Consider the following 144,179-nt stretch of genomic DNA (forward strand, 5'->3'; position numbering starts at 1 on the left):
AATAGGGAGAAGCAGAGAAAGGAGATTTACTCGATGCTGCACACCAAGAAGAGGAATATATAAAGAAATTGAGATCCCCTCTTCCAGGTCTGTCTTTGGAGTCCTGACAGGTTTGTGTCCTGGTCAAGGCATGGTCCCACCGACCACCTAGCCATCAGATTCTACACTCTTCCCACTTCTGCAAGGTGCCTAACACCTTGTGTGACATGGCATCCCTTCCCAGGAGACACGGTCCCCTTTGGCTGGCACCAAGGTTTTCTCTTCTTTTTCCTCCACAGAAGAATCCTGGGGAAGAGTCCACTTTCTTGGGATCCATTGTGTCATTAGTCTGATAGGGAGGAACACAAAGTGTCTCTCTAGACTATTGCCACTCCTACCAGGACAGTTTGTGTTATGTGAGGGAGGAGGCCCAAGTTGAGGCATTTACTCTGAGCTTGGCGGGAAGGCCCAGGAATCCTGGGAGGTGAGGGACAACATGTACCCACTGGTCACTGTCTGGGAGCCATCATATTCTTGAAGTGGTGGTGTGAGTCCTTCCATCACCTGCTGCCCTAGAGGACACTGTATGTGGGTGGTTGGTGTGACCTCCACAGTCTTCCTCTTGTGATCTCATATCAAGCAAGATAATCCACTGGGGAAAAATCTTGCAGGGCATGTGCATATTAAGAAGTATTTTGTTAAGGGGACGGAATGACTGAGGTTACAACTGGGATTCTCTTTTCTAATTCGCCTTTGGTCCTGGAGCCAGAGCCACTGATCTAGGATGGTGGTTTATTCGATGTAGAAGGTTAGGTGGAATGGCAGCCACCTCAATGTACACAGCCCCAGCTCCTGCAAGTGAATATCTAGAATCTTCCTCATGGCAGAGGACACCCAAGAGGCAAACACATATGCAGCCAGTTACAAGGGGACTATCATTTGAAGGGATGAGGGCATGGGTGATTATGGATGGCGGTAGAGATGTTGCTGCTTCCTGTGGAAGGGTCTGAAAGCCAGAGTGCTCCTGATCCTCTGCCCAGGCCTTCTGAACAGCAGTGTCAGCTCCTACCCTCATGTGCTTCGTAGTCCTCATTCAGGAAGTTTTGCCTGGCAATTTTAGGGGAGGGGCTTCTGCCTTTGATTTTCAAAACCATTATTTGTGCCATTGCTTCTGGCTGATGAATATGACATAGTTTTCTTAGTCATTTGGTCATTCCAACTCCGAGACAGTTTTGACCTCATTCCACAGATAAGAAAGTCAAGGCCTAGAGAAATGGAGTTCAACATCACTCAGGAAGGGGTCATGGAAACGTCTAACCCCAATCCTGGGCGATGTCCTGTGTCCTGTGTCCCCTTCCAGGGTCCTGCTCTGACCCAGTGTTCTTTGGGACTTGTGGGAAGTTTAGAGAGAAATCCAAGCAACCATCTGGCTTCATCTTCTTACCCTCCCAGGGCCTCTGAGTGACCGAGAGCCACAGGCTGGGGCACTTGTGATGGGAAGGGCATTCAGCTCTGAGCCGGTCACACCATGTTCTTGGGTTTGGGATATGGAAGCAGAATGGACAAAATGCACAGGGCAGACCACAGCAAGGCTCCAGGGATGCATCCCTTCAGCAGCAGGAGTCAAAATTGTATACTGACTGTGGGCTGCTGTTGCTAACAGCTGAATAGTGCTAGGAACTAAAGGTGGCAGGGAATCCCCACAGGAGTCCCATGAGCCCTGCTTTCCAACTCAGAGAACGGGCTGGAGACAAGGCCATGTGGCAGGCTCTGTGGAGATAGTGTTCTGCGCCCTGTTAGGGGGCAGGTTCTTTAGAAAGAGGTGGATGTTGGGAGGAGATCTGAGCTTGACATGGGGACTATTAAGTGTGAGGAGCCCTGGCCTGAACAGTTCCAGAGCCTGAAATCTCATGAGCCTCTTGCTTTCGAGAGAGAGAGAGAGAGAGAGAGAGAGAGAGAGAGAGAGAGAGAGAGAGAGAATGTTTGAGAAAGACTTCTCTGAGACCATGCTGACACACCACTGGGGTGGTGACTGAGAGACCACTGGGCAGATAAACCCGATAGAATCCAACAAACATTGACATTTCTTTAACATTTTATCTTAAAATCAAAATACAAATTGGTAAGCCACTCCAGATATCACTATAGTAGTTTGAATATGAAAGTGTTGAAAACAACTATTTTTTTTCCACCCCTCTCCAGTACCACATGGAGACATTTGTGCCTCTGGAAATGTCATGTGGTTTCCCTGATGTCCCCTGGGGGTGCCCATGCTTCACTCCTAACATCAGACAGTGTTGGAGATAAATTGGTTTTTCCCAGGATGTAGGCCATGAGAAGGACCAATGATGGTTGGTTGTAATTGTTAACTTGACGCACTCAGGGATCCCCTGGGAAGAGTCTCTCCCAATAAGGTTTTGTTAGATCAGGTTGGCCTGTGGACACGGCTGTGGGGGATTGTCTCGATTGTGTTCATTGAAATGGTAAGACCCACCCACCCACTGTGCATAGCACAGTTCTCTAGGTTTGAGTCCTAGATTAGGTTAAGTATGGAGATGGTTGATGAACACAAGAACGCATACATGCATGCATTCATTCTCTCTCAGTTCTGGACTTTGGATGTGACAAGCTATTTCAAGTTCCTGCATCAAGTCCCCTCGGAGATGGATGGTAACCTGAGTTATGAGCCCAGGTGAACCCTTTCTCCCCTGAGTTGCTTCTGGTCTGGGTACTTTCTCATAGCAACAGACATGGAACTAACACAGGAACACGGCAGGAGATGCATGTAGAATGGGCAGATTCAGATCAGACTGTGCACCCAGCTCTGCACGTTACCCCACAGGCCATCTGGGAGGGGAGCTGATGCTGCCTCGTAGGTGAGAGGCTTGAGTACAACTCTGATGTGTGTTTGGCCATTTGTCTCCTCAGCGCCAGACCATCGAGCTGATCCCCATCACAGAAGTTCATTACTGGTACCAAGGGAAGACTTCTGTCTACTACATCTACGGCACCGACCACCAGGTGTACGTGGCTGACTACCCTGAGCGGTACTGCTGTGGGTGTACCATCCTCTGATAGGCACAGCTGTCCCCAGACTCCAATGGTCACATTTGGCAAGGGGACAGCAGTACTCTTTGAGTTTAGTTATGTTGGTGATGTTGGACAACCTTCACGCAAGCCCTGGAGGTATTTCTGAATAATCGGTTAATCATCTGTCAAGCATCAATTATTGATGGAGCTTGTTTGGTGGGACCTATGTTTAACCCACAAGAATTCTCCTAACCAAGTTACTCTAAAATAAATGAGAGATGTAAGATAAATGGTGGGGGCTTTGCCTCTTTTCTCCAATCCAAAACCCCTGTCTGTGTGGGGGAAATGGTATTGCTGATCCCTGTTTTAGTTTGGATTCTGCTATGAGCCTCTGGCCATCTTCAGCATTATAGGAATTGTGGTCACAGGTTGATTTCCACCACAGCCCATTTGTTCCTATCCTCTGGCTGGGAGTGCTGATGTAACCACCACTGGGAGTGTACTTTGCAGGTCTGAGGTCTCACCTGAAGGTCAGGAGGCCAGGGTGGTCCAAGGATGGGCATACTAGAAATCCGAAGGGTGACTTATGAAGATGTTAGTTGGCTGATGAGAATCTGCCCACCACGTTACCTCCATGTAATTTTTGTTTTCTCACAACATGGAAGGTCTATGGTGGCTGTCATTCATGGGCACTATGATGGGTAATGTTAATTGTGAACTTGCTATCTAGAATTACCCAGCTTTTGGACATGTGGATGACCGAGTTTCTAGCTTTGATAAATTGAGGTGACATCCCAGTATAGTTGGGCCTTGTCCCCTCACTTTGGACTGGCGTCTTGTAATGAATTAAGAATGAATTGAGTACCCAGCATTCATCTCCTGCTGCCTCCAGACCACAGATGTGATGTGACCAGCTGTCTCATGCTTCTACTGCCATGTCCTCCTTGCTGTGATGGACTGTACCCTTGAATTATGATTAAAAATAAAACAAACCCTTTCTTAATTGATTTTGTTGGGCTTTTTGTCACAGAGAACATGAAAAGCCAACAACAGACGTCTATTCTCAGACTTCAGGAAAAGCAAAGCAAAGCAAAGCACAGCTGTGAGGGAAGGATGGAGGTTCAGCTGCTGGATCCCTACTGTGTGCTTATGGGAGGAGTTTCTTGGAGTGTTTTTGAGTAGATGTGGTTTGGGGCATCAGAGGATGTGAACTGGCTTCTACTGGTGAAGCTAGGAAGGCAGAGGGAGCTCCCTGTAGACCCAAATTCTGGCTCAGCTTTGGAAAGGTGGTACTGGGTCATGAAGGCCCATAGTTCTCCTGACTGTGAGGAACCAGAGGGCTGTCATCCCATGATGCCTGTCCTTGACTTGGAACAGTCAGAAACAGTGGTAGCCTCTGGATGTGATCTTGTATAGGTTATCCAGGACTCTACCCTGAGGTCCAAGTTTTATCTTACCCATACCATTTATGCATGCTCTACCCTTCTAGGATAAGGCCCTAGGAGCCTGGGTTGGGAGAGGCATGAGGCAGAGATGTAGAGAATTTGTGTCCTCTCTGCTACTGTTTGAGCCATGGGTTTCCCAATATCAGTTTGGCTATTTATCTCCTAGGATTAGTGAGCCATTCACTGGGGGTTCCTGATGGACAGCCTGGCAACACTGATGAGGGCAGCAGGGTTTACAGTAGGCTAGGTAAAGTCTCCCAGGACTGGAGCTGTAGAGCCCAGTGGGGACTGCCACTACCGTGAAGACACTGGCTCTGCACTAACAGGCTGGCTTGTAACTTATACTCTCATGTACATTGTCCCACCTTTATGACCCTCACTGAAGATGCTTCTGCCCATCATAAAAGGGATGGTGGCTGCTATGACGGGAAGGAATGCTGGGGACATTTGTTGGGTGGAGGGTTTTAGAATGCAGTCCGTGAGTGAGGCTGTGTAAGATTCCTGAGACCTTGTAAATTTCAAGTAAACAAAACTAGAGTCTTGTAATCTCTGCTCCTCCTTAACGTGGGTTGTTCTTAGGCTGTGCTTTCTTGCCCCTCCTGGGTGTAAGAACAGGCGTGGGTTTTCCTTGGATCACCCATCATCTTCACCATTAGTATTGAGAATGATGTTTCCAAACGTGAGCTGTCCTCGTGACTGTATACAGCCTGGGCTCATGTGACCTTGGCTGTATGACTTTGCTTAACACTAAAGAATATACTCACAATATACATTGTCTGATGCTTTGAATAAAGTTGGCTATTCAATGAGACTTTAGTCCACTTCAGTTTTGGGCTTTACTCTCCCAGAGTGGCAACAAAGGGCAGGCAAACAGAGCTTCAGCTGCTAATCCCATGGCAAAGCCAACTGCTTTGCTTCATACAGATCCCACTGATGTTGAAGTTTAATATTAGTCAGTATGGAAATCTCACCAGCTAGTTCTTCACCGAGTGCTCAGCTTTACATAGAGCTTAGCTCTGTTCTCTTGAGTTCCCCCCATACCTTGTTTGAAATGCCAGACCTCTTACCTAATTTCAACTGTGTACATGTATGTGGGCAAAACTGATTTTATTTCTGCCTTCTCTCTGTTATGTCTGAGCACTTGCAGGTAGAAATACATGCATTTCTATAAAGGGATTTCTTTTCATTTCTCCTTTGTGTTCAACATTCAGTGTAAGTGGGCTGCCGTGGTCCTTTTTTTCCTTGTTCTAACCAGATACCCAACAAGCCACAGCTTCAGGAAAGAGAGATTTATTCTGGCTTTCAGTTTAAGAGGATACAGTTGATCACAGTGGGGAAGACACTGTGGCTGGAAAAGCCGGAGGGTGAGGTGACCTGTCATATCACCTATCAGGCAGGAAGCAGAGACAGTGGACTGGAAGGAGAGGCAGCTCAGGCTCGTATGGTCCATCCTGGTTACTCATTTCCTCCAGGGAGAACCCACCTCCCTAAAGGTTCCACAACCCCCCAAACCAGCAGTCCCGGCTGGGAAGCAGCCTTTCAAACACAGGAACCTGTGTGGGAGGTTTCACACGCCAACCATAATGGCTGCGGAGGGAGGGGTTAATCTGGGGATGAGAAGGACATGTTGGCTGTTTAAGGCTGACATCCAGTGGCTCTATTATGCTATTGGCGTAGAAACTCAAGAACATTTTATCTAGAAGGAAGTAGCTTCAGACGAACACTCAGTGTGTGTGTGTGTGTGTGTGTGTGAGAGAGAGAGAGACAGAGACAGAGAGACAGAGAGAGAGAGACAGAGAGAGAGAGAGACAGAGAGACAGAGAGACAGAGAGACAGAGAGACAGAGAGACACAGAGAGGGGAAACAGCAGTTGAGCAGGAGAGAGAGACACAGAGACAGTCTCTCTCTCTCTCTCTCTCTCTCTCTCTCTCTCTCTCTCTCTCTCTCTCTCTCTCTCTCTCTCTCTCTCGCTTAGTTTGCTTTCTAGGTCTGGGCCCCCTGTGCATGGAGTGGTCTGTAGTATCTACTTGAATTATAGACAGGTGCATACAGATTGAATCAAATAGATTCTGTAGATGGGGGCATCCTTTTTTTTTTTTTAAACTGACCTTGAACCTTCAGGTCTAGGAATCCAGATAAACACAGCTAGGTCAGGGTCAGAATCCTTCTGAGGTCTCACTGTCCCCAGGACAGTTCTATGAATCAGGAAAACCAACTGCGTCTGAATCTATCCGAATTCACCACAAGGCCTTCCTGCAAGGTTGTTTTTTTTTTTTTTTTTTTTTTTTTTTTTTTTTTTTTGTGCTTGTTTGTGCTGTTTTGAGAGAATTGAGCTCTTGGGGAGGCTCGGAGAGCCCGGATGAGGGGGTCTGTGGATGGCTGACAACTTCTTTTCAGTATGCCTGGAGCAGAGAGACCTGAGACATCCAGATGTGGATCTCTTTATCAGGGCCCCCACTGGGTGCGTTCCTTGTTTCCACATGTTCAGTCCTCTCCACACATCATCTGCAGAACTGAATCCTCTAGCTAACAGGAGGACTGGTTTGGGGATCAGGAAGCCCATGCTAACTTTTATGATCAAATGTAATTGCTGAGCTCTTGGCTATGTTAGTTTCTATCTCATGATCAGAAAGACAAGAATTTGAGGATGCAAGACACCATAGGGTGGCCTTCTGACTACGCACCCTGCTGCGACTTTATACCTCTCTACTGACCTGCTCTGTCCTTGGTGGTACCCCATAACTCTTGGCACTGGTGGGGAGTTGAGGCCACTGTGTTTGTGGTGCTGATGTATACTCAGGCTCTTCCATGTTGTCTTAGTCACGGAGGGAGGCGTGTGAGGCCAGGACTTGTGGATGGCTCTGTGCTGCTTGTATTTTATGTTAATTCTGCTCTCCAGGGAGAGGTTGTTTGGAATGAGAAATGAGTCACGTGCTCGGGTGGCTTCTTGTGAACCAATCCTCTAATGAATAAAGGAGCCAATCACTGGGTGAGAAGGTGGGACTTCCTGGTTGGACAGAGGAAGAGACGAGTCAGGAGAGAGGTCCTTTTGGAACGGGGGACAGCAGAGGGTTTAGATGTAGCTGCTCGAGTTTCCCTGGTATCATGGTGGATCTTCAAGGATTTGCCACCAGAGCAGTCAGATGTTAATAAGTCTCACAAGAGTAGGTTTTAGTTGTTGCGCCCAGAGATTGAGTTTTACCATTGTTTCTGAACTAAGTTTGTGTTGCGTTTTCCTTCATGCGGCGGCTTGTCTGGGTTCAAGAGAGAAAGGTACATCGGCAAAATGTGGATTTGCCAGATGTGCACCACAAAGGCAGTGGGGGATTTGAAGAATGGGTTGGCGTGGTAGCGAGGGAACTTAGTGAGGTGGGTTTTGGAGTTCTGAGTCAGAGTCTCCACGAGATAAAAACAGATTGGCCATTGCCTGCCAGGCCACCAAGGCAGAGGCACAAGCATGGGAAAGGCTGGTTCAATTTTTATTATTTCCTGCAACAAGGTCTGAAGGGAGAGATCAGATATTCAAGTTCATGAGCTGGAGCCTAAAATGGTGTCTAGGCACACTGAAGTTTCCAAAAGTCTATTCAGATGCTAGGACCTCTTGGTGCTAGCATCAGCCAGTTTTTCATTATGTAGTTCTGCTGCCCCCTGGTGGATCTTATTTCTAGATATTTGTGGTAACTGGTTGAAATTCTGTAGTTAGTTGGCCAGTGTCCTCAGGGATTCATTTATTTGCAATTAGAGCAGAAAATTAGCCAAAATAGTTGAGCTTTTAAACATATATTTTTAAAACGTGCTTTTGACAGTTTCACACCTGTGTGCAATGTAACTTTGACCACATATATCCACTAAGTCCCCCTCCCAATCCTTGCAGATATTCCCAACACACCCCTCCCACTTTCACATCCTCTCTTCTGTGTGTGTTGCTGACTTTGCTGGGTTGGTTTTGTGTAGGTAACAATAGCTTTTGTGAGTTCAAGTGTAATGGCCTTGTCCTGTCCAGGAGACAGCACTTCATTCCAGGCTGACCTTGAACTTGTACTGCCTCTGCATCGTCAGCATATCCTGCCAGCTTGCATCCCCACCACTGGCTTTGTTGGGTATTAAAATAACATCTGTCAGCTTGTTGTGGCTTTGTGTGACTGTAACAAGATACTGGAGGCAACTAACTTTTGAAAAAAAAATTAGATTTAGTTAATTTTAAGTATGAAGGTTCAAGGCTGGGTGGGAGGTTAGTGTTGCCCTGATTTGACACACAGAGAGGGGAGTAGATTTATGGCTTCAAAATGAACAGAAGGAGGGAGAGAACAAATCCCTTCAGGGACACCCTTCCAATGGCTGGAGAACTTCCCACTAAGGACAACCTCCTAAAGTTCCTACAACCTCCTTGTAACAATGCCCTGTGAGCCAAACCTTTGGTACTGGCTTTGTGGGACAACAACACATGATTAGGTCTCAGTTCTGGCTTCCCGTGGCTGGACCTCTTCAAGCCTCAGTTTTTCCTTTCTCTATCCTCAGTCCCTCCTTCCTCCCTTCCTTCCTGAACATTAACATACATGCCTAGAATAACTATTAATAATTTTCACTCTATTAGTATGTCTCATGCCCTTCCCTCTTCTAAGGAAGCCACTCTCCCCTCCTGCAGTTATGGTCATGTCTGTTTTGTGCGTGTGACCTACTGAATTTAGTTAGTGGAAGCCTGAGCTTGAGTGGAGCCTTGCCTATTGACTGGCAACATACCTGTGGCAATACCATTGGAAAAATGAGCTCTCTTCCTTCAGCAACTAGCAGCTATCAATCACTATTAATAGTCTCGCAGGGAAGGACAGAGTCTCATGAGCCTGCTTCCATCCATGATGACACACATGCCTGGTTTTATGCAGGTCTTGTGTAGATAACCACAGAAAGAATGAGTTCGTGAGTGCTATGTCCATGCCATGACCAGAAGACATCATGTAGTAGCACGCCTCCCTCCTTGTTTTCCAACTCTTACATTCTTCCCACTTCATTTCCTGAGATGTTCCCTGAGCCATAGAAGAGACCGTTGTGTTTAGGCAGAGCACTCCACCATCATTTATTCTTGGCATGTTTATCAGGGAGGAGGCTCCTGGATCAGAGCTAGCCTGATAGCTCTCTGTGTCCTATGACTAAAGTGTGTGGTGTCTCCAGCATGAGAATCTTAGCAAGTTCTGCTGGACTATAAAAATCAATTTCAATAGTGTTGTGGAGGACACTGGGACCTCCCTGGCCAACAGCACTTAGGGAGGTATTTTCACTTAAGAACCCATAGCTGCTGCTGCTTCCTCCTCCTCCTCCTCCTCCTCCTTCTTCTTGTTTTTTGAGACAGGGTTTCTCTGTGTAGCCCTGGCTGTCCTGGAACTCACTTTGTAGACCAGGCTGGCCTCGAACTCAGAAATCCACCTGCCTCTGCCTCCTGAGTGCTGGGATCAAAGACATGTGCCAACACACCCGGCTGAACCCATGACTTCTAGGAGTAGTATTGTCCACTCATACAGGGCACCCCTATTCAAATTATTATCTTTATTTTCAAAATACATTTTAGATTACCATATAAAATAATAGGTTTTCAATTTTTTCATGCATCCTTATGTGTGGGTTACCTCCCCTCCTCTCCCCTTCCATTTACTTTTCCACTGGTGTTTTCTAGCCCTCTTCCTTCATATCGTATATGTCCTTTTAGCAAACCTCAGTTTCTTTGTCTATGAAATATGAAATTGCTTTATTCTAGATGCCTATGATGCCTATCACCTTTTTATTTTATTTATTTATTTATTTTTTGCGTGGAGGAAGATGAGGAAAGCGAGATCTCACACACGACCTCAAGATTGGGACTTCAGAAAGCAGAAAGCTTTGGATAAGCTGTGAGGCCACAACTTTGTCCACCAGGGGGCAGCAGATGCTCACACATGACCCCTGCCCAGCACTTGTTTTCTTATCCCAGCAGGTAAACATACAAGCTTCCTGCATCCACACTTTCCCCAGGTGCCACGTGCGGCTGTGGCCATTTTATAAAGATGACACCTAATGCTTTTACTGTGCCATTTGACTTTATGATCTATGTTATACCCATTTCATAGAACAGGAGGAGGCTGAAGCCTAGAGAGTGTGAAAAACTTACTCCAGGCCCAACTTCAACCCAAGGTTTGGTGGGTGAAGCTGGGCAGTGTGCCTGCCATGGGGTCGTCAGGAACAGTGGCAATTGTTAGGAGACCTTGGATGGCAGCTACTGGCTAGAAGTGGACCAACTGACTGGTGTTCATAGAGGGAAGTTTTGGGTTTACCTTATCTTGTTGTCAAAGCTGACTTTGCCTCTTGGCAGGGAGACTGGGCCCAGTTCACCCCCTGAACCACTCCTCAGGGTAGAATTCTTCGACTGTTTCTGTCATTGCCTGGACAGAATAAGGGGATTAATTATGCCCTGGGTGGAACTTCTTGCTGCCCACCATTCATGGAACAGACTCACAGTATGATATGGTATATAGAATGCTCACACACAACATGCTTGGTCCCTAGCTGGTAGCTCCAGACAGCCAGGCTAAGGACAATCACTGATGAGTGAAGCTGGAGTTCCCTATTTCCCCAGCCCCGGGGTTCATCTTCCTCCTCAGCCCAGGGGTCCCCAATTGTCCCAGCCTTGTTGAGTGCCTATGGACCCCTGATTCTTTACTCCCAACTCCTCTCTGCCATACACCAGTGGCAACTGGAAATCCCAGGAGTCAGGGAACCCCAACTTTGGCCTCTTCCATCTTAGACTGCGTTGTCCCACCCCCTGAGTGTCTTCGCACTTCCTAAAGCCCAACTCCTGACAGCTGCAGTGTAGGGAGACACAGTTAAGCACTCTTGGCATTTCGCTTCCCCAGTGGCATGTCCCACACTCCAGCAGTGGGGCAGAACGCAGACCCACATAAATCTCCGTTGGCTCAAGGTCCTCACACCTGAACATGGTAAGACACCACTAGGCTGGGGGAATTTCTCTGAGGATATATGGTATTAGCCAAAGACTTTCTGTCTATACTGGCTTGAGTCCTGCATGAAGCTGGTCAGGAATATCAGGGTCTTGGCTTCTCTTCCTCACCAAGGTTTATATCATCTACCAGCGATCATCTTGACCCTAGAAGGAAGATGTTGAGGACCATAGACACTTGATGTTTCTATAGGACAGAGTGTTTCTTCCTTGGTTTAGAATGGAGTGGACACATGTGTGTTTGTGTACATGAGTGCCTGCATGTGTATGTATATGTGTGTGTTTGTGCATATGCACATGGAAGCCAAAAGTCAATATTATGTGTCTTCTTTGGTCTTAATTTTTAAGACAGAGTCTCTCACTATACTCACAACTCATAGGATGACTAGACTGACTGGTTAGCAAGTTTAGGGGTCTCCCTGTCCCTGCTTACCCAGGTATCGGGTTTATAGGTTTTCAGCCATGCTGCACTTCTTACATGGGTGAGGGAGATTGGACTCAGATACTCATGCTTGTGTGGAAAGTGTGTTCTTTACCAACTGAGCCACCTCTCTAGCCTCAGGATGCTCTTAGAAAGAGTGAATGAGGAGAGCCAGGCTGCAAAAGCCAGTCTAACCTCCCCTCAGGCATTGACATATAGATGTGGGCACATGGCTTAGAGTCTGTGGCTGTTTGTGGGCATGAGGGAATCTGAACTCTCACTGGGAAACAGATCAGATCTGATTATAGAAACATGAAAATCCTCCTGGCTCCAAGCATCTGCTTATTTTTCTCATTCCTCCAGCTTGGCTCAGAGCATTCTCTCAAAGAAAGATCTGCTCAGTGGCTGCTCCTCACAAAGATGGCAAAGCCCCACCTTCGCTTTGCCCTGGAGCGCCTCTCTGTAAGTGGAGCAGATGATCCATGAAGGAATGGGATTCGTATCGATTGATAGACACATGTTTGTCCAGATCAATTAGGGAAAATTATCATTGCAATGGTCCCCAAGCGGGGGTTTACAGATAATAAGGGTTTTGAGCAGTGCAATGTGAATGACAAACATGGAAAATGAGATGAGAAAGCTGCTTAGCAGATGCTCTCCTGGGAGGGCAATGCACAGTCAGGAGAGATGATGGGGGTGACCCTGGAACGAAGGGCAGGATGCTTATACTTAAGGAAGGAGCCGTTCAAAGTGAGAAGGGAGCAGACTTAAGCAAAGGGGCGTGCTGCTATGAAGGAGGCTGATCCGTCTGCTGGCGACCTCAGGGGAACTCGAGGTGCTGGGTGCTGGGAACCTGCACACTGTCAGCAGAAACTATTGAGGAATTCACACATGCGTGGAGGGCTGGCTCTATTCTATTTGTATTATTCCTCATCAGCTCTTCAGTTTTTTTCTATTGTGTGTGTGTGTGTGTGTTTGTGCGTGTGCATGCGTGCGCGCATGCGCACATGTTCCACGAGATCCTACTTGGACTCCTCTATCTTCTGACTTCCTTTAGGTTTGGCCAATGAGCAGTGTCTTCTGGGTTTAACCAATGAAAAGTTTCCTTTAGGCGTGACCAATGGGAAGTTTCCATTGTGTTTGACCAATAAGATGTTTTTCTTTGCTCCTGACTAAAAGGAAGTGTCATTTGAGTTTGATTGATAAGTCAGCTTGTGTCTAGTCAGCAGGATGGCTGTATATTGGAAGTTTGTATCTCTTCTTCGAAATTCGTAGCTGATACCTTAACCCCAAGTATGGTGTATTAAGGTATTAAGGGGGTAGCACCTTTGGGAAGTAACTAGGTTGGGTGGCTGAGGATGAACAGTCTGTATGGAATTTGTTAGTGCTTCTTTTCAAGGTCTTGATTCTACTTCAGCTCCTGCCCCTGCCTGAAAGCCATTCTCCCATTTATCTCCTGGGCAAGCCCAATACTTGTTAGGGATCAAGTACAATATGGGAGAGTTTTTATGGCTCCAAGTATAGTGCATGTTTGTTTTCTGTTTTCCAGATGTTTTTCTACTCTGGGGGCCCCTTTCACCACTCCTAGGAAAGTGACATGATGACCTTGGACCTGAGTTCCAAGGAATGCAGAAGAATTTTGGCAGCTTGATGGTATGTTGGTGCCAGGCACTTAGCAAAGCCACTGCATCTTGAATTCACTCGTCTGCCCCACAGCTTCCTCTGAGGGATGCCTGTGCAGCCAGCTGCCTTTGGAGAATATACAGAAAACACAGGGAAGGGTTTCTGATGTGTGGATGCAAAGAGTGGTGGGCACACAGTAGATGTGAAGCCCTGGAGGCCTGAGTCTGTGCAGGCCATTAAAACAAAATCACTAACCCTTGAGTGCCAGTGTTCTCTTGTTTGTTAGTTAGTTTGGGAAAAGGCTCTAGGACCTGTCCCACTGATTATAGATTGACTGCTCATGTATTCCAGCGTACAACCAACATATCACAGTTTATGTTCACTTCAGTTTACTGGATAGTACGTTCCAGTTCTTACCTGTTTTATTTTCAACTTCCTCTACTTACGCCAGAACGGAATCTACTTGGTAAATTATCAGTGGTAGCTGCTTAAACCTAGCCACTGCTTGCTGTGGCTCCACTTGTCTTGATGGACACCTCACAGACAGAGGTTCTGTCATCCAGCCTGTCTCTCAGATGATGAAACAGACTTGGAGAGGTCCAGTCACCTGCCCATGTGACATAAGGAGCAGAGCTGGGTTTATGATTGGCTCTCAAGCTCTTCAACACTGGCCTCCTCTGTCACTGGTTCAGACACAATGGCTCAGGGCCAGAGCACCTGCCTACCATGCATGCATGCAGGGCTCTGTGTTCTCTTGAACACTTTTTCTGTCTGTCATTACCCTGTTGTCTCATCATTTGTTACAGGTAGGGGTGGCTCATGTTGATATTAAATCAAACATGTGATTATGATCTGCAGGACTTTAATCTGGGATTATTCAGCATTTATGGAACATGGAACATGATATTTTTGTTTGTTTGTTTTTGCCTCTTTTTTTTTTTTTGAGCATAGGACATTTCAAGTTGCTGGGTGGGACTATTCTATGGGTGTGGAAACAGCCTGAGAGAGGAGGGTTGCTGTGCCTTGTATGTGGTGATTGTGGAACCAGAAGAGAAGTGACTTGGACCCCAGGTGATACATCCCTTACGTTATCTATGGTTTGAAATCAGCGGAAACCCTTGAAAAATGAGCTTTCTGGGAATTCTCTCTATTCATAAGCATAAGACGTAGAGGGGAGGAGGAGAGTATGTGTGATCTAGAGCCTCATGCACTTGGAGCATCTGAAGCAGCTGCCAGGGTGTCTACAGCGCTGCTTAGAGCCACTGTTGCCCTCCACCTATGACTATTGATTCCATCACTCTCCCATTTATTTATCATTTTTCTCCCCAGCAAATTAGTCAGGATTACTTGCTGTATCAGAGTGCCGTACACTTCAGCTCAAGGGTGCTCTACCATGTCCTTCTGCTGGGCTATATGCCCTTAGAATTTTTCCTTCGTTCATTTGTTCAGAATTGTCTTTGCTGATGCCTACAGAATAATTCCAACAGGTGCAAGGAGTTTATATGCATCTTCTGGGTGGTGGGTTCATTTAAAAGACGTTGGTAGACAATTGAAGTGCTGGGACATATATACGTCCTATGTAGAAAATGCTGGTGGCTTAGAGATTATGGCCTGGTTTCCATGGGAGTAAAGGGAAACAGGAGGGAGGCAGATTGGCTAGGAGTATTGAGGCCCAGAGGATAAACGGGAAAGGGTTTATCCCTGATCATTGTCTGAACTAGTGACAGAGGAGGACAGCGTTGAAGAGCTTGAGATCCAATCATAAACCCGGCTCTGCTCCTTATGTCACATGGGCAGGTGGTTGTACCTCTCCAAGGCTGTTTCATCATCCGTGAGACAGACTGGATGACAGAGGTGTCCATCAAGACAAGTGGAGAGATGCTAGGCAGGCATGGCTTCTGACTCATGGTGTTGGGAAAATATGATCAACTATTGGTGGTAACAGTAATGAAAATAATAGGTTGTTGGTGGAGATGGTGTTGATAGTGAGGGTGCTGATCGTTGTCACTATGATAGTGATGATGGTGATGGTTTTGTTGTGTTGATGATGTGGATACTGGTGATGGTGATAATAGTGACAATGATGACGAATAGCTGATGGCAAATGTGGCAATGTAGTGATAATATTGATGGTTGTGATGATGTGATAGTGATAAGGTGATAAAGATGATGCTGACATGAGGGTTGTGATTATGCCTGTGGTAGGATGGTGATGATGCTGATGAGATAGTTATGTGGTGGTGACAGTGAGGATGGTGACGGAGGTGGTGGTAGTAAGGATGGATGCTGCTAGTGACAATGGTGGTTAGGATGGTTTGAATAGGAATGGCCCTCATAGTTCATATATTTGAATGTCACTAGAAAGTGGCACTATTAGTAGGTATGGCCTTGTAGTAGGTGTGGCTTCTTGGAGGAAGTGTGTCACTAGGGGGTGGGTTTTGAGATTTTCAGAAGCTCAAGACAGGCCCAATGTCTCTTTCCCTCTTCCTGCTATCTGTGGATTTAGATACAGGATTCTCCTTGTTCAGCATTATGTCTACCTGCAGGCTACCATGCTTCCTATCATGGTGTCAATGGACTAAACCTGTGAACTGTAAGCCAGCCCCAGTTAAATGCTTTCAGTTCTAAGAATTGCAATGGTCATGGTGTCTCTTCACAGCAATAAAACCCAAACTAAGACACACACTCAGCTTTCCTCATCTGTAGACCTTAGATGATAGCCGACTCGATAAGGAACACATTAGCCACGCAACCAATCACTCAACAAGTAAAGCCAGTCCTCTCATAATGGGACATTTTTGTTCGTGTTATTGTTTTTGTTTTTCATATCCTACAGTGTTTTACCAAATGCTTAAGCATTTTGACACCTACTTTATCTCTGTATCTACAGAAAGATACTCACAAGAGGAGAAGCTGAGACATTAAAACATTAAATGATTCCATCAAAATGCAGCGAGAGTGAGTGCACTAATTACCCATCTTTTTTTTTAAGACTAGGCTTTGAGGGAAAGATGGGAGCTTAAAGTTCCAGCCAGGTGTGAGGGCACACTCCTTTAACCTCAGCATTTAGGAGGCAGAAGCAGGCAGATCTCTGAGGATTTCAAGGCTAGACTGGTCTACAATGCAAGTTCCAGGGCAGTCAGGGCTGTTATACAGAGAAACCTTGTCACAAAAAAATCAAAAAGGAAAAGAAAAGGAGAGAAAAGAAAAGAAAAAGAGAGAAAAGAATAGAAAAGAAAAAAAGAAAGGAAGGAAGGGAAGGGAAGGGAACTGAAGCGAAGGGGAAGGGAAAGAAAGGGAAGAGAAGGGAAGGGAGGGAGAAGGATAGATGGATGGGTGGATGGATGAATGTGAGGGTGGATAGGTTCATGGATAGGTGAGTGAGGAGAGGTAGGTAGGTAGATGGATGGAGGATGGATGGATGGATTGATAGATGATGGATGGATAGATAGATAGATTTTAATTAAATCTACAATAAAATATAACAAATCAAATTAAACTCTTAGCAGTCACATTGAATAAAGTAGAAAATAAGCATCCTACCTGTCTTTATTATTTTCCAATGATACTATGTCATGTTGTTGATGAGTGTTATTACCTTTTAACATGTAGAGAATGAAGGACAAGAGGAAGTCTATTGAGGTTGCCAGGCCAGTAGACGTGATGCCAGGTCTGAGGCCCACATGAGAATATAAATAGGATGGAATCTGCTGACTCACCTTGATGTGGAATGGCATGGGATGGCTGTGTCACAGGAATCCAAGTTGTGAACTTCCAATGAAACCACAACACTGGAGATCAGGAGCAAGCAAAGGGAAGGGGAACCTGTCCAAGCGAGAAGGGATCAGCAGCAGAGGTGCAGGCTGACCAGCAGCAAGCAAGCAAGAGTGTCCTGAGTTCTGCCAGAAGGTTAGTGGGACAATGGCCAGGTAGAGATGATGGAACTCGGGTCCTGACCTTGAAAAGGCCAAGGTGGAAACTGGGCAAAGGAAAGTAGTGTCAGAGGAGTTGGGGTAACTTTTTTCCCCCTACTTTGGATCTCCTCTGCCCAGAACCCTGACCAGTCGCCAAAAGAAGCAAGTGGCATGGCCACCTGTCCCTCCCAAAGGTCACTCCATAGTCTTTCTCTGTCCTCTTGCACAAACAACACGGAGGAATACCCATCTCAGCACCCCATAGTTTCCTGATATATCCCCTACAACAGTGCACAGAACAAGGCCCGCCTGCCTACTCCTACCCACTCAACAAAACACACCTCTAGACCCTCACTTGGCAGGGCCTAGCACTCCAAAAATGGAGGAGCTGGGGGCTGACTTGAAAAAATAAAGCCTCAGTCTCCCTCTATACAGACTTACTCTCAAAACAAGATGGCAAACAGGAGAACCAAACAAACATACCTGGGAAGAACACGCCACACAATGTCTTAGCCTACACCCCAGTCAGAAAGAGCTACAATTTATGGATTTTTCTAGGCTCAGTCTTCAGCTTGCCCTGGCTCCTCTGTGTTCTATTGAGCTATGATTGGTAGGGTCCTCATAGGCTTTGTTCCCCAATTCAACAGCATCTTGAAATTCAGGGTGACCCGGCTGACTCTGAGGTCACCTATCACTGAGATGCATTTTCTGAACAGTGAACAAAATTGACTCTGTTCGAGGAATTTCACTCTTTTGTAAATGTGAACATCAGTCTGAGAAGTTGTCTTCTAACTAGCAAAACATGTCTATTCTAGGCACATAGGGTCTTGGACACTGTGGGGGAACACTCAAAGTCCTAGAAAGATCGTGTTCCCGTGTGATCCTGAATGCACTTTGAACCCTGCTCTTAGTATGAGTACAGCCTAACACAGGTCTCACTAATGATTGGTGAGTCAATTGGCAGGAACAGGGTCTGGGTTATTTTGACACCCCAAGCAACAGAGCCATGATGAGCACGGAGACAGAGAAAAATGGTGGTCAAGAGGAGGAAGAGAAAGAAAGGATACAGAGGAAAGGAAGGCATGAAACAGGCCCTGCCATCCCTTCAACTCTGAGCTGTGTCTCTGGTAAGATTATGAATGACCACTCCTTCCCTATACTTGACACACAGGACTTCACCTTCCAGGTGACCTGTCACTCAGTGTATCCAGGACACCTTGGACAATTGCCTGGGCCAGAATTGATTCTTGGAGCTTAATCTTTCCTGCCAGGAGAACTACTGAGAAGATGACTAGGATATGGCAGGGGTTAGAGGTGCACACATACCTGGGAACAGCACCACAGGGCACCTCACTCAGGGTTCCTGTGTAGACGGGGTGGATGACAATTGCTATCTGAGACAGGAGGATAAAACGAGAACTGAGTGACTTTTCAAACCGTAATATACTGGATGACAACTGTTCCTACATATTGCTCCATGTCAAAGAGGCACACACACACACACACACACACACACACACACACACACACACACACACACACACACAGAAGGCCATCAATGACACAAGATGACATAGAATGAGGATAGAAGATGACTGCTGAGAGGGGCTGCCAAATATTGAACAAGAGAATTAATACTGTTCCCCCCAACATCTAGACAGCCTGAAGCAAGATAACCAATGGGGACTGATAGTGGCAAGTTTCTAGGCTTGGGCCCTGAAACACAGCTGTTTGTCCAAGAGTAGATGAGACAGATGGCACAATTTGACAACAACATATATGAGAAAAGATAGGGGGACAGGGAGGGTTTGGGACATGTGCAGGATATGGGATGCCTAGTAGTCAGAGCTATAATTAGAGATGAGGGGGTATCAGAATGGGGGGACCATCCTGTTCTCCTATGTTTGGAGTAGAGACCCTCTTCACTTTAAGGACCAGAAAATTCTGAGGACAGTGGGAGAAAGGGAACCAGAGGCATGCCATGTGAGTGACAGTGGACAGAGCTATGTTTAACCTGGAGAGGCAGCTCAGAGGGGCAGCAGGGATCCCTTCAGACATCGGAAATGCTGCTTCAGAAAAGAAGAGGGATTAAAAGTCATTCTGCCTGGGGCCGTGGGGTGAAGCCAGAGCTGTGTGCAGATGTGGGAAGCAGATGTGGGCTCTAGGGAAGGAAGACTGATGCTAGCAAGAAGTCAACATCTACTGATGATATGGGTTTCCCCTCAGAGAGACTGATCTCCCGTTGTCACTGGGAGGAATCAGGATGGACAGTTGACTACCTCTATAAGCCCTCTAAGTAGATCTAAGCTAGCAAAGACCTTTGACCTTCAGGAATCTGAGCCTTTTTCTAAGAGCCACCAGACAAGCCTGCCTCTGGAACAGTTGACTAAAGCACCCTTGTCTCCATTCTCTGGATGAAGTGGAAAGGCTCTGCACACATTCAGGACTTGCTGTCTACAGGCTCCTTTCCCTCCACTCAGTCCTCAGGGCTGCACATCAGCTGAAGTCCAGAGACAACAGCTTGAGACCATCCTTAGGATGAGCAAGTCCATGCAACCTGCCCAAGGAACACGGAAACCTCCAGGCAGGGTCATGTTTCCTCAAATTATCATTTTTATAGCAGATTATGAGATGCTTGTCTCTATGAGCCTGTGTTCCAGCATGGTGATTTATGCCAAATTATGACCAAAAGAGAACTGAGCACTGGAACCCAGAAAGGAGATACTCAATCAAGGACATGCGTTAGTGGCCTCCACCATACCTGGTCATTCCCCTCTCTCCTGAAGGCTGTAGGCTACTGTCTTTCCAATGAGCCAGGAACAGTCAGGGATGGCAGCCAAACCCAAACCCGAGAAGGAGGTAGAATATAATCACAGAGGCATGCAGGCCTGTGTCTGAGTCTTGGACAAGGTTGACTAGCAGGATCTCAAAGCACAAGTGCTTCCAGAAGGTGCCTGCTCCTCTCACTTAGCAAGTTATTGCTGCAGGAAAAGCAGTGGTCTCCATTATTTCTCCATGACAGGAAGAAATAAAGGAAATAACAAAGGAACTTCCTTTCCTGTAATGTCTGAGGACAGCAGAGCCCAGGGAGGTTGTGTAGCTTGCCTGGGGTCATGAAGTAGCTGTGCTGAATGGGAATTTCCTCTGAATTGAAGCCTTCTGTCCTGAATGGAAGCTTGACAAGACTCAGAAAGTTCTAAAGGGAGGATCCTTAAGACACAGGAAACAAACAACTCACAAATCTCAGGAAGTTCTCAAAATTCACCAGATCTTTCTTCCCCATGGTTATATAAGCAATATGAAAAAGAGACACTTCAACGTGCTGAGCTGCCTGCAAGTTCCACAGTCTGCTTCAGACTTCCAGCTTCTGAGTGGCACTTACACTGGGGTGGGGTTTTGGTAATGCAGCTGCTTTGGGGAGATATGATTTCCTGCAAAAAACCCATTGCCCATTCTCCCAATAAACAGACTGGTTCACCAAGCTGGACTATGTGAGGTGAACAGACATTTCTTTATGTCTCACCCCGAAAAAAGTGTTACAGTAGAACTGAAAATAAGAATTGGGTTTCCTTCTACACTCAACATTCTCAGAAAGGTCGTCCTGCAGGTCCAGCAGCTCCAAGAACTCACTGCTTTCCGTCCTCATCTCAAGGACATCTTTTATACAGATTACAATGTGCTGAGAACCAAAATTCCCATGGGAGAGAAATACATAGTGTATATGTCTGAAGGAGACAAGTAGGGAGCACACTGTTGCCTCCTTCCCAGATGTCCCCTGCTGGGGGAAATGAACACAAGAGGGAGATGAGAACAAAAAAGATGGAAACATAAGGGATAAATAAGATGAGCAGACTGTCCAGCTCCTCAAAGAAATAAATCAGCTTGAGATGGATTCAGAGATCCGAGTAACACCAGGCTTCAACTTCATCCATTTTGAAGTACTTGCAATTAAATGATACAACTCCACAGAACAAATACTCAAGGTGCCAGACATGGGTGTGAAAAGTGCTGAGATAACTTAGTAACTGGTTGAAAGTGGAGCATGGAGAGACATTGTTGTGATAATGTTCACTGGTATGTGATTGACACTGCCTCTGGCTCAAGACTGAAAGAAGGGCAGGTTGTGGGTATTCTGAGCTTCTCCACTAATGTCACAGCATAATACAATTTTTAAAAAGATCAGTGTTGGCCTTCATAATTGAGCATGCTCATGAGTCTTTCTGGAAGGCATCTGCGAAAACCACTACCGCGCAGGACAGGAAGAGAGGAAATGGCTCATTAACAGATGTGTTTCCCTTAAAAACAAAGAAAACTACGATATGCTTGTAATGCCAATACTAGAAAGTAGAGGCAGGTAGATTCCTATGGATCACTGGCCAAGCAGCTGAGCCAAACCAATGAGTTCTAGGTTCTAGGCTGGTGAGAGAGACCCTATCTCTAAAGAAAGGAGGTTGTCCCCTGGCTTCCATATGCAAGTACACATACACTCACACTCACACATATATCCACATACATGAGCCTGAGCACATGCGTGCACACACATACAGAGTGCTGATCCTTTTCATCTCTTCCTGGAGAGCAGCTGCTTCACTGGCCTCCTTCATAGGGATAGAGTCCCGTGGAAGAGGAACTAGAGATGGGAGAGGTTTCTCATCCTCTGATTTGCTACATGATGATCACTATGGTGGGCTACTATGCTCAGCCTACAGTGATTTCCCCAGCAAGCCTGCTTTGGGGACTTGAACAAGTCCTGAACAGAGCCTGACCCAGCCTACACCCAGCCACTCACATGCTTTCTCTAAATAGAAGCCTCGTCTGACAGTGTCTGCCCTTCAGTGGCTTGCAGAAGCCAGCCTGGGAGTCCAAGCTGATGAGCTACAAGCTAATTTTTACCTGGGCCCACCTGTCAGTGTCAGTCCCCATGGGTTTTGAGCGAAGCGGATGCATGGTGTGTGATACCATAGCCTCTCTTTGGGGCAGACTATCCAGTGAGTGCAGTAAGAATCATGGGCCACTGGGAAGTAGGTTTGAATAGCCTAAAATCTGAGCGTTAAACAAAGCTACCACACTGCAACAAATCCTGATGGCTGTTGATATAGCCCATCTTTAATATCTACCTAATACCAGTTAACAGCAAATATAGGAAGCCTGAGGCTCAGGGTATCTGCAGACAAAGACCTAGCTAATATCAAATAACTTAGTCTGATCATTTCTAGCTCTGTAGTTACTTCCTATCAGTGGGATTTCTCACATACACTGTAAGACAATGGAAAGGAATGTCACCTAAAGACAACTTGAGTAATATGCAAATCTTGGAGAAACCGATGAATTGACGACAGATCTACTGAAGCTGCTATGGTTCCTGCTTGAAGCTGCTTAGCACCACCTGGCACAAGAGGCAGGATACTAGAGGCAAAGAAAGAACGGTGGAAAGAGCCCATGGAGTTTCTGGAATCCATGGCCAGAAATTGGCCAGTTTCCTTAGTTCTGATAAAGCCTAATATAGCAGTGTCAATAAGGATGGCTCCCATAGACCCATGTGAATGCTTGACCCATAGGGAGTTGCACTATTAGGAGGTGTGGCCTTGTTGGAGAAAGTGTGTCACAATGGGCTTTGGGGTCTCCTATGCTCAAGCTATACCCAGTGTGGCACACAGTCTCCTGCTGCTGCCTTCATATCAACATGCAGAACTCTCAGCTCCTTCTCCAGTACTATGTCTACCTGGACACTGCCATGTGTCTCACCATGATGATAATAGACTAAATCTCGAAACTGTAAGCCAGCCTCAATTAACTGCTTTCCTTTATCAGATTTGCAGTGGTCATGGTGTCTCTTCATAGCAATAAAACCCTAAGACACCTAGGACAATATGAACATAATTAGCATTGGTTTAAAGGTCTTTCTTAGTCAAGATTTCTAGGGGTCATTTTCATGGTTTCCTTCAGATCTCATTGATCATCTCCATCCTTCCTAGTTAACAACTATTGAGATCAAGCCAGCCCTGCAGAAATGAAGATATTACAGAGACACGTGTGTCTCTTGATCTGACTATCAGACCATTGAAACAATGGGCTCAGAAGAAATGAAATTTCCATAGGATTCTCAAGCTGGAAGAAGGAAAAAGCAGCAGCCAGCGTAGAACTTGTCTCTCTGAAACAGATTTCACAGAATTCCAACAAGTTGCCAGACCACCCTACAAGATGAAATTGAAGCTCCAACAAGGATGGGTTAATGATGGTGGGACAACACATTTACTGGGACTGTTTATCAATGCACACTCTTGACCCTCTATTTAAACTTCAATCTCATTTTAGTATCTTTAAAACGTAATTCAGAGTTCGTTGAATCTCTATGTCCCTCTTTACAATTGAATAAATTTTGTTTTGTGCTTTCTACTTTTAAATGACTCTTTTAATTGCATAAGTGAACATGGGTGTCTAGATATGACTTGAAGCTCAGGTTGTAACCCCCAAATTCAGTAGAATCATCATGCTCAGTACCCCATTGTCACCCCATTGTTATCACCATCAGCTTCATCACCACGCCCATGATCAGCATCATCAGAACCATCACTACTGTCTTAGGGTTTCTATTGTTGTGAAGAGAATATGACTCTCAATTCAGAGGTTTAGTCCACTATCATCATGGTGGGAAGCATGGTAGCATCCAGGCAGTCATGGAGCTGGAGAAGGACCTGAGAGTTCTCCAGGCAGCAAGGAGATACTTCGTGCCACACTGAGCAAAGATTGAGTATAGGAAACCTTAAATCCTGGCTACACAGTGATGCATTTCCCCCAACAAGTCCATACCTATTCCAACAAGGCCACATCATATAATAGTGCCACTCCCTGTGGGCCAAGCATTCAAACACATGAATGTATGGTGGTTCTACCTATTCAAACCACCACAGTGTAAGGAAGTGAAACTATTATTGACTAAAGCAATGGGAAAGACATTTAAAACTTGTACCATAGATGTGGATTATATATAACTCTATTATAAAATATCCTCTTTGGCTGGAGAGATTGCTCAGTGGTTTAAAGCTCTTGCTGCTCTCCAGGGGATCTGAACTTGGTCTCTAAAACCCATATCAGATGGTTTACAACCACCAATAACTCCAGAGCTAAGAGATCTGACACCCTCTTCTACCCTCCATGGGCACCTCTATATACAAGTGTTCACTCTCTCTCTCTCTCTCTCTCTCTCTCTCTCTCTCTCTCTCTCTCTCACACTCACACACACACACACACACTCACATACGCACACAAACACACACATACCCCTACCCATCACATAAGTAAAAATAAATAATCCTTTTAATTAATCACTTTATTCATTTACATTTCAAATGATATCCTCCTTCCCAGTTATCCCTCCACAACCCCCTCATCCCATCCCCTCTCCCCTTTGTCTCTAAGAGGATGCTCCTCCACCCACTTACCCACTCCCACCTCACTGTTCTAGTATCCGCCTATGCTGGGGCATCAAGCCTCCACAGGACCTAGGGCCTCCCATCTCATTGATGTCTAATAAGGCCATCCTCTGCTATATATGTATCTAGAGCCATGGATCCCTCCATGTATACTCTTTGGTTGGTGGTTTAGTCCCTGGGAGCTCTGGATGGTCTGGTTAGTTAATATTGTTCTTCCTATGAGGGTGCAATCCCCTTTAGCTCCTTCAGTCCTTCCCTTAGCTTTTCCATTGGGGTCCCTGGGCTCAGTCCAATGATTGTCTCTGAGTATCTGCATCTTTTTGTTCAGGTACTGGTAGAACCTTTCAGGGAACAGCTATATCAGGCTCCCGTCAGCAAGTGTTTCATGGCATCAGCAATGGTGTGGGGGTTTGGTGTCTGCAGATAGCATGGATCCCTAGGTGTGGCAGTCTCTGGATAACCTTTCCTTCAATCCTTGTTCCAATTTTTGTCCCTGTCTTTTCTTTGGACAGGAATATTTCTGGGTTAAAAAATTTGAGATGGGCGGGGCAGTGGTGGCTTTATTCCAGCACTTGGGAGGGAGAGGCAGGTGAATTTCTAAGTTCGAGGCCAGCCTGGTCTACAGAGTGAATTCCAGGGCAGCCAGGGCTACATAGAGAAACCCTGTCTCGAAAAACAAAAACAAAAACAAAACAAAACAAAACAAAACAAAAATAACAAAACATTCGAGATGGGTGAGTGGTGCCATTCCTTAACTGGAGGCTGTGCCTATCTACTGGAGGAGGTCTCTACAGGTTCTATCTCTCCTATGTTTTGTATTTTGGCTAAAGTCGTCCTCTTCAGGTCCTGGGAGCCTCTTACTTCCTTGGCATCTGGGACTTTCTAGTGGCTACCCTTAGTTCCCCACCCCGGACTGCTACATAATTCTATTCTATTTCCTGACCCGTTGTACTTCTCTCCTGTTCCTTCCAATACCCAATCCTACCTCCTTGTTTCCCTCCCTTTCCTCTCTCCCCTCCAGGTTCTTAAAGCAACTCCTTCTGTTTGACCACTAGGAAGTAAAAGCTGGTTTTGAACAGGTAGAAGAAAGGATAAAGCCCTTTCTCAGATAAATTCTAATAGCACCCAGCCCCCTAGATAATGAACTGTGCGACCTACTGAAGGAAATTGGGGCCCCTGTGTTCTGGTCTGTTCAATGTGGACCCTAGGAAGTCTATCTAGGTCAGCATGAATGCTAAATGAAGATAGTATGAAAATCTTTTCCATCTTGAGGGCTCCCTGTGGCAAGAATTTGTAATCTTTTGATGTGAAATTCAGAGGCCCACAACATTTTCTGGTTAGGTATGTGACAAGGCCCCTTAATACAGAAATAACCCATCTACCAAGTTGACACCCCAAAGATGACATGTCTCTGGGACTAGAGAACATCTTGATGACCATGTGGAAGATTCCAAGTAAACTGTTTAAATGAAATACTGGTTTGTCAAAACGAAATTAAATACTGTCCAGTGAAGCTAAAAAGGCTGACTTTAATACCAGATTTAAAATGATTTGGTTATCAGTCATTCTATTTCTCACTTTGCTTTTAGTGACCTGTCTCTCATCTTAAACTATTGGCTGGTATCACTGTACAGTGGCACACAGTTCAAAAAGAAAACGAAACCAAGAGAAAATAGAAATACCTTATGTCTTAGGAAGTAAGAAAAATGAAAATTTCTGTTGGGACAATAGTCTTTAGATATAAAAGAGAATAAGTAGCAGGTAATTTCTTTGTGTGGATTTCACTGAGTATTATTTCTCATTGTGAAGGAATATGCACTATGTAGAAATTTCCATTTTGATCATTGTGAAGTGTATGATTTATGGAACCACACATCTCCAGTACTGTACTGCAGTCACTAGCATTCCCTAGGATTTTTTCACCATCTTGAACTGGAACCTTGTCCCTAATCAGAAATACCTTCCCATTGCGTCATTCCCCAATGATAGCATCTGTCCTACCTTCTGTCTCTATGTACTTGGTCACTGCAATGACTTACAATGTATTTGCATTTTAGTGTCTGAATTGTTCTCTTACCTTAAGTCTTCAAGGATCCACCATGTTAAAGTAGTACTGGACTGGATTGTGTCCTTCCCTCCCTAACAATCCACGTTGAATTCCTGAATAACCCAGTGCCTGTGAATGTACTTGCATTTGGAGATGAAGTCCCATCCACAGTGGCCTTTGAATTAGATTGAGTCTTGTGGTTTGAATGGGGACTATCCTCTATAGGCTTGCCTGTTTCACTACTTGGTCCAAAGCCGGATGGTGCCATTTTGGAAGGCTGCAGAACCTTTAGAGTAGAGCCTTCCTGAAGGAAAGACATCACTGCCAGGCCAGACCTTGGGATTTTTATAGCCTGGCCCTGCTTCCTGTCTATTTTTGCTGTCTACTTTTTGTTCATCAAGGTGTGAGGGATCTCAGCCGTCCCTTCCTGATATCATGGAACAATCATCACAATGCCTTCCTTTCTATGGTAAATGGTAAAACCTCCAAACCGTGATCTATAATCAATTATTACTCTCTTAAATGACTTCCTACCATGTATTTCGTCACAAAAGCAGGAAAAATAAAGGATACAAAAGATCATTGGGGTGTTCTCTAATCTGACTAGTGCTTTCTAAGAAAGGGGCACTTGGCACAGAAATATACAGAAGGGTATAGTGTGAAGATGGGGGAGAAGAAGAAATTTATAAACCCTGGATTGAGGTCTGGGGCAGGTCTTGCCGTCATAGTCATGAGAAAGAACCATCCCTGATCACACACTGATGTAGGACTTCTGTCCAGCTGAGTGTAAGAGAATCCATTTCTATTGCTTACACCCATCACATAGTCTGGGATATTTGCACAAAAGTAGACTTACTCTATCATGTGCTGATTCTATGCTTAACTGTTTGGGGAACTCCAGGGCTCATTTCCATGGTAGCTTCACACTATTCCTCCTGACAAAGCCCAAGAGGCACACTTTCCTTCTTTTTTTATTCTTATTTTTTTGGTCAAGTCAGGGTTTCTCTGTATAACCCTGGCTGTCCTGGAAAACACACACACACACACACACACACACACAAGAGGCACAATTTCAACATTTAATCACCACTTCCTCCTCCTGCCTCTGCCTCTTCCTGAGGGCTGGAATTCTAGGAGTTCACTATAACACCCAGCTTATGTGATGCTAGGAACTGAGCTCTTAATGCATGCTAGGCAAGCTCTCTACCAACTGAAGCTTATCTAGCTCTCCATTTTTGTATGTTTGATTTTAATAATTGTTCAATCAGAGACATGAAAGTCAAACAAAAGAGGCCCCATTTTTGGAATGACAGAGTAGTACCCTAAAAGGTCAATGGTTTTGGAGAGAACAAGTAACATGCTCTATCTCCCATGAATTTCTTTAAAAAATATACACCCAAGATTTGGTGATGGTAGGACTTAAAGGAAGGGACTGTGGCAACCAAGAGTCTCTTTTGTGTGTGTGTCTGTTTGAAGGTAGGATGCAGTCATGGCAAAAGGAACATTAGCTAAAATCTTCAATAGAAACCCTATCTTCAAGGACGTCTATAATCACTAAGGAGTAAGGGTAGAACCCTGAATGGCAGTGAGATAGAGAAGATGAGCCCCATCTCCAGCCTTGACAGAACACACATGGAGCACCGAAAAGGCAGCATCCATCTAAGGCCGAACAAAATCAACTGTATTTGTTCATATCAGTTGTGGACAGTTGGAAAATGAAATTAACAAATATCATCAATAAGGAACACATGTAACCAGAAATGTCTAAGATATTTATAATGTGGTAAGTAAAGCAAAATAAATTACAAATAAATGCATGATACACTATGTTTCTGGATTAGGAAATACAGTGCTGCTGAGATTTCAATTCTTGCTAAATTTGTCTGTTTTACCCAGTTCAATGTGTCCTAATTTTCCCTGTACTGCTGTAATAACACACCCTGATTTAAAAAAATGACTTGGGAGAGACATTTTTATTTGGCTTACAATTTCAGGTTACAGTCCATCACTGCAGGCAAGTCAAGCCAGGAGCTCTAATAGTAGACTACTCGATATAAGAGCGTGTAGGACTAATTAGTAAGTGCACGTATGCTTACTTCACAGTTAGCTTTCTCTACTCTTATACTGCCCATGGCCCAAATCTACTATGCTGCCCACTTTCAGGCTGAGTATTTTCACATTAGTTAAGACAATCTCCTATAGACATAGACAACTTGCTCTACACCAGTGGTTCCCAATCTTCCTAATGCTGTGACTCTTTAATATAGTTCTTCATGGTGTGGTGAGCCTCAACCATAAAATTACTTTTGTTGCTACTTCATAACTGTAATTTTGCTACTGTTTTGAATTGTAATGTAAATGTTTTCTGATGGTCTTAGGTGACCCCTGTGAAAGGGTCTTTTAACCCCTAAAGGTGTTAGAGCACATAGCTTGAGAGCTGCTGCTCTAGATAATCCATAGTGGGATTCTCTTTTCAGGGGATTCTAGATTGGATCAAGTTGATAATCACTATTAACCATCACACAGCCAAAATTATAGCTACCTTGCTTGTAGAAACTGATAATACAATGTTTCCATGGAAAAAAATGACATTTTTATATATAAAAAAAGAGAAGCTTGGAAGATCTATACTCTTCCTGTCTTAATAGCAAATAAAAAGAAATTGTGGTGGATTGGTTGAAAGTAGAATCAGCCTCCACTTCTGATCAACTGTCTTCAACAGGGAAGATGCTGAACTTATCTGGACAGTGCAGATCACAGAATCCTGATCTGAGAGATTGGCAAATAGGCTCCCTGTCTTGATGGGAAGATCAGTAAGGCCATATTGTGTGGGTCATGGTATAGAAGGATATGAGAAATTTTATGCATTTTAGAACCAACCACCCCAAGCAACCATAGTGCCTGCCAAGGGGTTGGGGTGTCACTGCTCAACAGACATCTTTTCTTTTTTGTAACTTTTTATTGGTTCTTTGTGAATTTCATATTATGTACCCCAATCCCACTCATCTCCCCCTTCCCCTCATACCTGCCCTCCAGCCTTGCAACCTCCCCCTCAAGAAATGAAAATTAAATCTTGTTGTGGAAGCTGCAGTGTGTCATGGTGTGTCCCACAGTTGTACCCTTTTGTTCACATTTTCCTGCTTGCAGATGTTCATTGCAATTAGTCAATGGTCTAGTAAGGCTGATTGGAGAAGCCTCTGGTTTCTGCTACTCTATCAGTCCTGGATCCTCACTGGGACTTCTCTGGATATCCTGCTATTGCTCTGTATCATGGAGATTCTGGAGATTTGGATCTGTATCACTGGTTCCTTCATGCACTCCAACAGTTCATTGATGGAGTAGATGTTGGTGTGGGCCAATTCAAAACTCTGGACCTGGGGCTTAGAGGTATCTGAGCTGGTCATCCCACCAGTTCTTCTGTGCTTATACCATCAGGGCAAGCTCTCCTGTCCTGCCCAGGCTGGCCCATCCATTATCACCATCAGCAAGAGGCAGAGACAACTCTCCTACTCTCATGCCCCCAGGGCTGGCTCACCAACAAATGCGGCAAGTTCTACCCTGCTGCCCAGGTGAGGTGCAGGACCTGCTCTCCCAGGTGTTGCAGCTGGTGAGGGACATAGCCATTTCTTCCACTCTCATGACCCTAGGATCAGTTCTCCTGCCTTCCATAGGTGTCAAGGAACAAGGGTGGGGTAGGGCATCTCTCCCTTATGCCTGTCACCACATGACAGATAAGTTGGGGGGGACTCACCACACTCATGTCCTCAGACCCAGCTTGCCTGTGCCCCTGCCACCAAGGTCAGCTCTTCTGTGTTAGTGCGGGCCAGCTCAGTTGTAGCAGGTAAGGGGCAGTGACAGCTCTCCTGCTGTCTTCACCCTAGCAGGGCCAGTTCTCTCACTTGCCACAGACAAAAGGGAGGGGAGAATATCTCCTCCTCGCCTAAGTCATCCCACAGCAGACAAGAGGCAAGGTCAGATGTCCTTGGGCCAGCTGGAGCAACCCTTATATCCAGGGTCAGCTCTACTATGTTGCGCAGGCAAGGTACAGGGCCTGCTCTCCCCAGTCCTGCAGTAGGTGAGGGGCAAGGACAGCTCTCCTGCTCTGATGACCTCAGGGCCAGCTATCCTGCCTGTCATAGGTGGTAAGGGACAAGAGAAGGAGGGGATCTCCAGACTTTTTTTTTTTTTTATTCACCAATCTCATACCAGAGGCTACCTTCTCCAATCAGCCTTACCAGATCACTGGATCAAGGTGGCCTGTGACCACCTCTTGTCACACTGTCTATATTCCTTAGCTCTTCTACATTCTATTCCTACGTTCTTTCAGTTGCTTATTTTGTGTTTCTCTCACTAGAATATAATTTCAGTTTAAGATGGATTTGCAAGGAGTGAAATGAATTGAGGCTGAAATAGTAGCCAGAGAGTAGACTGACAAGGGTTAGAATCCCTCAATAGGAAGGTTGGACATCATGTTAGAGAAAGACAAAAATAAATGCAGTTTAGAGCCAGGGTCTGACTTGCATAATAGCATCGGTATTTAAGAGAGCCCAGTGTAAGAACAGGGAATAGAATTACTTGAGCACCTCTGTAGTGAGAGGAGGTATATAGGGGGCATTGGAGAGGGGGAGAGAGTAGGCTTCTGTCTGGGGCTGCTGTTACAGCCCAAGGGAAACTGGATGACTTGGCTATAGAGGCAGTAGTATTGGAGAAGCAGGCCCCTGAAGGATGGTGTGGCTGGACCTTTAGAATTTTCAACACAGTGAGGATATTTAGATGCTCTGCTTAGACTTAACTTTTTTTTGCACTGTGAATGCTAACAAAAAATGTTGATGTTGAGTTGTGGGGACAGTTGTGGTCTGCTCCCCACTTGGCTTTGTAATGCTAGCCAAGAATAATACTGCTATGATTTCATAAGCATTAATTGTTACTTTACTCGAATGCCTGGAATCCCAGCATCACCCTGAATGCTTTATGTGTTTAGCAAAAGATACAGCACACCAGAGACAACACTGGGATGTATGGAGGGCAAGGATATAGGAGAAATGGTGAGCCTCAAGAGAGAGATAAAGCCCAGCTCTTCTGTCCTTACGAGAGAGAACCTTGGCTCCTGATACTTGACTAACAATGGTCAAGATGTGGCTTTGCCAATTTCTGTGTGTGAGAGCTTAGCCAAACTACTTGCCTTCTTGGAACCTGTTTCCTCCTCTGTATATTGGGAATAATAGTCCCTACTTTTCAGAGCGTCTAGGTGACGAAAACAATGAACTGTAATGGATCACGCAGGATGACTGAGGACCAGGCTCTGTGTGCTTGGCTTGAGGAATTTGACCCACATTCACAGCTGCTGGGTAGTTGCTGTTGCCTTTTTCCTTCTCCCAAGAAGAGGGAGCATGCCATTCGTGTCCGGGATGAGGCGTGTGTGTGTGTGTGTGTGTGAGTGTGTGTGTGTGTGTGTGGTGAAGGGTGTGTAAGAAATACATATGGCACTGAGGCACATGTGTGTGGGGTTCCAGGGTTGATCAGAGAATGCACGGATGAAGCGCAGACTGGGCCTTGATTGGGAGGCGTGGGCAAGGTAGGGTAAGCAAACGGAGCAGGTTCAGAGTTGCATACTTTTGTGGCTTTTGGACAATAGAAGACCCTTGTCTCTTGGTACCTGGACCATAGGTGACTTAGGGCAGGAAGACAATGTCCCTGAGTACAAAAGTCTAAAGAGCGAAACCATGGAACAGGGAGTTTGGACTCAGGACTGACTAATTCATGTCTCTAGGGCCTGCTGACTAACAGGTGGTCTGTGTCTGTGTCGGCTAGGTTTGTTCCTTTTTGTCAGCAAAGGCTTGGATTCCCTGTCTCAGACACAGGGAATAGGCACTGTGCCGGAACAAAGTGATGCAGGAAGGAAAGGTGTTGAGAAGAGAGAAAACACAAGCACACTTACCGAGAGTGACAAGACATGGTCCTTTCCTAGGGAAATGTCCAGGCTAGCTGACAGAGTAGCTTTGTAGGTAATATGCAGTCGTGGGCTTTGCTACAAAGATTCTTCTCCCATTCACTTCTTTATTAAACATTTATTTGTTCATTCATTTGCTCATTCATTCATTCATTCATTCATTCATTTCCTCACCCAGTACTTACTTGTTGATTGCCTCCTTTGTGCAGGGCTTCACTCATTGCTAGTGGGGAAGGCCTAGAAAAACTTCCCTGTAATATCAAGGACAGGCATTCAGAAGGAACCCACTGGGATTTCCAGGTTCCTGAATCATGGAACAAGAACTGGACCAGGAGGAAACCATGGCTATTGGTAGCGTGGGCTGGAGAACAGCAACAGTTAGAAGTTCAGAGGTCCCCAGTCACAAGACTCATAGCCCTCTGGGGGACATTTATACAGTGTGCACTTTCTTTCAAGTTTATTTAGTGCCCGCTATTCTTGTTCATGCTCTGTCTCTGACACATAGAGCTTTAGGCTGTCTTCTCTGTCACTGTTTTCTTTCCAGTGTTAATCCTGACACACTCTCTCTCCAGATCCTTCTTTCTGGCCTTGAAGCTCATGTTCTTAATAAGGAGACAAAAAAAAAAAAAAAAGAAAAAACAAATGCATAAAGAAGATAGGCAGCTGCAGTGATCTCAGCTACAGTGATGGCCAAGCAGGGAGGTATAGAATAGTGCAGGAAGTTGTCAGGGATGGCTCCTCAGAGTGGGTCATATCCAGGTTGATCCTCCATAGCAATGTGGAGCCAGTGATGTAAGGATCTGGAGGAGGATGGAGCATCTAGAACAGCTAGTGCAAAGGTCCTGGAGTTGGGACAGGAGTTCCCCGTGCTGTCTCAGACACAGGGAATAGGCGCTGTGCCGGAACAAAGTGATGAAGGAAGGAAGATATGAGTGAAATTGGAGAGCTATGCATGTGGCAGATCCTCCAGACCATGCTAAGGAGAGTGGGTTTTATTCTATGTGATGTCACTGAGTGTCAGGAGTGACCTGAGCTGATGCTTGATAGTCATGAGCAGATACAGGCTGGACCACAAGGGTGCATGGATGGAGACCAGTTGGTGCTTGGCTAGGGGGAGAATGCTAAGTATCTTCTGAAAGCACAGTGATAGGCAGGGAAGGTGCTGTTATCCTGGTCCTCATGGAGTCACCTTTACAGAGTTGACCCATGGAGCTGCAGGCCATACAAGCAGCTTGTCCTCCTCTGTGTCAGCTTCGTAATTCTTCTCTGTGACAGTTTTGTAAACCTCGTCCTCTAAGTGAGGCTTCTGGGCCCTCCAGGAGCTAGGTCAACTTTCCAGAAGAACACAGCAAATCTTTGTCAAGTGGCTCTTCAGAACCTCCTAAGGAACTGCAGGATCCTCCTCTCTGTCTTTACATGCCAGGGCCACCTTGCTTTGAATGAACACGTGGTGGAAGGTTCTGGGCCTTGTGTGCTGCTCTTCACTGTCATCGGGGTGAAATAAAAGCAAGACTTTATATACTCAATAAGTTATGCTTCATAGGCAAGATGGCTGCCAGCAGAGCTGTGAGTGTGTTCTTCAGCACAGGGGCTTCCTGGATAACTGGATTCTCTCTGTTACTTGGCAATCTAAGCCATGCCAAAACCAACTATCTCCGTGCCTAGTCAGTAGGTGCTGTGGGTTTGTCTATTAAAAAAAATGATGTTAAGCTGGGCAGTGGTGGCACACACCTTTAATCTCAGCACTTGGGAGGAGAGGAAGGCAGATTTCTGAGTTCGAGGCCAGCCTGGGCTACAGAGTGAGTTCCGGGACAACCAGGGCTACACAGAGAAACCTTGTCTGAAAAACAAAACAAAACAAAACAAAACAGTGTTAAAAGAGAAGCAGACATCTAGAAAGTCCCATGAACTGCCACCAAGTATCATGCCTCACGGATTTGATGTCTCACAGTTAACTAGTGTGGTCATTCAAAAAATAAAGTGTTTTCATTTTAGGTTCTGGGTGTTTCCTCTAGAACCTTTGATGTTTTCTTCTAGCCCCCATTTTACCTCCCCCCTCGCTCGTCCCCACTCCTATTAATGTGAATGTGTAAGTATAATTGTGGCTTCTTTCAACCTGTCCTGTCACTTTGAACTTGGTGACAGTTCAGTCTCTCTGGAGTTTAGTTGTGGAGTAACACAGGTCATAGGAGCTGTTTTGCTTCTCAAAGAAAACAGCAGCCTCTTTTGCTGCCCCACCTGCTTTCCTAAGCCCAGGCAGCACAGCAAAGCACTCTGGGATGCTTCTTTCAGATGGCTGGGACTTTGACATTCCACTTTGTTACACTGTGAACTGAGATCAAGCAGCATTCTGACCCAGCCATTCGGCTTGGGGGAGGATTTCTTGAAAAAGTTTTTTTATTTTTCCTTTTTTTTTTTTAAAGGATTTCAGTTTATTTTTATTTATGTATAAATAAATGAAATAAAATTTATTTATTGTTTGTTTATTTACTATCGTGTGTGATTGATGTGATATGTTTGTGTTTATGTGTGTGTGTATTTGTATGTGTGTGTATTTGTGTGTGTGTATTTGTGTGTGTGTGTATGTGTGTGTGTGTATTTGTGTGTGTGTATTTGTGTGTGTGTATTTGTGTGTGTGTATTTGTGTGTGTGTGTATGTGTGTGTGTGTATTTGTGTGTGTGTAGGTCACAGGACAGCTTTCAGGTGTCAGTTCTTTCTTTCCAATGAGGTTTTGGGACTGAACTTCGGCCATCATGCTTGGGCAGCAAATGTTTTTGCCAGCAAAACTGAGGCCATCCGACTTTGCAGGCTGATATTTGCACAGAGTAGTTTCCAGTTGGAATCTGAAGAAGTCAGGTGACAAGTCAGAGGCACAGTGGCCCCAGCTATTAGCACCAGGCCTGTCTTCTGTATTTATCAAGCTGCCTAGCTTCTGGGGATTAAGAATCCCACCTCTGGTTTTGTAGGTTCAGAAGGGCTTTGTATTAGGAATGGCAGCCTGTAGCCTTTGCCCCAGCCTTAAGCTTGTTGTGGGATCCTGACAGAAATGCTGTGGCTCTTAGGACCTCTATCAGTTGACATAAGGATGTAAGGATCTGCATTGCTCACCAGGTTAGATCTCCATTGCCTGCCATGCCATTGCTGTGGTGCCTGCCATGTTGGATCTGTGCTACCCACCATGTTGGATCATCTACAATGCTTCCCATGTTGGATTTGTGCCTTCCACTGGCCACATGGTATCTGCGCCTTTCCCCATATTGCAGCTGTATTACCCACCATGTTGGGTTTGTGTTGTCTTCCAGGATGGGCCTGTGCTACCCACTATGGTGTGACTGTGCTATGCTATACATCATATTTGATGTGTACTAGTGAGTGGGGAAGGCCAGGTCTATGCCTTTCTCCTGGCATACATTGCTTTGCTCAATATCCTATGCATTTCCAAGGCTTGGCATTGTGTTTAGGCCAAAGGAAGATTGAGTATGTGCTTGGCAAGTGGATAAATAAAACAAGTACCCAACTAGTGAATGAGTTGTCCACTGTTTGGGAGACAAACCGTACATTGAGTAGTGGGTACTGCCCAGTTAAGGGCTATAGTAATCATATGGTGGTTTGAGAGTCTAAGAAGCTGACAGAACATTTCAACAACAACAACTACAACAATCACAAAAGCCTTCCTGGAGGAGGCAGTGCTTTCCAGTGCTGAGAGTTAAAGATACATGGAATAGCAGGGACATGTTTCAGATGGAAGCAAACAAAAAGCTCTGTGTATGCATGCTGTGGCTCAAGATGCCCCAGTCACTTTCTTTGAAGAGAGGACCACACAGAAATTGCACTAACCAGACATACATCTTCTTCCCTGGCCTAAAGAGCATGTCCCTCATCTAGCTTTGGCACCCGAAGATCCCCAGGATGCTTGCCCATCCACCCTTTTCCCTTCCCCGTTATCAGCTGAAGATGAACTCCACACAGCTCTCCTGTCAGCTGCAGCCCAAACCATTCCCTTGTAGGGCAAAGGCTCGCATCGCTTTGGAGCAATATTTCATAATTTATATATTTGATGAGGATCCAGATCCTGTGCCAGCAGCCTGCACAGTCTAGCATCCTGGGATCATTAGCTATGCGTGTCACTTCTCTATTTTAAAACTTTCCATATTTGAACTTGTGGAGTCCATCTTTCCCGTCTACTAGAGTTTTTCCACAAAACGGTTTAGTAAGTATCTATCATGTCTCACAACAGAAAAAGAAGGGGTGGGGACACTATAAAATCCTTTTAGATATTTACTTCAGGGATTACCATTTTATTTAGGTCTTTACAAAACATTTGTCTTATCTTGCCAGTGATTAAAATATCAAGACAAATGAGATTTTTAGTAGCATTCTAATTGCTTCAAGATGAGCACTGGGATTTGGCTTGCAGCCTGAGTACACGCTGCAGCTTCCCCCAGCCTCCTGCGAGCCTCATTCCTCAATCCTGGGGCGCAGTCTCTGTCTCTTGGCTTCCTTGAGGTGCTCTTCTCCCAGGGTCTTTAGCTCTGACTTCAACATGCCTTGTTCCTGTTGTTTTATCTGTGTGGACTGCCTTGCGGGGCTTTGGCAAGTGGAATTGGCTCCACTTCACCTGGGAGGGTTTTCTTTCCCATCTCTGTATCTAATAGGGCCTCTGTCTTCAAAAGGAACCTAGTTTCATGTCACTTGGATGGAGATGATTTCTCCTTCTTTCCTTCCTTCCTTCCTTCCTTCCTTCCTTCCTTCCTTCCTTCCTTCCTTCCTTCCTTCCTTCCTTCCTTCCTTCCTCCCTCCCTCCCTCCCTCCCTCCCTCCCTCCCTCCCTCCCTTCCTTCCTTCCTTCTTTTCTGCCTGCCTCCCTCTCTTCTTTCCTCTCTCTCTTCTTCCTCCCTCTCTGTCTGTCTCTCTTTTGATTTTGTCTCTCTTTATCTCTCTGTGTATATATCTCTTTACCACTCTCTTTCTGTCTCTTTGTCTCTCTCTTCTCTCTCTTTCTTCCCCCTTTGTGTGTGTGTATCTGTCTGTCTGTCTGTCTGTCTTTTGTCTTTTTTGTTATCCACTCTTCTCTCTCTGTATTGACTAAGGTCTCATGAGGCTAGGCTAGCCTCAAGCTTCTTACGTAGCTGAAGAAGATTTTGAAGTTCTGATCCTTCTGCCCCTACTTTCTGAGTTCTGGGGTACAGGTGTGTGTTGTCACTTCTGGTTTGTGTGGTGCCAAGGACTGAACCCAGCTTTTTGTGCATACCACTCCAGCTCTCTACAACCCAACTTTACTCCAAGCTGCTGTAGATGTCTTTACTAATGTTCTCCTCCTGCCCCTAAGCAGAGGTTGGTCTCCCAGGTCTATGGTACGGCATTGTTAGAGTACCGTACGATTCTGGGCACAGGGATTGGTTGAGGAATAAATATATAACCCACAGTAGCCAACCAAAGTCATCCCTGGAAAGCCCTACAAAGAAACATTCCATCTTCACTGGACTCATGGGCTCCAAGGAGGACCACGGGTTTATATGGTGCTGGCAGCCATGTTTGCTACAGTCTGGGTTAGCCTGATGGAGAATGTGGAGGAAAACTGTGGTAAGCAGATGGGAGAGGTGGAGGAAAGAAACTGAATCTGAGCTTGAAATGAACTCTGGATCTAGTTGTTGCTAAAGCTGGACCTTCTCTTGAAGGCTGACTAGAAAATTGATTCTAGAGTGTTCGTCCTCTCTCACCTTTTGTCTGTTCTTTTTAAATATTCTATCCACAAGTCTAAATCTTCTATGAAGAACAAATATACCTCAAACACAACAACAACAACAACAACAACAACAAAACAACAACAAAACATGATGTCAGTGTCTGCAGTCCCTATTTTAGCAAAGCCAAGAGTTTGAGCACAGGATCACTTTGCATCAGGCTAGTAGAGTAGGACCCATTTATACACTGGCTGAAACAAAACAAAACAAAACATCAACCATCCCCAAACCAGGGTCCCTGGTCCCTAGTCCCCAGCATCCCAAGTCTTGGCTTGTGAGAAGCAGAGAAAGCTGTGGCTGGCCGTACCTATGCAACTAAATGACCTCACTGTTTTCAGAACCTTCTCAGGATGGAAGCCAAGTTTTGGAGCTCAAGTGTCCATCTCTCAATGGCACTGTTGCTTGTGTGCCCATGGGGTAGATTTGATGAGAAATTAGAAGGACATTTAGAACAGTGGGATTTAGGTGATTCTCCTGCAAGGAAATGGTATGTGGGGCTACAGAGACACTGAGTAGCTTTCTATACTGTAAGCAGGGTTAGTTTTACACTGTGCCATGAGGTTTCAGGTGATAAAGAGCCCACATCTAGAATGTTCTTCTCTTCAGATAATTTTACTATTGTAATTGTTATTTTAACTCTTGTGTCTAGATGCATGAGACTGCTGTAGGGTGTATCCGGCCCCTACTTCATGACAAATTTGTCTTATACAAGTAGAAGGAATGCTTTTCTCTATATAAGTAAAAGAAATACACACTAATGATCAGAAGTCCAATGCACTAAACTTACAGACCAGGGATTGAGGCAGGCTTTCAGAGGTTTAGTCTATTATCATCATGACAAGAAATATGGTGGCATGAAGGCAGATAAGATGGGTGAGAAGATGCTGAGAGTTCTACATCTTGATCTCCAGGCAGGAGGAATTATATACCACATTGGGCATAGGTTGAGCATATAAGACCTCAAAGCCCACCTCCACAGTGACATACTGCCTCCAACAAGACCATACCTACTCCAACAAAGTCATACCTCCTAATAGTGCCACTCCCTATGGCCAAACATTCAAACAAATGAATCTATGGGGACCATACCTCTTCAAACCACCACAAACATGTACCACCACTCCCTTTATATTCTTTTTTTCTCTTTATGTTTTAACAGTCTCCTACACACACACACACACACACACACACACACACACACACACACACACACACATTGTGTCTATGTTTACCCTCCATCACCTTCTCATACATCCGCTTATCTGACTCTTATTTGCAACAGGAAGCCACACTGTGTGAGTGAAGCACCACATCCAGGCCTGGTGCCTCCACTCCATGATGTTCCATTAGAGATGCATTGCTGAGAATGTTTTCTGTATCTCGTGTCTGTATTGACACTTCATATTGAGCATCATTTTAAAATCTGTCAATCAAACAGTCCAAATGACCTACAAGAATATATTGGCTTCAGAAATGAGTAGTCAGATAACTAAAGGGATGTGTGGCCTTGAACTGGATGCGTTTCGTTTTTAGAAGTCATTACTGTGCCCATTGGTGATTGTGGGGTAGAGCAGAAGTTTGCAAGTCTGCAACGCTTGTGCATCCATTTCCTGACTCTGATGCCTGAGCCATGGATAAGAAGATCCTTGTTAGAAATCACAAGTTCTGATTTCTAACCGACCCTCAGCAGGGCTGAGGGTGTGACTCAGTGGTAGCACTTGCTTAGCATGTGGAGACCCTGGGCTCCATCCCTAGCATGGTGAGGAAGGTTCACATGTGGTGAGTCCTGATATCAGAAAAGATCTTTGAGCATTCTTTGCTCTCTGCTTGGCACCTTTCAAATAAGTTTGAAGTTTTATCAGCAGAAAGAAAGCAAAAACACAGCTTCCCTGAAGCTACTCTCTGTTCATGAGGGAAACCAAGAAGCACCTGGATGGAGAAGCCAAAGACAGCAAGAAACCCTTTCTTTCCCTGGGAACAAGGCTTTGAGAGTCAGTTTATGTCACAGGAAGTGCCCCACCTCCACAAAGCAGGAAGTGGTACAGCCTGGGAATGGGTACATAGCCAACTGTGTCTGCTTCAGTCTGAAATCTGTATCTGTGATCTTGATCAGTGGGAACACGGTGCAGTTAGCAAAGCAAACCACAGCAGATGCTGGGCTCTTTGCGTTTTCCATTCTTTGCCAGGCCTTGTACAGAGGGCGAGGGGAACTGTGGTGGTGAGATTATCGTAAAGAAGAGCACGGCTCCTTCCCACTGCGAACATCTATCAAAATGTCACATTTTGTTCCCCATAAAAATGTCCAACGATTATTTGCTCATTAAGAATAAAATAAAATCTAAAAAGAAGTTTGCAAATGGAGCTTTTCACTAATAAATAATTGTGGTATGATAAGAGTGCTGGAACGCTGTCAGCCTGGGGCTTACTGAGTGCATAGACCAAGGAGCCTAGAGAATGTAGTGATGTTGGCAGCCACTCTCCCTGCTGATTCAGGGAAAATACCATGCAACAACTGACATGGGGCATTGGAAAACTGTGTCCTGATGCTGCTACGGTGCCCCTCAGCTCCAGGTCCTCCTGGAAGAGGCAGCAATTAAGCATAATTAAGAAATGTGATTGCAAGACAAAAAGTTCTATGGGAGAATCAGGGAGCCCCTGATTGTGCTTGAATGAGAGTGTGCACAGGGGAAGAGTGTGTGTGAATGTGTGTGTGTATGTGTGTGTGTGTGTGTGTGTGTGTTAGTAGCTTGTCAGGAAATAGTGTAGAGATGGTAAGGCTCGCCAGGGAGAACACAAAAAGAGCATTGTCTATCTGCCATATATGGCAGGCAGGATGCAACATGAGAGATGATGGGAGAAAATGATGGCTTGGTACTGAACTGAACAGTCCACAGGAGGGAGAATGGAGTCCCTAAGAGAGGACATAGAAACTCCAAATGCAAGGGCAGCACTCTTGATGCACAGGAGGAGCAGTGGTATGCTCCAGGAAGGTGTCCTTGGCTGCCATCCTGTAGCCAGAGGCAAGCTGATCCTGCTGGGGTTTCAGCAGGAGGCTTCGGTTATGTAGTCATCACCCTGAGCAACTGTCACCAACCCCAACTTGAGTCTGTTTGAATGCTCTCATGGTTCCTAAGGCAGGGTCTCAGCTTTTGTGGTGTTTGTGATGGAGGAGACGGGTGGCCTGTGCTTCAAGGCCACCTACCTCACTCCCTGTGCACTGGTCACTCGTGCAGTCTGACTTGTCTGTCCATGCTTCATATTAACCCCTGTATCTCCAACACCAAAACCTGGGCATTAAAAAATTGGACAAGGTATCTTCTACAGTACCTTTGTGCACAATATTTATGAATACATTTTTAACCTTTGATCCTTATGCATTTTTAACCTTTGATCCTTCTGTCTTCATCAGATCAGGGTCAACTCATGCCAGATCATCTACCAGTGATCTTGGGGCACTTTTTAAAAATCAATCAATCTTTCTTTCTTTCTTTCTTTCTTTCTTTCTTTCTTTCTTTCTTTCTTTCTTTCTTTCTTTCTTAATTTTAACATTCCTGACTCGATCTAGTCTCTTGTTTTTGTGAATCTTCCTTTTACAGGACCCACATTAACTACAATTTCACATTGACCTGTAGATGTGCTCCCCTGAAACTGGTTTCTATAGACTGTAAAATTCACAGAGGCAGTGGCCATAGTTTTGAGGGGAGTGGTATACCCTGCATGCAGTACAAGGACTAGAAACTGTAGTGCTTGCTTACTGAACATTTCTAGGATGGGGGGGGGCTGTCACTGGCTGGGTGGGTAAATGCTTGACTGGCTGGTTAGATGGCTGGCTGGGTAGATAGAAGGCTGGCTGGCTGGTTAGATGGCTGGGTGATAGGTAGATGGCTAGCTGGGTGGATAGATGTCTAGATAGATGGATGACTGGATAGGTAGATAGCTGGCTCGGTGGGTAATAGCTAGGTGGGAGGGCAGATGGCTGGCTGGAAGAGTATATGACTTGGTGGCCGGTTAGATGGCTGGCTGGGTGGGTGGATGGCTGGCTGGCTTGCTGGGTGGGCGGATGGCTTGCTGGGTGGGTAGATGGCTGGGTGAGCTGATGGCTGGCTGGCTCGTAGATGACTGGGTAGATGGCTGGCTTGCTAGGTAGAGGAATAAAACTATTCCTCTGGTACTTCAGGGATGTGTCTAAGAAATGAGCCATGCCTCATTTTTCTTGTAGGGTATGTGAATTTTCAACAGATAACAGACTTGACCTTCAGATAAACAAGAAGGAGCTTGGGGTAGTGGGTGGAGTTTGTACCTAAGAGAAAGAAAACTAGAAATCCAGGAAAGTACAGAGTTCTGAGGCTGGAGAGACAGGCGGTCCAAGTTTCAGAAAGTTGTAAATATCAGAATTGGCTCCTAACTTGACAGGCACTGGGCAACCATGAGAGTTTGAATGGGGCAAGGAGATGCTCAGAACTCATCTTTGAGACAGCTCAATGTCGAGCAAGCTGAGGGAAGTAGGAGGGATGAGCTGGAGGCGGATGCCCACCGCTGTAGGAGAAATCACAACGGTTCTGCCACACTTGGCAACCACATACGTGGGACTGGAGCAGATAAGAGTCTGAGCAGCAGGTAGGACTTTTTAAGGAAAACACTGATGGTTGGAACGTGCGCTGCTGGTCCAGTGTCTTTTTCATCCTTGCATCTCTGGTAGGAAAAGACATTTTACTTAGAAGCTGTGTGAAGGAAATGAATTTGAAGACTGAAAATACTCAGACCATAAAAGGGAGATTAAAAACCATGCCCCCAAACTTACTCTGTTTGGCTCACAAAATGTTCAGTTAGCAACATAGACAAATGGAGAGATTCCTCATAAAAATGCCATAGTTTAAAAGATTTATGTTTACTGCGCACCATGGTCCATTCACTGGTTGAGCAAAGGTACCTTGGGCAGCTCCTAGCACTCTGCCAGGTCTCCCGGGGAGGTTCACTAAGGACCTGTCTGGATGCTAATGACAGATGAGTTGGCCCTTTGGCTCCAAGAAGATCATCAGCTCCAGTAACCCGCTTGCCTGAAAGGAATGAGAATGTTCTACAAGAATTCTTTTCTCCCCCTCTCTATCTATCAGATTATTAAACAATTCCTCAGGGAATTGGAATTCCCTCCCAGGAATCTTATTCTGGGAGAAGGAAAAGGCTGAATGAAACTGGAGGGGGGAATCTGTCACCCAGTAAGATTTCATACAATGTGGACAAGACAGCTTGACCAGTAGCAGAGACAGTGGTGACATAACAATGGGCGAACCACACTTGGCCAGGGCTGCTTAGTTATATACACTTCTTGCATCCTATTTAAACCTAGGCCTCTTGTAAGTGCCGCAAAGATAGACTTCTCCCTCTCCCTCTCCCTCTCCCTCTCCCTCTCCCTCTCCCTCTCCCTCTCCCTCTCCCTCTCCCTCTCCCTCTCCCTCTCCCTCTCCCTCTCCCTCTCCCTCTCCCTCTCCCTCTCCCTCTCCCTCTCCCTCTCCCTCTCCCTCTCCCTCTCCCTCTCCCTCTCCCTCTCCCTCCCCCTCCCCCTCCCCCTCCCCCTCCCCCTCTCCCTCCCCCTCCCCCTCTCCCTCTCCCTTCCCTCCTCTCCCCCTCCCCCTCTCTCTCTCACCCCCTCTGTGTCTCTGTGTCTCTGAGTCACTGGATCTCTTTGTCCCTCTCCCATTCATGGCCAAGTTAAACAAATTTCCTTTTTATGTTTTTCACTATTCATTTGGATCTCTTAAATTGGCCTATTGCGATGGATGACTGAGCCTGGCTTGTTAGGGTTGCCATGGGTACAGGTCTCAACCCTTAATTCTAGTGACATTTTCTAATTTTAGGGTACCATGAAATATGAATATGTGTTTCTATTAGGCATCTGGGAGCATGGGCAACAGAGGAGATGGAGTGAGAGTCTATGAAGCACAACTCTTGAAGTAACTCATTAGCATTTGCTAATCTGGCAGTATCAGTTTAGGGGCTTGGGGTTAAACGCATGTTACAGAATCATTCTCATGGCATAAATAATGAGATAAAAGTGTTGTGTGTGTGTGAAAGTCATAAACCTTTTATTGATATGTTTATCATGCCCAAAACATTGTTTATTGAAGATTCAGATTCCACTTGAGAAAGAGGCAAACAAATGGGAGTTGAGATCTCATCCTGCCCCCTGGAGAGACCCCATGTCCACGAGAGAAAAAGAAAAGAAGCATATCCTACATCTACTTCTTGACTGGATCCCTCAGAAATGCATTCTGGGAAATTTCTCCTAGGGCTCCCTGGCAGGATACCAGTGTGTCTTTAGTTGGTTGCAGCTAGGAAGCAATAAATCCATTCTAAGGCTTCTTAGAATCCCTCTGGTTTTGAAACTACTGACCCTCTAAGATCTACCACTGCTCAACCTAGAATATGCACTGCTTGCTGGCTGTGGCATCCGCCCCATAGGATGGCTTCAGTCTCCTGGTGGGATCCGATAGACTCTGCTGGTTGAGGGTGGGCAGCCCTTCAGGAGCGTTTTGACTTGCTGCATGTGGGGCACAGGAGCTGACCCTTGGTGACGATGTACGCACGGCCGCTCAGCAGCTGCTCACAACCCTCGCAAATGAAGTGCTTCCGATGCCAGGCCAGGTCTTCCACACGCTGGTAGTCTTCTGAGAAGATGATCTGGAAAGAGAGACAGAAGGAATGCAGGACTGAAGCTCTGCCCCCAGGAAGAGGGTAAATTATGGGATGGTGGTTTATCTCATTCCATTTTTGTTGTGACCTTTAAAGACCTCCATGAAGAAATCGGAGGCAGGTGGTGCGGTCCTTGCTGAGGGTCATGCTTGTGTCTTAGCTTTCCTGACAGGAAAAAAAGAAAATACTCTTCTACAGGCAGGTTCTTATTTATCTATCTGTGAAACATTTTGGGTAAATCCAGAGGCCAGTTGTTTTCAGGGTCAGGGTTACATAAATCGTATGACCCTGGAAGACAACAATGGAGCAGCAGCCAGTGGCCACTCTCTGAGAGCAAGGAATCAAGGGGTCCCTTGGACCCAGAATGAAGTGATCCCCTAAAATGACTCCTGGACTTTCTGACTTTGTAGCACAACAGGACACATGCATGGGCTGTCACTTAGATATTTGGAAACTTGGAAAATTATATAATCTCTCTGTACCACCTCTCCACACTACCTGGCTGGTTTTCTCTCTCTGCCTCTCTGCCTCTGTCTCTCTCTCTCTGTCTCTGTCTCTCTCTCTTTCTTCTTTTATTTTTTTTTATTTTTATAATACTGATGTCTAAGGATTCAAACCCAAGTCTTCATACCTGCAGGGCAAGCATTTTACCAGCTGAGCTATCAGGGTGGACCTCCTACATGCAACCTCCAAAGTTCTTGGGTTATAAGCAACGTATGTCACCCTTTTTTTTTTTCTTAGCTCAGGTCCATTTTATAGATGAGAAAATAGAGGCTTAGAGTACCCAGTGAGGCCCAGCCCAATTTGCTCAAATAAAGAATACATCATCAGCAAAGCCACACCAGTTGGCCTTGGGATTTGCACTACATAACAGGGCCATCAGCCTACGAGTCTCACCTCGTCACAGCCTGAGCACCGGGGCCGCACGCTCTCGCAGTAGTGGCGGCCACACCAGGGTGCACCATCCTTCCAGAAGTAGATGAGGTCCACCAGTGGCTCTGAGCACTTGATACACTGAAAGCACGTGGGGTGCCACTGCTTGCTGTATCCAGCCCTGTCAGCGTAGACCACAGGGCTGTCAGCAGGGGCTGCTCCCTTGCAGAGCTCACAGACCTGGAAGGGATATGAGAGAGAGAGAGAGGGGCACATGTGATGTGGGTTTAAAAATCCCAGTCCCACCCTTTCTACTTTCTGTATAGTGCTGGGCAAGTTAAAAGACCTCTCTGCTCCTTGGTTTGCCTACCTGTAATGTGGGATAAACGTGTTGTCTGTCTTGTGAGGACTAAATATACTAGCATCTTGGGCCCCGAGATTCTCAGCTTCACTAGTCTCATCATTGTTTAGGTACTCATGGTTACCAGGAGCTCTACAACGTTTTTGTTGATGTGAAAAACAGGAATTGATAGTCACCTTAGGAGAAATGAAAACTATAGATGTTTAAATTACTGACCCCCTCATAATCATAGGCATAAGCTTATATGGTGTGTTAGCAGATGTGCTTTGTGCCCGAAAACAACTGTATTTTCTAAAACAGACAAACAGAAGTTAGTGAGAAGAACAATCCAAAATACTCTATTTCAAACTATACAGCTTGAAAATCTTTTAAATGACTCACTTAGGCCAGCTGGAGTCTCTTAACTATTGGTCTGTCTGTATTTTGCCTGGTGCCAATTTGGGTGAAATCTGTGGAGGAACTCTGGCCTCCAGCTGATAAGTTGAACTAGGAAGGGAGGAGTATTTTAATAGCCGGCCAAGAAAACAGGATGCGTCTTTGACTCTACATCAAAATCCAACCAGCGTCAGTTTCGCAGAAGTTAGTCAGGGACCTGAGATGGTTTAACGGGTAAGGGTGCTTGTGCCAGGGCTGATGACCTGTGTTTAACCCCTGCAGCCCACACAGTGGACAGAAAGAACTGACTCTAGCAAATTGTCCCCTGAACTCCACATGTGTGCTGTGGTCCTTGTGTGTCCCCTTAAGAAAATATAAACAAATCCTGTCCGCATACAGTACTAAGTCATAGGAATCCTTCCTTTTGCTCAATTTAAATAGATTTCTTGCCCTGTATTGTCTTCTGATCAGTTTTTTATTCTTGAATCATTTAAGATTTATAGGGGAAAAAGGGAACCCCCACACACCATGTTCCATTTTCTCTGTTCTTAATGGCTTGTATTTGCCCATGAGCAAGTAGTAGTCATTGAGGAATCTGAGAAGTCATGTGATCCTCCTGCCTCTATTTTGGTACACACCCAGGACCCCATCCTTAGTCCTCTGCTTTTGGGGTAGTCATGGTCACATACTTGGTAAAATGTATGCCAGTTAGAATCTTCCTGATGTCACCATTATGGGCTAAGACTGAGATGGGGACTCCAGAGGTCATCACTGTTTTCCTTACCTGCTACCAGCGGCATTTGCTGTCATTATGTCTCCTAAGGAAGATTGTTGACCTCAACATCCTTGACCTTGACCCCCATTTAGACTTGGTTGTCAGGCTTATCACAATGAAGATTTCTTTCTTTTTTCTCTTTCCAAGAAGCTTAGTCCTTGCCCTCTTCTAAAGAGCCTGCTATTCTTCCAGGGTTCAAGTAGCTACATACAACATATGGAATCTTTATGAGACCTTGACCTCACAGGTATTTTTAGAACCACTGGTTGACAAATCTCCTGGATTCATGAGTATTACACAGCTTTCTTCTTATGTAGCCATTCATCTATCCATCAACCTATCTATCTGTCTATTTTTCCACTCACCCACCTACCCACAAAACCACGTATCCATTTACCCACCTATCTGTCCACTCATTTATCAATCTATACACCTATCTATCCATTCACCAATCCACCTACTTCATCCATCCATCCATCCATCCATCCATCCATCCATCCATCCATCATCCATCCATGTATCCATCCTTTCATACCTCTTTCCCTTTATAAACGCATTTTGTTTGTTTGTTTGTTTGTTTATCTCCTCAGGAATGGAATTTTGACAGTTTTACAACATAAACTCTCCCGAGCCCTTCTGAATCCTCTTCTGCTCCTTTGGGCATGTTTGCACACGGTAGTGTACTTGAGATATTGCATCCATTATCACACACCTGGCAGTCATTTCTGTATTAGGAAAGCTGTTGTTTTCCCTTCAAGATATTTGGTGACTTGTTCAGTGATTCACAATTTTAGAAGACAAAGCTGGAGTGAGAACCTAGGCCAAGCCACCTCCAAAATCCAGGCTTTTAATCTGGTGTCAGCAAACAGCTGCCTGGGGTTCCTCCAGGTATTAGCAAATATTAGCAAATATTTTATCCTCAAAAAGAACTTCATTTTTCTCATTAACAGACTGAGATGTTTTTCAGGAGAACTGTGCCTAATGACTACATTTTCTTTCTTTCTTTTTTTTTTCAAACTCTTTTTTTTAATTAGGTATTTTCTTCATTTACATTTCCAATGTTATCCTAAAAGTCTCCCATACCCCCCCCCACTCCCCCACCCACCCACTCCCACTTCTTGGCCCTGGTGTTCCCCTGTACTGAGGCATATAAAGTTTGCAAGACCAATGGGCCTCTCTTTCCAATGATGGCCAACTAAGCCATCTTCTGAACATATGCAGCTAGAGACATGAGCTCTGGGGGATACTAGTTAGTTCATATTGTTGTTCCACCTATAGGGTTGCAGACGCTTTTAGCTCCTTGGGTACTTTCTCTAGCTCCTCCATTGGGGGCCCCGTGATCCATCCAATAGCTGACTGTGAGCATCCATTTCTGTTTTACCCAGGCATAGCCTCACAAGAGACAGCTATATCTGGGTCCTTTCAGCAAAATCTTGCTAGTGTATGCAATGGTGTCAGTGTTTGGAGGCTGATTATGGGATGGATCCCCGGGTATGGCAGTCTCTAGATGGTCCATCCTTTCATCTCAGCTCCAAACTTTGACTCTGTAACTCCTTCCATGGGTGTTTTGTTCCCAATTCTAAGAAGGGGCAAAGTGTCCACATTTTGGTCTTTGTTCTTCTTGAGTTTCATGTGTTTTGCAAATTGTATCTTGTATCTTGGGTATTCTAAGTTTCTGGGCTAATATCCACTTATCAGTGAGTACATTTCAATTGCATGAGTAGAAATGTCATGGAAATTTGTTTTCTCTTTTGTTACATAAAATGCTCACAGGGTGTCATAAATTTTAGCTGTTGGCTCAGAATACCGGAAATGTTTGCTGTCTGACCATTCAATGTTTGCTGACCTTAGTCTTTCCTTTGGATGCCAATTTTAATTTACAAAGTACTGCCAGCCCAGCTCCCAAATATTTACATTTTGCCATGTTTAGATAGGGAGGCATATGTAAAAGTCTACTATAGGGACTGAAGAGAGATGGCTTAGCCATTAAGAATGCTTACCGCTCTTCAGAGTACCCAAGTGTGGTTCCCAGTCTGACCATGTTGTGTCACAGCCCCATGCCCAGCGACTCTCAGCTCTGGGCTTGTGGCCACTGCTCTTCTCTAGCCCTGCCTACTTGGAGACCCTGGTCCTCAGGCTTCTCCTGTCTGAAGTCCCCTCGAGGGCACAGCAATATACTCTTACTCTCTTTGCCTAGAGCTTTTGCTTTTCAGTAGGCCAGGAATTTGCAAAACCTAAGGAGATATGTGTACTTTTAAGGAATTCCTTTGAGAACAGTGATGTGGACTGCTAAAACCTAGTCTGACCTGTGAGCTTTGTGCAAAGTCTGCCATGTCTCAAGTACTACAAAGGCAAATTTGAGTTCCTAGAGGGTTTACATTTTAACACTATCCAAGGAAGTCTAGTGTGGCCATTTTTGGACTTTTTGGTAAAGGAGGTGGTGCAGGCAGGCAGAATTTTCTTGGGATCAGGGTAAAAGGCATTTAGGAGGTTATTTATCTTGAGCACATCAGCTAATTTTGCTCTGGTTCCCAAGGGCCTAAACTTGACTTGCTCATAAGAGGGTTCCCAATCTCTGCCAGAGGACCTTATCTGCACGGCACTTTTCCCCCAGGGAGAGGGGATGGGGACAAATCCTCTTAGGGGTAGAATGAGTAAGAGGCTTTTCTCCATACCCATGCCTTTCTATGACCCACACACATAGTGTAAGATGCTTAGTGAAATTGTCGAAGGCAGTGGTTCACATTTCTAATCCCAGTCCCCAGGAGATGGAAGCAGGAGGATCTCTACAACAAGCTAGAGAGCTGCCAGGGAAGCAAGTAAGTGAATAGGAAAAACAAGTTGAAATGAGTGGTTTTGAAGCTCTTATGCTTGGGCCTAGGCAGTGTTTAAACATCTGTTTCGAGAAGGACAAGGGATGGATCAGACTCGGCTGTTGGTTGCTGCACCTTTGTGGGGCCACAGGTTCCTGGCCTTGGGATGTGTTCAGATCTCACTGACATTGTCTTGGATGTTGTTCCAATCAGCATGGCACTGAGTTACCTTTCTCTGAGAAATCATGTCTCAGTTTAGTGGAAGAGGATGTGTTGAGTGCCATCCTATGGCACAAAGAAGAAGGGTGCATCTCTGCTTATGACAGTGTTAGGTCATCAGAAGTGGAAAACATATGTTGTCATGTGTCTAACACTGCCAACGATCAGTCTCCTGACTCAGCGACACAGTTCAGTAGAGACTTCGTATTCACTCATACAATGGAGTGTCTGACCAGCAACGGTGCCCTGCTGCCCTGCCCTGCCCTGCTCAGTGCCATGAAAGAGTACAATACCCATGGATAGTCCATGAAAAACATCAAATGTCATTGGCTCAGTGTATCCCAAACCCCTATTCCTTTTTTTTTTTAAAGCAACAGTGTCAGTTTGAACCATCTTAAACAGAGCTGTCATGCTCTCCTAAGTTATAAATCACCCATGTAGCTTTACCCAGATTCTGTTTCTAAAGATATGCCTCTGAGGGTTTCTGAGAGGAACAAAGTTACAGTATCCAGAAACTTCCATACCAAGGTGATTATCACATGCAGGCTGTAGAGACAGAATCCCAAGGAGACCCTGCCTGACCAACTAGGCTGGGCATTTTCCTCAGTCCAGTTCAAACATCAGAAGTGCAGACTTCCACTCAAGTAAAGCTGAGTGGATAGGGACAAGATGCCCCTATGGAGTGCTCATCAAATGGCTGATTTGAGAACAAATGGGACCTGGTTGATATAAGCCACTTGGCTCGGATGGCTTGTTCCACAACCTAACAACAAAAACTACATTGAAAAGGGACACGTGGAGCCATGTGCCTGCAGCATGACACAAAGGCATTGAGGATCAGGCTGAAGCAGGTTTAGGATAGTGGGCAAGAGCCACGTGGCCATAGAAATGTGTCTAAGGATCGAGGTTCATAGAGATCCAAGGGCACAGAAGGCCTCTGAAGCTACAGTCATCTCTGCCTTAGGCTTGCCAGAAGCACATCCCGCTCATACTGTTTTATTTTCTCCTGGAAGGCTCTTATCCGAAGACCTACCCAGTCTAAATCCAGAGTGCCTAGTGAAAATCTCACCATTGCACTCCAGTAAATATTAACACAAGGCCTTGAATTTAGGCACTGGCTTTGCTCCAATGCAAACACTCAACAATTTATTTATAAACAGCATCTCCCATGTCCTCTTATGGTGCTTAGTCCCCATCTTTGTCTCTTAGTCTTGGGTCCCACAGAAGGTCCCCCTCCCCTCCCATTTTCTTGCCTGGCATCGTTTCTGCAGGCTTAGCTGTCTTGAGTTCTGTTTTCCTACACACTAGCCTTCCTAAGACCACAGAGGGTGCAGAAGGATCACACTGGGTGTACAGTGGTTAGGGACCCAGACCTGGACTATGGTCAGTACCATGGCTTCATCCCTAGGAAAGCATAGGGGAAACTGGGGCTTTCCCAAGCCTCAGTAACAGTGGTGGTCCTTGGCTTATAGGAAACTCACCATCCATGGTGGCCATTACTGGTAACAGCCTTTTTACCAAGTGTGTCTTCTTAGAGCAGGTTGCAACTATAGGACCTTTGCCCAGAGGTTAAACATCAGGGGTTTGTAATTGTATCCTTGTTACTCATTCAATACTGAGATGGGCATGAAGCACATAAGCTACTCTCCCAAGAGAAAACAGCAGCCTGCATTTGTTTTGAGATGTAGCTTGGATCACCATGAGCCCAAGGACCAGCTTTGTAAAAAAAAATAAGCTGATCAACAGCTGAGCAGAGAAACTTTTCAGTGTGGTCTCTGTTTCAGGGGCCATGCACAATGTCTAGACCCAGGGGCATGGGATATCTGCTGTATCACATGTTTCTAGCAGAGAAAGAGAGGGACTGCAGAGGTGGATCAACAGTTAAAGGCACTGGCTGCTCTTGTAGAGGAGTTCAGCTCCCAGCACCCACAAATCAGCTTACAACCATATGTGACTCTAGTTAGAGGGTATCTGAATCTTCTGACCTTGAAAGGCACCACACACACACACACACACACACACACACACACACACACACACACACACACACACCGTACACATATATACATTTAGGCAAGCACTCATACAGATAAAAGTTTAAAAATAATTTTTTTTTAATTAGAAAGAAAAATTACACACACACACACACACACATACACACACACACACACACACTGATTTTTAGGGTAATTTTGGGGATTAGATAAAAACGACATGAACATTTCCAGGCTTGTACCTGGCATAAGTAAATAATGGCAGCTTACAGCATTGTAACCTCTTAATCATCATCACATTATCATCACCACCATCATCATCACCATCACTAGGACGGACCATCACCGACACCACGATCAACATCATCATCACTAGGACCATCGTCACCATCCCCATCATCACCACTGGCACCTTTATCACCACCATTACTACGATCACCACCATCATCATCTACACCACCATCGTCACTGTTATTGTTGTTATTACTCTCTCCAGCTATCATCACCAACACTCGCACTGTCACCACCATAACAATCAACGTTACTTTTTAACCTATCAAAGCAAAAAGCAAGAGGAAAAAAATTAAAAGGATGAAACTCAAATAAGTAGAAAAAAACCCTGAAGATAGCTTTTTTTTCTGGCTCAGGGGTCAGCAAACTACATTTCTCCATGGATCAACTCCTGCCTACTTCCCTTCACTTTTGGAAATGAAGTTTTATTGGCTCACAGCCAATCACTTGTTTAGATAGAACCTATAGCAGCATGATCCAGTGTTGAGTGGAGGTGACAGGGCCTGCTACCTTTTATATATTCTCCCTCTGTCCTTTATTGAAAATAGCTTGTCACTGGCTGTTTTAGTCAATGGAATATTATGCAGCCCACTTAGAAGAAGGAAAAAAATGACTGTAAAAGTCACATGTCCACATGGGAAAGTATTTATAGTATAAAAAGCAGGATAAAGGGATTTTTCTCTTTGGAAAAATGATCTTTTTAAATGTCATTAAAATATCCCCACCGAGAAGGAAGAAGGCAGAGGCTGAGGAGCCTGGTTACCATGGTGATTTTGAGGGCTGCCCCCAATTTCCCACTCATGGGCACCTTGGTCAGGGAAGGTGAAGGGGCCAGGGTTGGCTGTGCCTGGGTGGTTCCTCACTGGTCTCTATACCTTTACTCCAGCTCAAATAAAGGTGGCTCACAGAGGGGCTGAGGCAGCTTTGAGTCCCCAAGAAGGGTTGGCAGGAAAGGCAGCCAGCCTGCACAGCCCACAAGCCAAACATCTGCTCCGACAAAAAACTTGGAAGTCCCTTGCCCACAAATATGTCCCTTCTGGGATGGGCCTCAGCTTGAGCTGCCAGTGGCTGTAAGTTTCCATCAGAGAGGCTCTCCTATGGAGGAGGGTGGAGTCCAAGGCCCATTGTACCTCCCTTTGCATTTTTGTGGGGAGATGGGGGAGAAAGAGTTGGCATCCCACTGAGTATCTTGGGATCTTGTGAATGCACTCTCAAGGCTTCGGGGAGCCTCCACACCCTCCTCTTCTTTGACTCTCAGTTGCCTGCTCTCAGATCACCTGTCCTGAGGAAGGGGCATGGAGAAGTGGGAACACTGGGGGCACAGGGGGAGAATGTTTAGCCTTAGAGAGCTGAGAGTACATTTTATGCTCTGTTCTGGCATTCTGTCCCCTTTCTTGAGTTTCAAGTGTGGGGTGGTGAAAAGGCGGAAATGCCTGGGCACAGTGACATGCCTGGGAACCCTGTATATTCAATTTCCAAGTGAACATCCACCGAGCTCTCCAAAAGCAAGGAAACCGCCTGCGGAACTGTCAGCAGTCAGAGCATGTGTAGAACAGGCATCCACAAATCCTATCCAGGAGAGAAAAATGGGGGCTGGGGGCTTGAAGAGAGAGTTAGGAGCTTTGGTGGGGTATAGCACAGCTTTCTGGCTGTTCACAACTCCTTGGCTAGAGCCTTGAGATGTTTCTGAGACCCATGAGGAGAGACTTGGGCTGGGGTAGGGTGCCCTTCTGATCTTTCTAGAACACAGAGAAAAGGGTTTCATTCTCCAGCAGGCTGGGCTGTGAAGGATGTCAAGTGCTGTGGTTCACTCCAGATATACATATCTCCATCCTTTCTAGGAACTGATCTCAGGACTGCTCACACCACACTGCTAGCAACAACAAGACTTGAATCAGTCCACCACTACTTAGCAAACTACTATGGTTGTGTCCGCCGGGCTCTTCATCTGGATAATTTGTTTGATGTCTTCAAGCTAACTCATGATCATCCCGAAGATTGAAAGATACTGAATTAGTCTTTGAAAAGCTAGTCTCTCCCTCCCTGCTTCCCTCCAGGAGTGACAGCAGATGAATTGGTGCTTGGGAGTGGGGTATTTCTACCTTGGGATTTTCTTATGGAAAGGCCTTATTGAAGGATCCATGGCTGAGGGTGTTTCTACCATGCTTTTTTTCCTCCCACGATCAGTGTGATGATTGTGATTTGTGATCTATTTTGAGGCTGGCGCAGACAGCCACACCTCTTAGTTCGTTGCCCAAGCACACAGATGTACTTCTGATGATTTAGGTCAATGTGCCTTATTGGCAGGTCTGCCTGACATACTGGACTTTGAAAGCTAAGCCTGGCGTCGGGATTTATGAACTGACCTCATCCTTATTAGAGGTAAACTGCAGCCATAGGGCAGGTAGGGTTCAGGCAGAGCTATGTCTGGTGTTCTGGCTCCTGTCTAGTATTGGGATTCCCATGAATTACAGCCTGTTGTTGAGCGTTCTCCAGAGGGCTTTGGCATGACACTCCTCTGTGAGAGTGGTGTGTTGGGGTGGGAAGAACTCAGGAGCCGAATGGTCATTGCTACTATATACTGAGGTTTTAAAGGAGGGACATGGCCTAGATTAATAAGCCTTTGGGGGCAGTGAAGGATGTATAACATCATGTAATATGGCATGGTGAGAAATCTTAGGTGGCAGAGGACAGTGTCAAGGGCAGGAGTCCATGGTAGGGAGATAAAAATACAGTGTTAGATTCTATGTGTTTCTATAATACAATACAAGGAACCCTGAGATTACTGAGTTTTTTTCAAGCAGGATTCCTTTAACATCATCCATTCATCCACCCATCCATCCATTCATCCATCTACCCATATATCTATGCATGGACTTCAGAGTGTGGCTCAGGCCAACATTTGGCAGTGTAACTCCTGCTAAGCTGCCCTCATTGGGATTCTCTTTTCTGGTTCAAGGAGACAGAGAACCTAGATGCTTTCTTCTGGAGCAAATAGCAAAAACCAAGTATCCACAGGATTCTTTAACTCAGCATCTTCTGGATACTGTTATGGAAATGGGATCTTGGGCAATCTACCTACTGTGTACACACCTGGGAATCCACATCTCATGGCTCTCATGAAATCATTATGCCATGCATTTGTGAGAATTTAAAGAGACCCTGAAGGTCTGAGTAAGGATTCGTACTTAAGCAATGTGGAAAGGGGATGCTGCTAGCTTCTTAGACAAGATGTCATCCAAATTGTTCCTATCTTCCAGAGCCCAGGTTGGCTTGAACATCAATTTACTTGTGGATCACATTTGTTGATCATCAACAGTCTACCTCAAGGATACCCACTGTAGATACAGAGATAAAGAAGCTCTCAGAATCTACAGAGAGTGGCAGATGTGACCCCATAATGACACAGCTAGATACTGAGTTAAAATTGTGGTTGGTGTAAGGCAAAGAACTACATCTTTCATAGGCATCAGACAAATTTATCCTAACAGCTTCTTATTCCCTGCTCATTTCTGACTGTGGAATATGACAGTCACTGGCTGATATTATTACTTAAATGCTTCCAAATTGTCACAAATATTCCCCATAGTTAAGTACAGGCAAGATCTCAGAATCTCAGAGCATCTTTGTTTCAGTTCTATGTTGAACAAATCTGTGGGGCCCAGTCAAGGACAAGGTATGTTCTCAAAACAGCATCTCTTCCTTGGGGATGACAATTCAGAGAAGTCACAATGACATCAAGAGATTCACTTCCAAGTTGGAATTCTTTAGAACTTACTCTTCAAGCATTGACAAGTGTTAAAGGGTGAATAGTGGATGGGATTGGGGTGATATGGGGGAGCAATTTATAAAACTAGTAACTATGATGGTAACTAGATTTAGTTTCTCTTTAAAGTCTGTCACACCTATATCCATTCCAGTCTCTTTAAAGTCTTAGGATGGACACATCTATCCACCCTAAGAAGTAAGATTTTAACTTTTACTGACAGGGCTTGGAGAGGTGGCTCAGTGCCTTATTCAGTTCCTAGAACCCACAGCTGTCAGCTCACAGCCATCTGTAATTAATTCTAGTTTCAGCAAACCCAATACCCTCTTCTGGAATCCACAGGCACCTGCATTACCACATGTACACACCCACCAAGGGACATACACAGCATATACACATAACTAAAACAAACAAACAAACAAACAAATAACCTAAAAAACTAAAGCTCACTGTTAAATAATAAGGTTTAAAAAAAACCCCAAGTGTTGGAATTTTCAGCTAGAAGAGCATGAGGCTGCGGCTCCTTGGATGGCAATCCCAAGTTCGGGCAAGGTTGGGGTAGAGTTGGGAGCTACTTAAGTAACCCAGAGTCAGGAAGAACAGGGTAACCAGGCTCTTGGGCTGTCTATCTGTGGATTGTCTGTCTAGAGATTGCCAGCCTCTTTCCTGTAAGACATACCTCATGGCCATGATGGCTAATCTTGCTTATCCATTTGGCTGGGTTGAGAATTTTCCAAGAGATTACTACAGTTCTTGTATGGGGGTGTTTGCGAGGTCATTTCTAAAGACCATCACTTCATAAAGACTTATGACAGTGTTGGTAGATGATAAAGGGTAGGAGATAAGGCCTGGGTAGATCTGGGAAGTAGGTTGCTGTGGACCTGTACCTAGAGGCTCTATCAAGCCTTGGCCACCTCTATTTCCTCACCCCCATTTTCTGTCTATCAGATGCTTCCCATCAACCCCATGATCCCTCTCCTGTGATGTCCTTTTCAAGCACATAGTGCCCTCTGAGATCATAAGGCAAAGTGGAACCTTCCTTCTTAAGTTGCTTATGTCAGAAAACCTGGCCACAGTGATGATGACCTAGCAAACAGAGGGATCCCTGTGCTGGGACTTTCATAATCAAATGTTAAGTATGGGCAAAAGAGGCCCCTTGGATGAAGGGTAAGGATAAGGCCCTCAGCATAGAAACAGAGTGGTCATCAGCCCCATGGTTCCAGTCTCGGCCTGAGGAACAGCTTAAGGCAAGTCCATCCGTGAGAATTTCACCTCTGAAGCATGGGCTTCTCTTTTGTGCTTTCTCAGGATGGCCCCAGATATGTGTATGTTCCACACAGTCACTAAGGAAAACTGTCAACCACACAACTGGAACCATGCCCTGTTTCTGACCCATAGCTTGCCTCTTCAGGTCCTCAGTCCAACATGAGGCTGTTCCCACCGATATGGGGCAGTGACCTCTCCTTCCTTGATTTCCTGAAACCCAAGAGATGCTGACATGATGGACCAATGAACAGTGTGAAACTCACCAAGTCTGGCCTCCCAGCTCATGTCATCCACTCTCCCAGCTCGTCACACCATCAGACACACAGGACTGCCATTAGGATGCCAATTGTACCTTGTTTGCCTGAACTTTTAGTTCATGGGTTTGCAAATGCTCAAAGGTACAAGGCTCCTGCTCCAAGTCTATTGCTTGGGTGGTCCTGAGTTACTCCTTGCACATCAGTTGTCCTTACCACATTTTCAGAGTCTGTCTCTTCCCCACAGGGAAGCTAGATGCCCTGTTCCTAAGCTGTGACCATTGGCTCATTGCTGGCATTCTCCTGGGGCTGTGCTCCTAAACCTTCCTAACGCTGCAACCCTTTAATACAGTTCCTCAGGTTGTGCTGACCCCCCCACCGCCCACTTATTTTCATGGCTACTTCATCACTGTAAGTTTAAAACTGTTATGGATTGGAATGTAAGTATTTTTGGAGTTAGAGGGTTGCCAAAGGGGTCACGACCCACAGGTTGAGAACTGCTGTGCTAGCCTATGATCCTTTCCATAGGGCAATGGCCTGGTGTTATTTTCCATGTGTGATATCTGACACAGAGTAACAAGTATCTGCCTCATACATTGAACATGACTAAACACATGCATAAGAGGTGGTATGGTAAGGTGGGACCCTGACAGCATAGCCCTAGCCTGGGCAGCTTTAGCCAGACCAGAGACAGGGACACTCACGTATTCCACTTCTTTGGATGGATCACCCAGGCTGCCATTGGTGGTTGGGGCAGTGGTCTCTGTGCCCTCTGGCTTTTCCTGTGTCTTGTTTTCTTCCTTGGGCAAGCCTCCCTGCCCTGGGAGGGCCACCTCACCCACCCCAAGGGCCTCGCTCTTGTAGTGCTTGACGAACTCCTCCATAGCTTTCAGCTCATTCTCCACAAGTCCACGGCATCGAGAGGGGTCCTGGTCATAGATAGGGAGCTGATGCATGAGCTGGCGTCGGCGGTAGAGGGCACCCTCAGTGCCTGTCACAGGCTGCCTCTCCTTGGGGATGAGTTCCATGTACTGCAGGCCCTAGAGGGGGATGGAGTGGAAGAGACTATGTCAGGTGACTGTTGCTCATGGTCATAGAAGCTGACACAATCTACTTAGAACAAAAAACTGTGGATCTTCCACTCTTAGCAGTGACTGAAGCATACATGCATGTTCCTTGTCCCCTTCCCTCTATTTCTTCCTGTGATGTGAGTGTGTGTGTGTGTGAGTGTGTGTGTGTGTGTGTGTGTTGAGTATTTACCTTCTTCTTCTAACTCAACCAGTAAAGTTTCTGGATTTAGCCCACTTAGACTGAGATCCTGATCCTAGGCATGCTAGCTGTGAAACTACAGCTGCCTTTACCCCTCTGTCTGTATATGTTTCTCTGATGCAAAAAATGTGCACCATGCAAGCCCTACAGGCTCTGGAATTCGGGAATAGGCTTCCAAGGCCTACTGAATTTTCCTTTCCTCTCACTTTCCTATCTGTGCCCTTTCTCCTATACTTAGCAGCCATGTTTGTTAACTGACCCAGTGTGTGTGTGAAGCTTTTGGAAAAGTCCCTAAAACATAGATTCCCAAGCACAAGTCCCCGGTTCATCAGAGCAGTTGTGACACCCAAGAATCTGCTTTCTGGGGATAAATCTCAGTCACTGAGGCAGAGAGTTGGTCTAAACCCTTATGCTACTGCTATTGTCTGACTATGGAATGTCTCCCAGGGCTCATGTGTCCAAAAACTGTGTTCTTTGCTGGTGGTGTTATTCTAGGGTGCTGTAAAAGCTTTGGGAGGTGCATGACTGAGGGGGCATGCCTCGGGATTTATAACCTACTCCCAGTTCCAGCATTCACTCCCCCTGTTTCCTGCTCTACTGAGATGTGAGCAATCACTGGTCATATGCTCCCGGTGCCAAGGCCACGAGCTGCTCCTGCCACCGTGGCTTCCCACGGCGATGCGCTGGCTCTACCCTTTCAAAATGGAAGCCAAAATAAGCCCTTTTTCTCAAGCTGTTTCTGCCATGTGTTTTGTTACAGCAGCACGGGGAAATGGACTAAGATAACGACTTTTCAAGGAGACACTAGCACGAAACAAATGTATGAGATAAATCAGCTGGGACTCTAAGTATCTAGCAGGGAAACTGAATCGAGGCAAGTTCCTGGTGCTTTGAGAGTTTGAAAACTCAGGAATGTTCCGGGAAGAAGTGCGTGACTATTGGTAACACCTTAGAGGGACTTGCATGAGTCTTTCCTTGCCTAAGGCATAGCTACAGATTCTCATTTTTGGTTTTCACCAAAATGAGGCTCATTTTAGATTCAAAGGCTTTGCGGCGCGGATATTGTTCCCTTCCAAATGGAACATTTTCACTTCATTTACCTCACGGGCAATACTCCTGATTAAAAGAAAAATAAATCTGGTTTTAAATTGCTTTTCTTAGAAGAGTATAATGAGATCATTATGAGAATATGGTATTTTATGGTTTATTAATTTTAAAATACATGTCAGCACCTCTAAGTGTAGAATCCATAGGGTCTCAGTCAATAGCACCCCTTGTCTATGTGACTGGCAATTGTCTGAATGTTAACGTGTCCACAGAGAAATAGTGCTTCCTTCATAGCCAAAGATCTTCTGCTTAGTGGGTCCCAGGGATGGGAGGCTAGGGGGTGAGAAAGGTCAAGGTCACAGTAAGAGAAACTGAGAGACAAGCTGGTTATTCTGGCTGACTTCTTTCCACCTCTGCCTTGTCCCTCATGACCAGCTTGCCTGGCTCCCACTGTCCATCCTCTGTGAACCCAGCTGGCCTCAATCTCGAAACTTGGAACTAGAATCACTTGGAATTAGGGGAAGTAACATGTAAACTCCTACTGAAAATCACAGTGAGCAGCTTAAGCTACTGTCTGATATTAGTGAGCAGAAGTGCCACAATGTGAGTGCTGGCTGTCCCTAAAGAGTCACTTGTTAATGGGTTGGTTTCCTGCTGGGTGCTCCTTGGTGGGCACTTGAAAGAGGTGGAGTGTAATGGGGCTTATAGGTCAATTTGGAACAAGCCTTTGAAGGGGTAGAGAGAAACCCTGGCCCTTTCTTGCTTCCTTGTTGTGAAGGGAGAAGCTTTCCTCATGTCCCTACACAGACCCACATCATCCAGAACCAGGAGCCCAAACACCCTTTCCTCCTTATAAGTTGATTATCTTGTGAATTTGGGAAGCTGACCAATACGGGAGAAGAATCTGGGCTGAGTATGTTGCAGGCCTGGTAGTCACTGGGTTTTTAGTAAGTAAATTCTAAAACAAGAATCACGTGCCTACCTTCAGATAGATTGACATCTGACTGTGGGTACCTATTTGTTGGCTGTGTCCGAGATTCCAGGAACCACCTCCACCTCCCATCTCAGTCTTTGCTGGCATAAAAATGCTCCTAGTACCCTTGGTCAACTCCAGGTATATTTGTTTGCACATGTTCAGTTGCTTTTCAAGTACTTTCCCAGAAACAAAAGGTGGCCAGAGTCCTGGGATGATGGGGGGCAGCCTCAGCAAATAACCCATCTCCCCAAGTGCCTGATCCTGTGAATTTCAATTCGGTCATCTATTAGGTGCAGGGCAGGTTTCATGACCAGTAGGAGAGGACCCAGGCAGCCTTGTCTCCATACTCACAACAGAGAGTGAGAAGTTGCTGGTTGGCTCCAGCTAACAGCTTAAAGAGAGTCAAGGGGGACAAAGGACCCTACCTAGCCAAGGAGGCCAAGACCCACTAGCCAGCACTGGAATAAACACCACATCGCTGGTGCCCCATCTGAGAAGGGATTCTTCCCGACCCTGTATTAGAGGGCAGCAAGTATAGTGGCTTTTTAATTTTAGTTATTGAGAAATAACAAGTGGATTATGGCATGACTGTTAACCAAGGCATTTCTCAAGAACTGCCAATCGAGTGTTCTGCTCTGCATCTCTCAGGGATATCTCAGGTGGAGAGATTCTAGAATCCATGAACATCAGCTATGCTGAGAGTCAAGGGACCAGCAAAGGACTATTTCCTAGGTTTTTCAGTAGAACCTACTTGAGTCAGGGCATGCAGCCCCCAGCCCAAGGCATTTCTTTCCTGACATTTCTCTTGCTATTAGCTAAGAACAATAAAGGAGGGTTTTTTTGTTTTGTTTTGTTATTGTTTTTTTGTTTTTTTTGTTTTTTTTGTCATGTCAATCACATGTCACCTGCAGGTGACAGTTCCCAGAGTACTGTATTTAGTAGAATGCTGAGGTGTGCTGGGCTCAGTTGGGAGGCAGATCACTGCTGATATCAGTGGTCACATTGGGGGTGAGGACAGATCATGAGGCATGAGACTCACATGTGGGCTCCCCCTTAAAATGGGCTGTGACACACTCATCCACAGAGTGGCTGTGACATGGAGGGAGTGGCAGACACTCAGAAGACATACATTCAGACTGCTCAGTAGATGCTGGCTTCCTCTTCCTGCTTTTTCTCTCTCCTTTCCAAACTAGTGACCAAAGCCCATTCAGCCTTTTTTCCCTTTGTGGAAGCCTGCTTTCAAATAGGCTAAGTCTCTTGTTTGCCTTCTCTTCCATTTACCAGCCCTAATGACCTGGCTAGAATTGGGGTTGAAGCAACCTAGGTTTTGACAGGGGTAGGCATGGAGGTCTGAGATCAAGGCTTGGCTCCACCTAAATCAAGTTAGCTGGGCATCTGGCTAATTGCAGGCTCTCTCTGAGACTGTTTCCCTATAACAGTGTGTGTCTAAGACATAGGGACATCACACAAGGCTGTGGTTGAAATACTCTTAGTTTGGTGATCAGTGTGCAGTAATACTAAATACAAAGGCATAAGGGCAAGCGGATGGGCACCAGCTTGGAAGGCTGGTAGAGTTCTCTAGCTCTCGTTCTGGTAGGGAAGGGTGATGGACAGCAAGATTCTGTCCCACTTCCAAAATTCAATCAGGCCAGACCTGATTGAAAGCAGAATGAAACAGAGAGGGGAGTAGTGAGTCAAAAGAGTGTTGACCTGTGCCAAAACTGAGACCAGCCAGCTGCAGAGCAGACAGGGGGGTCTTTGTAGCCAGGAGGTTTTACAAAGCAGCATTCATCATGGCCCTTCGATGGCTGCCCCTGATTAGATGGGGAGCAAATCCGGGGCTTTCACCAGCTGCTTCCTGATACCCTCAGCCAGTTCTTTATGACTTGATGGCTTGTGTCCCACTGACTTGTGAGTACCACTTGTTGGCTTGCACAACCTAGGTGCTGAGGGCAGAGGGGATGTCTGAATCCCATGGCATGCCCTGGCTCTGTCACTGCACAGATGCCACTCTGGCCAGCCATCAGCCCCTGCTTCACCTGGACAACTTGCAGAAGCCACTCTCTGCTTCTTGGTGTGTAAAGGAATCTGGGTGAAGTTCCTGGATACTTAAGAGTTGATCTTTCATCTAAGATCAACAGCCCTCTGTGTCTGAAGAGAAAGGACTCTTCCTCTGTTTCCCCATAGGCTTGTTGAGGAATCCTGATGATTTTATATGGAAATGAGCATCTTGCAGAGAAAAAAAGAACATTCAGAGAACCATGACAAATATCCCTAGCTCAGAAGCAAAGAGCCTAAAAACCCCAGTGAATGCCCCCATTCTAGAACCAGAAAGCCCTCAAGAGTATCTATGACTACCTCGATCCATTCTGTAGGTGAGAAAAACTGAGGTCTAGAATCTCTGTGCTTCATCATTACCTGAGCCAGGAGTAGAGCTGAAAGTACAGCCATTCCTACCTTGTCCCTGAATTTCTGAAATCCGTGTCGCAGCTCATACTTAAGAGGGAAGAAAAATAATCGCTCAAGTAGAAGAAGATAGTCTTACCAGTTTCTGGGTGACTCCTGGGGGAGCCCACTCGTAGGTAATAGTGTCAAAGGTGGGGTCTTTGCCGGTGGCAATGGGGTTGGTCATGATCATGCGGTTCCTCTTATAGATGCGGATGCCGTCCCCGCCTTTCACCCTGGCGGTGAGAGTGGCGTACTTGGAGTCCATCAGCAGGCGCCCAATTTTCCGATCATCGTCCAGGTCAGAGCTTAGGCAGTGCTCCTCCTGGCTGCATTTACAAGACTTGCATATTTTCCTGGGGGAACAGTGGAAGCAAGTGAGACCATCCTCCAGAGAAGATGTGCTTCAGCTCTAACAGTGGCATCTACTGTCTTGAAATCAAGCACCAAATTTCACTTTGTTAACCTGGACAGACTGGCAATGGAGGGACAAGGTCTTTAGGACAGGGAATGGCATCGAGGCAGCACCCCTGTCTTTTTCTGTCTAGCTTTGGGGAATTCAGGATGCAAATATCACCTGAGAAGGATGTGTCCCCTGTTGGTTGTAAACAAGAAGCTGCAGTGTCGTCCTGATGGTTATCATGTTAAATGTTAATTGATTTAAAATGTGTTTGGATTGTGGCCTGAACCTGGCCCCTGACTTACTTTTTACAAATAAAGTTTTATTGAAATGCAGCCATGCTTTGTTGTTGTTGTTGTTGTTGTTGTTGTTGTGGATCCTTGGTTGCGTTGGGGCTGGAACTGCACAGTTGAGGACTTGCAACAGAGGCCCTCTGACCTGCAAAACCTAAAATATTTATTGCTTGGCCCTTTACAAAAAATGCATGCTAAGTTTTCTGCTCTTAAGAGTCATTAAAATTGTCTCCTAAGATTCATGAGCTGCCTAAGTTCTGGTCAAAATTCTTCAGCATGCCCACTGAAGTGAGATCGGGTGGGAAGTTTTTCAGATTTGTGGACAGAAGCCAGGGGAAGGGAGTGAACTGAGTAAAACCTTTTTGGGGGTAGGGGGTAGGGGAGGGGGGAGAGGGGAGAGAGGAGAGGGGAGAGGGGAGATTGATGTCCAGGGAGGGTGGCTCTGACAGGGGCCCAGGAGGAAAAGATACATTCTGGGGAAATTTCAAGTTCACTTGAAAGCCCCGATGCCTCTCTCTCTGACAATTAATAAAAGAAAGTGTTTGGCTGTTTTGTGTCATGCTGTTAAGGTTTAGGAACTCTAGAGAGTTCCATGGTGTGAGAAGAAAAGTGTTCTCCCCTCCCTTCAAAGGCCTGTCACCAAGGTTTGCTGTGCAGTGTCTTAGACACCCCAGTGCATGCAATTTAAGAGATTTTAAAAGAAAGTGAGTAACGTTAAGACCGACTGCAGAGATGATGATGAAGCATCCTGAAAGAGCCCTGCTTGTTTTTACACCAGGCTGTCAGAAGTATGGTTACATTGTCTTACATCCATGGTCCCTTGAGCCCGATCATGTTCCTCAGTGGGTGGTTAGCAATGTTGACAGTTTTCATTATTATTGTTAGGATGATTGATGCCTCTGTCATCCAGTGGGTAGAAGCATGGGATGTGGACAAAAACATCCAGCCTCCCTAAGTGAAGGATCATCAGGCCCCACATTTCAATAGTGCTCTTTTGGTTTGTGTGTGTGTGGCAGGGTGGGGCTTGAAAAGTGCATCACATTTGATGAGGAGGTTCAACTGGAACCTTCAAGGAGCTCACAATTAGCATGGCAGAAGGAGAGGGAACTTTAACATGAAGCAACAGAAGGTTGAACTGCAATAGAATTATATGGGCTACGGCATGCTTCTGCTAGCCCTAACTCACTCCCAAATGCGAGTAGGTCAGACACAGATGAGAGAGCCTGGAGTTCTGTGGTCTGAAGTCTGGAGAACATTGAGGTAAGGTAGGCTAAAATAAGCCCTACTTTTGTTTCGTTTCAGGCTGCGTCTTGTGTGGCTTGATGGGCAGAATGTTATCTGGGGTGCTTACATCTTGGAGTTCAAGTTTGGTAGGCTGCCATGGGGAAGAGGATTTATCCCAGCACCACAGGAGAGAAAAACCTTAAGGGCATTGCAGTCTGTACTTGAGAAGTCGATTCTTTTTGGTCTCAAAGAAAGGAGTCTCCTGTAATGTATAAGTGGGCATCTCATTCATTCTGAGAGGCAGGCTACAAGGTTGGTGATGGACTGTGATAATCGTTTTTTACTTGAAAGATGACAACAGCAGACTCAGACAGAAAAGCCTAGTATGTTGGGACACTGGAGAGGCCTGGCTATAAGCCCTTTCTGATCCATTTGACCGTCTGATCTCCTTATACCCCACAGGTGACACTGGATGTGGAGGTTGTTCTGGGCTGTTTTGGTTAATGGGGGATCCCAGGATGCTGCCTAAACTGATGGGAGTGCAAACCATTTGAGATGGGGAGATATTAACAAACAGGAGGATGTAATCTTTGAGATCTCTTCAAGCATATTCATGCTCTTACCACTGGGCACACTGCTGCACCACAACAGATGAGGAAGCCACTCTACCATAACTCTTGTCAGGGTCTTGTGTACCCTAACTCACATCGTGAGGGACACATTCACACCCCAAAAGAACCTAAGTGCCATTAAAGTGGCAAATTCTCCTCTCTTTGTGGATAACTGGGAATTGTATCCTGTTCTGTATTAGTTAAGTCTACTAGCTGCAGGCTTTCCCTTCAAACCAGGTTGACTAAAGTTCAGTCATTTAAATATCTGTTGTGATTTGAATATAAACTACCCTTCTTCGGCTCAGCTCATGTGTTTGGACAACTGGCTCCAGCTAATGGTGATGTGTGGAAGATTATAAAACTTTAGGGAGTAGAGCTTTGCTGAAGGAAGAGTGTCACTGGGGGGATGGAAGCCATTGATATTTTATAGATAGTCCCCACTTCCTGATTGCTGTCTCTTCTGGACTGCCGATGCAATACAATGGGCCAGCCTCATGCCCCCACTGTCATGCCTTTCCCACCAAGATGGACTGCATACCTTCTAGAACTGTGAGCCGTGAGCCCCCCCCCCACATTTCTTTTTCTTCTAGAGTTGCTTCTGTTGCTTTACAATTGTAAAAACACAATATTTTCAATTACCTACCATGAAAACTGGGACATGAAGCTGTGTAGAAAGTATACTCCCCACCCCCGTTGAGATGCTGCGACATCACTGTATCAACATAGGTTGGCTTTAAGCTCCTAGTATGACCAAGTGCAAGATGGCATGTTCTAGGTTAGACCTCCAAATACAATATATGCTGCTCAAGAAATTCACTTGGTTTAAAAACCATGGGCACGGTGATAAGAAAACATAAGGCTTAAAACACCACCAAGAGACTTCTGTTCCAAGGAAGCATGAGGGATGGGGCCAGACTTGTCCTGTCTCCATAAACAACCAGACAAACCAAGCACATACACTACAGGACCCTCTTACGGTGCTGAGTAGCAGCAGCCCAAGACTGAGCCTTGCTGAGGGAACCTTTACTCTCTGTCTCAGGTACAGAGACTATCTAGCTGTCCACAGAGAGTTAGAGACCCCTCAATATTGTCTGGGACTCTGATGGAAGGAAGATTAGGACCAGTAGAGCTGACATGATGGCTAAGTTAACTTCCCTCAAGGCCACACAGTCTGCTCAAATGGTTAAACAAGGAATAGGTGAACCTTGCTGCCGGAAGCAAGTGAGGGAGGAAGTTTCTTAGTGGATAAAGGCCTGGGTTGTTTGACTTGCTGGGTCCCTTCCATGTGGAAGAACATGTGTGCTCCTCTGAGGCTGAGGTCTGTCAGGAAATGGAGTCAAGGAATGGGGCAGAGCTTCAAAAGCTCACAACCCACGGTAGTGCAGATATTTAAGAGCTAGAGGCTATGTTTCCTTTAAGCCTAAGGTCACACCATGCCATTTAGTAAATTCATCCCAGTCACTCACTTTACTTGTACATACTTGCAAAAAAGTAAATACTATCTAATGTATAATATTGCTTCACTATTTCAAGATAGAAGCGTTTGCTCATTATAAGTAGGCTGATTTCTTTTGAGATAAGGGCTCATGTATGGCAGATATTTTTCAACTGCAATCTCATAGATCTCAGCATCTTAGGGAACACCTGGGGAATTTTGATCTGTATTAAATGCTCAAGCAATAGTAAGACACTAAGAACAAAAGCTCTTGGTTTACTATTGCATTCTGTGGAGTATATCCTTCCAGTCCGTGGTGGCAGAGGCAGTCACCAGGTTGTGCCCTGCATAGTTCTAGAGCCAATATCCACACTGAGGCTGATGTGAAGATTTCTGGGCCATTATGTTGATTGGCAGCCTCAACATTGTTTCAGAGCCCTCGGTGATAAAAAAGAAAGGCAGATTCAGGAAATCTAGTTGGACCGGGCACTCCTAATGTACATATGTGAATTACAGGTCCTGGTCTTCACGTACTGTGGACAGAATGCCTTTGACTCTGTGTGTGTGTGTGTGTGTGTGTGTGTGTGTGTGTGTGTGAGAGAGAGAGAGAGAGAGAGAGAGAGAGAGAGAGGGAGAGAGAGAGAGACAGAGAGAGACAGAGAGAGACAGAGAGAGACAGAGACAGAGAGAGACAGAGAGACAGAGACAGGGAGACAGAGAGACAGAGAGAGAGAGACAGAGAGGGAGAGAGCATGTGTGCAAAGTCAGAGGACGACTTTTGGTGTCATTTCTCAGGTGCTGTCTTCCTTGCAATTTGAGAGAAGGTCTCTCATTGCTCCAGCAGTTCCAACAAAGGTTATGCTGGAATTTGCCAAGGCTAGCCTGGGTGGTCAGCAAGCCCTAGGGATCCTCCTGTCTCTGTCTCCTCAGAGACACTTGAGTTTGGGGAAAGAAAATCAAGTTCTCATGTTTGCAAGGCAAACACTTTACCAACAGAACTCTCTCCCCAGCTCTACCTTTGATCTCTATTTTAGAACCCACGCCTAAGTTAAAACCCACCCCAGAGAAGCTGCTGAGGTAAGAACAAGGCCACCTTCAGATCAGAGAGGGGACAATCCTTCCCTAAAGGCATCCCCAAATGCATCTTCCCATAGACATCTATTGTGCCTTGTATGTAAAAATCTCTTCTACAGGCTCATGTGTTTGAATCCTTGGTCCCAGCTGGTAGCTGTTTTATATGGTTATAGAAACTTTAAGTGGAGGAGCCTTGCTGGAAGAACCGGGTCCATGGGAGTGGGCCATGGGGTTTTCATAGGCCAGCTCTACTTCCTATCTGGCCTCTGCATCCTGTTCCACTAAGGGATTTGAGGAGTACTAACTGCATCCCTGTTACCCTGGGTCCCCCTCCTTTCCATGCAGATGGTATCTCCTCCAAATGTGAGCCAGAAGAAACCCTTGCTCCCTTAAGTTGCTTCCTGTCAGAGGTTTAGTTATAGGAAAACAAACAAACAAACAAACAAACAAAGAAAAACAAAACAAGGGCATAATTCTTGCTGGACCAGAGAGCATCTACCTTGACATGGTTTATGAAGTGCAAAGTATTTTTCCTTACACTCCTCAAGATCTTTACAGCATCTGCTCATTCCTGGATTAGGACAAGCAGGAAGGTTCATTCTCCAAGTTGCCCTTCCTAGCATGCATCCTACACCGTCTCAGCAAAGAGAACCACCCACAGTTTTGGACAGGACAGTCAAGAAACAAAAGCAGACAGTCTCCTTGACGAAATCCATTACCTCCACGAATGAGGCTCGAAGCCGGAGCACATTCCCTTGCACCGCAGACAAGCCACTCCTCTTGCGGACTGCTGCTGGCCCAAGGACATCTGGAAAAGGAGACAGAGAGAGGGTGTTTTCCTTCACACTGACCTCTGGGAGACTTGGCATAACAGCAAAGGGACTGTGTGGGGGGGGGCTCAAAGGGCTCCTGATCAATATGCTGCCACTCACTGTTTACTGGGAACAGAGAAGAACATCCGGGAATGGGGCCATCGGCGGCAAGTGTTGAAGGGTGGGGCCCTTCCTAATAAAAGCTCAACTGGGGCTCACTGCCAGGCTCCAGGGCTGTCTCCAAATGCCAGAGCTGTCTGGAAAGACTTCTATGAGGGTCCATCTGCTCTTCTCCACACCTTCACTCATTCCTTGACCTATCTATCACTAGAACGGAATCTTCCAGAGTGCCTCTTCTCCCTCATCGCCTTCTGATTTATCGGTAGGATGTGACTGGACCAACACTACGAGCACATGCAAAGGAACAGGCTCCCAGACATTTATGACTCCGAGAGAGACTTAAATATTTTGCTCATGTACCAAAAACAATCTCTCAAGCATTTGAAATTTCCTTTGGAGGCAGGGCAACCCACAGGGCTGGTTTTGTTGCTGCTGTTGCTGCTGTGGTTATCTCCAGCCGTTCTCACGGGGTTCTCGAACCGGCAACCTTACACACAAGTACACAAGAAATTAAAGAATCTCAAAGTCCGATCCTGACTCCTTTTCATTAGACTGCCCTGTAACAGAATTCCCAGAAATGTCTTACATTAGAATTGGAGAGGTGGTGGGTCAGTGATGGATCTGCAGGTTGAGAAACGTAACCTTGCTTTCTCCTGGGGAAGGGAAGACTTCACAGAGGTGTGTACTGTCTCCTCAGAAGCAGGCCTAACCCTGCTAGAAATGTAAAGGAATAAGCCCCTCATTTTAACAAAGGCACGGATGATGCCACAGCATTTAATTAATGTCTACTCTGTGCCATGCATGGGGCTTTAGCATTAGCTCTGAGTGTCTAAAGGATACACAAGCCAGGGGCCGTAGAGAGGGCAGCTCATACATTTCACAACTGCTGAGTAACAAACAGCAAGGGTGGGGCCGGGGAGCCAGACTGCAAGTCTAGCTATGCTCACTGCTATGATTTGGACATGAATGTTAGAAGTATGGAAGAAGGTGTCTGTTAATAAACCCTTACGGGAGGACCAAGTAGGTCACCTGGGGATGTAGACTGTGCAGACTGAATAGACAGAAAGTGGAGAGAAAGAGAGCCCTGGCAGTGGGAAGAGCAAATGGTAGAATAGATTCTGTGGTGTGGTAATCCGAGTGTGCTCTGGGGACATTTCTGGCTTACTCTGTGTGTGTGTGTGTGTGTGTGTGTGTGTGTGTGTGTGTGTGTGTGTGTGTGTATGTGTCTATGTATGTGAATTTCAGAGGACCAGGATGGGTATTGTCTCACCTCGGGCATAATCCACATTGTTTGTTTGAAAAGATCTTACCCTGTCCTGAAGTAACAAAGCAAGCTGAGTTGTCTGACTAGTGAGCCCAGAGTATCTGCCTGTTTCTACCTCTCCAGCTCTCGGTGTTACCATAAATTATATATATATCACCACACTGGCTTTTGTTTATGTGGGGTCTGGGGATAAAACTCAGGCTCTAATGCTTGTAAGGTAAGAATTTTAGTGACTTTTCTATAGTCCTCTGTTTGGTGTGGTTTTAAAAGGTATGCAAGTGTTGCTAGGGGGACCTGGTGTAGCTTGTGAGTGAACCTACCCTCATTGCCAGTGTTAGGTCAGCACAGTGATTCCCTCACAATGTCTTTCTCATGCAGCCAAATCTCCCTGCAGTGATGGCTAGCTCCACACGCCTCACCTGGTGACAACTGTTAACAGTACATTTACAAACCTGCTTTCTGTTTCAGATGCACAGGAGGGGACAGTCTAGTGGCAGGTGTTCAGAGGAAAGGGTGTTTATCTTTGCGTCTGATTAGTACTAGAATCATGTTATCCCCTCCCTCACCGAGGTGGGTCTTACCATGTGATCTAGTCTGGCCCCAGACCTGAGATCCTCCTGCCTTAGCCCCTCCAGGGTTAAGATTACAGATCGCTCTGCTAATTGTGAGAACTGAGATAGCTCAGAGCACTAACCACCTCTCTAATTTGGGGGCCATGCTCCGTAGAGAGGGCTTTGGTCCATAAAGCTGTTGTCCTGAATCTGTTCTGGCATGCAGCTCCTCCCCTCCTTGAATTATACCAGTTAAAATACAGCAATCTTTCCACACTTAATATTTGAGTGATTCCAAGTTTACTTAATTGGAGAATAAGGCTTTATTGTTGGAGTATGTCAGGTATCCCCAGAGGCCTGGAAACAAGGCATCCTCGAGGAAGCATTTTGTAAGTGGCCCAGCAGGCCTGAGCAGAAGCGATCTTCTAATGAGGGGGCGATTTAACCTTCCTTCCAGAAGGGGATTAGTTTTAAGGACTGATCTGGAGTTGAGCTTCAGTGTGACTGCTGGCTCCTGTTTGGTTGAGAAACAGTGATGTAAGACAGAGTTGTTCTTCAGCGTGTCAGCCTGTGATGTGGGGACCAGCCTCACTGTGCTGGGTCTGGCATTTATCAGTTCTGTGTGTGTGTGGTTGGATGCAAGCCGTTAGGTTCCTGCTTTGTAAAACTAGAAAACCACCTGGGTGGGGCTGCCTGGCTTGTGTTCCCCGAAGTACTCAATTGTGAGATGTTACAGAGATGTTAGTATAGCAGCAGGCTGGAAGTGAGGATTCCATGACAAAGTACAAACGGCAGGCCGGATGTGCAAAGGCTTCTGACCTTTAAGGTGCCAGCTTGTGCTAGATACAAGAGAGTAGGGGAGTGGTCTCTATTTCAGGGAGAAAGGCCCTTGGTGAGGGGTCAGGCTGGACTGAGTTTTAATAACACTTTAGTCTCTCTTAATGTACAGGGCCAGTGTCTGGGCTTGTCACATCCCTCTCTTCCCGACTCACGGGGATAATAAAAACCTAACCTGCCTCACAGAGTTGCTAAGAAGGTTGATGGAGAAGCTACGTGGAAAGGATTTAGCAGACAATTATTATCAGACAATTATTATGCACCGAGTATTTGCTATTGTCATTAGATCCTGTGAAAGACAGTTTGAAAGACCTTGAATTAGTCATTCTTTCAATGTCTTCTGGGGAACCCTTTTAGGAAAGGCACACCTTGTGTTTTTTTACTTTCTTCCTTATCTATTTGTTGCCTCTCTGATTAGATTTAAAGGTAAAAAACCAAGTAAACAAAATAAAATAAAACCTAAGGCCAGTGCATGCTCCGTGCTTGGCGACTCACTCACTAAGCAAGGCTGATTCTAGCCTTTGTCCTTGAGAAACTCTTGGTTTCGTTTGGTTTTCTATTAACTACATTTGCTTGTGGACCATCTCAGACATGTATAATAAATATACTGGGATTACTCTCGCTGCCTAGCCTCTCTCATTTCTCCTCCAAATAAGTCAAACCACCCCCCCCTCCTTCCCTATAAATCTGTCTCTCACATTACATCATTTCATTTTGTGACCTACTGAGTTTCAACCAGAGTTTACTTGTGTAACCATGGTTTGGAGTTGTCCATTGAAGCCCAGTTGGTAGACAACAGAAAACAGCGACACAGTACTTCCTAGACTCTATCAGCAGCTGCTAGCTGAGAAAGAGGGTCAGGGCTCTATGAGCCCCTCTTCAATCCATAGCTGACCACAGCCAGGCTAGTCTTATGCAGGCTCAGTGTAGGTACTGCTATGTCAGACCTGATAAACTCTTTCAGCAAAGCTTAAAGGTTTCTTCCTAACCAAGAAAGGCCACTATATTTAGGCAAGTGATGATGGAGGGGCTCTATCCTTGGGCTACATCATCATAGTCCTATAGGTATAGGAAGCAGAAATTAACTTCCAGCCTGTTAAGTGGGACAGTCTTCATAATTAAAGAAGTTCTTAGAAAAGAAAAATAAATGGCTTTGCATGAAAGAGTTACAGTTAGAGAGTCAGGCCATGCATGCGACTAGTTTCCTGGCTGATTCTCCAACATAATAAACAGTCACTTGTTCAGAGCCTGTCACTCACTGGAGCCAGGCAGACTCAAGCATCTTCAACACAGAGAAAATGATGACCTTGTTGACTGAGGAGTGGGGAGGAGAATTAGCCAGAAGCAGAGCTCCAAACAAGATCCTCTGGTTTATAAACAGTACACTTCTCTGATGCAGATGCTGTTGAGGGATGGCACCGTGTCTCCCAGCCTCTCCCAGCAGCTGAGAATAGAAGCTTAAGGGAACCATTACTCTCAAAACGGTTTCTTAGAATGCAGTGTCTAATCTGTTGTTTTCTTTGGATTGGAAGAAAATGCATTTGGACAAAAGGTGTGGTAGGATGGGGTACATGTAATGTAACTGAATCGTTCATTGCTTGAAAGGTCAGTCTGGTAGTTACTGATGGTGTAGGGAGCAAGAGACAGCCTAGGGACTTTAGTCTCTTTTAAGCATTTGCTTTCTTGGTGAACTCCTAGGGGAACTATCTCTCTTGTTCTCTCTCAGTGTCTCTCTGTTTCACTGTCTTTCTGTCTCTGTTTCTGTGTGTACGCATGCATGTGTGTATGCATGTGTGTGCATGTGTGTGTGCGTGTGTGTGTGTGTGCGTGCGTGTGTGTGCATGTGTGTGTGTGTGTGTGTGTGTGTGTGTGTGTGTGTGTGCATGTGGAGGCCAGACGTTGATATTGAGTACTTTGCTCTATTGCTCTCCACCCTATTCCCTGAGACATGTCTATCACTGAAGCAGTAGTTCATTAATTCAGCTAGGCTGTCTGGTTATTGATTTCTGGGGAGCCGCCTCTTCTCACCCTTGCCCCAGGGTTACCACTCTCCACTCTCTGGCTTTTATGCAAGGGCTGATGATGCAAACTTAGGCTCTCATGCTTGGCACCATCTCCCCCACTCACCAGGAACTGTCTCAGCGACAAAACGTCACCAAGAACAATATAGGGTTGAGAAGACTAGGAATTTAAAGGGAAGACTGTAGTGTGGAGTTCAGGATGAATGTGGAAATCAGAAAAGAGGTATCCTGCTCACTCTCTTTCTTCTTTGGGATTCGTGTAAAATAAAAACAAAGTTGCTTGTAAAATGAGATGCACATGTACCATTGTTTAAAATATTATTGAAATTTTGGAAATATGGCATAAAGATGGCTGGTAGATTCTTTCATATTGCTATATAATGGCAGGAAGACACTGGGTATTGGCTCTCCTGCCTCCTGTATCATTCAGAGACAGCTATTTCACTAACTGCTAATACTTAGTGACCCTGTATGCTGTCTTTCAGGTCTTGGTCTTGGGAGACATAAATAACATTTCTGTTTTTGAAACTTTCACCACTAAGATTATAATTTATTGCCTTAGAAGGCATCAACACATCAACTAGTTTTCTATGATTGGCATCCTCATTGTGCTAACATTAAATTACCTACAAAGACTTGGTACTTTAAAGGGTTCTGATCTGGTCCCAATATTTTACAGTTTCTCTCATTTATGAGTAGGAAAATCTCTTGATCACATGACAGTCATGGTCTTAGCATTTGACAGTGGTCTGTTAGTGCTAGCACATGCCCTGTGACTATCCTGGACGCTTCCTAAGGTAATATCTTCCAAATGGATGTTGGGTTCTATCTGAATGGGACTTGTACCGAAAGTCCTATAAACATAGGTGATTGAGGATGGCTGGTTAACCTATTAGGTTACTTCAATCAAATTCACAGGGATTCTATCAGTGAACAGGGAGTGAGGATGGAGGAAAGTGGATCAGGGTGAAATTATGAGACTGTCCAGAAAGAGCCAGTATTACATTCTGGAAAAAAAAAACCAATCCTAAAACTATCCCACTACTATAAATATCCCGATAATAATAGCTTTATGGTCCACCAAGTGACTTCACTTCCTTAGTCATTCTTTCTGTTAACAATTAGGGTCAACCTTTGAGGACTGTTATTATTTCTGGTTAACAGATGAAGAACAACTTGCCCATTCAGAATGGCCTGGAATATAGCCCTCTAGAGGAAGAAGGGGCTTCTAAATCTACCCCCACGTGATGCTGTGTTTTCCCCAATGATCATGGATGTAGCTTACATTTATTGAGCACACCATTATTCCAGGCAAATATCTAGCATTTACATACTCTGAGAGTTCATGTAAGAATTCTGCCAACCCTATCAAAGAGATGGTTTTTATTGCTTTCATTTCTAGAGGTCAATACTGAGGTCCAGACAAGGTGAGCTTCTTCTTGAAGATCCAAGAGTATAAGTGACTGAACCATGATGATGTACCAGGTAGGTTTTGTTTCACGTGTACTTTTAGCCAATCTGCTATGGAGCATCCATCAAAAATACTGTACTTTATACCTCAGCTTGCATCCCTTATCTTGTCTAATCTCTATAATGATGCCAGGAGGAAGATGCTTTCCATTTTGTCCATGAGAAAACAAATCCATAAAACCAACCTTACTTCCTGGGACATGGTTCATAATTGGATTATAAGAATCCAGATCTAACTCTCTACCATATCAGAAGTCTCCATACTCCAGGCAGCTTCAACTGCAAGTGTCCTTGATTCTGGGAATCTTGGTTTAAAAGGAGGCAACGCACCTCTCTTTGATCATGAGGTCCTAGGAAGGTTTGAGTAATGAGCAATAGGATAGGATTCAAGTCCAGTTTCCTTGACCTCAGGATATCTACCACCTGCTCATGTTTTGATCAGTAAACCAAAAGATGTTCAAGGTAACATATAGACTTCAAGAACAGAAGGGAAGGTAACAGAGGAAATGGATCAAAACCATGGATCACATATATTCTGCTCTTTTCTAGAAACCGGGAAAAACTCCAGGTTGTTAATACTTAGTATAGCATGGAGCTGGAGCTTGATATTGGACCCAAATGGTGGAGAGGTGAAAACCTTCTTCCTTAACCAAGATGGAAGCGATTTTTGGCTTTACTTCCAGCTCTTAGGCTCCTAGGAGGTTGATGGGGTTCATTTCACAAATTTAAATATATCCATTTCTGTTTCCGTTTACTGTTGCCACTCAAATACTTTTTCTAGTCACCTGGGCCTCTAGAAATCCTCAATGTATATTCTAAGCTCCCCCCCCCCCATATTTATATAACCCCCAGAGACCTTCAAGCTCACAACTGCTTTGGCTAGAGGTTTTAACAGCAGTTTTAATAAGTAGTGTTATTCTTCATTACTTGTGCACATTATAGCCATGGATTCAACCAACCATGGGTAAAAAAATATTGGATAGAGGGCTTCATGAGATGGCTCAGTGGTTAAGATACAGCCTTCTCTTCCAAAGGTTCAGTTCCCAGAATCTACATGGAGGCTCACAATCATCTGTAACTTTAGTTCTAAGGGATCTGAAGCCCTTCCTGGCCTCTAAGGGTACTGTGCACAGATGGGGCATAGGCACACATAAAGGCAAAAGACCTATATACATAATAAGTAACCATGGTACTGAGAGAGGGGAGATCTGTTGGATCCCAGGAGGCTTTTTCTCTGTCCAGGCAAGTCAAATGGTAAGCTCTAGGTTTAGTGAGAGACCCTAATCTCAAAAACTAAGGTAGAGAGTGATAGAGAAAGACAAGTTGGTGCACCCATGCTCCCATCCCTATACACACATGCCTAAAACACACACGCACACACACACACACACACACACACACACACACACACACACACACACACACACACATGCATTTGTGTGCACCCATATTTCTGAGCTGGAGATTCAGTTTACAGAAAGTCCTGAGTCCTGTTGTTGCACATGCTGAAAAACTTGGCACTCAAGAGGTAGGAGCAGGATAATTAGAAGTTCAATGTTATTCTGAGGCACAAAAGGACTTTGAGGCCAACCTGTACTGGATACTTTGTCTCAAAAATAACAAAGTAATATTTGGGATGCAAGAATTTACCCACAGTATGAGAAACACCATCTGACTCTGAACAACTGTAGCTGGTTCATAGGATAATTTCAACACATACAAGCCAATTGAAAAAGAGGGAAAACAGGCTTTACCCAGAAGCCCAAGTCAGGCCTGGCCACCACCAGCTTTGTCATCCACCAGTTGTGATCCTAATCTGTTACTTCAAATAAGATTTTAATAAACAACACAAAGTTTTCCACCCATAGAATTCTAAGCACTAGATCAACAGAGCTAATCTCAGTTTGTTTAGTCTGTGAAGTTTCAGCCTCACTATACAGTTCTGTGAAAGGATATCAGGATTGAAGGCACTTATTCTCATCCATGCTTTTGTTGATGAGAACTCAAAATCCTCCCAATGTGGAGACCATAGGAACCCATGCTCACACACCAGGGAGGAGAGAGGGCAAGAGGAGAAGGAGGAAGGGAGAAGTAGGAAGGGAGAGAGGGAGGGAAGGAAAAAGGGAGGGGAGGAAGAGAGGGCTAAAGGGAGGAAGGGGAGACAGAGAAAAACACACAGAAATAGTGAGAGAGGGGGAGAGGGAGAAAGGGACAGAGGGAGAAAGGGAGAGAGGACGAGAGAGGGAGATAAAGAGAGATGCAAAGAAGGGCCAGAATGCCTGTTATGTGTCCCATAATAACAACAAAGTCTTTGACACTGTCAATAAAGACTCAGCACAGTTCTAGTAGGTACAATGTTCAGTCATTTCTATGGTTGTCTCCCTGTCATGGTGGAGAACTTTGGTCAGATAGCCAGTCAAATACGGGGAAGGAAACAGAAATTTCTATGCATCCCCTTACCTACTGTCTTCTTCTGAGACGGTTATTTTAAGGCCTGTTGTCTGGTGGAACCCTCTAGAATACACACTGTACTCAGTCCATATTTGGGAAAACAGGGTGATTTTGGCCATGGCCTAAATCTTTCTTTTGGGGAATTCTCAGAACCTGGGGCTGTGAGTGAGAAACAAAGCAGAAGATGAACCGAGAGCAGCTGTTCTTGATTTGAGAGCAGAAAAGGTAAGATAGAGAGAATTCATTTTGCAATGCATTAGGTTAAAAACAATCCAGATGCAAACAAACACTGTCATGCATGCTGGTCTGTCCCCACATCCCTAGGTACCCTCCCTTGGTGTGCTTCTACTGGGGCACAGGAGGTCTTCCTGAGGAAGAACTGAGCAGTTCTTCAGGAAAGAGCAACTCCATGCTTACACTATAAGCAGTGTGCTGTGATGGCTTCATCATCATCATCATCATCATCATCATCATCATCATCTGGGGCAGCGGCAGCGGTGGCTGCTGCTGCTGCTGCTGCTACTACTACTACTACTAGTACTGCTACTTTGGGTCTTGTACTTTGGAGGTAACTTACTTTTTCAATGGTTGGGACATGAAGTCTATACCTTTGTCAAGATCCCTGAAGTTCTTATGTAGAAGAATGAGAGACGCCTTCTTAACCAGACCATTTCCCCCCAAATGTTATACTTCTTAAGAAAATAATAGAAAGCTGTGGTTCCCCATGCAGCTTGCAGACATGGAGCTCATATGAGCCCAGGTGTGTCATCTCCTTCTAGATGGGCCTCTTATCCTCTTCTGCCTAGAGCTAGGGAGGTGTGGAGGCCACCATTAACCCCAGGAAGGACAGGGCTCTCAGTCAGTGTCAGCCTGGAGAGGAGGCAGCTAGCCAGCAGCATTCCAGGGAAAAGGAAGGGCTGTGGTTTCCTTGTGTCTGGTTAGGAGGACAATTACTGTGTTTGGCACTTCAACTTGCAAGCTAGGTCCCTGCCAGGGAAGGTGTGAGCATCCTGAGATGACAGCTGTCAGACTTCCTGAAAACGTTCCTTTCAGGGAAGGGCAGATCATGTACCGTGAGTGACACGGAGCTGAGTTTCAGCCTCACTGAGATAGAACCAGCACATAGAAATTGTGTGTACATCTTCTAATAATGTCTACCTCCCCACACAACCTCTGGGATATGATAAATTGAGTGCTTGCTTAACCAAGGTAGAAAGTTGTATATTAATTTTCCTTTCTTTCCACTCTTTTTAATAATTTCACTATTACTATTAGAAGGGGGAAATGATAAGACCTTCACCCAAGGTTTGGCACTTCTTACAAAGTCCTGGGATGAGAGACATTAAGAAAGAAGAAATGTTCCAGACAGACAAGTCCTCTCTCTTAAGCCTTCTTGAAAGAAGAAGGGCTCTTCTCTAAGAGCCCTTGAAAGCACACGACCTGTATGTGGTCATCAAAAGTCCCCTGTGTCTTCTGAAGGTTGGGAGATTGGGGTCACATTGACAAAAGCATTAGAACAAGGTACAAAGTCCCAACTACAGTACTGAGAGATTGGTTGCTGAGCGACCAGCTTTGTGGGACAGTACATGGAAAAATCTAGGAACTCAGTGGTCCAAACCCTGGACACAGATAGTTTTGTTTAACTTTCTATTGGCAGGGTGCAAACTATGGAGATGGAGGGAGAAAGAAAGCCAGCCTCCGTGACTGCCAGCGGCTTGCTGATAGCCCATGTTTACACACTGCAGTATCCAAAGAAGGTCTAAAAATCTTATTCCTGAGATACCCCCATTGGATTGATGGGATAAAGGTTTTTAAGGCTGAACTCAGATTTTCCTTTGGCCTCAGTTGCCTTTGAACTAGCTATCCATGCTGCCTAGGCTAATATGAAAAGAGAGATGTACAAAGCAGAGAGGGTCCTCTCATTGGCCCCACCCTCATCCTGTGTCTAGAGCAGTGGTTCTCAACCTTCCTAATGCTGCAACCCATGAATACAGTTCCTCCTCAATACAGTTGTGGTGACCCACAGCCATAAAATTATTTTTGTTGCTACATCATAACTGTGGTTTTGCTATTGTTATGAATTGTAATGTAACTATCTAATATGCAGATAGTCTTAGGTGAGCCCTATGAAAGGGTCCTTCAACCACCAATAGGATTGCAACCCACAGGCTGAGAACCACGGCTCTGGGGGGTTTGAGCATATGTTTGTATGGAGCTTGCAAAGCTAAAGCAGCCCAGGTTAGACTCAAACTCCGTGCATAGTGGATGACTTTGAGTTTGCCTTGCCTCGCCTCCTGAGCGCTGGGACTATACCACCTCTCCTGAGCAATGCAGTACAGGGAATTGAACGCAGGGCTTTCTGAATGCCAGGCAAACACTTTACCAACTGAACTGCTACACCCCTATCCCCAAATTCCCCAGAGGACTTTTTTTTTTTTTTTAGGACAAGATTTTATACTATAGCCAGCCTGGTCTAGTCTGTAGCCAGGCTAGCCTGGAATTTGTATTAATCTTCCTGTCTCAGGTGTCTCTGGAACTCCAAGATGCTGTCATCTTGGAGGTGTGAGCTACTTGGGAGTTGATTGCTGTTTGGGGAAGTGCTGGGGATTTGAATCCAGAGCCTCACGTAAGCTAGACAAGCCCTCTACCAGGGAACTGCAACCCTAATATATACCATGGCATTTTCTAATGGCTCTTTGTAGAAACTACCCATTCCCACAGGGTGAGCACTGACTATAGGGGGGGGGGGACTTGTGGAGACGGAAGCTAATTTGACACTTTTGATCAATGCCCAAGTGCTTCCTCCTCCAATGCAGCCCTTTCCTAGGAGTTGCTTTCTTCCTTCCTTGTGACCTATCGCTTTAGGGCAAATAGAGCACAGCTATATAACCCTTGCTATAAACCAGAAGTTATCTGACTCCCTTGAGACTCTTATCCAAGTAGCTTGGGGGATGTGAAGATAAGAAAATATAAGATCCTTTTATGGGATCCCTTCCTCCCCCGCACCCACACTTCCTAAATGAGAACAAGCTGCTGGTGTTCCTGGGTCTGATGTCTTCAGGTTACGCATGGAGTCTAATTCATTTCACGGGTCTTAGAGTTCATCTCTTCATAAACTTTGTTTCCAGTGTAAACTATAGTTTTAAAGTAATACCTGCTCATTATACCTTCCTGTTTGGTGAAACACTTGTGAATTCAGTACTGTGCTATCTTATGAATGTAATTCGATAAGAATATAATTGTGTGTGTGTGTGTTTTCTCATTTTCAGAGCAACACGCTTTGATTTGGCATTAGCTTAGGAAAAAGGGAGCTGGAGAAAATCAAACAGGAAGGTTTTAAATCTTGTCTGTCTGAATCTTAATATCTTGAAAGGAAACATGCTGTCTACATGTGTTTTGTGGCCCAGTTAGTAAAAGTCCGCAGGCTTCACTATGCAAATGCCTCCTGCAAGGAATCTCGAGCTCAAATTGTAGGTTAGCTCATTGACAATAAAAGCACATGCAGACATGCCTGTGAGCACACACACACACACACACACACACACACACACACACACACACACAGAGAGAGAGAGAGAGAGAGAGAGAGAGAGAGAGAGAGAGAGAGAGAGAACAGATGCTTAAACGGACATCAATGCCTCATTGACAAAATAACAGTGTTTCAGTATGCTGCCTTTAGTGAGGTGTTTTTCTGGTTTCAAAGGGCGTCCTTCTCATAAATGGCTCCTCTTCTCTGTTCTGACATTTAAAAAAATGAACATTAAATACAACTCTTTGAGCCCAAACATTTCTTCCTTCCCTTGATTGCCCCACTGCATAATGACCTAGTTGTACACTACGTAGAGTTGGCTTCTGTATGTGAGACAGCCATAGCTCAGAGGACCATAAGGAGTTAATAGCTCAATTTTTTTTTCTAAGCCAAGTTTTATAAAACAGAAATTAGACCTGGGCATGGTGGCTCATGCCTATAATCCTGCACTGAGAAGGCACAGGCAGATGGATCTATGCGAGTCTGAGGCCAGCCTGGTCTACATCAGGAGGGGGCCATCTATGTTTCAAACAAACAAAAGCTAAAGAGAGGGCTTAGGAGGTAAAATCTTTTATCACACAAATGTTCTAACCTGTGTTAGATTCTTGGAATCCCTGATGGAAGGAGAAACCGACTCCCAAAAGTCTTCCTCTGCCTCCTACATTTGTACTGGAGCATGTGCATTCCTGTACACACACACACACACACACACACACACACACACACACACACACACACACACATATTCAACACAACCACACCTGCATGTACACATCCACCAACATACCACACACACACACACTAATAGTGATAAATAAAAATAAGTAAAAAATAAAAACAGAGAAAAAAGCCAACATCCCAAACAACCAAATAACAAACATTAGGTGTCCAGTCACTAGCAAATAACTTACTGTGGAGGCCTCACCTTTGAAACTCACTAGAAATGACTCAAGTGACAAACCAACACTATAGTTATAGAGCCCAAGGTAGTTTGCAGAAAATGTCATGTACAACTCTTATGTGCTCTTGGAGAACTTGACTTTCACTTCTTAAGAGTACCCACCACGGTGGGGCTAACTTCCTACCCACCGTGATGATCTTTGGCAATGCTTCCTGCTAGACTGCACGTTCTAAGAGGGCAGACTTCCTGGAGTTTGTTCAGTTTTCTATAGCCACTCCCCAGTCTACAGCCTTGTACGTGGTAGCTCCTTAAAACAACACTGGTTTAGATAGCTCTTTTGTTTGATAGCACTCTCAGTTTTTGCCTTCTTCCTATTCTTCTTGGCATCCAAAGCTAATAGATGAAGATGGTCCTTGACTGTGGTTTTAGACAGTCCCCTTGAGTCCTGCTGAGCTGTCCCTTCTCCTCTCAGATTCCACCAACAGCCTTTCTCTCCTACTGGACTCTACTAAGTGGTTTTGTCTCTCCCTTGTAGCTTTTACTTTTAACCTCCTCAGCTGCTGGATTCCGAGTGTGGACAAATGGAACTGTCCCTTATCTTCTTTGGAACCCCATCCACATTTATGGTGTCTCCATTTGTCTAGCTACCTAGGTCTAGTGCCAAATCCCATCCACCTACTCGAGGCCAGTCAACTTGGAAAGAACTGCTGTCCTTGTTTCAGAGTTGGAAATTTCCTTACAGAATGGTCCATTCTACCCCATGCCATTGCTTGCATGCTCATACTCAGGCCTTAGAGATGCTGCCTGGACAGGAAGGCTCATTCTTTTGCTGTCTTCTAATAAGTGACTCATGGGAGAGGGAAGAGCAGAGCACATTTCTGTAGTGAGACTCTGTTCCAGGCTTTTCCATGAAATAGAATATATACAAGTACCGGAAAATTGTGAAACCCCAGGCCAATCCATGGGTTTGTTAAGCTGTGCAGACTTTCCCTGGCATTGCTGGTCTTGGCGCATCACTTTGGAATATCTCTTTATCCATTCTTGCTGTCAGTTGCTCACAGGGTGCTGGAGAAGTTTTGTACATGTTGGGGCTTATGGCATTGAACATAAACCCTGGACACTATGCATGCCACCTATGTAACTCTGGCAAGCACTTGCTGATCCTTTCAGTCTCAGATTTTTCCATTTTAATTATACTTTCATATTTTTGGACACAGGATCTCATATATCACAGACTGGCTCTGTAGCTGCAGGTGACCCTGGACTTCAGGCCCTCTTCACCTTCTGGATGCTGGGATTACAGGCCTGCACCACCATATTATGCTATATTATATGTTTTGTGTAATAGTGTTGAGAATAAAACCTAGGACCATCCATACATGACAGTCATGGAACTCTACTACTGAGCTAATCCCCAGTTCTTTTCATCTTTAAAAGTGAATTATAGTCTTTATCAGCTCTATGGGGTTGATGTTAAGAATTACACATGATAATACATGTAAGATGTTTTGGAAAACACAAAGTGTTCTGGAGATCAGGAAGAAATCAAACATCAGCTGCTTACAGAACCCTGTCTTCCTTCTTTGTGGACTTTGTATTCTACATACCATCTGTGTGACTATCTACTTATTTATAGTTACACAAATCACTTTTTGAAAACTTGTTTCATGAAAAATAACTTTACCCATGAAGTGTATTTAAAATAGAAAGCAGCCATAGACACAGCAAATGGGAGCTGGAGAGCAGGTTCAGTGGCGAAGAGCACTGCCTACTCTTCTAGACGACCTGAGTTTGGTTCCTAGAACCTACATGGTGGCTTGCAAACGTCTGTACCTCTACTTCTTGGGAACCCAACTCTCTTTCCTGGCCCTCGGTGGGTACCAAACATGTACTGGCATTCAGATGTGCAGGTAGACGAACTACTCATATACACAAACATTTAAAAATAGATATAGATAAATCTTTTAATAATACAGTAAATAATGAAACAGCTATGTTAAGTTCTGATTATATGAAATTACCTTCTGAACACTTTGGGTTTGTGCACTGTGACTTTAACATGAATCTGGACAAGTGTTTGAGAAGTCAGATATTTTAGTACTGGAAGGAGATTTTTCTCCCTGATAGACTCAGAAGGATTTGAGATCTAAAAAGGGAGGTAGGCTCTGGCCAGTGTTCATATCTGTGTATTGACTGAATTCCACCCATGACCAAATTCATGACCTAGACTTCATAATGTTGAAAACACAGTAGGAAAGGAGGGAAGACATAGGGTTGAATATCCTATCCTTAACCTTCATCAATGATTGAGTCTGCAACTGAAGCAACTATTTCATCCTCTGAGCCTTAGATTACCCCTTGTAAAAGCAAGTGTTTGTAAAAATAAGGGAAACTATGGCCTGGTGCCTATGCTGCACAAGAGAGGCCAATAGACTGTATGCAAGAACAAGGGCTCTAGTTCAGCCTTTTACATGGAGAGGAGGACACCTGGGCTCTGAGGAATAGGAGATGGCTGATAATAAACTAAGAAGATGCTTTGGTGACATTTCTTTACCAGCAAAGAGAAGAGGGCTCTTGCCTAGATTATAAGAGGCCCTAAAGTACAAATTGTAGAAAAAATTACAACAATAAAAGTAATTACTTGTAGTATTTAAAGTTTTTTGGTATGTGTGTGTGATGGGTGTTTATGAATGTGTAGGTGTGTGTGTGTGAGAGAGAGGGAGGGGGGGGAAGGGATGGGGGATTGAAGGAGAGGGAGAAAGAGAGAGAGCCCAGAGGATATCTTACAGTGTCATTTCTCAAGTACTGTCCACCTTATGTTTGAGATGGGGTCTCTCATTAGTCCCCAACTTTCCAAGTAGCCTAGGCTAGCTGGTCAGCAATCTCCAGAGGTGCAGCTGTTTTTTTTTTTTTTTTTTGCCTCCCTGGTACAGGGATTATAGGAGCAAGCCAACATGCCTGGTTTTTGTAAAAACCATGGGTTCTGTGGATGCATCTCAGACTCTCATTCTTGCACTGCACCAGATGAGTGATCTCCGTACCCCACACTTTTTAAAGTAATATTTAAAAACCATCAACGAACAGAGCCATTTCACCCAGCAAAAATTTTAATAGAGTTATCCATGCTTTAAAAATACTATTCACCATGGTCAGTGTGGTATTGAAGGCTTGGCTAAAGTTATAAAGCACTAAGCCGCAGCATTGATACTAAGGTTTTTTTTCTTTTAGGATGCAAAGCCAACTCACGATAAGAAGAAATACTATGGTCCAGAGCCTTCTTAACATCTCTTGCACTTCAAAGACTCTACAATTGGCAGTGATTCTAATGTTTTCCTAAGCTTGGTCAAGGTGGCTACAGAGAGACAAACGTCCACAAATTCTCACAGATGGAAGTTTTCCACTGGCCTATTTTGGTATAAATATTCATCAAGGGCTAGAAAATTAAACTAGATATGGGTCTGAGTTAGAAGCAGTTTGGCCTCAATTTCAACTTTCAGTCACCTCCTCAGGAGGGCAGGATCTTCTGAGATGTGACTGCTGTTGTTTGGAGACCAGGGCCAACTGTCTCCCCAGCCTATGGAAATCCCTGGTTTGTTCTTAGGGGACCTTTGGCTGGAGAATGGCAGCTGCTGGATTCACAGGAAGGTCCGGGTTGGTTCCTTGGAAACCAGAACTATATCAAGGTGTGGCTCATCTGCATCCTGCAGTGATTGCTTTGGAAGATAAGCTTGAGGGAAGATAATCTGAGTCTGGTTTAGAATGCCTCTCACTTTATCTTTCTTTAGGTCTTAAGACGTCTCTTGGGTACCATCGAGGGCAGACATCAAGGTGTCTGTCTCCCTCTACTCCTGCATCTCACTCCTTTACTGGCTCTGGTTTTGGCTCATCAATGTAAAGGCCTATGAGTCAACAGCACAGCCACATGGGGCCCCATGGGTGGAAGAGAAGGGAGTGGCCTTTTTTCTCTCTTCCACATCTGTATCAACCATCCACCCCCATGTACTATTTTCCTTCTTCTCCTCTCAGGAATAATTGTGTCTGCCCTTTCCTTACCCCAATTCGTCCGCAGCTTTCTCTTACTTCCTGCTTGCCTTACTCTGCTCCACCCACCACACTGCCACGCCCTTCCTGTGCGCTTCCATAACAGGGAGCACACCGAGGGGAATGAGGCTAGGCAGAGAATTTCCGTGCAAACAGGATATTGTGGTGCAGGAAATAAAGCAGGCAAGACAACAATGGCAGATGTCCCTGGATCACTCTGAAGGCAACACATGTGCTCAGTAGGAAAGCAGATGGGTGCTAGAAGTTCAGAAGACAAAGGGCCTGTTCTGAATTGCAGGCCTCATGGAAGATGGGTGAATGGAGAAGAAGGCCCTCTCTGCAAGTAGGGGTGTGTGCAAGAAAGTTCCATTTGGAGAACCAGTGGCAGATCATTCAGAGGAGGCTGGATACTGCCAGGTACATGACTGAAGAGGGACCATCAGAGAAATGGTAATTCTGGACTAATAAGAGAAGGGAGCTTTCAAAGCTCCAGCAGCAGCTCCTTGAGACAGACTTCTTCTTTAACGTAGCATCCACCAGGCTGTTACAAGAACGTAGCCTACAGACCCATTGTCCCCTGATCATCTGTTCACAGATCCATCTTCCTGTTCTTAAATACTGTCTCTTCAAACCTTTAGCAGAACTTCAAAGTAAAATTTATACAGGGCTTCCCCACGTTGTTGACTGGGTGCATGGTATACGTGCCCGTGTGTGCCCATGTGTTTGCCATGGTGTGCAAGTGGATGTCAGGGGGCAGCCTTGTGTATTGATCTTCACCTTTCCCTTTCTTTGAGACAGAGCCTCCTGCTGTTCACTGCTGCATTTGCTAGACTAGCTGAGCTACAAGCGGCTGGTTCTCTTGAATCCAACACCCACCTTCCAGAAGGATCACAGTGATTGCAGATGTGCCTGGCTTTCGAGTTTAAAAATATTCAAAAATCTCAAGTATTCACTTGATTACTTTATATGTGTATTCCTTAGGACCGCTATCAGATAAAATACAGAAACCCTGCATTCCATAAAGTTCCCATGTGCTCCTTTCTTGGCAATAACCACATTTTAGAAAGATAGCTACTAGTCTGTCTTCTATCTTTGTAGACTTCTTTCCACTCTGTTCAGAACATTATACAGGAGAAATTCTATGGTATTTTATAATTTTGCTTCTTCATTTCTCTATTCAAAATGTTTAAGATGACCCAGGTGTTGCATACATTAAATTAAAAAAAAAAACTACTTAGCTTCTGTTATCTAAGTATCCATTCTCGTGTTGATGAGGATTTGAATTGCCTACAATCAAGGGCTGTTGTAGATAAAAATCATTCCAGACACGCTTGTCTCAGTGTTTATGGTGGATACCCATGGTCCTTTCTCTTGGACATATACATAAGAGTAAAACCGTTATAGAGTAGATAGATATTAAACCCCACCAGAAGTTACCAGTAGCTTCTAGTTGTATCATTTTATAGTCGCCCTAGCTATATCACGTGACTTCTAGTTGCTCCACTTCTTTCCCAGACTTGTTAATGTCTGCCTTAATTTCAGCATTCCACCAAGTATTTAACACAATCACATTATGCTTTTACTTTGTATTTCTTTTAGAAATAATGATATCAACCCCGTCTGCACATACAAGCTATTTAGGCCTCTTCTTTTGTGAAGTACCTGGTCCAGCCTTTGTTTTTAGGGACTGGAGATATGTCTTAGTGATTTAGAGTACTTGTTGCTATTGCAGAGGACCCAGGCTCAGTTCTCAGCACCTACATGGTAATTCCCCAACTATTTGGAACACCAGAACCAGGAGCTATGATGCCCTCTTCTGGTCTTTGCAAGCATCTGCATGTGTATGGCACAATACTGATGTGCAGCTACCCATAAACATGCTTAAGTAAAACTATTTTTTAAAGTTGGCCACTAGGAGTCAGTTTGTGGAAGAAATCTATATATTCTGGATACAACTTTTTGTTAAAAGCATCTATGTGTACAACACTTGGAAAGCTTTCTCTTTGTAGACTATCTCTCACCTCTTGGTGGTGTCTTTTAGTGAAAGCAAGGTAATCTTGACAGACAGCTCTCTCATTTATTTATACATACTCCCTCCAGATGAGAAGTCACAGAGGTACTATCTGGATCACGATGTCACTGTTCTAAGCATTTCAGATGGCAATAAACTATGACCACTCTGCAATTAAGAAATATGTTGACCAGGGACTTGAGAAATAGCTTAGTTGGGATGATGTTTACTGTGAAAGCATGAAGATTTGATTCCTAGTACGCACATAAAAAAGCAGGGCTTGGCGGTATATGCTTCTCAGCACTGGGGAAGTGGAGAGAGTGCTCACTGCCCTACATGTGCATACACATGTACACACACACACACACACACACACACACACACACACGCACGCACCCACCCCTCAGTCTTCTCAGGTTTTGTGTTCATAGCTTCCCCACCTTTTTGTTAAACTGGGAACAACAGTACTGAGTTTTCTTAAGTATTACCCAAGAGTGTGGGAGGTTTTCTCTTAGTAAGTCACTAGCACTTATGGTCCTCTGTCTAGATTTTTCCAGGAACAGGATTGTAGATGGTATATCAGCACGTGATGACAGATGGAAAGAATATCCTTCTCACACAGAGATATGACACGACTCACAAAAGTGGTCTCTGGACCAAGCTTTAAGGAATTCTGGGGACCATCTCTCTCAGCTGAGGACTTATGCTAGGGCTCCGAGAACTGGGAAGTGATCCTGGAAATGGAAGCCTCATCTTTCCACCTTACCATTGTGGAAGACTTGGCAGTAGAACTGGAAATGGACTTTCAGGAAACAACTGCCTATTCAGTTTTGAGCTGACCATGGAAGCAAAGAGAGCTACTGTGGAAAAGCTGCAGAGACAGAGATTCTAGCTCAAGAGAAGGAAGAACTATTGAAGGATTAGAGGTGCTAACAAACAAACAAACAAATAAGCACAAACCCAGATTTATTCAAGAGGCAAAAATATTCTCATCACTGCCCACTTCATTCTGCATTGAAAGTTCTGGCCATGGAGGTTAGGAAAAATATAGTGCTTTACTTTGTCTTTGAGGCAGGGTTTCATGTAGCCCATCTGGACCTCAAACTTGCTATTTAGTTGAACTTCTATCTCTACCACAGGAGCCACACCCCTGGTTTGTGCAGTGCTAGGGATGGAACCCAGGGCTTTACTCATGCAAATCAAGCAGATGGCCAACTGAGCCACATACCTAAATGCTATGGTACCGACTTTTCTGTGTCCTCTTCCTCCTCCTTGTCTCAGTGCTAGGTATGAACTCAGGGCCTTGTCCATGCCAGATAAATACTCTCTCGCTAGGCTACATTCCTGATCTATTAGCATGTCTATCAACTAGCTTTGGGATCTTGAACAAGTCATTTGGCCTTGCTTGGGTCTGTGGCCTTGTCCATTCAACAAGAAAGCTGAGACTCTCTAAGGACTTTCATACCCTTCAAAAATTCATTTTAATTGTTTAAGTGCAGAGCACAAGCATTATTCAAATAAGAGTACAGTGATTTTTTTTCCCCCCTGTGATGGTCCTAACTCTGAGCCCTGGGAAAGGTGGAAACGTGGAGGCAGTTATGAAAAGCCTAATTAGCTACAGATCTTATTCTGGAGCTAGGCTGTGTTTCTCTCCTGGGCTGTTAGGGCCTGCTGGCTGTGTGGGAGGACAGATGAGTCTCCATTAAATCTTCCCCCTTCTTCAAGTCCTTGCAGATATAGCTATGATGACAGTGTTTTCATTTTCCACAAAACTTGGCAGCAAATCATTTGAAGGCTTTCCCCCAGGTCTTATAATCACATACCACTGCATGTAACTAACAAAAATCAAGAACAATTTACCTAGTGACTTTTTTGATATTCAAGCTTTGTAAATTTCATTTGTCTATACCACCTGCCCTCAAAATGCTTTAAGAAAGAATCCAGGTTTTCAGAGCCAGTCGGAAATCTGAAGGAGGAACTACGTGGAAGAAATCACTCTGAAGGAAGATTCTGAGTCTCAAGGACCAAGGTTCTGCCTCTTAGAAGGCTGATGTCATCTGCATGGTACATCAAGACAGTTGCTCCATTGCCATTGTGACCCTTCCAAAATATCCCACCAGCCCAGTGGATCTTCACTGAGGAAAAGGAGCAAGCTTTTGGACAACAGCTGGAATGCAGGGCTACACTGGCATGCTTTCTCTATAGTGTGAGACAGCTGATATCCCTAAGATAAACGGCAAGTGTGATGGGGAACACGAGTGTCAGATATAGAAGGCACAAAGTGGGACTGTGACCTGGTCCTTGTCCATTCTCATCTTTCAACACACAACTCATGTTGCCTTCTTGGGGAGGCTTCTCTAACTTCCCTGAGTAAGATTAAGGACTTCCTTTCCTGAGCTTCCCCAGCATCACTTTTGAACTTCCTGTCAAGACACTGCTGGCCAAGTATGAGAATTTAGCCTTCTTTTTTCAGCCATATCAAACATGGGTAAGAGAGTTTCACTGACATAATATTTTGTTGTCTATTTAGAACTTCATTTTTGCAATTCTTCTAATGGTGATCCTAGCTACATTGAACACAATACTTACAAGCCAAGAGTTATGCTAACGATTCAATAGATTATTCTCATAAGTATAAGAGTTTTCGGTGCACTTGCTGATGAAGAAACTGAGGCCCCTTTCAAAAACAACTTACTCAAGATAATAGAAAATGAGTAGTGGGGCTCAATTTGAGTCTACTTTGTCTGCTCTAGCAGTCTCAAATATCCATCACCATATATATGTGAATATATGCTTATACATATGTGTATCTCTGTGCATATGCATATAGTATGCGTGTGTTATACTGTTAAAAACTTTATTCATGATGGGAAGGTACCTCCTGGCTGTCTGATAGGAAAGCATCTTAGAATAATGTTTTAAATGCCTAAATTAAAATCCCAAAGGGAACCATTGTTGAAATGATATAAACACATAAATTTAGAGATATGGTTTAGTAATATGAGAAACTCTTAAAATTAATTGCAAATAAATAATGCTGTCTATCATCACTATGTTTTCAGAGCAAGGGTGAATATAAATGGCATGTCCAAATTCCACAGAGCTAAATAATTACTGATATCCATTGGAATTTAAGGCTTGGGGCTCATAAACTTCCAGGGCCTTTGCCTCCGTTCCTAATAGAAGGAAGTCCTACATTTTAATGAGAGTTTAGAGATATGAGGATACAATAGTTTTGTATTAGACTAGCTCACTAAATTTCCTGGTCACCCAGTTGTAGTGACATATCTGTCATAGTTGTATCCTATGCCTAGGACGGTTCTAGGATTACAGGAGAGTACTACCATTTAACTCTACTCAACTTGTTGGTAAAATAAAAACCACACTCGCTAAGGATTGAAGGAAATAGTTCAGTGGTAGAAGGCTTGTACAGAAAGTTCAGGGCCCTGGACCTTATCCTTAGAACTGAAAAATATAAAAGTAAAATGTACATGTTTTGGCCCAGCATAGGGGCACACACTCAAAATCCTGGAACTTGGAGGCACTTGAAAGGCTGAGTCAGGAAAAATCATGAGTCAAGACTAGCCTCAGTTACACAGTGAGATTCCCCCCTCAACAAAGAAAAAGTTAAGTACCCTTACCTGTATCTACCAGTAAGATTTCAAAATTCTCTCCTTTCCACAATTTCCTACCCATGGTCGCTCTCTTTAAAGTCAAGCCCTCTTAAGTAGGAATCTTGATGTCTACAGAGCCAGCTGAAGTAGAGAACATAGGAGCATTGGGAGGTATGTGGCTGTCCTCCAGGATAGGGACAAAGCTGGGATCTTCTTTCCTTCCACCTCCTGTAGCCAGCATATTTCTGGAGCCAGTCACCTTGGTACTGCGCCTCATGAATCAATAGCTAGAAACACCACTTAGTCATGTGGCCCAAATAGATGCTGTCTTCTTGAGGACAAGTTTCTTATAGGGCATTACTCAGCCTTTAATCCTTTCCCTGTTATTTTACTCTTTGGTGTCCCTGAAATCAACATAATGAAAAAATACAACCCAGGGTTCAGGGTTCAGCAGTCTCTGAAGATACATACTTAGCACAGACAACTGGTTTACCTTCCTACAAGCATTAATGTTAAAACTAGATACTGGTTGGATCTGGAAGCTACTTTTTAACTTTGTTTCTCATGGTTCTTAGAGTCTTGTTTAGGATATAAAAGGAGGGCAGAGAATGACATATTCTACTGTCACAGAGAGGAAGCATATCTGGGTTTCTCTGAAGCTGTACAGTCTGTGGAGATGAGATGTCTAGGCAAAGAGTGTGAGTGTGTGTGTGTGTTTGTGTGTGTGTGTGTGTGTGTGTGTTAGGTGGGAGGTCAAGTAACAGATTTCTATCTGTTCTATCTGTCTGGAACACCGACATTGTTGGGTTTTTCTCTTACCATATAAAGAATGAATTCCACCAGATTCAACTTTTCAAGGCAGGAGTTTCAGAACTTTTGTGTTCATTGTATGACAAGATAGTGGGTGGAACCTAATAAACGTTAAACAAATATTTGTTCAGGAAGAAATTAGTGAATTTCACTCCACTTTATAAGCAAGGTATCTAATGGTAAGTGCCTGGGTAAGATTACAAGGGTGAGGTTGGACGAGGTGAAGGCTGCTTTGGAAAGGCTGGCCATGAGAGATCCAAGATGAACTGCTGCTATCCCCATGATTTTGCATATGGTGTGGCTTGAACATATTTATGGCTGGATCAAGTTTAGCTACAAAGAGAAGGTCCTGTAATCTGATATCTTAGAAGCTGCCACATGTGATGTAGGGAAACTGAACTTGCTCTTTCAACATTCCAGTGCTTAATGACCTATGAGATTTTTGCTTTGTGCTGCTGAGAAGGAATGCCAATAGCAGCAGGGGGGACATGTTTATTGCTTACTTTACCTCATTAAACTATCATTTACAGGTAAAATTACTATTAGCTTGTGTTCTAAAATGAGGGATCAGAAGTCCAGCAAGGATGAGTAACTTGGCAAAAATTGTGGACCTGGTAAATAACAGAATTAGGTCTTATCTCTAGATCACTATGCTTGCAATATGTGGACTTCTTCCCACCCCATGTGTACATGTGTTTGTATTTGTATGTGCACATATATAGAGAGGCATGAGGAATAGATATCAAATGTCTTCTTAAACCATTTTCTGCCTTGCTTTATGAGACAAGATCTCTTATTGGGATTAAGGGCTCACCAAGTTGTCTATGCTGGATGGTCACTAAGTCCCAGAAATCCTCTTGTCTATGCCTAGGACAGTTCTAGGATTACAGGAGCGTATTACCATTTAACTCTACTCAACTTGTTGGTACAATGATTCATTTTCATTTATCTCCATAGATAATATTTTAAAACATCATAGGAGAGAAAATGTCTAATCCGTGAACAAATAATGTGGATTTGTAATAGCTACCTGGGGCTGGACACCTATAGTCTTTGTCCTTCAAAATAGAGAGAATGGCCAAATAGGGCCTTTATTTTCCCCTCCTTGAGCAATATTACTTCCTTTTAAAGCATGTCCTGTGGGAGCCTGGCCTGTGGTTTTCTTTTTCTGATTCATATATTCCTGGGCAGACCATGTGTCAAGCTGACCAAGGATGTTGAGATGGATGTTTCTCAGGGAAGCTTAGCCCCACACTAACATTTCCTGGAATAGTGGATCTAGTATGTGTAGGATTTATTTTCAGAATCAGGATAATATGGTAATACTGTGATTCCTTGAATGGTTTCTGTACCAGATCCTTGCCCATAGGATATCATCAGCCTTCTAGAAAAGTGGGAAGAATATAGAATGTTTCTGTTTTATCCCCAGAAATCTCCTTGACTTGATGTGGATGACAATTCTGGTGCACTCACATATATATGAAGAGATAAGAATCCTTGGTGGCATTGGGTAAATGCTAAGCAGTTGTCCCTGGTGCGTTTACTTAATTAATGTATGAAACTTACGGTAATAGTCATCCTCTTTCTCCTCCAGACTTGTGCTCTGAATAGATGAACTTAGGCTGTGTTTCCTGAGAGACCTAGTTGTGACTTCTTAGCCTGTCATGTTAGGCAAACATTTAAACTTTGAGTCTAAATTTACTCATATGTGGAGCGACACTGCTGTCTTCTTTTGGTGGTTCTGAAGGGTAAATCGTAATGTGTCAGAGCGCATGTCAGGCATCCCAAGGATCCTGGAGGGGTGTTTACCCTTTCCCTCTCTTGTGTTTTCCCAAATGTTTCTGCCCTTAAAGAGGACAGATAAGTAGGCTGGGAGGAAGGACCCAAATCGTTGATAATAATAAGAACAAATAAAGTCCTTTAGTGAGAGGACATAAAAGTGAACAGGTTCATTTCTCATGTAAAAGTAGACACCAGGTACAAAGTTGATGTGAGAACTTTATATAGCGTTGGGATTGCATCGTCATTTTTGATTTTATAAAAGCCAGGATCTGGGCTGATAAAGTGGCTCAGCAGGTAAAGGCACTTGCCATCGATCCAAATGACCTGAGTTTGACCCCCCAAAACCTTTAGTGGAAAGAGAGAAGCAACTCCTGAAAGTTGTCCTCTGACAGGTATCATATCATCCACACACATACATGCACCACACACACACACAAACACATACACACACACAAACACACACACACACACAATAAATAAATAAATAAATAAATAAATAAATAAATAAATGTAATAAATGTAATAAATGTAATAAAAATAAAACATCAAATGTCTGCCTCAAGTATCTGAGCTTAGAAACCAAATATGTGTCAACTATTAAAAACAATCTTAGTGCCCATGAGCCCCTACTTCATCTTTAGCTCTTAGAGAAATTCCACAGATGACATCTTCTTGAGTTCCAATAAACTTATGCTGTTGACATACATGACACCAAGAATGTTTAGGACACCAAAAATGTCCCAAGTGCAGTCAAGGAAGCCCCCTCATCTGGAGGGAATCTCATAGAAGTGACTTTTGGCCCCACACCTGTCAAGGCAGTGGCAGCTGCTGACCAAATCCTCTTCCTGTACATACAGTGGAAGAAGATGAATAGTTTTAAAGGAAAATAATGAAGAGCAACAGTTGTCTCTTTCTCTGGGATGTTCTAGAAGCTGCTGAATAATTCTGCTTCCCTGAGAATGGAGTGCTAGGTCTATTTCTCCACAATTCCTTGTTAGGAAGATGATCTGATATAAAAGAAAGGGCAGCAGGATGGAGGGGAAAGGCAACTGGATTTTAGCCATCTTCTACCACTTAGGAAAATGACCTGTGCATAGACCTCCAGCAAATAAATGCCTAGAATCATAATAATGATTATTCATTCATTAATTGATTGATTGATTGATTTTGTAGTGCTTGGAATAGCACCCAGGGGCTCCAATGTGCTAGGCTAACATGTTACTCACTGCAGTGAGTCAACCACCTGCCAGAGAAGTGAATGTTTAAATGTTGTTGGGGAAGGGGTGGTGAGATAAGAGTGCTTCAGGTCTGCTATGAATCATGGCAAATCTATGTTGCATTCTACACAGGCTATTTTGAATCTGTGAGTAGGAGAGATAGGGTGATTCTCCTCCCTCGGAAGCCAGGCTCAAGCCCCTTCTGGAATGAAGTTGACTCACTCTCATCTCTGCAAAGTGCCCAGAGTACAGACATGAAAGAGACACCAAGGAGCTGGGTGGTCTGGCTCTCTGCTTTGCTGAGTTCAGCCTGTCTGGCCCTGTCTCAGCACCCCTTCAGTCCATACGACTAGGGGATTCTGCTCTTACAGTGGATGGTGGCTCATACTGTGTTGTGGCTTACCCGTGCCCTCCTGATTGAGCCTGTTCAGACATATCTGCATGTCAGGATGAGTGTCTGCCACATGCAGAGTAATCATTCTCTAAAAGAGACTTAGATAGGGTTGGGGAGATAACTCCAGCGTTTTTCCTTGCCAGCTTCACCACCTGAGTTTAACCCTTTGAACTCACAGTGGAAGGGAGAGCTGACTCCCACGGGTTTGTCCCCTCACCTCTACACGTGTGTGCGCTGTGACACACATGGACACAGCGTGTGCTCTCTCTTCCCGCTCTTTTTGGGGACAAATTGCTCTTTGCACCTATGGGCATGCCTTCAACGTGTTGGCTATTAAAGTCTTCAAGTGACAGCTTAGTGTGTTTTTAAGGCTGAGGGAGCCAATGACGATTCTTGAGGAGTGATGTTTATGTTGGACTAGCCTGCCTACGCCATGTGAAAGTTTGCACACAGCAGGAATTAGAGGTGAAAACAGGAAGGGCGTTGGACAGAGCAGAGGACTAACCTGGAGCACAGGCTAGCTAGGAAGGATGTAATGGGGAGATATGTCACTATGTAGACACAGTGAGCATGTCTTAAGGCTCTTTGTCTGATCTAGTCCATTTGAAGACCCTACCAGGAGCTTCTGACCATCAGGGCATCTCTAAGAGCCCACTAGCTTCTAGACATCTTTTCAGCAAACTCTCGTCAGTAGTTTGACTCTTTCAAGCCTCAGTTTTCACATGTAAAAAGTGAGAAAGAGTTCCACCATGCCCCCAACTCTCTCTCTCTCCCTTGTGGTGTGTGTGTGTGTGTGTGTGTGTGTGTGTGTGTGTGTGTGTGTACTCCTTACTGACTGACCATCCAAGTTCAGAAGGAAAGACCTGATTCTACATAAACATACTTCCTATGTGTTGGGTGAGAATGAAAGCAATGCCATTGCTCTTTGCCTCAGCTTATTAAGGGGTGCTGGGCACAACTAGCTTGGGCATAGCTGAATGCAAATTGGTTATTTACTTGGGACAGTAAAATTAAAGCGTGTATTTTCTGTATCCATATACCATCAAAATGTATATAATCACCAAACATACTAATGGCTGATTTTGTGTACCTTGGTGTGTATGTTTGCCTCTGTGTGTATGTTATGTGTGTGCAGTATTTATGCATGTTCACCTGTGTGTGTGTGTGTGTGTGTGTGTGTGTGTGTGTGTGTGTGTGCGTGTGTGTAAGTGCCTGTGATAGCCTAAGGCCAACCTTGGGTATTTTTCCTCCAGGGCCATAAACTTTGTGTTTTTGAAACAGGGTCTCTCATTGGAATCTGGAAGTCATCAAGTAAGTTAGACTGGATGTCCAATAAGTCCCAAGGATCTGTCTCAGGGTCAAGGTTGCACATATGTGTCACGGCTCTTTATGTGGGTGCTAAAGGTTGAACCCAAGTCCTTAGGATTATGTGGAAAACACTTTCCTAGTATCACTAAGGGCTGGTTGTCACCAAGTGATCATATGCTGAGCTTTTAATATACATCATCTTGCTGAGTACCCCAGACACCATGAGAAGTTAACGCCACTATTGCCTTTCAGTTTTCAGAAGCTTCCAGGACACCAACACAGAAGTTAGTTTCCTTGCCCTAGTGTCTAGATAGCAAGTGGTGGAGCTGGGATTTGAACTCAGATCTGATGCCAAAGCCTGTGGCAGTAAAAAAAAAAATTTTAATAATCATCTGAAGGACAAATTTATCCTGGTGATTGGTTCCACCTAGTTACAGGCATTTGGTCTTCTTTGTTGCCAAAGAACGTTGGCAATTTCACTATGCTCAAGGACCTGCCTGTCCTGGGGAATAATCTCCTTTCCCAAGAGAAAAGCCAGGGATGGCTCAAGAGCAGTCAGTGGCTTGGGACTCTCCCCCACCCGCTGCCCCTGTGGACAAGAGCATGCAACCCACAGAGAGAGGCTGACAGTCACATGATCCCCGAGGCTACTCCAGTTTGGGATTTTATACTTTCTCTTGAAGACCGTTTTATGACTTCCCAGCTGCTGGGGATTCCCACCCGGGGGACAGGGCAATGGGGACACTATGAAATCCATGTTAAGCCCCTTTACATTTTGTAAATAAGTCTTTTGCAATCTGAAACTGATTTAGAATGTCTAAGTGCAATTATGCTCTCTGATGCCAAATGTTATAACCCACCCCTGACTGCTGATTTTTAAAGTAAATATGCAATAAACTCTTTTCGGATTTTGATAGGACACAGTATTTGTCAGCGCTGAGCCATTTTGCAAGGCCCTCTTGGGTTCCCTTCTCTTCCCTCCACTCTTTAGGGTGAAGACATTGGTTAATCCACCCCCTTGCTGATCTTCCCCGATGGTTAAAATTCCAAGAGGTAAAAGATACCCACCCTTTCATCTTTGCCCACTTCATTCTTTCTCTAAGCCTGTAATTGGATCTAAATGGAAAATAAAACCTTCGCAAGCCAAGGAAGTTGGCAACCGACGATGACATGGAGAGGAGCATGTTCCATCTCTAATCCAGAGAATCACACCCTCCTATGCAAGGGACAATAAAAGCAAAGCTTTCTCTAAGTGTGGCCTGGGCTCTTGATGAAGGGGAGGGTTCTTTATAGACTTCATCTCGCATTCTAGGATGTCAGCCGGCTTATAGCAACACACTTGCAAATCATTGACCTCAAACACATGGGGAAAGAGAGCAGGAAAAGTGAAGCCCGTATATAATTAGAGACTAGCAGGTATCCCCCACACTCAGGTCTCAGTGCTCTGTGAATTCTGGATGAGAGATGACACTGGATTCTACAAATAGTCTGGTGAATGCATCAGGGAGATGCCCAGACTAAGTCTGATTGGATGCCATGTGCAGAAGGAATCACGAGGCTCAGGAGTGGGAGGGCAGGAGGTCTGGGGCTTCCCCTCTCCCACCTCCCTTCTCCCTGAGCTCTACGGTCTCTGTTTCTCTCCTTTGCTTTTCTACCTCCCACCAAATGTCAGCAAAGGAGAACTTTGCCCTGCAAGATTGAATACTCTGAGAGAATAGCTTAATAATTACTGCTTGGGCATGTTAGCCTACATTATCAAGATTGCTGTTAAAAGTACTGGTTGTCTCTCCTCCCTACATTCTAGATAGGGAAAGAGCTGCTAAGGATTTGAGTTTATTACTGTTGTACAGCTAAAATGTGCCAGACCAAGGGCCAGGGTTTGAACATCTCCGTCCCGTGGAGCCACCTCTCTTTCACCCATACCTCTTATTTCCCCATCTGGGAAGTCATTGCTGCTTTCCTGTCCCCTACGTCTTCTCATAGTCCAGTCTTCTGCTTTCAGGGTGCCCCAGGTAAGCAGGCAGCCAGTTTAGAGCTGTAGGCACAGCTGCTGGCCCCGCCTGCAGCAATTTACCCGTGACCTTCTGGGCTCTGGGCCAGCCCTTCTTGAAAGGGAAACGTGCAGACTCTGGGGACAGAAATTAGTTCCCCTGAGCTAGAATGGCTGCTATTGCCAACTGCACCAAAAGAAACTATTCTGTGTGCTGGGGAAACCACACAACTCTGGGAGGCTAGCGAAGGGGGAGGGGCTGCATCACAGTCCCCCAACCTTCACTAAAGGCACATCAGGGGGTTGGAGGGTACAGGCTAGGGAAAGCCAAGACGTTTCCCATGACCACAAATAAGCGTCTATTCCCTCCCTCTAAATTTTAACTTTAGTTCACCTTTAATCAGCATCAATAAAGAACTACGGCACAGTGCAAATACTTTCTTAACAATGGCTTTAAGAGCAATTTGGAGAGGGGTCGACCTGTCACCTCAAGTAAGTATTGTCACCTATTCTGTTTTCTGTGCTTTCTGTGGATTTGATGCAACCATTAAAGTATCCCTAGGTACTCAGTGCGTCTGAGAGCAGTGGGAACTGAAGGATACAGGAATACAGAGGGGTCTCGCTCACCTTTTGCACTCCAGGGTTGAGGTCCTTAGCCACTTTTGCCATCTTGGCGGTGCAGAAACAGCACCTGGCTTCGCAGGCAGGGGCGAGAGGGAGCGCGCAGCCTGGACAGCGCTGCTGAATGGCCAAGTTCAGGTTCCTTTGCCTGCGTGCAGCCGGAGGCTCTGTGCTCAGAGCCGCGCCGCTGCCCGCTTTAATTGGAGAGCGGGACTCCCTCTAAAAAGTGACCAGCCAATGCGCGTGGGCACCCACTCCAGGTCAGCCAATCAGAACAAAAAGCTGCATCCCTCCCTTAGGGTGGCCTCTGCAGGGAGGCTGAGAACTTGGCTAAACTACCCTGACGTCAGCTTAGCCGGCTGCCCTGCCACCTAAGGCTCACATCTGTCCCCTAGGCGGCAGGAATCCCTCCCCACGCCCTTCTCCTTTAAAGGGCAAGGAGCAGAGGGAGGGGCAGAGGAGACCCAGGCAGAACCATTCAGGTCAAAAGAGAGAGCAAATAGGAGAGCCAAGGTATTTTTAGAGAGCTGGGTCCAAAAATAAATGCTGAGTAGTGCTCTCTGCCCACCTCTTCTCCCTTGTCCCAGGGGTGCGCGGGGGCAGGTGGTCTCCAGAAGCCTCAACTGACCCTAACCTGGCTAAGGTCTCTAGTAACCAGAGAGAAAAGACTCTAGTACATTATCATTTCTTAAAAACAATAACCACAAAAAAGTTTTTAAAAATTTAAAATATCTTTTTTAAAATAACTTTTAAACTCCTCAGAGGAAGAAAACACAATATTTTCTCTCTCTCTCTCTCTCTCTCTCTCTCTGTGTGTGTGTGTGTGTGTGTGTGTGTGTGTGTGTGTGTGTGTGAGAGAGAGAGAGAGAGAGAGAGAGAGAGAGAGCATGTGTGTGGAGGTCAGAGAATAACTTGTGGCCATCAATTCTCTCCTTCCACCAAGTGGGGTCCCAGCATCGAACTCTGGTCATCAGGCTTGGCAGCAACAAATATCCACCCCCAGGGAGCCGTTCCCATATTATAGCTTCAAAATTATTTTTATGATTCCATCTGAGAAGACGAGGAGAGATAGTCAGGTGATCAAAGGTGTGCTCTGTGATAGGACTTGTTTAGTCTAAAACGGTGAGATCAGAACTGGCCCCGGGGGTTGGAGCCTGAGACTGTAAAGGATGGACTGTGAAAATTCGTAATTAAGTCTTGCAAGTCTGGATGAGCAAAATCTATCCGTTTCTCACCCTTGGAATGAAGTATCCATAAAACATTTAACAATGGTTTCTGTAAGTTGGCCAGGCTGTTTGCTCCGGAGCTCACATTGCTCTCGGAGACTGCTTTCCCGACTTCGACTCCCCTGCCACAGGAGAATACAGAACAGGTACCGTTTTATCCAGAACAATCCTGCTTCACCTGTCATGAGGTGAGGAGGCCTTTCTACAACCCACATGGGCAAAATCTCCTGCCAGAAACTGGGATTCCAGTGGGTGAAAGATCCAATATAGATCTTAAAGTGTATCCTTCAGTCTTCTAATCAGAGACTTCCTATTGCTGAGTATTTAACCTGTCATGCTCTTCCGGAATCTCAAATCATCGCCAGCCCCTTCTGCCCCAAAACCATGATTCCCCTTTCAGAATCCTGGAGAAGGTTTTCCATTGGTGACGTTCCTATATTTCTTTCTCATAGGTGTCTGCTACAATTAGTTTGGCTAACTTTGACTTTTCTTTTTGTACCTTTGATTACAACCATCAAGCATATAAGGGAAGCTCAGAGCACATTAGTTGGATAGATGAATGGTTGGATGGATGGATGAATAAAGACCTGGAGACCTAGTTCTGAGTGTGTGTGTGTTTATGAAGAGGCCAGAGGACATCATTGACCACTCTAAAGCCCCAGCCACCATTGATAAGGTCTCTCACTGACCTGGACCCTGTCTGGTAGATTAGGTTAGCTGGCTAGTGAGCTCCAAGGGATCCACCTGTCTCTGTCTCCCCAATGGTGGGATTATGAGCATGCCATAATCTCATGCCTCACCAGGTTTGGTTTACATAGGTTTGGGGGACTGAGTCTAGGTCTTCATGTGTGCTAGGTTAGCATTTTACCAACTAAGTGATCTCCCTTACTGGGATTCTGACTTTTATTTTATTTTATTTTATTTTATTTTGGTTTTTCAAGACAGGGTTCCTCTGTATAGCCCTGGCTGTCCTGGAACTCACTTTGTAGACCAGGCTGGCCTCAAACTCAGAAATCCTCCTGCCTCTGCCTCCCGATTGCTGGGATTAAAGTCGTGCGCCACCACACCCTGCGGATTCTGACTTTTTATTAACACCAATCAGGACAGGTGAGACCAGCAGAACAGGCATAGTGCACACTTTGTCCATTTTGTTCTAACTTCCAAGGCGGGTTGTGTGTGAAATGTTAGAACTTCACTAACATTTCAGCAGAAGTGTGGCCCTGGATGGAAGTGTCCCCATGAGCAGCTCTCTCAGTAGCAGATCCTCAGGACAACAGCACTAAAGAGAGACATCATACGAGAAGCTTTCATGTCTCATAGCAATGAGAACAGAAGCCAGGAGGTGTAACAAAGGCAGGCTTTATCCCTTTCAGCCTGGGCAGAGACCTTCCCAGTGATGTCACTGGCCACTCCTGTCCCAGCCACTTTTTATTTTCCTCGTCTTGCGAAAGCATTGTTCTGGACATCCTGATAGTTGCATTAACTTCACACTGTGTAGTTTCAGCCTTTCTCTTCTCCTTACCTTTACCTCTGGCTCCAGGAACATTTAAGGATGCAGATGCCACACCTTCTCAGGATGGAGCACTAAGCTACTGTCCTGGGTGCCCTGTCTTCTAATATCTAGAGAATTGCTTACCATGGGCAGACAAGAGATCCCTGCTGTCCTCTAGAACCTGTCCCCATCCCAGCTCCGGATTCCAATTCCTATCCTTTAAATCCTTCTGCAGACCTATGCAGTAAAGGAGGTCCCATAGCCATGGACTTTATGGCTGCCAAATTAAAGCTTGTGTCTGTTCAGTTATGAGGGGCGAATGTGGCCACTGTATCTCAGCTTTACTGGAGCTTTGAGATACCCACCACTACCACCACCACTACCATCACCAACACCAACACCAACACCATTACCACTTCTTGATCTTGTTCTCATTCTCCTCCTCCCCCTCCTCCTCCTCCTCTTCCTCTTTCTCTCTCTCCTCTTCTTCCTCCTCTTTCTATGCATGGTGTATGTGGGTATTAGATGGATATACATGTGGGGGTCAGTGGTCAAACTAGTGTGTCATACCTCATTTTGGAGGGGATAGAGTCTTTCACTGAACCTGGATCTTGTCAATTGGGCTAGGCTGGTGACTGGTGAGCTCCAGAGATCCTCTGTCTTTATCTTCCTAGGGCTGGGATTATAAACATGTGTGCTACCATGCCTGGCTTCTTACATGGGTACAGTGAATTGAACTTTGGTTCTTTTGCTTGTGTGGCTTTATGGGTTTATGCCTTAATGGAATGAATGAGCTCTCTATTTCTTTAGGGAAGAAAATAGAATTCTGGACATTTTTTTTTTTTTGGTTGGAACAGTAGCAAGATCTGATTTTCTCAAGGTTCATTGCTTTGAGGGGCTGGAAATGTCCATTCATTCCTAAGAGAGTCTCAGGCACCTGCCTTAACCAAGCCCTGGCCTAAGTGCTGGAGATACTCCATACATTAAAGACAAATCCTTCTCCTTGAAGATTGTTGCTCCAATAAATAACATCAGGGTTCTTTACCTGAGAAAGCTCTTAGCTTACTAGATCTTGGCCACACTGAGAACATAAAAATTCAAGGGCATTCACACACACACATACATACACACCACACAAACACACACATTAGTGTATTTGAGTACACTGTCACTGTTTCAGACACACCAGAAGAGGGCATCAGATCCTATTACAGATGGTTGTGAGCTACCACTCAGTTGCTAGGAATGAACTCAGGACCTCTGGAAGAGCAGCCAGTGTTCTTAACTGCTGAGCCATCTCTCCAGCTTTCAAGGACTTTCTTAATCTGGGATAACAAAACTAGAAATTGCCAGCAGTGAAACTTCAATCCCCAATTCTAAATTGGAGATCTTGTGGTGTCTCCTGTGCCATGTGGTCTTCCCATGGCCCTGGTCATTATCACAGGCTCGTGAGCCATTGCCAGGGAAAGAGCAAATACTCGGTTCAAGATAATGCTGTGGATACCATCGCCATCCCTCTCCTTATCTTATCTGAGAGTTTTGAATGAATCTCACATTCCTTTTATCATTCATGAATGAATCAACTAAAGAAGCAAACACTGGATTGGCCACTAGTGTGGGTACAGTACTGAGGTGAACGCTTAGCAGCAAACAGTCCTACTGGGAGGGGGTTTGTCCACACAGGTTGCTGTCCAATGGGTGGAGGATTTTAGTTAAGAAAACTACAGATTTCTCAGGGTGTCTAGGGGAAAATAAACAGAGGAGAAATCTACCAGATATTGTTCCACTGTGTCGTGGTGGTGCAAGAAAGCCCAACAGGTGGCAGCATGCTGGCTGAGACATGAAACGGGAATAAGTTAAATGTGAGTAGAATTGACAAAGGGAGAATACTCTGGGAGCCCAGGGCTATAAGAGCAAAGGCCCCTGGGTGGTCATGGGCTTCGTGAGTGAGGAATGGAAGGGGCAGTGTGGAAGAAGAGCAGCAGCAGCTGGATGGAACAAGAGGAAAGCAAGGAAGGCAGGCAGGCAGGGCTTGACCTCCCAGAGTCCTTTAAACAACACCAAGAAATTAAGACTCCTCTCTGAGGACACTGAGACATTCCATGCTCCTGCTTTCCAACTGGAATACAATGGATGCCACATGGGACACTTAGAACATCCGATAGCTACATTTACAGAAAGCTAAAGGAAACAGATGGGATATTCATAATACATTTTATTTAACACGATATCAGCAAAGTATTGACATTTCCAGCTGTGCTTGATATAAGGCTCATAAGATATTTCCTAGTCTTTTAAAGAGCTAATTAGTTAAATAATGGTGTGTGCACGAGTGTTTTGCCTGCACAGTGTGTAGGTCTGTACACCATGTGCATACTTTGTACCCTTGGATGTCAGAAGAAGGCACCCAATCCCTTGAGATGAGTTATGGACAATTGTGAGCCTCCTCTTGGGTCCTGGGAATTGAACCAGGGTTCTCCGGAAGAACATCCAGTGCTCTTAACTGCTGAGCCAGCTCTTCAACCCTTTCTGTTCTTTTACTGCATCTTTGAACAGTCTTATTCTCTCAGTACATCTCTCTAAAGATTAGGCCTACTGAAAATATTCAGTGGCTTCAAGTGGCTTGAGGCTTCCATATTAGACAGCAAGGTTTCACTGGAAACTAAAAAAGTCCATGACCAGCAAATAGGAATGCAGCTGATAGCTAACATTCTTGTATTACCACTTGGAGAAGTGACAGAACTGTGAGGTCAGTTATTGACTGGTCTCTTATGATCTGCTGTGACTCCTGTACTAACAGGGACAAGTGACTTTCCCAAAGTTACAAAGGCACAGAGAAGTAGAAGCAAGATTTGAACACAGATTTCCTGGCTTCACACCAGACACTTTCGTGCGTCTCCATGGATCACAGTTCACAAGAACTTTCATTGTTAGGTTAGAGCAGTCCTGGCCCAAGTTGTCTCCATGTGTGAACATGAATAATGGCTTTTATTTGGTTGTGATTTTTAAGAACATCCTGTATTCATTAAAAGCACCTAACGCTTAAGGATTAGTAGATATAAATAATCCACAGACCACATAGTCTATTTTAATTAGCTGTTATAAATATGCATGAGTGACATACTGTAGCTTAATTTGTGTTCTTTTCAACCCACATTTGTGCCATATATTTTGTGACTTGTCCACAACTTAAATTTTTTGATTTCTTTCCTGCTTTTTTTTTTTTACAGGAACTTTAATTTTAGAATAAAGATCTAATTTTCTCCAGATTTTTGGATAGGTTCCCGGATTCAGAAAGCCTTTGCCTATAGGGCCAAAACATCTGGATTAAAAAAAAAACATAATTGTTGGATCCAACCAGTGTTCTGCTTCACAGCTTTTGACAGGGGTGGGGAAAGACATGAGGAGGCTCTGCCTGTTTGGAAATCACACTGGGCCAGGAGCTAGAGGCTTGAATGCTGAGCCCAATTCTGCTAACATCAATGTTGCTGACCCTCACTTTATAACTCAAATTTGCTGTAAGTTACTTGAAGTGACTGGTAAGTTTGTCCTTAGTGTCAGCTTTGTAATTTAGCTGCTGGTAGAATAGCAACCTTTCCCCATTTAGTCAGGTAAAGTACGGAGCATAAAGAAAGAACACAGGATATATACCTAGAAAGTAGGTCAAATATATATGTATATATGCATATGTGTATATATGCATATATGTATATATGCATATGTGTATATATGCATATGTGTATATGTGTCTATGTGTATATATGTATATATGTGTATATGTGTATATGTGTATATGTGTATATGTGTATATGTGTATATGTGTATATGTGTATATGTGTATATGTGTATATGTGTATATGTGTATATGTATATATACACACACACATATATATGAATGATAGATAAGTAGATGATAGATAGATGATTGATAGATCGATACATAGACAGACAGATAGAGAGATACTGTATGCATGCTCACTTCAACTCTACCATGAGTGAATTAAGAGAAAATACTCGAGAGTCTCATTGCCTCTGAAAAGTGAGAATTATGATGGTTGTTCCTCTCTTGTTGCAAATGCATCCACATTTTTCTTGTTCCTTCTGCAGCACGCAGAATTTTAAAATGACCCCCATGCTAGTAACTGTAAGTTGCTTCTAACAAACACAAGACAGTGAAGGTGTTGGGAATGATGCCATGATACGCTGTGTCTTCTGGCAAAGATGAAGGGATCTTACAGATATAAGTAAGGTCTAGAATAAGCTATAGAGAGGAGATGTTTCTATGTGCCCTTGACCTGGTATGTGCCTACAAAAAGAAGGCCTATTAGTGAGGGTTTCTTTCTGTCTTGCTAGATCTAAGGAGTCAGCCACTGCAGCCACTGTCAGTTCTCCATCTGCAAGAAAATGAATTCTTCCAACAGCAGATGAGCTTGGAAGAGGACCAGAGCCTGTCTCAGAGGAGGTCTCAGAGGATAGCTCATGCCAGGCTGACAGCTGGAACTCACTTTTGTGAGGCTCTGAGCCAGGGACCCAATTAACAAGTTAAATGTGCTTGAATCCCAAAACCATTGTAACAATGGTTTGGACTTGCTTTCTTTTTACCCCACCTCCCCGTGTGACCATCTGTCTGTCTGTCTGTCTGTCTGTCTGTCTGTCTGTCTGTCTGTCTGCCTCTACCTCTCCCACCCCCTCTGTGTTCCTGTGTGTTGGTGCACAGCATGAGGAGATCAGAAGACAATCTCAGGCATCAGAATTCAGTTTCTACTTGTTTAAGTCAGGACTACTTGTTTGCTCCAGCATTAACCAGACTAGCTGCCTTGAAAGCTTCCAGGGCATTGGGATTGCAGACATATACTACCACACTTGACTCTTTCATAGACTCTGGCTATCTGAATTCAGATCCACACACTTGTGTGGCAAGAACTGCCCACTGAGATATCTTCCAAGCCTCTGGTTTGTTTTAACTTTTTGATATATGGAAGTAATTGTCTGGATTTCCATCTTTGAATTTTTATCTTTTCTAAGGGTCTCAGTCTATGGTTCGGTTGTTTCTGGTGATGCTGGTCAGGAACCCACAGCTCTTGGCCAGCCACATAACCTCAGGAGTAAGCGAATACCTGATACTCTAAAGTGTCTGTTGTCAAACTAGGATGTTTGCTTAGGGTATTCAATGCGTTTTGGACTTAAGATATTGTGGTTAAGATGGTTGATATGGTATACTTGATAGGATCTAGAATCACATAAGAGACAAGCCTCTAGACATGTCTCCGAGGGGTTGTCTAGATTAAGTTAACTGAAATGGAGAGACCCTAAATGAAGATGGTGGTCTCTCATGGCTCTCAGACTGTATACAAAGGAGATAGGCAGCTAAGCACTGCCAGTCACTGCTCACTGCTTCCTGGCTACAGATCCAATGTGAGCAGATGCCTGAAACTCCTGTTCTCATGCCATCCCTGGCATGATGTACTGTAACCCCTCAAACGGTAAAGCAGAACAAACACTTCTCCTCTTACTTTTTTTTTTTGTCAGACATTTGGCTACATCAGTGAGAGGTAACTGACACAGGGACCCACCCCATTGGAAACCAAGGGTTATCTGGATGTGAGAACACCGAGGGGCTAGATTTCTGATTGCTTGTAACACTGAAGAGAGGCTCCGAGCAGCGTTGCTCCATAGTCCTGAAGTGTATTAAAGCTTCAGTTGACTGTTACTTCTTAGGGCGAACAATTTTGCTCTGTCCTTTTGAAACTGATATTTCTCTGAGTTCCTAGAACTTCCCTGAGCAGAAAGTCAATAAATAGGGTACTCTTCCTTTTAATTGATTGATTTATCAATGGATCTTTTCTTTTTCCAGTGCTAGGGACTTTCCCATGCTAGGCGGGTGTTTTCCACCGAGCCACACTCCCAGTCACAAGTATCTATAACAGTGTCACTTGCTCTTAGGTTACTCTTGTTAGTTGCTTTTCTCATTGGAGTGGCAAAATACCTTGGAAAAAGCAATTTAAGGAGCTAGGAAGAGAAGTCAGTTCATAAACTTGGTTGAGATGGAGTATTTGGTTTGCAGGACAGCTCGCCTGCAAGTGTCTGGGGAATTCCCCTGTCTCTGCCATCTACCTCATTGCTATGAGAACCTGAGTTCAGATTCTAGGCAAAGTATGCCCATAATCTCAATACTAGGGAGGTAGAGATAAAAGAGCCCTAGAGCTTGTTGGTCAATCAATATAGCTAAGTTCTGAGCTCCAGTGTCAGTCAGAGACCCCATTTCAAAAAATAAAGTGGCAAATGTTTGAGAAAGACACCTGACATCCACCTCTGGTCACCCCACACATGTGCACGTGCCTGCAGGAAGACTCACACACCTGCACTTGCCAAGCATGCTTGAGACTCGGCGTTTCAACCTTATACTAAAATAAGCCATCAGATACAGACTCACAAATATGCTTACTCTAGAGCAAGAAACCTAAAGGACATACAGGTCTGACGGATGCAGGCTATCATCTTCACCAGTGACAGCTTTGACCTTTGTCACAAACATACTACACACATACACACACACACACACACACACACACACACACAGAGAGAGAGAGAGAGAGAGAGAGAGAGAGAGAGAGAGAGAGAGAGAGAGAGAGAGAGAGAGAGAGAGAGTTGGGGGAGGGGAAAGCACAGCAGAACAACTGGCTTTCATCTGTTGCAGCAGGAGTATGGACTACTTGCACACATCTGTATGCATCAAGAAGCAGAAAAGGGGGAATTTTGGTGCCTAGTTGGCTCCCTCCTTTCTCCCTTACAAGGGATTGGTGTTACCCACATTCAAAGTGGCTCTTCTTGCCTCAGTTGATCCTCTCTGAAAATGTCCGAAAAGACACACCAATCATGTGTCCCCTAGGTGATTCTAAATCTATTCAAATAGACAACTAAGATTAACTAGCACACAGCTAGCCCCATGGAGAAAATTTTAGCTAGAGACTTGGAAGATTCAACCAATTTTAACTAAATGTGTTGTTTAATGACTCTCCAACCTGTTTGTTCACTATGCGTATGTGGTATGTGTATGTGTGTGCTCACTCATGCATGTGTGTGTACATTCATGTGTGTATATCTATCTGTTCTGTTTTGTTTTCATAGTAAACCTGGGTAACAGGATGAAAGTGAACAAATGCCTGTCTTGCTTTGTATCCTTAGTGTTTCGTGAGTGAAATCCTAGAACTGACCAAAGGTTGTCTTTTGTATTTCCAGATGAGAGTCTGGAACTCAGCCATGTCAGTATAGCTGCTCAAGGCCTCCCAGCTAAAGGGGATGAAAGTTCATGCTGGGACCACTCAGGAGCTATCTGGTTTCTGGGTGAGGATTTGCTGGGCAAGAATGGTAGATGGGACTCCCAGTCTTGGGTGTGGATATTTTCCACATGGCTTCGGTTACAACTTTCCTTCTTCCTTTAACTCTGTGCCCAGAAACAGATCCGCAAACTCCATTCACATGGACTTCATTGTCTTCCCCTTAGGTCCAGGCAGTGGTAGACTAGATGTTTGTATATTAATTCTCCCCTTTCCCTCCATGGGCAGGGGTTTATGCAGTCTGTCCCCCTGTTGATTACAAGCTTTACTTGTCAGCTTGACATCACACAGAATCATTTAGGAAGAGATTTTTGTTGAGCCATTAACAGGTGAGTTATCTTCTCAGCCTGAGAAGGAGAGTCTCAGTGAAGAATGGTCTAGACCAGGTTGACCTGTGGTCATGTCTGTGGGGGGATTTTTTAATTTATGTTAATTCATTGGGCAGATAAAGTCCACTGTGGACAACATCACCCCCTAAAAGGCAGACCCTGAGCTACATAAGGATAAAAGGCAGTGAGTACTAAGCATGCATGCCTTTTTTTTTCTGTGCTCTTGACTGTAGATGTGATGTGACTTGACTAGGTACTTCAAGTTGCCAGAGTCTTGACTTTTCAGAACTCATAGACCTTAACCTGGAATTGCTAGCTAAAATAAACAAGTTGCTTTTGTTGGAGGAGGGTGTTTTGAACAGAGCAACAGAACTGAAGCTAGAACACCCACATACAGCAGTTTTTATGGACTAGTGACAGCTCTGTCCCTTGGTCACTTCATCTAGATGCTTTACACTTCTTTAAGGAATCCCTGATTCCTTAATGACCTCATAAACCCCTTCAATGGCTCCCTTCAGTGAGCCCTACCAGGACTCCTAACTGTAACTTGGACCCACACAACACAGTATTCCTTGATTGGTTTGGCTAGCTCATTGGTAGACTCCCACTGATCTCTTTAAGATTCTTTGTGTTCTCTGTTATATGTGAGTCAACTTCTGGATGTGAGGTCTGGTGATCAAATAAAATATGAAAACCAGTTAGAGATAGGGGAAGGTAAGGTGGAAACTGAGGTCCTTATAGGTTGGCTTGCTGGCTGCTTTGAGGTCACATGGAAAACAAGTGTGACATTATTCAGCTATGGAGAGTGATTTCAGGCATATAAGTCCTTTGTGCCTCACTCTCCCTCTCTTAAAAATAATGTAGTTGGGTTCAAGATATGGATAAATGTTGGAGCATTTGCCTAGCATGCTGGAGGTCCAGTGTTCCATGCCCAGAATCATCAAAAAGATAACTAATTCATAAATAAAGCATATCCTAGTTCAGAGGTTTTACTAAAGGAGTGAGAAGAGAGTGGGAAGTGTACCCAGTTATCACCCATAGTGTTCATGAGGCATGGCAACTGGCACCAGGGTACCACAGGATACTACCAGGTATCTCCTGGGTGATAAGGCTACAGGTGTACAAAGCCTTCTTGTTTGCTAGGAGTTTCTTCCTTCTTCATAGTTTTCTCTAAGCTGAAAACTATTTTTGTCCTAGGCCATGGGTCTTCGTATGCTCAGGAATGCCTACACAGAGAACTGCTGTGTAAACTCAGAGTAGGGAGTGTAAGGAGAAAGTGTTATTAAAATAACTGTCAATAAATTTTGTCTGCTTTGAGGAGTGGATGGGGGAATGTGGGGCTTAGATAAGAGCTTGGCATCACAGTCCATTTTTTTGTTGCTATAGCAAAATATCTGAAACAAGGTAATTTATAAAGAATGGACTTACTTCAGCTGATGTTCCTAGAGGCTGGGAAATCCTGGGGCAGGGACTGGTGTATATTTGGCTCATAGTATAGGGTCTTCTGGATACATGACAACACTATGGAAGGCATTATGTAGTGAAGTAGAAAACAGCCCAGCTCTGTGCCCTGCTCTGTCCCCTCCCCTCTGAACCCCACCCATCTCCTTCCTCTTCTTTCTCTCTCCTCCTCTTTCTCAGTTCTTTCTCCCTTACTTCTCTCTGTCACTTCCTTTACCATTACCCCCTCTTCCTCCTTCTCCTCTTCTTCCTCTCTTTTCTTTTGAGTTATATTTCATTATTTAGTCTATATGTGGAGATCTGGAGATAGCTTGCAAAGTTTGGTTTTCTCCTACTCTATGCAGACTGGAAATCAGAGTCACATCTTCTGGCTTGACATTACAGCAAGTGCCTTTATGTCCTGAGCAATCTCACTGGCCCTTTCTTTTCTTATACAAGGCCACCATGGGTTCCCATTCTCCAAACTTCATTTAATCCTAATTACCCCTCAAAGGTGCTACCTACACACACCATAAACATATGATTTGGGGCAGGGGTTACATTTCACTATAAGAACATAAAGGTTGTAGTCAAACCATAGTACATGGATTAAAAGAGTATGGCTCTTCTCTCTATATGCAAACTCTTCCTCAGAGGAGGGTTTTGCTAATATCAATCTCATCTTGATTCTTTGGGGATTAGGTTTGTGCATGAGACACTGGGGCTATCTGGGAAGTTTTCTGGACTGACTCTCTGACTGAGCTTGAATCACTGGGTGATTAGTTGACAAGCAGTTTGCAAACATTATGTAGAAAATACTGGTCGTGTTCCCTGTGCTCCAGTGGGAGGGAGATGTTGTAATGACTCACTAAGGAAGAAGCACACTCACTAGGATTAAAAGGCAATGATGAGGATCCAAAATTCCTACCCTAGGAATCATTGTGAGTCTTGAGGCTGGGGGAGGGTAGTAGTGGAAGCAGACTAGCCTAGAAGGGTTGCCTCTTAGATTAATAGTGGCTTGGTGAAGAGAGGACCTCTCAACTTTGAAAGACATACTCAAGCTAGTTCGTATGCAGTATCATTTCTGGTTGATGCTGAGATGACTTGTTCAGCTTCTAGCCACAGTCTCATGGAATTTTCTTATGGAACCTCCCTGAGGAAAGTGATCTTGTTTTCATTTCATTGAGTTCTAATATTCTAGTTTGATTTCTTTTGCCATAATCAAACACTTTGATCAAAAACAAACTGGAGAGGAAAGAGGTTATTTGGAGTATACTTCCAGATCACAGTCGATTTGAGGGATATTCCAGGCAGAAACTGGAGGCAGAACCACAGAGGAACACTGCTTGCTGGATTGCTCTCTGGATCACTGTTTGATATAGGTCCACACCACCTGCCTAAGAAATGGTACAACATACATTAGACTGGCCCTTACTCCATCAACTAAGATAGTCAAGGCAGTCCCTCATAGACATGTTTATAGACCTGTAAAGGCAATTACTCTATGGAGACTCATTTCAGGCTATTCTTATGAGTGCCAAATTGAAAGTTAATGCTAACTAGGATACCTGAAGACATTAAGTAATTTTCCCACGGTCATACAGCTGATGGAAAAGCTGTGATTTGAACTTACAATGGTGTTAATATTCCAACGTCAATACTGATTAAGACTATAAAATACAGCAAGAACACCAGCAATTCCCACTGAGGCATTAGCAATGTGCCTGGTGACCCTATTACACATACATACACATACACACGTGTGTGTGTGTGTGCTTAAAAATGAAAATAATTCTATCTTAACACCTGTGGCTGAGTGTCTATGCCCCTGAAAGTGCTAGTTATAGGAAGCATTTATTTATTATTTTGCATGTATGAATTCATGTATATGGGCATGCACATGTGTGTAAATGTATGTGGAGACCAGCAGTCAACCTCAGATGTCATTTCTCAGGTTACAAACTATCTTTTTTTTTTGAGGCAGGGTCTCTTGCTGGACTGAGTCTTGCTAATTTGGCTTGGCTAATTGGCCCAGGCATCTGCCTGTCTTTCAGCCTGTCTGCAGTGCTGGAGTTACATGTATACAGAACAACACACACCTTTGTTTTGAATTTAACTTCTGGGGGTTGCTCTGGGGGCCTCATGTTTTCACAGCAAGCACTTATGGACTGAGCTGTCTAATCAGCTCTGGGGAACTGTTTAGAATACTTCCTATTTTAGAATAATGTGAACACAGGTAATGGGGAAATAAATCTAGTCTACTCAGCTTCTCAGGAGAGTTCTCATCAGTGAGAGTTAGAGGTTAATAGTAGAGCACTCCTCATTCCAGGGAGAGCTGAAAAGGCAGGGAAGATATAAAAGTTGGTATGCTGACACTGTCTTTAATAACTTTCTCCACATCTTAACTTTCTACCCTGTTTGCTGTATTGGCATTTAAATTTTCCAGGGTCCTCCGAAAGTTTATTAGCTGGTAACATCTCTTTGTGGGGTGCTTATAAAAATTCCCATGTGTCTTTTTGGCCACAAGAATGCCATGTGCATGCTCTGTGGCTATCAGAAGTCTCACCCATAAGCTGGCATCATTATGATTTGGATTCATTTCTATGGCTGGGCTTAAGGCTCAAATTAGACTCTGTTGTAAATGAGGGGATATCTGATATGATCTACTTTGTGGCTTGACCCTGGATGTCCCTCACCAGCACAGCTGGTCCCTACCTGTTGGTGGTGTTTTGGGAGAATGCAGGGCCTAGTTGGAGGAAGTGGGTTATTGAGTGCGGACTTTTGTGGGTGACAGGCCAGCTCTGCTTCCAGCTTGTGCTCTCTGTTTCCTGACTTGCCATGATGTGAACAGGCGCCTCATGCTCCCAATGCTATGGTTGGGGCTGCAGCGTGGGATAGTAAGCAGTCCTTCCTGGAATTCCTGTCCTGACTTCAAGGATGGCCTGGGATCAGAAAGTTATAAGATGACATGATGTCTTCCTTCCTTTGAGTTGCTTCTGGTCAGAGCTTTATCATATATACACAGAAGTCAAACTAAGTCATACAGTGGCAAGAAAAGCATCTAATCCAGTCATTTCCTGTTTCTTAACTTTCCCTGGGGATTAGGTTCCCTGCCCAAGCATCCCATCTTAACCTTGTCTTTTGTGGCATTCTCCATGCTTCAGACTTGGTTTGCCCTCTCTGACCATGAGACTCAGTCTATGCTGAGGACTGCTGTCTCTGGATCCTCTTCAGCCCTCCTCCACTGGGTCTGACAAATGCTGGTGAGGAAAGCGTGGATTTTCAGTCAGGACTGTCTGAGGCTGAATCCATAGTTTTATGCTTTGAGGTTATACCATTGTAGACATTCTTCACTTAATCCTGATTTTTCTAGCTGTGAAGTGAGACTGGGATCCTGTCCTGGAGAGATTAGGCCCACTGAAATGAGGCAGGCATATAAAGTACTTCTCCACTGCTGGCATACGGGGACATAATAATATAGCCTTTTCCAAAAAAGACAAAAACAAAAACAAAACAAACATTCTTTCTTTTCTAATGTCCACCCAGTTATTCCTTGATTGCAAATGGCTCAGAACAGCTGCTGCCTGTGTTGTTATTTTTCTCCCTAGTACCCACCACTGCCACCTTGGACTAGTTCTACAAGCTGTTCCTGTACATACAGGTATAATGAGCAGTGGCTGAGTGGACGCCACTGCTTATTTATTACAGTGTAGCTCATATATTCTTGGATGCTTAATGCTCAAAGAGGAAACAGTTGGAGGAACCTCTGAGGAATCCTGTCTCGTAAGTCTGTCATCCTGACAGCATCTGCCATTCTCTGCTTGGTGTCGTCCCTGTTGAAGAGCCTATCCTCTTACAACCCAGGTTCTGGGTGTGTGGGTCTCTCACATTTATATTTCCATTTTAGCATGAGATGACATCTGCTGAAAATGTCAATCATCTGTCCCTTTCCTGCCTGTATGATGTGTATGAAAGGCCCTTTTGGACATGGGGACAGTAGAACTATTAGGAAACAGTGATCAAGGATGGGGAGATAACTCAGTTGGTTAAGTGTTTGCTTTGCAAAGAAGGATGTGAGTTCAATCCCTAGAGTTCACAATTAAAATAGTCAGGGATGGTGGGACTTATTTATAATCTCAGTGATGGTGAGATGGAAGGCAGAGATAGATAGGTCCTGAGGCTCACTGGTCAGCTACCCTAGCCTACTTTGTGAGTTCCTGGCCAGGAAGAGACCCTGTTCTAAAAGAAAAACAAGATGGAGGACATCTGACAAACAACATGCATATGCACATAAATATGCACACATGCATGAACACGTACACACATGTGCATGCAAAAATACTGTGATTGCATCTTCAAGAGATCTCCTTCACCATTTTCCTCCAGATAAAGAGATGATTTTCTTTCTGAGGTATGGTCCATGATATATTTCACTTTGTGAGATGTCACCCTTACCTCCTATCTTGGTGGACCATGCTACAGTGTGCAGAACAGTAAGAACACTTGATTATAAGCCAGAAAAACTTTGTTCAAATCTCTGGTTGGCACCTACTCAGTTCACCTCTATAAAATAGAGACAGTGATAACAAGCTACTGTCACTGGCCTTCAGGGTCACATGTGCAGGTGACTGAAAGCATGTACTCTAATGCCTGGCCTGGGGAAGGTAAGTAACAGCTGATTTGCTAGTTTGTCAGGTGGGAGGAGTCATGATGCTTTGTTATCTTAGAAAAGTCTTCTTAGTGACCTGTATTCTACATGGATGTGGGGTCTGTCTTCCTTTGTGATAGCAAAGTGGCATTAAGTATTTCCCCTACCCTATTATAGTCACAAACATTTAAAGATTTAGATAGTTCAATGGTCACTTTAAATATATCAGTTCAAGGCAGGTTGCGATTTGAAGTCATCATTCAGACCTCCTTTGGCTAACCCTGGGTGTTGTAGAGACCTCTGGGGAAGCAATGGAATGCCCAGACAGCCATGGGCAGTACTCCAGAGCAGCTGAAAGATGAGTGTGTCCATGGCTGATGCACAGGCTATGGAGACACCAAATCCCCCTGACAAAGTCCAGCGATGTTTCCTTGTTGATCAGCCTTCTCGAAAGATCAGATGAGCTCACAAAGAAGAAGGGGTGGGTCAGAGATTTCAGGAAAGATTCTTAGTTATCGGAAATCGAGTTGTAAAAAGTCTGGGTGGGGGGGCTAGGAGGAGGTTCTTGTTGATGTCCCCACTTGTTGTCACAACCCCAGGCACATGGCTTGGTGGTGATGTCATCTGACATAAATAGATGTCCCAAAGCCAGAAGCTGCCAGATAGATCCTGGATTGTGATGGAAGGTAAGAAGGACGTGCAATTTGTGTACCACGTGAGCATGGAGTGAGTCACGCTTTCCAGTAGGGCATTATCACCTATCCTAGCACTGAATCCAGCTCCTCAAGATATTCAAAAATAACTGTCATCTATCTCTGAAGAACTCACCCTTTCCAAGCTAAGATCTATTATTTAGTTAGGCTCATCTTGTGTCATGAATGCAAAATACCTTCATTTGACTTAGTTAGACACACACATGACCAACCTCACTCTCTTAGTTCATTCATTCATTACTTCCTTCATTGGAAACAACCATTCATTCATCCACACTACCCTTGCTCCGTGCTTCATTCAGTCTGCCATTCCATGGCTCTATTACTGTCCAGTCTTTCACTCACTGGACAGATGACTATTGTGGTTTTTTTTTTCCAGTGAACCTTACTGTGCTGCGTGTTGATCTGGCAGCAATGAAGTAAGACACACACAGGACCTGCTATTCTAGGGGAAGACAGGCCCTGTAAACAAGTAATAATGACAAAAGGTGATGAATGGTGAGTATTGTGACCGAGATGGGAAGAGCCTTGCCTTACTTTGGCTGGAGCTTTAAAATTTTTTCTATTACCCCAAAGCTGAGATTCCAGGGGCTTAGCTTCTAGAGTGTCTACATAAATAACCCTGAGCACTCGTACATTACAAAGAAGAAGAGCGGACATTTGTGTAGTTTATGCCAGGTGTCTGGGCATAGAGCCAAACCCTCTACAAAGATAGTCACACTTAATCCTCCCCAGTCCCCCCATTTCACAGATGAGGAAGCTGAAGCTCAGAGATAGCTGGTAGACTGTCATCTGGGAGAAAATCCCTCATCTGTCTGACTTTACACCCTTTGTCCTCCTGCTCCCCCAAACTGGCAAAGCTTGGTAAATGGGTGGCAAGAACTCAGGGCAGGAAGCATCTTTAGACCTTCTTCATTTACTTTCAAGGTCCTATAGTAAGGCTCTTACCCCACGAGAGCAAGTGCGGGAACATAGGGTGAGCAGGCCAGAGAGTATTTGGGGGTGAGCCATGCCCCTGCCTCCCAGGAAGCACGAGAAAGCTTTGCGGGAAGTTCCTTGTGGCCATGGAGAGGCCTTAAGCAATCCAACACAGAAACGAATCAATCAGACTCATGTGCACATTCCGGATGTTGCTAAGATAATAAAAACCAAACCGGAGAACGTAATGGCCACAGGACATCTTCATTTGGTAGTAAAGCCATCTATTACACAGAATCTTTCCTTTACAATGGTAAAAAAAGAAGTGAGTCAGTCATTCTTACAAAAATAGTCCTGTATTTCAAAAGAAAATAAACTCTGTGTGTGTGTGTTTTAAAGAATGTGGGCTTCTATTTTTCCCCCTAATTCCTTGTTTCCTTCCTTCAACTTAGTAGTGATACGGTTGATCCAGAGTTAGGTCATTTTTGAGCTAATTTGGTGATGCTCACATTTAATTTAGAAGTGACTCATGCACAAGTTGAGCAGTGACTAGGGCTTGCCTGTGAGTAACCTGCCTTCTGTTATTTGAGAGTCGAGTGAATGGCCAAAATGGCTTAGGTGGCATCAGTGTGACTGTGAATCTCTTGTGTGTCCCACAGAGTCTGACATGTTTCTGTGCTCATGGGTGCTGCTCATTCAGTGCCACATATTCCAGAACAGGTGTGACTAGTCAGTGCCTTCGAGTATCTCCTTATCTTCGAGTTCTTCTTGGTAGTTTCATAGGTATTAAATTAGTCATCTGCCAACTCTGACCCCAGTGGAATTTCTTTGTGTGTGTGTGTGTGTGTTTAAGTTCATGTGGTGTATAGGCTAGAGATCAATCTTGAATGTCATTCTGCAGAAACTGTTGTCTTGTTTTGTTGAGACAGGGTTTCTCACAGGTACATGTGGCTTGAGGCTTGATAGCCAGCAGACCTGGGAATCCCCCTGTCTCCATCTCCACCAGCTGAGGTTAGAGATGTATGAGTTCTGGAGATCAAATTTAAGCTTTGTGTTTGCAAAACAAGTTCTTTACCAATAGAGCTGTTTTCCTCGGTGTTGTTACCAGGTTTCTTTACCTAATATCTCAGTCATCACTGAAGCTGTCTCTCTTTAACAGCAAGCCTCAGAACTAATGAATCTACCTCACAGCACCATGGCTATAGCTTGTCATGATGGTGCTTAGAATTGCTCGGCCAGTGTAGCTCTCTGGTACTAGCTACTTGCATGCCTGCTACTATGAAGATGTGGGACTTGAAATGGGATGTCACAGGCACTGGTTATGTCCTTTATCTATCCTATGTGCCCACCTTCCTTCCAATTCTATGTATGGACATGATGTTTGAAGCCTTATTTAGATTAGGAAGAAATCAAGATCACATTAGCAATGAAACTCACCTAGGGTCACAGGGGTAGCAAATTGCAGAGGCCATATCTAAACCCCTTGTCCCCAGTTCCATGCTATTCACATGGATATCCTTGTGTTGTGTCTTATTCTCACCATCTGTCCTGGCTTGTTTTTATTTTTATTTTTTGTTTGTTTGTTTGTCTTAATAACTTGATACAAGCTAGAGCCATCCGAGAAGAGAAAGCCACAATTGAGAAATGCCTTCATGAGACTTCATAGGATTAACTCATAGGCAAGCCTGTGGGATATTTTCTTGTTCAGTGATTGAAGCAGGAGGATCCATCCCATTGTCACAGGTAGTCCCAGTGGTATAGAAATGCAGGCTGAGCTAACCATGGGGGAGCAAGCCAGCAAACAAGCACTCCTCCATGGCTTCTGCTTCATTTCTGGCCACCAGGACCCTGCCCCAACTGCCTCTGATAAAGGACTGGGATGTGGATGTTTAAACCAAATAAACTATTTCCTCCCCAAGTTGCTTTTTGTCATGATATTTTATCACAGCCATAGAAATTCTAAGACATCATCTTTTTTACCACCTTGTATCAGCTGTGTGGTTGTTTCCTTAATTTTATTAACTCATATAGGCAAGGCTGCAGGTGCAAACCAGAGCCTTTGACCACATGGTCTTTTGTCTGTCAGTGTTGACCATAGGATAAATAACCAATCAAAGTAAATTCCACGAAATGAAACAGGAATGTTAGCCTTTGTGTGGACTCAAAATAGAGATGGGAGAAACTTATGGACTCTTTATGGAAGTCCTTTTCTTTACAAATTTCTAGGAAGTGAGAATTATCCTCAAGTAGTCCTTCTCGTTGGCTACATTCCTTTTTTTTTCTTAACTCTTATCATAACTTCAAATATTCTAGAAAGCTCTTTCTAGGAGTAGCCTGGGGGAACTATAAAGGTTTACTGCAGGATTCATTTCACTAGTTGAATAACTGTGAGCTTAAGCTTTGCTGAAGTAGATGGTGCATTTGGGGGTTAGAAACCACCCATGAGTTCCTGTTATGTGGATCTTCCATGGAGAGGTACCTGCCAGTAAGACCAAGAGACTTAGGAGGCATGGCTTCAATTCTATTTTATAGGTCCATAACAGTTTACCCTAGGACCAAGGACTATTCAAGAGCTGGCTATTCTTGTGTGTGTAGATAAAGTTTGAATATTTTCATCTATGTAATATCCCTTAAGGTATAGGACAGAGCTAAAAGTGTGAAGATAAAGTGAAAGAAAACCAGGAACTAGGTAGACACTTATGAAACTGAAGTCCAAACCTGACCTTCCATGTTGTTTTGAGACCATTTGTCATGGGTAGGAAGAGAAAGCATATTTTTATTCCACAGTATGTTAGCTTGGTTTATAACTTGCATATATTTAGACATACATTATGTGGACCCCAGCTTCTATCCTCTTGCTTTGACCCTCAAATGGTAGGGATAGGCCTGTAAGCTACCGCTATGTAACCAGCTGTCCTGGCTTATTTGGGACTAAGGGGGTTTCCCCTGGGATTCAGGATTTAAAATGCTGACAGAGAAGTTCCAGACAAACCAGAGAGAGATGAGTTCTCTCTCTCTGTTTATTTATAGTCTAATAACTGCTACTAATTTATACATCTAGACATGTTAGAATTCTTATTTTAATAACAAAAACAAAAACAACAAAATCAACCATTTCTGTTTATGCTTTTATCTTGGTAGCTTATTGGGATTTCATTGATTGTAGCCCTGCTCTCAAAACCAGGAAGAAATTCATGGCTATAGCCAGGCATCTTGTCTGCAAGGTAGGATGAGGCCTATGAAGAGAAGAGTCTATACTTTGGCCTTTTCTTCTGAAAGAACAAAGAGATGAGTGTGGTTCTGGACATCAGTTCTGACAGTCCTTAGTTCATGCTTTGCTACAGTGACAGAGGGTAACTCTAGTCTAGCCAGCCTGCAGATAGCTAATACTGATGGGTGTTTAGAATGCTTGATGACTGAAAAAAATGATTAGGTGGAAATGCCTTTATTCAGACTGAGAAAAACTAAAAAGTTGATCATGCTAGTTAACTCAAAGTACCATTTCTATTTGTAATATGTTGGGGAGTACGACATTCATTCCTTCATGCATTCATTCATTTTCATTCGTTAATTCATGTCTTCTTTCAGGAAATTATGCCCAAAGCAGTAATATCCCGAGCAAAGAACCTCTAGGCACATACTGGTTTGAAGATCTGAAAGCAGATTAGAGAAATGGGATAAGAAAAGAAGAAGGTGGAATAAGATGAGTTCAGAGGTGGGCAGGGGTCACATCACCTTAGTGACTACTGTAAATAAAGAGTTTAGGTGTGGAGAGCCGTGCAGCGAGCAATCGCCATTATAAGAGGGCGCTGGCCTCCACTGTGCCTAACTAGTAAACAAGCCTTGTACGCAAGTGCGAGAGTGAACTCACGCCTAGTCACTGCCCATCTCTGTGCCTAGTAATGAGGTGATGGGCAAGCAACAAATCAGGAGCTGACATGCCACATCAGGTGCTGAAACGCCATGGCTGAGGGCTATATAAGCAACGCCATTTTCCGGGGTCTGGGTCTTCCCTCTTTTTTTTTTTTTTTTTTTTTTTTTTTTTTTTTGGTTTTTCGAGACAGGGTTTCTCTGTGTAGCCCTGGCTGTCCTGGAACTCACTCTGTAGACCAGGCTGGCCTCGAACTCAGAAATCCGCCTGCCTCTGCCTCCCAAGTGCTGGGATTAAAGGTGTGTGCCACCATGCCCGGCTGGGTCTTCCCTCTTGAAGAAGCAATAAACCTTTTTCTGCAGAAGAATCCGGTTGTCTGTGTGTGTTCTTGCCGGCGAGAACCATAGCTCGGGACAAGTGGCGCCGAGGAACCCGGGAACTTTATACCATCACACTGGCGCAAGGGAGATCCCCCGTTCTTGGGGCGGAATCAGAACTGCAGGACACTAAGGCTCTGTAAGGTATGTATAGTCTTGAAATTTCTCCAGAGTTAGACGCCCTTTTGATTGTTTTCATGGTGATTGTTCCTTCCCTTTCGGTTTCGTTTTGCTTCCACCGCTAGAACTGCTGACTTGTTCTCAGTTGCAGTCAGGCCTGGACAGCGACCAGTATGGGAATCTCCCACTCTGTAGTAACGGCCTTACAGTCGGTCTTGAAGCAGTGTGGCCTGAAAATCGCCACTAAGACTATAGAGGGTCTTGTCTCTAGCTGCATATGTATCGAAAGATGGCCTAGTCGGCCATCAATGGAAAGAGAGGCCCATTGGACTTGCAAACTTTATATGCCCCAATATAGGGGAATGCCAGGGCCAAAAGAATGGGAATGGGTGGGTAGGGAAGTGGGGGGTGCTATGGGGGACTTTTGGGATAGCATTGGAAATGTAATTGAGGAAAATATGTAATAAAAATATCAAAAATTTTAAAAAAAAGACTATAGAGGGATTTGTCAGGGAGATAGACCGTGTGGCACCATGGTATCCTTGCTCAAGGTCATTAACTGTCACCTCATGGGACAAACTGAAAGGAGATCTAGTTAGGGAACAGCAGAACGGCAAACTTAAAGCAGGGACCATGTTGTGGAAACTGGTGAGATCGTGCTTAACGGATGAGGATTGTCAGCAAATGGTTGAAGCAGGGCAGAAAGTTTTGGACGAAATTCAAGACAGTCTATCAGAGATGGAGCGGGGAGAGAGGTTAAGCATTGAGAAGAAACAAGGTGCACTGAAGAATAAAAGCCTTTCCATGGGCCTTGAGCCCGAGGAAATGAAATATAAGGGAAAAATGCCCTGGGAGAGCTTAGAAAAAGGGATGGAAAGGGAGAGAAGAAGAGAGATCGAGCTGGGGAGGCACATAAGGAAAGGAGCCTCTACCTGCCATTAGATGAGTTCAAGGCACTAGCTGTCAGTAGCTCAGAATCGGATAAGGAACTTAGCTCCTCTGAGGAAACAGACTTAGAGGAAGAAGCTGCACGCTATGAGGGAGAAAGATACCAGCCAGATGAAAGACGAGCTAGTCAGTCACAGAATAACATAGAGAAAGCAAAAGCAGCTAGAGACAAATGTCAAATTGCTGCGCGGTCTCTGGGCCCTCGACCTCTGGGTCCTAGTGCACCTCTGCCCTATGTGCAGAGGTATCTATCATTCAGACTCATTCATTCCAAAAGAGGAACAGAGAAAAGTGCAGCAAGCGTTTCCAGTCTTTGAAGGCGCTGATGGCGGATGTGTTTACGCTCCGGTGGAGTATATACAGATTAAAGAACTTGCAGAGTCAGTCCATAACTATGGAGTCAACGCCAATTTTACTATAGCACAAGTACAATTGGCACTTAAGTCAGTTAGAGAGCATTTTCCATCATTACTTTTGATAATTTATATGGATGACATTTTGATTTGCCATAAAAATTCACAGTTATTGCAAGATGCATACCCTATATTAATAAAAACGTTAGGGCAATGGGGATTGCAGGTGGCCACCGAAAAGGTGCAAGTTGCTCGAATGGGAGCCTTCCTAGGGTCACTCATTTATCCTGACAAAATTGTTCCTCAAAAATTAGAGATTCACAAAGATCAACTACATACTTTGAATGATTTCCAAAAATTGCTAGGAGATATTAATTGGCTACGACCATTTTTGAAAATTCCATCAGCAGAATTAAAGCCCTTATTTGACATATTAGAGGGAGATACACACATCTCCTCCCACAGAGTACTTACCCCAGCTGCATGTCAAGCTTTACAAACGATAGAAACAGCCTTACAAGATGTTCAATTACAACACATTGACGAGTCAGAGTCATTTGAATTGTACATATTAAAAACTGCAGTTACCAACAGCAGTCTTGTGGCAAAATGGACCCTTATTGTGGGTCCATCCTAATGCTTCCCCTGCAAAAATCATTGAGTGGTATCCTAATGCATTTGCTCAACTCCCACTTCGGGGGATAAAAGCAGCCATTACTCATTTTGGGAAAGAACCTCATATGCTAATTGTACCTTATACTTCTGCTCAAGTTCAAACCCTGGCAGCAACAACTAACGATTGGGCAGTCTTGGTTGCCTCCTATTCAGGACAAATTGATAATCATTATCCAAAACATCCAATTTTACAGTTCGCCTTAAGCCAAGCCATAGTGTTTCCAGTAATAACAGCCAAACACCCACTTCCGGATGGGGTAGTAGTGTATACAGAAGGATCCAAATCTGGTATAGGTGCATATGTAGTAAATGGCCAAGTAACATCTAAACAATATAATGAGACATCACCCCAGGTTGTAGAGTGTTTGGTAGTTCTAGAGGTCCTTGAAACTTTTCCAGGACTGCTCAATATTGTATCTGATTCCTTATATGTGGTTAATGCAGTTAATATGCTTGAAGTTGCTGGCTTAATTAGACCCTCTAGCAAGCTTGCTCACATTTTTCAGCAAATTCAGTCAGCCCTGTTACATAGACGACATCTTGTGTATATTACTCATGTTAGGGCTCATTCTGGCCTTCCTGGCCCCATGTATCATGGAAATGACTTGGCAGACAAAGCCACTAGAATCGTGGCTGCTGCTCTGTCCTCGCAGGCAGAGGCTTCGAGGGAGTTTCATAAATGCTTCCACGTGACGGCTGAAACATTACGCCGCCATTTTACTTTAACCAGGAAGGAAGCTCGTGACATTGTCACCCAATGTCAAAACTGTTGTCAATTTCTGCCTACTCCTCATGTAGGGGTAAACCCCTGAGGCATCAGGCCATTACAGGTCTGGCAAATGGATGTCACTCATATTTCCTCCTTTGGAAGAAATCAATATTTACATGTTTCCATTGACACCTGCTCTGGTGTTATGTTTGCTACACCTTTAACAGGTGAGAAAGCCTCTCATGTTATACAGCACTGTTTAGAAGCGTGGAGTGCTTGGGGGCAAGCCCACAATTCTTAAAAGTGATAATCGGCCAGCATATACCTCTACTAAATTTCAGCAATTTTGTCATCAAATGGATGTCACTCACCTGACTGGCCTTCCTTATAATCCTCAAGGACAAGGCATTGTGGAACGTGCTCATCGTACACTCAAGTCTTATTTTATAAAACAAAAGGGGGGAGTTGATGAGACTCTGCCCTCAGTGCCAAGAGTAGCTGTATCTATGGCACTCTTTACACTTAATTTTTTGAATCTTGACAAGCAAGGTCGCTCTGCAGCCGATCGACATAGCTGAGACCCTGATAGACCAAAAGAAATGGTGAAATGGAAGGATGTCTTATCTGGTCTGTGGAAAGGCCCGGATCCTATTTTGATAAGATCCAGGGGAGCTGTTTGTGTTTTTCCACAGAGTGAAGACAACCCATTTTGGCTGCCGGAACAACTCACCCGCAAGATAGTAATCAAGGATGGTGTGGAAGATGCTCCAGAGGACTGCTCCTGATCCTGACGATGCTGAACTTGTCTCAGGTTCCTAGTATGATGGGCGAACAGAGATGGGCCATTCTCTCGCCTTTCCCTAAACCAATGCCAGGTCGCCATGATGCTATAGTTTTTCCAAAATTCTTTACTACTAATAAAACATTAGATTTACCATATCTACCCTATGATCCTACCCGAGCACCATTAGGAGAAAATCGCTCTTTATTAGAACAGGGTTCTTTATGTTTTCAAATTAATGGACCAGGAAAATGTATTAACCTCATAGCTCAAGCTTTGGGGATGTTTAATGAGTACCGAGGAGGTTGGGTGAGCACAACCCAAGATATTTCCAACACAGATATAACATTTACAAATCGGACCTTCTGGCAGGAGGCAATTTGGGTTAATGGTACATTTCTACCACCTAACTTTTCAGACAAAGAACGTCCCCACCAACCAAAAATAGCCCCTCATTGTAGCTTGGAAGATGAAGGGCTGATCCTGCCTTGGTCTGATTGTCAATCCTCCATCACTCGTTGGGCAGATCAGAGTAAAACCTTTTCCTTTTCTCCCAACATGATGGCTGACCCAGAGAAGAAATTTGTTATGAAAAAGGGACTTTTCATACAGGACTTTAGAATGCATCCTGTTCACAAGTGGGTGCTTTGTGGAGTCAATGACAGTTGTACAGAACTCAATCCTTTGATCTTTATCCAGGGAGGAGCAGTTGGAAAGGCTTCTTTTACTGGCATCTCAAGATTTGCTCAGTATTGGGGAATACATGCTGCCTCCCTGGACTCTTATGGATATACTAATACCAGTGTAGAGATCACTGGGTTCAATAAAACTTTGGTAAACCAGATTAATTATCCACCTACCCCAGTCTGTGTTTACCCCCCTTTCTTGTTTATTCTTTCAAATGATTCATTTGAAGTCTGTTCCAATGATTCTTGTTGGATTTCTCAATGTTGGGATGTAACAAAGAACACCGTGGCACGGATCCCACGTTGGATCCCTGTTCCGGTGGAAACACCCTTCACCTTATCCCTGTTTCGACAAAAAAGAGATTTTGGCATTACTGCTGCAGTAATCATAGCAATTTCAGCCAGTGCAGCTGCTGCTACAGTTGCAGGGTACGCTATGGCTAGTACGGTTCAATCAGGCACAAAATTAAATCAGCTTTCAGCAGATCTGACTGATGTCATCACTGTCCAAACTTCTGCTAGTACCAAGTTAAAGGGAGGGCTGATGATTTTGAATCAGCACCTTGACCTGGCAGAGGAGCAGATAGGTGTCCTATACCAGATGGCCCAGTTGGGTTGTGAAGAAAATTGGGCGCTCTGTGTATTACCAGTGTCCAATATGAAAATTTTACTCATGCAGCTAATCTGTCTAGACAGCTTTCCTTGTATCTTGCAGGAAATTGGTCCGAGGGATTCGATGAGACTCTTGAGGCCCTGAGGGTGGCAGTTTTAAAGATCAACTCAACGTGAGTGGACCTGTCATTGACAGAGGGCCTCTCCTCCTGGATTTCATCTGCATTTTCTTATTTTAAGGAATGGGTGGGGGTAGGTTTATTTGGTGTTGCCACCTGCTGTGGACTTGTGTTCATGCTCTGGTTGGTTTGCAAGCTCAGAACCCAACAAACAAATGACAAGGTTGTGATAGCTCAAGCACTTGCTGCCATTGAGCAAGGGGCCTCCCCCGAAATCTGGCTATCTATGCTCAAGAATTAGTTGACATTGGTGGCTGGCCTCTTTTGTAGAGTTCGCCCTAGGTCATTTAGTAGTTACTGTCACATAGCACTGAGGTATCCAGGGATGGGCAACTTTCCTCATGCACAGATCAACCTAAGTCATGGGGCCCGGTGGTGATAGGGTTACCCTATGACAGGAAAGGCTGTGACATTAGAGGAACGACCTAAGACAGGAGCCACAGTGGATGGACATAATTACACAGACCTAGTCCAGCCTCATTTTAATAAAATAAAAAGGGGGAGATGTGGAGAGCCATGCTGTGAGCAATCGCCATTATAAGATGGCGCTGGCCTCTGCTGTGCCTAACTAGTAAACAAGCCTTGTACGCAAGTGCGAGAGTGAACTCACGCCTAGTCACTGCCCATCTCTGTGCCTAGTAATGAGGTGATGGGCAAGCAACAAATCAGGAGCTGACACGTCACATCAGGTGCTGAAATGCCATGGCTGAGGGCTATATAAGCAACGCCATTTTTCGGGGTCTGGGTCTTCCCTCTTGAAGAAGCAATAAAGCTTTTTGCTGCAGAAGAATCCGGTTGTCTGAGTGTGTTCTTGCCGGCGAGATCCATAGCTCGGGACATTTAGGTTTTGTTAAAGTGCATTGGAATAACCTTGCAGTAGATGGAGAAATGCCCCTTCCCCAAATCCCACATCCTATCCATGGAACCATAAATATTAGAAGACAAGACAAAGTCAGGGTTTGGAATCATGATGCTTAAGTAAGTGGGCCCTAAATAGACTCATGTGTACCCATGGTCATCAGAAGGAGAGAGAGAAAGATGTGACAGAGAACAGAAGGAGAGGCCATGCAACTATGGAGATAGTGATGTTGCCACAAGCTAGCCAATAAATAATGGTAGCTTCTAGAAGCCGGAGCTGGTACTCAACAGACTCTATATCATCCAGAAGGGCATTTTTAGCCCGGTGGGACTTGGATTTTTTCCAGCCTCTAGACCTGGGAGATAGTACATTTTTGCTGTTTTGATCCACCTGTGTTTACAGTCATTTGTTATAGCAGCCTAGAAAAGCTGGGGACCAGGCTGGTCTTGGCTTTTGGCTGGATTTCAAGCATCTTTGATTTCTGTTCTTCAGTGACCTCCTAGTTGCTTCAGGGACTGGAGAGCAGAGGGCAGGCATAGCAGCACAGATCAGCTGGGGAACCTTGCAAGTGCACAGATGAGGTGTGACAGGTGGTGAAGAGGAAAGGAGGCAGCCTTCAGGATTTTCTTCTGGCTGAGAAACTGTCATCAAGAGAAGCAGACTCGGGAATGGAGAAATGGCTCAGCTTGTAAAGCGAGCATTGACAAGTGAACATGAGGACTTGGGCTCAAATCTCCAGAACCCACATATGAAAGTAAAGTATGGTGGTGGTTACCTGAGATCTCAGAGTTGAGGAGGAGCAAGCAGGAGAATCTGTACACTTACCAGCCATAAGTCTAGCCAAATCAGCCAACTTCATGTTTAATGAGAGCCTCTGCCTCAAAAACTAGGGTGGGGAGCAGTTGAGAAAGACACTTGATGTGGATCCTTGGCCTCCACAGGCATATGTGTTCATACACACACATACACATGTACACATATCTACTGTGTATATAAATGAACACATACACACACACACACATACAACCAGACTCTGTGTCACTAGTGATTTAGTGTGATGTCCAGTTTTACATCAACTTGACACAGACTATAGTGATTTGGGAAGAGGGAACCTCAACTGAGAAAGTGCCCTCACTGGATTTGCCTGTGGCCAAGCCTGCGGGACTTTTGCTTGCTTTATGATGGATGTGAGTGGGTCCAGCTCATTGTAGGCAGTGCCATGTATGGTCAGGCATTTTGGGGTGCTGCAATAAAGCAGGCTGTGTAAGCCAAGAGGAGCATGTCAGTAGGCAGTGCTCCTCCATGGGCTCTGCACCAGCTTCTGACTCCAGATTCCTGCCCTGGATGAGTCATTGTGTCACCCCCTTCAGTGATGGACTGTTACCTCTAAACATACAATGAATAAAACCTTTCTTCCCAAAGTTGCTTTTGATCATGGTGTTTCATCACAGCTAGAAACCCTAAGACATTTACTTTCAGGCTAAGTAAACTTTTTCATCCATAAAGAGACAAAACAACAACAACAACAACAACAAAAACCCCAAACTAACTTGAGTTTTTTTCTTTTTAATGATGTGTCTACATGTGCTTCTGTATGTGGGGGTGTGTACATGAGTGCAGGCGTTTCTTGAGGCTAGAAATGTTAGATCCCCTAGAGCTGGAGTTAGCTTCCAACATGGATACTGGGAACCAAAATCCTCTGCAAGAGCAGAATACAGTCGTTACCACTAAGCTATCTCTCTAGCCCACATGACCCATCTTTTTTTTGGGGGGGCAATGGAACTCTGGAGTTGCCCAAGATACCTTTATTCTTCTCCCCAAGAGGCCATCCATTATGCTTATAGACAGCCTCAAAGCCTTTGCAGGGGCAAGACATGTTACAAATTGTCTGATGATGCTTTTCACAGCATCTCAAAGGGAATTACTGTGACACTGCTGCCTGTGGGAGGCATGCACAGGACATTGCCTATATGCAGCATGGCTGATCTTAGGATGTCTCAAAGGTTTCTAGTGCTGAGGACCAAACTCCCCTGTGCATCTGAGCCACCTGGGGTGGGGGTGTCTCAGAAAACATACAGATTGGAGAATTACAGTTTCCCAACATCTGACTCATCTTATCAGGGCCTGGTCAAGGACAGTATGTCTCAAACTCCTTACATGGCGAGTTTGGGAACGCACATTTGGATTCAGTGGGACTGAGTAGAGCCCAGAGCCTGTACTTTCTTTCTTTCTTTTCTTCTACCTTCCTTTCTTTCCTTTTTAAAAATTAATCTCTTAGTGTGTGTTGTTGTGGTGTGTGTATGTGGGGGGGTGTTTGGGGAGGTGTGGTATGTGTTTGTGTCTGAATGTGTGTGTGCTCACATGTGTGATGGTGTATGCATGTAGGGTCAGAGGACAACCTTGGGTGCTAAACCTCACCTTGCACATATTTGAAACAGTCTTTTTTTCTCCACTGTGTGCATTGGACTAGCTGGCTTGAAAGCTTCTGTGGCTTCTCCTATCTTCTCTTCCTATAATATAATATAATATAATATAATATAATATAATATAATATAATATAATATAATATAAAATATGATCCTGGCCATTGAGGTGCTGGGATTATAGGTGCATGAAACAATGCCTGTCTTTCTATGGGTTCTGAGAATCAGAATTGGGTCATCAGCTTACATGGTCAGTTCTGTAAGCCACTGAGCCATCTCCTCAGCCCTGGTAGTTTCATTTCCCAATGAATAGCAGGATATGCTCACAGGGTTGGAACCCAGATCACATGTAGACTAGCAAGGTTCCCAGGGACCATGCTCAAAGTTTTAAGGCTCTTTGTGCCAAGGATGAGCCTGACTTCAGCTCATCTTTTACCACATGTGTCAGAAAACACAGTCAGCCCTGGATACATTCCCAAGGCCCCATACGATGGTCCAGCTGTGGTCCTGATTGAGCAGAGTCTCTTGCATTGGAAAGCAGTGACACTTGGCATTCTCTGCTGCTGAGATCATCAAGGGCTCCCAGCCAAATTCAACAGAGGCCAGCTTTCCAGACTGGGTTATGAGGAGGCCAAGGTTTGCCAGGCAGGCTCCTTCCGACAATGCCAATTGTGGGCTAGACAACTTCCTCGGCCCAGCAGTGTGTGTCTTGCTTGAGACACCAGGAGGCCTGGCATGCCTCTTTTGGCATGTTATTTCCAACACACAGTCTTAGCCGCTCCCTTCCTCCATCTGAACCTTGCTCTGGTCTCTGGAGCCCTTTAGAGAAGGTTGAGCTACTTCTCCCATCTCAAAACTCCACTTCACTCCAGCTCCAGCCTTGCCATCCTTATTTTCCCAGATGAAACCTCTAAGAGGAGGCGCTTCATCTAACTATTTGTTGTCTCTTCTCTCCAGGCCCAAGACCTGACTGTTTAATTAAATCACCCCCTTCTTAGGGGAAGGAATGCTATGATACCAGGGAACGGGAAGGCCTGGAGAGACAGCATGGCCTAGCTAAGGCTTTGTCACCAAGGCGTACTCTGGTTTCCACTTTAGCTACATGCCCTTGGACTATTTCTGGGCCTCAGTTTTCTCAAGTTTAAAGTGAAGCCTTTGCCTTAGGACTGTTGAAAGGATTCAATGAGGCCACTTATTTGAAATTCATAACTTTGCTCCAGATATGTTATCAGTGTTCAGATTTGTAAGGTCTTACACAGGGTCCCAAGTTTAATCTCTAGACCCCAGCAAAACACACACACACACACACACACACACACACACACAGGGAGGGGTGGGAGGGGAAGAGAGCAACAAAACACAAGCCTAGACTCACAGGCTTTGGGAAGACGGGTCAGCTGATGAAGTGCTGGCCCCACCGGGGGAAACTTGATTTGAATCCCCAGAATCCCCAGAATCCCCATAAGAAGCCAGACCCAACAGTTTAAGACTGTAACCCCACCTGCAGGGGTGAGGAAGGTGATTAGGTGAATCCTCGATGCTCATTGGTTAGCCAGCCAAGCTAGTCGCTGAGATACAAGCTCAGTGAGAGAACTTGTCTCCAAAAAATGTGGAGAGCAACTGAGGAAAGCACCTGACATTGACCTCTGGCCTCTGAGTGTACTCACATGTACACACGAGTGCGCATGTGTGCACACGCGTGCTAAATGAATTTTAAAAATACACACAGAAGCTTCACAATAGATCAGCAACTCCTGACTGTCATACTCTTTCTCCTTCCATTCCCATTAGCTGTCTCAGTATCTTGGGGGCCCTGGAGAGGTCTAGCTCCTGGTGTTTCTTTGTCAGTGCAATATCATGGGACAAGGAAGTATGTCTGAACCTGAGTTTGAAAAGGACCAGTAGTTTGGGACTTTTCACTTCACTGCATGTGAAGAGCACTGTAAAAGGCAGAGAATGGAGCCATTCAGGATTCTGGCCATTAGGACAGACTGGAAACAAACAGGAATCTTCAGGTCCAAACATTTCCTCCACACAGCTTGTTTACCTTGGAGACCAAGGTCAATACAATTAGGTTTCGATGTCAATAGCACCAAAAGGTCGAAAGCCCAGGACAGGGCAAGCGTTTTATAAAGCTGGCTTTCAGGGTCATGATTACCATCTTCCTTTCTGTGCTGGGGTGATGGCCTTGCTTTGGGGGAGTGAAGACACTGAATTCCAGACATGATTGTTAGAACATGCTGTGGGGGTTAACACTGGCTCAGAACAGATATGATTTAAAGATACATGTTTCTTAAGGTCCTGCATAACCCATCTATGGGTTATGCCAAGCCACATCAAAAAAAAAAAAAAAAAAAAAAAACAAATAAAAGAGCAGGCTCTGGCTGAAGTTGTTCATTTACTTCATAAATATTTTTATGAGTACCTTGTATGTGTTAAGATGTACAGATGGTAAATAAAACACAGAACCTCCCTCTTCCCTGAGTTTCCCTTCTAAGAGTGTATCTTTAGGTCTTATAAAAAGTACCTGCTTCCCTGAGCCTGAATTCAGTGATGCACAGGAGGTCTTAGGAGTGAGGGCTAAGGGAGAGGAACCCTGAAGATAATCTATCTTCGATTGATTATTATCTTTCTTCAAGGCTATCACAGAATCTCTATCTGCATCCACACTTGGGCTCTGCAGACTTTCCTATTCTGTCTTGGAGCTCATCTTCCCTGCTTCTCCAGCTTCTGAAGACTGAAGCATGGGTCTGACGTCCTCTTTCTTTCTTTCTTTCTTTCTTTCTTTCTTTCTTTCTTTCTTTCTTTCTTTCTTTCTTTCTTTCTCTTAGGTACTTTATTTATTTACATTTAAAATGTTATCCCCTTTCCTGCTCCTATCTCATCCCCCCCCCCCATTGCTCACCAACCTACACACTCCCACTTCTCTGTCTTGGTATTCCCCTACACTGGGACATAGAACTTTCACAGGACCAAGGGCCTCTCCTCCCATGGATATCCAACAAGGCCATCCTCTGCTACATATGCAGTTGGAGCCATGGATCTCTCCATGCATACTTGTTGGTTGGTGGTTTAGTCCCTGGGAGCTCTGGGGGGGGTACTGGTTGGTTCATATTGTTGTTCCTCCTATGGGGCTGCAAACCCCTTCAGCTCCTTTAGTCCTTTCTTTAGCTCCTCCATTGGGGACCCTGTGCTCAGTCCAATGGTTGGCTGAGAGCATCCGCCTCTGGCTTCCTCTTTCTCTGTAAAGAGTGGGACTTGCTAGTGCTTTCAAAGCCCATCACACTCCAGAACTGAGCCCATAGAATGAATCAATTTCTTTTCTGAACGGGGTTCTTTGTCTTTAAGCTCTGAGGGTGATATGTGCCACAACTGTCACCTCCTCCAGCCTGTTCTCAAGTGTCTCTCTTTTTTTTTTCTTGAAAGGACAGAGGAGTGGCCACTTAGCCGTCCCCCACTTCTCCAGGCTTTGGGGATTCTGCTGGACTTAGCTCTTTCCTTTTCCCGCAAAGGAAGAGACTTGACTTGAGGAACAGTTCTTCTCTTTACCACTTTGTAAAGATGCTGGCCTTGTTAGGGTGCCTTAATCCCCTCCACCCACTGTTTACCTTCTTATCTGAAAATATTACTGGATCTGCCAATCTGCCAAAGGAAACAGAGACATGTTTTTAAGGCTGGAGACTTGCTTTTTGAGCCTGCCAGTATTTATAAGGCTTAAATGGCTTCTCTGTTCCTGGGGTCACGTGGGAGGAGCAAGAAAACTTTCACCAACAGCTGGGTGGAAGCCAGAGGCCAGGCCAAGTGAAATCCCACAGCTATGGCAGAGAGCAAGCTGGGCGTGTGGTAGGAAGGGAAGAGGAGGTCCCAAACATCCAGGCAGCTTTATGGACTCCTTGTTCAAAACACCCTGCTCTCCAAGCAACCGGGGCTTGTTATCCCCCAGACACGAGCTGGAAGCTGTTTAAAATCGCGTACCCCATAAGAATGGAGAACTGCATTCATTTGTAAACTTAGGGGAATTGTGACAAGAGATTTTTCTTGATTTTTAAAAGGCTTAGCCATTTATTTACTGTATTTTTATGAGTGTTTTGTATGTATGTATGTATGTATGTATGTATGTATGTATGTATGTATATGTTAGCAGAGTCACATGCATCTATGAGATTTTTGGATATATATTGTGGCTCCTTGAACGCGATATTCTTCATAGCACCTTTTTCTTGGCTTTTAAGCAGTTTTGCTGAGTGTAATTGGATCACAGTGTGTGGACACTGACAGTGTGCGGGACGGCCTCCTGATTGGGCATATGGGTTCTGAAATGAGATGGCGTCAAGTCATGGCTCTTTGGCTTATTCTGTTTGTCAGGGCAGCCGTTTAGCCTCCCCCAGCTTTATTATTTTCCGTCTGTGAAATGTGGATGGCACTAGCTATGAGAAGAGCCTTGAGGCAGTGTTTATAAAACTTAGCCTAAGAAGGACAAGATCCTCTGTTACCCTAAGGAATCAACAGTAAAATAACTGATAATAAAATGAGGTAGCTCTTGTCGTGGATGATAGCACCAATGTGAATCTTGGCTTCTGGGGAAGTCTGGGTTCCACCCTGGACTCCAGGCTAACAGTTGTGTAGCCTAGTTAGTGTTTTGGTCAGCTTGACAGAAATAGAAATTGTTTAAGATGGAGGATCCTCAACTGAAGGAATTGCCTTCACCAGATTAGTCTATTGGTACCTCCATAAGGATTTTCTCTTTTAAAGTAATGATTGATGGGGGATGGTTCAGCCCACTGTGAGAGGTGCTACTTCTCGACAGATGGTCCTGAGATGTATAAAAATGCAGGCCAAGAAAACTATGGGAAGCAAGCTGCTGAGAAGAGTTCCTCTATAACCTCTGCTTCAGTTCCTGTTTCCAGGTTCCTGCTTGAGACTCTGCTCTGACATGTCTCAATGATAGACTGCGATGTTGATGTGTAAGGCAAATAAACTCTTTGCTCCTGCAAGTTGCTCTTGGTCAGTGTTTTTATCACATCAATGGGAAGCAAAATAGGACATGGCAGTTGCTTTACCTCCCTGAGGTCCAAGTTTCCCATCTGTAACTGAATATAAGTATACAGCATTAGGAGGAGGATTAAAGTGATTTATGTAAACCACTAGCACGCAAGAGGCCCTTAGACAACAGTACTCTCTCCTCTCTGTCTCCTTTCTTTCATCTCTTTCTTTATTATTTCCATACTGGGTATCTTCCTCCAACCCCCCCCCCCCCCCGTTACTGCACTGAAAGCCAGGAGATACTGGCATGTTCAGGAAAAACCAAGTTAATTGGAGCTGAGAATGAAGAGTATATTGCTGAATATCTACGATATTTTGTCTCATCTCAGAACTTTGTCCCATCAGTACTGAAAATATCTATGTTCCTACTTCCGACGACTCAGAACTTTCCTTAATTTCTTCTTTAAAGAGCATTCAAGCTAGAATATACATGTCTCTGGGATGTCAATGGGAGGCCATATGCCAGATGAGCTCCTGCACCTTGGCTCACCATCCAGGTACCCAGACAGCTGGGTGGAAGTATACATGACAATTTACTGCAACGACCTCCAGTTAAGAATGTACACACAGTGCAACTATTTGCACAGGTGAAATCTTGGTTGGTGATCTGGGCCTGGGGCTAATCATTCCCAGGTAAACAGCGTCTCATCACCTCCCACCAGAGGAGGTTGCTCTAGTCTGACCTCACTGCACCTCCCTTCATACTTTCAAAAAGAAGGCATATCATATCGATGTTATGGTCAGTACAAGAATGAGTGGAGGTGGCTTTGACTGGGGCAGAGACCCCTGGACATCTGTTTAGGGGGTTAATGGGAGCAGAGAACAAGAATGCCAGGTCTCTATCTTCTAGTCCTAACAGCTCAAATCCATTCGTTCTTCTTTTCATGTCTTATCTCCCATTCTACCTTTCTACTGCCTAAGTTCAGTGCCCCATCCCTTTAATTTCATCTTTAACCTGTTCTAACACACGTGTCTCCCTTTTCACATGTTTCTCTTCTTTCTGTAAACATCTCCTCTATTTCACACTATCCTGAGATCACCTCTTTTCTTGTCTTGGTTTCCCTTTCTCCTTGCTTTCAGAAGGTACTAGAGCCTAGAGTGTGGCTGGGGCGCACTCAATCATACAATCATTCCACACTCAGGATGGAGATGAGTGGCCATATAAAGATGACTTTCTAGGAGGTATGTGCATCTCCTGATTATTCTTGATGGCTTATCTTTTCTTGCATCTGTCCTACATCTTTGTATTTCATTTTAAAAAGTGTGTGTGTGCTGGGCATGGTGGTGTAGCACTTGGGAGGCAGAGGCAGGTGAATTTCTGAATTCAAGGCCCCAGGATTTGAGTTCAAGGCTGGATTTGAGGTTGCCCCAGTTTGATCAAGGGCAACCTCAAATCCAGCTTGCTCTTAGAGTTAGTTTGAGGATTAGCATGATACAAGACCACAGAAGTACTTCCAGAGAGCTCAGCTTAACTCAGGGAGCTGGGACACCAGGGAGTGACCTGAACATGCCACAAGTTCCTGCCCAAGCAGCTGGTGTTGGGGGATGCTTATGGTTCATTCCACGAGAGGCACATAAAGAAGGTCAAGTGCTATCTGGGGCCCACCAGTGGCTTCCCTTTTTACTTTTTTACTTCCTTTTTTACTTTAGGGGCACACATTGTGAAAATCAGGATTTATTGTTTCCTTTCCCCAGTCTTAGGGTTGAAACCTCTCTCATTTCTTCCCTTCCTTGAGTCCACTCCCCTCCCTCCCTCCCTCCCTCCCTTCCTTCTTTCCTTCCCTCTCTCCCTCTCCTCTCTCCCTCTCCCTCTCCCTCTCCCTCTCCCTCTCCCTCTCCCTCTCCCTCTCCCTCTCCCTCTCCCTCTCCCTCTCCCTCTCCCTCTCCCTCTCCTTCTCTCCCCTCTCTCTTTTTACTTCTTCCTTCTGAGGCAAAGTTTCCCTATGCAGTTCAGGCTGGTCTGAAACTCTGTGCATCCCAGGATGGCCTCAGATTCATAATCCTGTTGTTGCCTCTTGTCTTACCCTTCCCAATCTTAGAATTACATGTGTATACCATCACACTTGGTGTTGTATATTGGATTTCTTTCACTCATTAGTTCACTCAGCACACATGAACTTAACCCTTGTTACCACTCTACATGTAGAGAAGACACTTGTGAGCACCATGAAGCCACCACTCTCCTGGACTTTACATTCTGGAAGGTGAACAATGAACAACCAAACAATAAATATAAACACTAAACAACCCAACAGAGAAATATATGTAGTAAGTGGCTACTGCTATTTGGTTCTAAATTATAGATGGAACAGGAAGAGGAGGGTCTTAAATGGGGTGATTCAGGAAGTCTCCCTGAAAGTAGGGATGCTTTGAGGCAGGAGAAAATAATGTGTTCTGTTTGAGGACCCAGAACTTGCCTGGTTAATGGATTGGATATGAGAAACTAAGGAGGCTGCTTCTTGTCTACGGCCATACCACCCTGAATGTGCCTGATCTCAGAAGCTAAGCATGGTTGGGCCTGGTTAGTGCTTGGATGAGAGAAACTAAGAAGAGCTGATGGAAGAGGATGCTGAGAACACAGCAAGGACTGACCTCACAAGCTTTATGGGCTGCACCAAAGAGCAAGGATATGGCATTTGGTTAATGAAAAGCTACCCAGGATTTTCAGCCAGGTACTGTTTAATCTTGTTTACATTTGGTTAATCCCACTGTGACTACTTTGTGAGGAACAGAATTTATGGAACATGAGCAAAAGCCCAAAGACTCTCAAAGATGATGCTGGTCTCTGTAATGATGCTATGGGCTTGGACTTGGGTTCAAGGATTGAGAAGTATTCACAGTCAGATCTTATGTGTTTTTATCTCATTTCCTCCTAATGTTGTAGCTTAAAACTCACTAGGTTTCGGTCTTCAGTTGTATGTGGTGGGATATGTCTGTAATCTAAACTTTTGGGAGGTTGAGACAGAAGGACCATGAGTTCAAGGCCAGCATCAGTTACATAGTAAGTTTGAGGTTAGCATGAATGACATGAGACCCTACCTTAGAAAATAACAAATAAGAAAAATAAGAAAGGCACAATAAGAAACTTGTTCTTAAATAAACAGTCATCAGTATATTCTATGTGCAAATGCCTGAAGATTCACACAGTGGAAAGTCAAAACCACTCTGTAGATCTTTCCCACACACCAGTCTGAGGCTGCCTGTTTTGAGAATTCAGCCATCAACATCCAGCTCCTTTAAAGAAAAGTCCCAGGAGATAATCAGAATTTCAGTGACTGAATAACTCCACATACTGGACCCATGTGTCTTCTGCTCCCATGGTGAAGTCTTAAGCTATCCATAAATATTTGGAAAAAGTGCCACTAAATTCCCAGGGCTGAGGAAGGGTCAGATCTTGTGTTGAGAGTTGGAAGAAATATTGGCTATCATGGAGTCACAGTCTCTCACTATGACTGAGAATGCAATGGATGGAATTAGAATGATCTAGACTTGCTTCTTCTGTGCTGTGTGATCACATAACAACCATAAGCCTCAATTGTTATATCTGCAAGATAGGACATTTATAAAAGCATCTCTTAGGAAGTTTCAGTTAACACCAGCAAAGCACTATGAGAGAATGAAAGAAAAATATTATTATAAAGGTATTTTGCAATCTCATAACAATAGGTCAGACAGTTTGATTCTTTAAGAGACCCATATAAGATACAATAAACCTGCTGTGTTAGGATTGTTTTTCCTGTGATGTTCTGTGACACTGTTCCTGAGAAACATGAGCAAACATCTACTCACTCCAGGTAAGGAACCAATGACAGACCAAAATAAGGATACCACCAAAGTCCAACTTGGTGAACCAATGAGTTTTCTTAGGGTGACTTACAGGAATGTGGGTGAGGGGTAACTTAAATGAGCAGAAATGACTCATACTGCTGCATCATCAAAGCATTGCCTAGCATGGATGTATATAGCTCATGAAAGCTGGAGGCCTGGAGCTCACTGCACAGCCTGCTGGCAATTCAACTGATTGGAGAGTATTATTTCTTGATTGTTGAATTGGTCTGACCCTCTTCTAGACAGCTTAGCTCTTCTACATAGCTCAGGTTGTCAGAGAGTGTATCTCAGCAGTTCTTATTATTTATGTATCCTTGAATGGGTGGGGTATAGTGAATTTGGTCAGTTTCAGGAACTTCCTGAAGTATTTGAGTTGTTTTCTTCCTGGGCTTGAGGAGCTCCTTGAAAGGTGTACTGTTTTACTTCTCCTTAGAACATCCTATTATTTCACATCTCTGTGAAATATTTTGTTTCTCATTATATATTTTACAGGAGGAAAGGTTTTATTCTTTGAGCAAACTGCTATACAACCTGGCAAAGGAGATAACATAGGTAACATAAAGGGGAAGAGACACATTTTCGATTACAGTTCTGGAGATTTCCATTTACTGATTTCAACTTTGTTTTAGGCTTGTGAGTAGGCAGGGCATCATAGTGGTAGGTAGGGCCCTGCGGAGGAGGAAACTACTTACCTAAGGGTAAACAAGAATTAGAAAACGAGGAAGGTTATGGGAACCACAGAGAGACTTACTTCTTCCACCTGAAGCCTATATCCTAACACTTTCAGGACCTCCAAAACCTGATCAGTTAGGAGGAGATTGAGTGTTCAACGCATGAATCTTGGAGAACATTCCATATCTAGGCCCCTAGTGACATCATTCCTCCAGCAAGGCCACACCTCCTAAACAAACCCAAATAGTGCCACAGAGTTCACACCACACTTTGTCTCAAAATACAAGGTGAATGGCTCCTGAGAAATGGTACTCAAGCTTGATCTGTGGCATCCAATTGTGCGCACACACACACACACATACTTATACAGATACACACACACACACACACACACACACCACACCACACCACACCACCAAAATGATGATACTATCACTATGTCTATTAAACACAGTTGCAAAGATAAGCAGTTTACTAAAGTAATTCTGTCAATAGGAGTGCAAATTATTCACTTCAGTGCTTGGCCCCTGATGGATGCTTTCATGAGGTGGCCATTAATTATTATTTGGTCATTTCTACCATGTTATGTTGATTTTCATGGAGTTTACCCCTACCTAGCTGTCATACTTACAAAGAACCTAAAAACCTTGTCCCTTCCAATAAACTGTAGCTACAAGCCTGAGGTCTAGACTCTGTCACAGACAGTTTTTGTTATTACTTTGATATAACCTCGGTTACCTGGGAAAAAGGAATCACAATAAAACTGCTTCAATAGACTGGCCTGTAGGCATGTCTATGGGGCATTGTCTTGGTTTCCAAATGAAGTAGCAGGCTCCAGTTGACTGTGGGCTTCATCATTCCTAGATATGTGTACAAGAAAGCTACTGAGCATAAGCCAGAGAGCAAGCCAATACTCAGCATTGCGCTGCTGTTTCTGTTTCAGTTCCTGCTTGAGTTTCTGCCCTGACTTGTCTTGATTATAGACTGGAAGTGTAAGCTAAAACCATATCATCTTCCCCAAGTTCATTTCCATCAGTGTGCTTTCACAGCAACAGAATGACACTAGAACACCCTGTTAGTTATTGAGACATATGAAACTAAGGGTTTGATTCTGCTGTCTGATCAAAGAAGGACTAGGGATAGCTTATGGTTTGAGTCTGAAATGTCTTTGGACCTTTAGAAGGTGGGACCCAGCTAGCAGAAATGTGTAACCAGGGATAGACCTTGAAGGTTATATCAATTTCTAAGTGTTGGCTTGAACACTCTGCTTCCTGATCTACCAAGGTTTAACATGGGGACACCACATACACCTGCCACCATGGACAGATCCACTGTGCTATTATGCCTTCCTTACTATGATGGTCGACTTCTGAAACTACAGACAAAAATCCTATCTCCTTTCAATTGCTGCTGTCAGCCACAAGAAAAGTCACAAACAAAAGTGGAGAGATGTAGACTATCAATGAGAGTCTGCTACATGGTGAATGCTTCCTAAACATTGAATAACTTAACATGCCTGAAAGTAAAAAGGATTTTTGCTTACTTGCTTGTGTGTGTGTGTGTGTGTGTGTGTGTGTGTGTGTGTGTGTGTGTGTGTGTGATATTTTTTCTAGTGTCATTCCTCAGGAGACAGCTACTTTGAGTTTTGAAACAGGGTTTCTTATTGCCCAGAAGTTCGCCTAATTGGCTAGACTGGCTAACTAGTGAACCTATGGATCTATCAGTCTTCACTTCTCCAGCATTACAATTACAAATTAATGCTATCGTGCCTGGGTGTTTTATATAAGCTCTGGCAATTAGAGTCAGGTCCTCACGCTGTAAGGCAAGCACTTTATTGACTCAGCCATCTCCCCGGTCCACTTATCTCCTGTTTGATGATAGTATGACTTAGAGAAGTACAGCGACATGCCCAACTTCACATCACTAGTCATTGACTGTTTTGGATTTGAACCCCAAAATAGAGTAAATGTGGCTCTTTGGTGGTACCATCTTATCATACCTGGGCTACCCTGCCTTGTAACTTTTGGTGAGGCCATTTTCTAGGACTCAGTTGAGAGCTCTGAAACCACAAGCAGAGGCTTGCTGATCACAGAGCATCTTGTGGCAGTTGGCCCAGCCCTTGCTGTCCTTAAGAACAGTGGCACAGCCAATGTCTTGACCAGTGGCCTAGAAAAACAGAGGGGTCCTGCTCTGGGCCTCTGGGTTGTTTATATGAAACTGCTCAGACCGTGCCCCTGGGATGCCTAAAACCATAGTCGGCTGTGGAGAGAAAATAGCATCCAGTACTCCATTTCTGGTCACCATCCGCACACATTCCAAAACACAAACAGTCCATTTTAGCTCCTGAGTGTGTTAACTGTGAGATGCAGCAAACCAGCTTTGCTTGTTGAGTATTCACATTCCTCTTACAAGTTGTTGGTCCAGAGCCTGTGTTCAAAGAAGTTCTGAATTCTGTTTTTGTCTGCATGGTCAGAAAGCCTAGGTGGATGAGGTGACATGCACAGGTACCTCTGAAACAGTGACAGTAATATAATGACTTGAGTTTTCTGAACTAAGAGATTGTTGAATGAGGAGAGTTTTCTGAGTTTCTTGCTTGATGGAAACAGCTACTTTATTTCTCAAGTCTTGTGAGGAGCCAAATACTACAAAATGATCTTTATTCACAGTTCATGCATTCCTTCATCCATTAAGCACTATGAATATTAACCATGTTTAAGCAATTGGCTGTCTAGGTGGTAGAGTAAATTTGATGTAGTTCCTATTGCTAGGAAACAGATGGCCTAACTGTGGAAGTGGTTTCATTAAACAACTCTATAAACACATCTAAAATTGCAAATTATTATGAAAGAAAATACATGCTTCAAAGGACGAACCTAATAAGTGGGACTGACCATAATTCTCACTGTAGAGTGCCAAACATCTTCAACAAAGAAGTGCCATTTAAATAACACAATGGAGATGAAGGTGGGCTGGCCAGAGAATTTCAAGTAGGAGCACAGGCAAACCTGACTATTAGAGATAATGCAGCTTGTCTGAGAATGAGAAGATTACCATGATGGACCATTGAATGCAAACGAGAAGGTGGAACAAAAAGTGACTGGTGAGGAAGACAGAGTCAGGTCGTGGGAGATTTTGTTACCAAACTTGAATAATTGAGAGGCATAAATGACTCTT

General features: G+C 44.5%; 2 protein-coding genes across 3 annotated transcripts in view; one reads left to right on the forward strand and one right to left on the reverse strand.

Moving 5' to 3' along the window:
- Ssuh2 (ssu-2 homolog) overlaps positions 1-3,243 on the forward strand; it is an 18,580-nt gene extending 15,337 nt beyond the window's left edge. Inside the window, exon 12 of the mRNA XM_021165782.3 lies at positions 2,908-3,243. Coding sequence (XP_021021441.1) covers positions 2,908-3,054 — 147 coding nt within the window. The 3' untranslated portion in view covers positions 3,055-3,243. The remainder of the gene's footprint in view (positions 1-2,907) is intronic.
- Positions 3,244-44,642: 41,399 nt separating this feature from the next.
- Lmcd1 (LIM and cysteine rich domains 1) lies at positions 44,643-100,962 on the reverse strand. Of its 2 annotated transcripts, none has more exons than XM_021165072.2 (6): positions 100,773-100,962; positions 69,742-69,830; positions 64,086-64,341; positions 58,953-59,288; positions 46,159-46,374; positions 44,643-45,249 (listed from the first exon to the last, which is right to left on the reverse strand). In XM_021165072.2, the coding sequence occupies exons 1-6, from the start codon at positions 100,812-100,814 to the stop codon at positions 45,091-45,093; spliced, it is 1,098 nt and encodes a 365-aa protein (XP_021020731.1). In that variant the 5' UTR covers positions 100,815-100,962; the 3' UTR covers positions 44,643-45,090. The 2 variants fall into 2 exon arrangements, with proteins under 2 accessions (XP_021020731.1, XP_029334859.1); XM_029478999.2 differs by lacking the exon at positions 100,773-100,962 and adding an exon at positions 100,079-100,264.
- Positions 100,963-144,179: the final 43,217 nt, after the last annotated feature.

This window comes from Mus caroli, unplaced genomic scaffold (assembly GCF_978045245.1).
Source record: "Mus caroli unplaced genomic scaffold, Mus_caroli_1 scaffold_7, whole genome shotgun sequence".
NCBI lineage: Eukaryota > Metazoa > Chordata > Mammalia > Rodentia > Muridae > Mus > Mus caroli.

Excerpts from the sequence above, each read along its gene's own strand:
- Lmcd1 (XM_021165072.2), bottom strand. The coding sequence starts at position 100,814 with ATGGCAAAAGTGGCTAAGGACCTCAACCCTGGAGTGCAAAAG. Across the intron at positions 64,342-69,741 it reads TTCGAGCCTCATTCGTGGAG|GAAAATATGCAAGTCTTGTA; the intron begins GTAATGGATTTC and ends CTGTTCCCCCAG. Across the intron at positions 45,250-46,158 it reads GGTGCTCAGGCTGTGACGAG|ATCATCTTCTCAGAAGACTA; the intron begins GTGAGACTCGTA and ends CTCTCTTTCCAG.